The sequence below is a fragment of the Carassius carassius genome, chromosome 43 (genome assembly GCF_963082965.1).
Source record: "Carassius carassius chromosome 43, fCarCar2.1, whole genome shotgun sequence".
NCBI classification, from domain to species: domain Eukaryota; kingdom Metazoa; phylum Chordata; class Actinopteri; order Cypriniformes; family Cyprinidae; genus Carassius; species Carassius carassius.
The window spans coordinates 5,923,515-6,066,728 of record NC_081797.1 but is presented as its reverse complement, the minus strand read 5'-3'; the positions used below and the strand labels follow the sequence as shown (position 1 = coordinate 6,066,728).

The 143,214-nt window shown below is 37.6% G+C and overlaps 6 protein-coding genes and 1 non-coding gene across 8 annotated transcripts; 1 reads left to right on the top strand and 6 right to left on the bottom strand.

The window, feature by feature from the left end:
• Positions 1-5,606: 5,606 nt before the first annotated feature.
• trnar-ucg (transfer RNA arginine (anticodon UCG)) lies at positions 5,607-5,679 on the bottom strand. Its single transcript has one exon. It is a non-coding gene; the product is annotated as a tRNA-Arg (tRNA).
• Positions 5,680-6,104: 425 nt separating this feature from the next.
• Positions 6,105-17,652, top strand: polg (polymerase (DNA directed), gamma). Of its 2 annotated transcripts, XM_059536756.1 has the most exons (23): positions 6,108-6,325; positions 6,793-7,369; positions 7,447-7,642; positions 8,581-8,748; positions 8,841-8,987; positions 9,393-9,472; positions 9,558-9,740; positions 9,878-10,026; positions 10,697-10,820; positions 10,902-11,126; positions 11,212-11,329; positions 11,431-11,505; positions 11,860-11,976; positions 12,057-12,217; positions 12,320-12,373; positions 12,465-12,582; positions 13,443-13,578; positions 13,773-14,019; positions 14,696-14,818; positions 14,904-15,081; positions 15,212-15,420; positions 15,502-15,662; positions 16,473-17,652. In XM_059536756.1, the coding sequence occupies exons 2-23, from the start codon at positions 6,801-6,803 to the stop codon at positions 16,553-16,555; spliced, it is 3,621 nt and encodes a 1,206-aa protein (XP_059392739.1). In that variant the 5' UTR covers positions 6,108-6,325; positions 6,793-6,800; the 3' UTR covers positions 16,556-17,652. The 2 variants fall into 2 exon arrangements, with proteins under 2 accessions (XP_059392740.1, XP_059392739.1); XM_059536757.1 differs by lacking the exon at positions 16,473-17,652 and having other exon boundaries at positions 6,105-6,325; positions 15,212-15,346; positions 15,502-15,656.
• On the bottom strand, positions 16,614-26,847 carry fanci (FA complementation group I). Its single transcript, XM_059536755.1, has 37 exons — positions 26,734-26,847; positions 26,525-26,597; positions 26,278-26,408; positions 25,876-26,029; positions 25,279-25,336; positions 25,094-25,135; positions 24,899-25,022; positions 24,724-24,809; positions 24,504-24,636; positions 24,348-24,428; positions 24,025-24,161; positions 23,759-23,939; positions 23,565-23,652; positions 23,351-23,481; positions 22,688-22,758; positions 22,482-22,596; positions 22,190-22,312; positions 22,023-22,091; positions 21,837-21,938; positions 21,574-21,756; positions 20,902-21,023; positions 20,656-20,817; positions 20,113-20,292; positions 19,840-20,006; positions 19,677-19,756; positions 19,484-19,600; positions 19,357-19,408; positions 19,037-19,164; positions 18,780-18,845; positions 18,605-18,701; positions 18,262-18,446; positions 18,062-18,118; positions 17,394-17,453; positions 17,229-17,306; positions 17,047-17,142; positions 16,841-16,954; positions 16,614-16,757 (listed from the first exon to the last, which is right to left on the bottom strand). Exons 1-37 carry the CDS (start codon positions 26,833-26,835, stop codon positions 16,695-16,697), a joined length of 4,008 nt encoding a protein of 1,335 aa, XP_059392738.1. The 5' UTR covers positions 26,836-26,847; the 3' UTR covers positions 16,614-16,694.
• A 1,655-nt stretch (positions 26,848-28,502) lies between these two features.
• On the bottom strand, positions 28,503-54,291 carry muc5.2 (mucin 5.2). Its single transcript, XM_059535944.1, has 48 exons — positions 54,196-54,291; positions 54,025-54,099; positions 53,330-53,362; positions 52,961-53,225; positions 52,565-52,676; positions 51,959-52,046; positions 51,781-51,860; positions 51,427-51,640; positions 51,026-51,151; positions 50,809-50,926; positions 50,580-50,718; positions 50,280-50,387; positions 50,052-50,121; positions 49,828-49,962; positions 49,384-49,551; positions 49,173-49,267; positions 48,948-49,077; positions 48,586-48,832; positions 48,433-48,473; positions 48,231-48,334; positions 47,926-48,077; positions 47,598-47,736; positions 47,400-47,510; positions 47,084-47,263; positions 46,749-46,988; positions 46,509-46,665; positions 46,193-46,324; positions 45,712-46,025; positions 44,860-45,559; positions 34,173-44,804; positions 33,911-34,068; positions 33,639-33,813; positions 33,315-33,550; positions 32,934-33,117; positions 32,607-32,784; positions 32,102-32,286; positions 31,944-32,013; positions 31,708-31,832; positions 31,589-31,620; positions 31,198-31,345; positions 30,743-30,832; positions 30,478-30,518; positions 30,170-30,289; positions 29,829-29,927; positions 29,603-29,722; positions 29,422-29,461; positions 29,199-29,316; positions 28,503-28,953 (listed from the first exon to the last, which is right to left on the bottom strand). The coding sequence occupies exons 1-48, from the start codon at positions 54,287-54,289 to the stop codon at positions 28,788-28,790; spliced, it is 17,484 nt and encodes a 5,827-aa protein (XP_059391927.1). The 5' UTR covers positions 54,290-54,291; the 3' UTR covers positions 28,503-28,787.
• An 11,759-nt stretch (positions 54,292-66,050) lies between these two features.
• LOC132124790 (mucin-2-like) lies at positions 66,051-86,264 on the bottom strand. The gene is made up of 38 exons (XM_059535943.1): positions 86,021-86,264; positions 85,458-85,572; positions 85,029-85,116; positions 84,807-84,889; positions 84,454-84,664; positions 84,038-84,163; positions 83,816-83,933; positions 83,602-83,740; positions 83,331-83,438; positions 83,109-83,178; positions 82,899-83,033; positions 82,542-82,700; positions 82,319-82,413; positions 79,186-79,315; positions 78,846-79,098; positions 78,624-78,664; positions 78,411-78,508; positions 78,022-78,173; positions 77,599-77,737; positions 77,272-77,379; positions 76,980-77,159; positions 76,649-76,888; positions 76,321-76,477; positions 75,565-75,696; positions 74,258-75,462; positions 73,826-74,003; positions 73,625-73,746; positions 72,845-73,022; positions 72,644-72,765; positions 72,183-72,320; positions 71,412-71,561; positions 70,722-70,859; positions 69,233-69,410; positions 67,712-68,403; positions 67,518-67,667; positions 66,785-66,962; positions 66,584-66,705; positions 66,051-66,248 (listed from the first exon to the last, which is right to left on the bottom strand). Exons 1-38 carry the CDS (start codon positions 86,164-86,166, stop codon positions 66,051-66,053), a joined length of 6,972 nt encoding a protein of 2,323 aa, XP_059391926.1. The 5' UTR covers positions 86,167-86,264.
• Positions 86,265-97,632: 11,368 nt separating this feature from the next.
• On the bottom strand, positions 97,633-105,893 carry LOC132124789 (mucin-2-like). The gene is made up of 19 exons (XM_059535942.1): positions 105,599-105,893; positions 104,541-105,562; positions 103,566-103,734; positions 103,165-103,433; positions 102,894-103,077; positions 101,507-101,705; positions 101,057-101,241; positions 100,889-100,958; positions 100,668-100,798; positions 100,517-100,548; positions 100,264-100,411; positions 100,019-100,111; positions 99,570-99,610; positions 99,308-99,427; positions 99,094-99,192; positions 98,889-99,008; positions 98,450-98,489; positions 98,228-98,345; positions 97,633-98,048 (listed from the first exon to the last, which is right to left on the bottom strand). The coding sequence occupies exons 1-19, from the start codon at positions 105,891-105,893 to the stop codon at positions 97,868-97,870; spliced, it is 3,516 nt and encodes a 1,171-aa protein (XP_059391925.1). The 3' UTR covers positions 97,633-97,867.
• Positions 105,894-105,906: 13 nt separating this feature from the next.
• LOC132124788 (mucin-5B-like) lies at positions 105,907-136,999 on the bottom strand. The gene is made up of 39 exons (XM_059535941.1): positions 136,906-136,999; positions 136,739-136,801; positions 136,425-136,457; positions 135,840-136,104; positions 135,272-135,386; positions 133,805-133,892; positions 133,583-133,665; positions 133,206-133,416; positions 132,743-132,868; positions 130,918-131,035; positions 130,702-130,840; positions 130,437-130,544; positions 130,212-130,281; positions 129,978-130,112; positions 129,736-129,894; positions 129,513-129,607; positions 124,533-124,662; positions 124,193-124,445; positions 123,985-124,025; positions 123,786-123,883; positions 123,410-123,561; positions 122,969-123,107; positions 122,466-122,573; positions 122,190-122,369; positions 121,869-122,108; positions 121,538-121,694; positions 113,444-113,572; positions 113,002-113,260; positions 112,819-112,875; positions 112,499-112,693; positions 111,839-112,081; positions 111,071-111,265; positions 110,303-110,653; positions 109,535-109,729; positions 108,767-109,117; positions 107,999-108,349; positions 107,348-107,590; positions 106,688-106,930; positions 105,907-106,270 (listed from the first exon to the last, which is right to left on the bottom strand). The coding sequence occupies exons 1-39, from the start codon at positions 136,997-136,999 to the stop codon at positions 105,907-105,909; spliced, it is 6,576 nt and encodes a 2,191-aa protein (XP_059391924.1).
• Between the last annotated feature and the right edge of the window lie 6,215 nt (positions 137,000-143,214).

The following is a 143,214-nucleotide window of genomic DNA, read 5'->3' as shown; positions in this document are numbered from 1 at the left end:
AATTGCAAGAAAAAGAAAGAATTGTGAGATTAAAAGTCACTTACAATTATTTATTTATTTATTGTATACATGTTGGAAACATTTATTTTCTTTATTTTAATTACATACTGCCTCATTTGCATTTCAGAAAACCAGTAGGCTAATACAAAATGTTATAGCACACCGTCATGAATTAACTGGGGAAGTATTCACCTAATTTCACCCAGTTCTGAATTTATGACCGGTGGAACAAACAGTCATTGAAGTCAAGTTCAAGTTCACATGTGTCTAGACCGTCTCGTTCCATACTTTCTTCGCACATGGGGGTGTCTGTTTGCCCTTTGACCCGTGCCTAAGTTGCTATGGAAGGGCGGCGAGAGGGTTCAGTAATGTTCCCGTGAAAAGGCCGTGCTGTCAGGGCTGTCTAGTGACGTCCCCCCTCTTCCCCGCCTCTCTCCGCAGCTGGGCACGGTCCCGGAGCCTGGGAATCTTCAGGATAAGACCTGGTCCACCCCCCATTGAGACTCAGTCTAGCCGTCCCCTCACCCCACCATCTGCACGCCGCCGGTCTCAAGTTCAAATCTAATGCACATATGATGCACAATACAGAGGTGCAAAGGTTTGGTTGTAATTGCAGTAATGCATGTGTGTTTTTATGCACTGTTCAGTAAATATAAATGGAGATCTGCCAGGACCGCTGTCTTGTAATTGGTTGGCAATGCTTAAGGTGTGTATTTGGAGTCGGAAAGAGAATTACAGTATGTAAGAATGTGTGTGTGTGTGTTGTCAGGGAGCAGGAGGATATAATAAAAGGAGTCATTTGCATAAGCTGCATGGAGCCCGAAGAGGGTGTTCGGAGGAAAACAAGAAGAATGAAAAAAAGGACAAATCCTACGTTGTGCGGGCAGGGAGAGAAAGCGAGGGCTATAGGGGAGAGGGTGGAAATGAACAGAGAAAGACTTGAAGCTGCTCCCCTGTGGTAATGAAAGGCATCAGGAACCTCAATGCATAATATTTGAACACTGTGACAGAGCGCTTACACTGTTTACAAAGGCCCATTGAGGAAGAGAGAAAGAGATTGATTACGGATCATTTATTTTGCTTTTGATGAGCGTGGAACATGGGAAAATATTAAAATCGTATCATCGTGGCTCTGCGGCCTCTGTGTGAAGCTGTATTGTGATTTGGGTTTCGAGCGACAGGTACAACGGCACGTTTTTTTTTCTGATCGTTTGCCCACACAATGTCTGTGCAATTAAAAAATCACTGTTTTAGGAAGCTGGTATTTTTAGATTGTAAGTTAATGCACCTTTGGTAAGCATTAATCTGTTTCTCTTTTACAGATGTGGACTGAACTCGGTGGATTCGACTGATTATGCATCCAGAGAGAACAATGGGAGCCTCAAGCACCTAGAAGATTAAGAGGAACATAAAATCATAATGATGATGATGTGTGTGTATGAGAGCAAGAACATAATTGCCCTGTACTGTATTATACAGTATTTTCATTAAGATCATTAGTATCATTTTAATACATTTCTTTACACTTAAATGTATTCAAATCTTTCTAAACCTGTCATTTTTTTTCTTTTTTTATAAATGATTATTATTTTTTGCTTCCCTGATAACTGTTAAAAATGAAAAATATGATGTGCATTTACATACATATATTGTTTGTTTGTATTTTTACAGGCAGGCTATGTAGGCCTATTTCCTGTGTTTATTTCCTGATATTTTAATGTCACTTAATTTAATTTAATAAAATATTTCTACTGTAGGCTATAGTGTATTGTATGGATGAATAAAAATGTGATTAAAAATGAATGATATGAAGCAGCTTTTCATTTGCATTTTCTTGACGTCAGATTGCGTCACACCTGGCAAACGATTGAAGAGTTAATTACTGTGAGATAATTGGCTTAATTTGTAGGCTACATAAAACACTTGTATATTGTTGAGAACTATGAAAATCATGAATGAAAAGGTCTGTGGTTTAGTAACAAGGTGTTGAGTAACGTAAAGTATTTTAATAAGAACCCTTAAAATATAATAAATTTGTTTAACACGATTCATGTCTAATCCAAAAATTAAAATAATTAGGGAACGTTATAGGCTACAACGTTTAGAAATAGAAAAACACACCCTGCAAAAATGTTCATGTAATTTGTCGTGAAAACGCCGCCGTAATTATTGTAATGTGATAGCTGTGTTGTTTAATTTAATTTATTATTATTATTATTTTTATCATAAAACCAAATTTCACACCCACATAAAGGCTAGTGTGTGTATAATTTTCCACTCGTTCAGGCTGTATCAGTTTCTCTTCTTCCTCCTGCATTTATGCAAATGACTGTGAGAATTTCTCTATCAGTGACCTCTGTGCCAGCTAGAATTAAGTGTTAATTAGCCAATGAATAGAGGAGATATGACAACCAGACGCTAAAACGTGCCAGGAATCCCTCACGCGAATTCACTATTCCTACTATGGCGAAGGATATCCGATTAATATTCATAAACTCAGCTTTCGCCATTGGACGCATAGTGAGCAACGTCAGCATGACCTACTTAATATTCAAAACACAAACGTTCCCCATTGGAAGGTTCCAAATCAACGTCAGCGAAATCATATAAATATTCAAGACATAAGCTTTCACCATTGGAAGTTGCACCAAGACACGTCAGATGGTCACTTAATATTCAAGGAATAAGCTTTCGCCATAGTAAGATTCGCAAATTCTCGTCAAGGAAATGATTTTCGTAACAGACACTATAAAATAAGCTGTGCATATGTGTACAACTGTGGAAACGGAGAAGAAAAATCAGCATAATGAAATAAGGTGCCTTTACATACAAGGAGCACAAAAGCCTATACAATATGTTACTAATTATTTAAAAGAAAACAGCTTGTGACTGAATTGTGGCTCAAACTAGACAAAACATAAAGTAGATTCATATTGACTAACAATATTTCAGATTATTAAAGATTTGAAGATTATCGATTCTATTAGATCTACACTGGGAGAAATCGTTTGTTAAAATAAGAGCTATCACACTTTTCAAACATTTAAGATGATTTTCAACCACAGACAAATGGGAAATGGTAAAAAGAATCCTATTATTATGAAATATAATAGGTATAAAATTACAATTTATACCTTTAAATAAATAATATTTTACTAATAGCGGTTGTATAATGAATTACATTTGGAAATTAAATATTTTATGCATTTAATTTTATATATTGTAATTGTACCTGTACTTTTTTATATATGAAACACCTCAAAATATAACATAAAAAAATAATAATACAGAAACTGGTTCTTTTGGTTCTTTACCGGTAATGACCTTGACTCTTTTAGAGCAGACCAATAAATGGACACTTGATGGAGTCCAGATGAATGAATCTCAGATGGACAGGGACTGGCTGCTTGCTCCCTCGAGGACAATAAACTGGACCAAAATGACAGAGGTCAGAGTTCAGAATGACAGGTCAAGAACTGCTAATTGAGAGGTGATTTCCTCTTTCTCTCTAGTGACCACTGAGAGCGGATGACACCAAGGTCCCTAAAACCTCAGCACGGTAATGAACACATGACCATTCATAGACACTAAGAGCTAACGGCTGAGAAAATAAGAATGAATACATTAATTTTACTTAATTTAAAATTATTTAATTCTCAGTTCTAAAGACATTTGATTTAAGACAGTGTTTCTTTTCTTTCTCTTTCTTTCTTTCTTTTTAACTTTTACTGTTTTTTAAAATCACTTTACAAACAATAGGAAAACCAGTGTTTAGATAGATAGAGAGACAGATAGATAGATTTGTTCCACAACTGTTGATTTTCTTTCATTTGGCAGGGTTTCTGTCTCTTCATGAGGATAAATGTATATTTCACGTTAGCATATCAATAGAGCCGGAGCCTGTGAACCCCCCTGACCCTTTGACCTCTCCCCCCCGAACATGAATGGCATCACTCAAGGCCTGGACAGGCTTTCAGCCGGCCTGAGTCGTGCCTAAGCTCTTAAACATGATGATTTAATGTATCCTCAGCCCCCCGGGTAGCTTTTGCAGGGACTAACAGAAGTTTGTTTAAGACACAAACCCCCTGTGAAGACATGCCTCCCCATCTAACGCTCTCTCTCAGTTACACACAGGCAAACGTCCCTCCCCTCCTGTTCTTCAGGCTCCACACTTGGCAAAATTAAGGGCTGATCTAACAAGGGCTCTTTCATTTGCTGAGAAAAGCAGTATCTGTTCAACTGGCTTCTGTTGGACTATGCTGGCAAAGAAAAGAAAGAACATCTACTTGTCCGGAACTGAACCCATAATAATCTACACATTAAATCACTGGAGAAGATGTGAGAGAATCATGTTAATGACGTATATTAAATAGATTTGTTCATTATCAACAAATATAAAGAGATGCTTTACCGTATTGTCCGGAATTTATTATATATTATATTATATTTATTGCCATTTTTACCTCATCTCTGTTCCTTGTTGCTTCGTTCCAATGAATATTATAAACACATATGTTAATGTTTTTTTTGTTAAAAACAAATACAACAGCTAAATCAATCTTACATTTTAGGAACAATGAGTTTCATTTTAAATTTCAGTTTAGGTTTATAAACCGCGATAGGTTCAGCTTCTGTTGTTTGATGATAAAATGTATAATTTATTCAGTTGCTATTGTTTATGGTAAAATGGATCCCCATTAGCTGTCACCAAAGTGAACAAGCTAGTCTTCCTGGGGTCCACAACAAAAAGAAATCACATATTGTTAATATAAAAACAATATAGCACTACAACAGTACATACATCAATACACATCATCATAAATTAGTCTGAATAAATGATTACAGTATTACATTCATAAAATAAATATGTCCTTTCCTTACTCACAATTTTAAATAGTGCATTCTCAGATGGTACCTAAAAGAGTCTTTGCCATTCATTTTACGTACATTCAATGGGCAATTATTCCAATGATTGATGGCACGATAAATAACAGTTCTCTTTAAAGCATTTGATTTTGGGCGTGATAACATCATCAGGCCATCATCCACAGACCTAGTCACATGAGAATGTACCTGATCACACCTAACAATTTGGTTATATAAAAAAACTGGTTGAGAAGAATAGACAATGTTTCTAAAAAACTGAATTATTTTATGTTATATTGTTACATTATAAAAACGTTAAGTTACAAATAGTTAAGAAATAAGTGTAGGCTCTTTCTGTAAGATGTTTATTTTTCTATGACCACAGCGCCCTCATGTGACAATAATTAAGAAGACGTGTTGGACACTTGACTTCGACAAAAGTTTATCGACAAACATTGCCAGAGCGTTTTGGTAAGGTAATTTAGTAAGAATATGTTCATATAGTGTCATGGTGTTTCTCTTTTTAGTGAGAGCATTACATTTAGATTAGATTTAGTGCATTACATTTAAATAAATAATATGCTATATCAAAGTCCTGAAGTAACATTAGATCTGTAATCGCAATATGATTGATTGGTATAAGGAGGCTGTTTTCGTGCAGTAACATTTTATTTGTAAGTTATGAGTGTAACCGCCTTTTAACCATATTAACAAGAAAACGTTACACAAATGGAAAATTACGACCCCGGCAGGACTCGAACCTGCAATCTTCTGATCCGAAGTCAGACGCCTTATCCATTAGGCCACGAGGCCTCCGCTGACGAACGTATCAAAATATGTAAATCATAAAATATATATATACAAAGTATATTCAATATATAATCAACAAAGATATGTCAGAAAGCTTATGCTTTATCTGTAAATAAAGGAAAATCCTCTGAGGAAATAAAAAGGATGTAGAGAAGCGAAACTGTAATTACTACACTGGCTAGCTATTGGTATCTCATGAATATTAAATACGTAATGCTGACGTTGAACCACTTACATTATCTACTACCAATATAGAGCTGAACAACATAGCGAGGATGAACGGAGGTATTCGCGGATTTGTATTACTTTATTTGAACTGTTTATCAAATATTTTCAATTCAGCAACTATCTAAATTTATTTAGGTGCAAAATATTCTACGCCATTGATGAAAATGTCACATAGACGTCGTTATCAAGCGGGACCAAAACACTGGGTGTCGCTGTGAGGCAAGTTGCTCTTCATAGAACAGGATTTCTTCGGACTGAGCTGTAGTTAGGATACATGTGTAGTGTATCCGAATGTGTCTGTTTTTGGTCAAATGCTGTAGTTAAGAATAAAATGTTGCCTGTAATATAACGAAATCGATTTGTAAATGCGCTAGCATGGACAGCAAGGCAGCGTCATATTTATGCAGCGGTGGTTAATCAGGTATATTTCATTATTTTTCTCAATTGATAATACTGTGTGACAGATGAGCTGATGAATTCTCAGAGTAAATAATATAAGAAATATGCTTGATCAAAATATTGTTCTCATATGCATGCCATCACTAAATAAAAGCGAACTTCTCATTGTAGCCCTACCTATGTACTTTTAGCTCTGGAACCATATATGAAACATTATATTTTATGTGGTATTATTTAATAATGTTTTATATATAATAAAATGTCAAAATACTGTATATTTATATTATAAATATTTCATTACATTTAAATACATAAGATGTGATTGAGTATTGAAAAAAGTATTAAAAAAGTATTAAAAATTACATCTTGAATGAAGTGCATTGCCAGTCTTGATATGGATAGACGTGGTCTTTGAGATGCATCTCTAGCTCTTATGTTTATTTTTCTTTTACCTTGTTTTTCTAAGTGTGTGATTATGTTTCTTCCAAGGCTCTAATATGATGCTCCGTCTGATATCATGTCACCGGTGGCAGACCTTCATACGAGCTGGAGTTTGGGTAAGATGGTGCTCTACCTCCGTGAAACCCAAATCCCAGCAGGGATCAGATCAAACCCGCCTGAACCCCCTCAACATCCAGATGCTCTCCAGGAACCTGCAGGAGCAGATATTTCGGGGTCAGACGCAGGAGTACACAAGAGAGGATGTTGAACGCAGTATAAGACACTTACAGCAGCATAAACTCTGGGGGAAAGAAGCAGACCTATTACCAGACGTAGAACTCAAGCTACCTCAAATGTACGGCAAGGACATTGACGAACACTTCCGATTACTTGCCCAAAAGCAGAGCCTTCCTTACCTAGATGCGGCCAGTCAGCTTCAGAGAGCAAGACTTCCCAGGATGCCCAAGGAGTGGACTTGGGAAGTGGGCTGGACTCGGTACGGGCCGGGCGGGGAGCGCCAAAGTGTGAATTTCCCAGAGGAGAGAGCTATCGTGTTTGACGTGGAAGTCTGCATGGAGGAAGGACACTGTCCTACGTTGGCCGTGGCGGTTTCCCCAAATGCCTGGTGAGGTTTACTGATCAAATATTCGCCAGGGATTTTACCAGCGATTCTAGACAAACTTGGTGTATTTGGTGTTGCAGGTACTCGTGGTGCAGTAAGAGGCTCATAGAGGACAGATACACCTGGTCTAGTGATCTGACGCTGTCCGATCTCATCCCTCTGGAGACCCCAGAGAACTCCACCCAGCCGCGGGGCGCTGTATGGAAGGAGAGGCTCGTGGTTGGACACAACGTCAGCTTTGATCGGGCGTACATTAAAGAACAGTACTTACTGAAAGTGAGATTCATTTTAGACTATTTTGAGATTGATTTCAAATATTGTTTTTTTTAGTTGATTCTGAGGGTGTAACGATATTAAAATTCCACATTTATTTGGTCTTAAAACAGTGAAATCTAAAATTCGAATAATTTTAAAAGCTAAAAGCAAATGTTGGCATTAGAATATTATATTTTAAATAATATTAATAATATTATTTAATCCATCTTAATAAAACACTTGAAATATTTTATTTGGTTATCTGCATGTTATATGACCTTTAACCAGGATCAGAAAACCATAAACATGGGTAATTTGTGAAATATTGCCTTAATATCTCAAGAGATCTTTTACAGGAAATATTTTCTGTTAAATGGACTGACAAAAAGGTTTGGGAAACCCTGCAGTGTTATTACCGTAAACTTAAAAATGTTGTCTTGACAAGTGACTAAATTAAAACAAGTCTGAAAAACTAAAACTGAAATAAAATAAGTTTTAAATGTTAGTTAAAATGTATTTATTTAATTAAAATAACTTAAACAAAAGAAAATATAAATATTGAAAGGAAATCTTAAACTTAGAAATGTTGTCTTAAAAAATTAACCGAAATAAAATTAGTGCAAGTGCTGAAATAACTACTTCATAAAATAGAACTGTTTAAAAAAAAACTAATGATAAAAGCACATAACAAAACTAAAAAAAATGTAAACAAAATGAAATCAAAACCGAAAATATAAAAATAAACGCTAATTTAAAATAGTAATAATATTAAATAAATTAAGGGATTTGCTGAAGATTACTTTAAATAGTGTTATTAAAATATTAGTGTGTTTAAATATAAAAATCCGGTATTAACTGATAATAAACAATTACAGTTAAATAGAAATCTCTAATATTGGGCAAAAAAACAGTATGAAACCCTGTATATCATGCATGTGCTTTTGGGTTGGTCTGTGCAGGGCTCCAAAATGCGTTTCCTGGACACAATGAGTCTCCACATGGCAATCTCAGGTCTGACGGGATTCCAGCGCTCACTCTGGATGGCCAGCAAGTACGGCAAGAGAAGAGGGCTACAGGAAGTGAAGGAGCACATGAAGCGCCTCGGCCGAAGATCTGAGGGCCCGAAGGTTCGTACAAACCTTACAACTTCTGTCAGTTCAGCCTTAATAGTTCACAATATGACCAACCAGTAACAAATTGTGTGTATTTTCTCATGCAGATTGGCTCATGGGAATGGGTTGATATTAGCAGTATTAATAACCTCGCTGATGTTCATGCTCTCTACGTGGGAGGAGAACCGTTGAGTAAAGAACCTAGGGACCTGTTCGTGAAGGGCAGCATGGCAGACATTAGGACAAATTTTCAGGTAAACATCTAAAAGAAAGTTCACGCAATTTTTCTTAAAAAATGTACTCACCCTCAGGCCATCCAAGATGAAGATGAGTTAGTTTTGGAGAAATGTAGCATTGCATCTCTTCACAAGATGTTAACAGATGAACTGGAGTGGTGTGGATTATTGTGATGTATTTATCAGCTGTTTGGACTCTCATTCTGACGGCACCCATTCACTGCAGAGCATCCATCGGTGAGCAAGTGATGGAATGTTACATTTCTCCAAACCTGTTCTGATGAAGAAACATCTACATCTTTCATTTTTATAATTCAACTGTTCCTTTAAATGTCTATGCTGCACCTTTTTATAAATGAACGCAAGTACAAATGAAGGAAGTGTGTTTTAGTGTTTTCTGAAGTTACTTGTTTTCTCTAATAGGAGCTGATGCAGTACTGTGCTCTTGATGTTTTGGCCACACACGAGGTGTTCATTCAACAGTTGCCTCTTTTTATGGAGCGGTATGCCACTTAATTTACATAAACCCACCACCAGCTACATTATGGCATATTCTTGTTAAGTGACCTGTCGTCTGTACTTTTCTAGGTGTCCTCACCCAGTGACACTTACAGGCATGCTAGAAATGGGCGTATGCTACCTTCCGGTCAATCAGAACTGGAAGCGGTACTTGGAAGATGCCCAGACCACTTATGAAGAGCTGCAGAGAGAGATGAAGAAATCATTGATGATTCTGGCTGACGATGCATGTCAGTTATTGGAGGATGAGCGGTAAACATGCACTAAGCTTGTTTCTTTCATAATAACCGAAAGGAGTCCATGAAGGACATGTATTCACTTTTGTGGAACATACAGTTACTGGCCTGGTGTAAAAAAATTTGTTATTATTGGTATTGTCTGCTCTGCAGGTACAAAGATGATCCATGGCTGTGGGACTTGGATTGGGACGTTCAGGACTTCAAGCAAAAGAAAATACCTGTAAGCAAGAAGAAAGCCAAACAAGAGGCTGAGGCAACAGCAGCAGCAAAAGAAAATGTCCCCGAAGACTGGAACGAGGGTAGGTGTTTTTTTTTATTCAGTAGGGTGGTTCATCGTTGAGGTACAGTATCTTGTTTGAAACCGTTCAGACAGTTAACATTCTTTAAGTACACTACCGTTTGGATTTTATTAAAAAAGTCTCACCAAGGCTGCATTTATTTGATAAAAAATAGAGCAAAATTGTAGTATTCTTACAGTTTAAAATACGTTTCTCTTCTAATACAGTTCAAAATGTCAGTTTTATCAGAATTATCAACATGCATTACTTGTCGCATGATCCTTCAGAAATCATTCGAATATATTGATTCGGTTCTCAAGAAACATTATTATCTTAAGCAATATTGAAAACGATTATATGTTTAGAAGTGTTGGTGAAAGGTTAAATATATTTTATAAAATATATTTAATATAAATAAATATATTTGATCACATTTTACACCTTTTATAGCTTTGTCTTCACTGTGAACTGTACTGTGTATGATTTTTTTTCTTAATCTTCAGGATTCCTAAAGGATTTTTAAAAACCTGAAAACATCTGGAAATCTTAACAATAAATACTGTAATAAATTTTTTTTTTTTTTTTTTACAATATTGTTAATTATATTTAGATTTTATGTAAAATATTTAAAGAGAATTACTCTCTCTTTTAGGTATTTTAAAGGCTAACAAGATTACTAACACTGTTTCAGACCCAGGTCCTCCTTCAGAAGAAGAGCAGGCTGGTCTACACCCCAGCAGAGAGCTTTTACAGAGACTAAAAGAGACTGTCAGCTACCTGCCAAAAAGGAGACAGCACTTACCGGCCCACCCCAGGTAAGTAACGCTCCCTGTTATCCCATTTGAATAAAACAGCACACTGCATGAGCGCACATTGTGTACGTTGTTTATGCTCAGCTGGTATCGTAAGCTGTGTGTGAAGATGTCTGAGGCCCAGGACTGGTCTCCTGGAGCGAGTCTCATCAGTCTGCAGATGAGGGTCACGCCCAAGCTGATGGGCCTCACATGGGACGGCTATCCACTGCACTACACCGACCAACACGGATGGGGTTACCTGGTACCAGGCCGCAGAGATAACCTGGAGACCTCAGAGGACGGTGAAGGACCTGTATGTCCATACAGGTAAAATAAAGCAAAGATAATACTGTGTTCTTAAAGAGAAACTACATTAGCTTGACTGCATCTTTCCTAAAAACTTGTCTTCCAGGGCAATCGAGAGCATCTATAAGGAGTATTGTGAGCGCAAGGGAAAGGAACAGCCCCAGTATCCGGACAGCCCACCTTCTGATGACTTCATTTTGACGGACAGTGCCGTGTGGCAGACGGTTAGAGCGTTGCTTATTTCTAAATAGGGGTTTAGGGCTGGTGTGTTCCTACAAAGTGGTCTTTTTCATCCATGTCTGTGTGTTTTTGTGCATGTGTGTAGGTTGAAGAAGTGAGTCGACTGGAAGTGTTTGATGATGAAGCACTGAGTACAGCAGGCCCATCCAAGAGGATCAAGGTTAGGTTGTGATTTTGGGTCATTTTTAAATGTTATTTATATATTTTCAACAGTATTTTTTACTGCTGTTTAATGTTTCTTTATTTATTAAAAAAAAGTCCTATTTATAAATACAATTATTATTATGTGCTATATTAAGTATTAAACCACAATTAAATAGTATAAAAAAGTATTGTTATTAAATGGATAAATTAAATAGTAGTAAATTGATTTTAATTCATTTACACTTAAAGTTATTTAAAATATAATTAGTAATTAAATCGTATTAAATTTTCGATTATTAAAAAAATGACGTTATTATTTAATGCCTTGCAATCAAATGTTTTAGTACTAATAGCTATATTTACTCGTTAGAAAAAACTAAATTCATTAATTGAAAATGGAAACGGCGAGTGTCTGTATCACAATGGGAATGGACCATACGACGATGTCAACATCCCTGGATGCTGGTTCTTCAAACTGCCTCATAAGGTATTAGATTTTTCTCTTTATTGTACAGTGCATTCATTTAAGTTACAGACATACATGACTCAAATGGTTTCAAATCACAGGATGGAAATGAGAACAATGTGGGTAGCCCGTTTTCTAAAGACTTCCTGTCTAAAATGGAGGATGGTACGCTTCAGGCAGGACGAAGGGGCACCAACGCCACACGAGCGCTTGAGATCAACAAGATGATGTCATTCTGGAGAAATGCCCAAAAACGTATCAGGTTTGAGAGCTGTTTTTTAGATATGCTAGTCTTTTGAATGTGTAGATGGTGCATACAGCTGATATTTGATCCAAAATCTCTTTATTTTGCCTGTCTTTGCAGCTCTCAAAAGGTGGTATGGCTCCGTAAGGCAGAACTGCCGCGGACTGTCAGACGGTTTGTTGATGGCGTCCTCTATTGTGTCTTTGTTATTTGAGGGAGGGAAATCATCAGAAGTGGTTTGACCTTCTCTTTGCTTCTTCATTAGACATGATGACTTTGATGAGGAAGGACAATATGGTGCCATCTTACCACAGGTCATCACAGCTGGAACCGTCACTCGCAGAGCTGTAGAACCAACATGGCTGACTGCAAGCAATGCTCGGGTACGACAACTACTTGCCATCTCATCATTTCAATTTTTCATCATAATTATGATGTAGTTTCACGTAGTAGTATCCCGGTTTCTTCTTTGTGTCATATTTGTGACATAGTGTCTCATAATTTATCATTTGTCATGACTTTTGTCATGTAGCATCTCATAATTGATACTTTTTGTGATGATTATGACAGTATCTCATTCCACTTTTTTTTTATGCCATGACTTTTTATGTCAAAATTTTGTCATAATTGACCCTACGCCTTAGTTACAGTTACCATGTGACAAGCCATACTGCTCTCACGCCACACTTCATGTTCTCACGCAGTGAAAAATAAATCTTGGAGCAAAGAGGACCGACAGGCAAGACTTTAGAGCAGGTTACTTTACCTAAGAAACAAAGTCTCAGCTTTCAAATTTGCTAATTTCTTTATTAAATTAAAACAATTCATAAATACCATGTTGTGGCTCTTTAATGTGTCGTTACAGATTGCTGTAGCACTTCGTGAACTGATCATCTATTCCACTTTACTAGTAGTTTACTAGTACACTTTACTAGTAGTACAAAATAAACATGAATGAACATCAGAAGGTATCTTGTTTCAACTGCAGAAAGCCATCAATACACACCATTTTTCAAGTTCAAGTCCACCATTCTCCTAACTGATTTGTTTGTTGGACAAAAATAGCAGATTCAGCGTAATGATGGGTCAGATCACTGGTCAATCAAACTCTCTGCGAAAGGTCAATATGTGAAATATGATTTACCAAAGCATGTTTTTTTTTATCTTGTGTGGCAAAATTGGGTTACCATAACTTTGACATGAAATTGGCAATTATATCTGAGGGTTTTGTGTGTGTTTGCAGAAAGATCGTGTAGGCAGTGAGCTGAAGGCCATGGTGCAGGTGCCTCCTGGGTATCACCTGGTTGGAGCAGATGTGGACTCTCAAGAGCTGTGGATCGCTGCCATACTGGGCGAAGCACAGTTTGCAGGAATGCATGGTATTCCAGATGCACTTTCCCAGCCATTAGATTAAAAGATGCAAATTCCTAAAATAATTTTTACTTGCATTTACATTTAGTCATTTATGCTTTGACACTTTTATCCAAAGCAATTTACAAATGAGGACGCCAAATCATATTTCTTATGAGGAGCAAACAACACTCTTTGATCATTCTTAATTTCTGATTTCCAGGATGCACAGCGTTTGGATGGATGACGCTCCAGGGAAAGAAAAGTCAGGGCACGGATCTGCACAGCCGTACCGCAGATGCTGTGGGCATTAGCCGTGAACACGCCAAGGTCTTCAACTATGGCCGGATTTATGGGGCTGGCCAGCCGTTTGCTGAGCGACTGCTAATGCAGTTCAATCACAGACTAAGCCAACAGGAAGCAGCTAGTAAAGCTCGCCAGATGTACGCACTTACCAAAGGACTGCGTAGGTAGGTAAAAAAAAAAAATTATACTAAAAATAAATAAATCAGGACTCAGTTATTTAATAATTATAAAAATTTGTGCTGTCAAACAATTAATCACATCCAAAATAAAAGTTTTTGTTTACATTATTGTATGTGTGTACTGTCTATATTTATTGTGTGTATATAAATATACACATACACATTATATATTTTGAAAATATTTACATGTATATATTTATATTCTTATAATTTATATCATATATAAATATTTAATATTCAAATTTTTCTTAAATATATACATGCATGTGTGTTTATTTATATATACATAATAAATATACACAGTACACACGTATATTATGTAAACAAAAACCTTTATTTTGGATGTGATTAATCGCGATTATTCGTTTGACAGCCCTAATAAAAAAGTATATTAAGTTTTATTACATTATCACAAAGTTATAAAAAAGTATTGAAATATAAATAACACAAAATTATATGTTGTAATAGAACTATTCAAGTTGCATGAAAATGTATAAAAAAGTGAATAAGATATATTAAATATTTAAGTTGATTATTAAAATATAAACATTTATCAAAATATTAATATTAAATTATATATTAATTACAATTTAAAAATATTATTTTATAATATAAAAATGTGTGATTTATTGTGTTTCTTTAAATAAATAATTATATGCAGATATCAGCTGTCTGAGGAAGGGGAATGGTTGGTAAAGGAGTTGAATGTGGAGGTGGAAAGAGCCGAGGATGACAGCATCTCACTCCAGGATCTGCGTAAAATCTCCAAACTGGCATCTCAAAGGTCTGCTGACTACTGTGTAACACAAGCTATTTTATGCTAGTCTGTGTTGACAAATCTGTATGTCAAACTTGTTTAATGCTTGAAGTACCACCAGAGGGAGCAAGAGGAAGTGGAATCTCACAGGGCGACGTGTGTGGGCAGGCGGTACAGAATCAGAGATGTTCAATAAGCTGGAAAGTATCGCCCACTCTGAAGAACCAGCTACTCCAGTGCTTGGCTGCAGGATCTCCAGAGCTCTGGAACCTTCTGCTGTTCAGGACGAGGTGAGACAACACTTGAAATAATTTGTATTGGAATTCATTATATCGACAATCTTCTTGTATCATGTATACCTCTGCAACTGATGTTTGTAACTGCATGAAATGATTTAATGAGACTTCTATTATGCCTTAGTTCATTACCAGCAGAATAAACTGGGTGGTTCAGAGTTCAGCGGTGGACTATCTTCATCTAATGCTGGTGGCCATGCGGTGGCTGTTTGAGGAACACAACATTGATGGGCGCTTCTGCATCAGTATTCACGATGAGGTGCGTTATCTGGTGACGAGTGAAGATCGCTACAGAGCTGCACTGGCCCTGCAGATCGCCAACCTGCTCACCAGGTGAAAGGCCAAACTTTGATTCCTGTTATTTTTGGCATTACCCTGTGAAGTCCTTGCTTCAATATTTTTGTCCATACTCAGGTGCATGTTCGCCTATAAACTGGGAATGATGGACTTGCCCCAGTCAGTGGCTTTCTTCAGTGCGGTGGACATCGATAAGTGCTTACGGAAAGAGGTGACTATGGACTGTGTGACTCCATCCAACCCCACTGGAGTGGAGCAGAGATACGGGTTAAGACAAGGTCAGTCTAAACCTTGTCACATCAAAGGAATAATTTACCTGAAAATGAAAATTAGCTGAAAATGTACTCACCTTCTGGCTATTCAAGATGTAAATGATTTTGAAGAAACGTAGCATTACATCACTTGCTCACCAGTGGATCCTCTGCAGTTAATGGGTGCCGTCAGAACGAGAGTCCATGACAAAAACATAATAATCCACACGACTCCAGTCCATCAATGAATGTCTTTTAAATTGGAAAGCTTGGTGTATTTAAGAAACAAATCCATCATTGTTTATTTTTTACATCATTTCTTCTGGCTAAAATATACGAGTCCACTTTCCATATATTGCTTCAGAAGTGAGAGTTTCAAGATAAAACACCTTCATAGATTTGTTTCTTACAAACACGCAGCTTTTCGCTTCACAAGCATTGATTACTTGTTGATTATTGTGGAGTTTTTATCAGCTGTTTGGACTCTCATTCTGCCGGCACCCATTCACTGCAGAGCATCCATTGGTGAGCAAGTGATGGAATGCTACATTTCTCCAAATCTGAAAGAAACACCTACATCTTGGATGATCTGATGAAGATTGTGAGCAAATAATTTTTGGGTAAACTCTTTTATTAAAAAAAAAAAAAAAGATTTCACCAGATCATACGTGGACATTTCTTTATTAAGATTATAGCAGCATTTTGTGAACACTAACTCATTAACACACTATAAATTCAAATAAAATGAACGACTACAATGAATTAATTAAACCAGAGTTAGAAATGGATTCTTTATATATCAGAAAGCAACTTGATCCTGTTTATATATATTAACAGGTGAGGCATTGGACATTTATCAGATTATAGAGATCACCAAAGCATCGTTCGCCAAAGGAAAACAGCAAGCTACAAGGATATAATATTTGTGGCATGAAAATAATGAACACTGGTGATGCAGTCTCTCTCAGCACACAAATGACCACCCCTAGTGTGAACGCAATGTTGAAATTAATGAACAGGGTAGTAAAAAGTGCAAAAGGAGGACAAGAAGCTCTTTTTTCACTGTTTCCTTCTCTTTTTCTTTGGTGCTTGATTTTCCTCTGAAACCTGAGATTCTTCAGCCTAAAGAAAAAAATAAAGACACCACTGAAGATGAAGAGCCCACAGCACTGTCTGAATATGAACATGTTTAAACAAAGACGCACCTGTTGGCTTTGATCCTGCTGCTGTTCCTGTTCCTGCAGTGCAGCGTCCAATGTGGCCGCATTGATTCTGAAGTCTCTGGAAGTGCTCTGTTTCATGTACTGCATCAGATTGACCTGTTTGAAAACATTGAGAGGTGCCTTCATTTTTCAGAGGTTTTGCTAACACTTGTTGTTGTATAGGAGACTTGGATCCTCTGACAAAATACCTTGGATTTCTTGGAGAGAAGAATGAGAAACTTCTCATACTGTTCAATGTTGAAAATGAGATTTGGGATGGCTTTAGTCTCACGAAGGACTTTAGCCTAGAAAAGATATCACATCAGATGCACAAAACATTTTCAAGACTTGCATTTTTTAGTTTCGGGGAATGAATCTTAATAGTTCCTACTGAAGCAGCCGCTACTGCGTCGTCTTCTTTTTTCTTCTTTTTCAACTTTTCCGGGCCTCCTGCCGTCAGCTCTCCACTCTACAAAGGAATATGGTTTGACAATGCGTCAAAGACAGTGTGGTGAAGGTTGAAAAACATCAAAAAGAGGATAATTTAAGTACACACCTGTACATACGTGATGAAACAGTAACACTGAGGAGTGAGATGAGACCCTGACAGCTTCACCTGGACACAAGAGAAGTTATTTTAGTGCCATTTCAGTTAAATGTGGATCTACAAAAACAAGCCTTGAATATTTTTAACTAGGTTTTTACTGTTTTAGGTTAAATATAACCCTATTTGGCAATAATGGCTGTTTGGTTCCTTAGTTAGAAAACAGTTAAAAGTTTTGTCTTTATATACAAATAAAAGCCATTAATGTTGAGTTCTATATTAAATTTTACATCCTTGCAGATAAATGCTGCAACTACACTACCTTTTAAAAGTTTGGGGTCAAACGTCCGCCATTTATTTTATGTATTTATTTGATCAAAATTACTGTAAAAACTGTAATACTGTGAAATAAGAGCAGTTTTCTATTTAAATATATTTTAAAATACAATACTGACATAACTGAATTGTCACATGATCCTTCAGAAATCCTTCAGATATGCTGATTTGGTGCCGAGGAAACTTTTTTTTTTATCTCAGTAGAAATTAGTTTCAGTAGTCTAATCCACTGGAAATCAGACTTTATAGACACATCATTATCACACATGTTAAAGTTTAACATTTAAAAAAATAATTTCTTTTCTTGCCCCTCTCTATACTGTAAATATTTCGAAAAATCTTACCAGTTTCTCCAAACGTGCAGGTAGCTGGCCAGGTTGGGTCGCGCACAGCTGAATATACTGCAAAATAAAAAAAGTGCTTTTAACAACTTTAATTTTATGTGCAGCACAGTTTTTGTGTAAAGATCCCCCAAACCATAACAGAGCAAACTGAAATGACTGAATTGGCGATTATAGATCACATAAATCAGGAGGCGGCTCACATATTTGGTAAGTGTAGTCAAGATGCTGTAGGTTCGACTGAGCTCTCTCATTAGTGTGTCTGTGCAGGGTCCCGTGGGCAGGGCGGTCTGAACCAGCTCATGCAGAGCTGTTAGCAGCGTGCCTAACTGAATCGTGACGGCCTTCTCAATCGGGTCCTGCTGGCCCAGTGGCTGCTGGGTATTTCCTAATGCAAAAACACACAAAGGAAATGGCTATAATACTCTTTCTCCTAGATCTGCGATGTCCAATCCTGGTTCTGGAAGGCCACAGTCTTAATTAAACACACTTGACCCAGCTAATCAGACTTACAGGCGGGTGTGTTGGAGGTCTTTGGTGTGTTACCTGAAATAGTTCGGTCTGAGCTTATCTGGCCCTTCTTCTTGGCGATTAACCAGTCGACTTCATCCAACACCTTTCCAACTTGAGACAAGACTAGAAGCTGGAAAGACAGGCAGATGTGCTCTAATAACAGGTACGAAGATTTAAAAACTTGTTTCTGGAGACTGTCCCTTCTTACCGTGGTGGATGCAGCTGTTTTCATGCTGATGATGGCAAAATGAGACTGTTTCTCCACCTCAACGTCCTGCTCAGAAACAGAGATTATTCTAGTAACATTAAATCAAACTGTGACCCTGAACCACAAAACCAGTAATAAGTGGCACGTATATATTTTTAGCAATAGCCATCAATACACTGTATGGGTCAAAATTAGATTCCAGATTTTCAAATAATACGCTCATTTTGCTGCTTTGATAAGATCAGAGGTCACAGTACCTGATCGATGTCTCCCAGCTGGCTGTGTATGTCCTGACACATCTCCCAGAGCAGAGACACTGGGCTTTTATACAGGACATGCAGGTTAAACAGCAGTGACAACAAGCCCTTAGTGAGTGAGATGTCCTCTGAAAGAGAGAATATCTTCAATAGAAACCAGTGAAAGTAGGTTCAAATGAATCAGCATTGTGAATATTGTGATGGTTTTTGATTTCCTGAAGACTGCACTATTGCTGTAATGCTGCATTTCAGTGGTTTGAAAGCAACTCAGCAGCCCCTAATAAATGTTTCATCTTTGTATCTGGACATGAATCACTTACCGAAGTTGGTTTCCTTACAAATTTTCACAGTCCAGGTGATCATTTGCACAAACTGCAAAAAAAATAAATAATAATAATAATAAAAAACCGCTAATACTGAAAAATCATGGGTGTTTTGAAGATCTACCTGCTGAGAGGAAGGATTGAGATGCCGTGAGAGTACGCTGAGGATGCTGACCAATAACTGAGCTTCTTTACTGTTGAACTCCTCCTCTCCCCCACTGAGCTGGTTCATCAGTGCTCGCTGTAAAGAAAAGAAAATTTACAATATTTGCCCGTGTGTTTTAGACAGATGAACTGACTGAAAATGAAGCTGGTACCTGAAATTGGCGGATGTAGAAAGCGGTTTGCTCTGTCAGATCAGACCCTTCACCCTCTGCCTCTCCTTCCCCTGAAACATCTTTAAGAAGGATTTTTTTGTCAAATTAAAACAGCATAAACATAAGTTTTATGTAGAAGAGATAGTAGTATTAAGAGGCCCACCGAGAGATGACAGGAAGTTGTTCATGCGTGTCGGGTATCGTTGTAGCACAGTGGTGAAGACTCGCAGTAGACCCTCCAGACATAGTAAGGAGACACTCTGACCTTTCTCCTTCTTCCCAGCATCCTCCACGGTTGACGGTACGTTAGTGTAACGCCACATTAAAACACTGCATGCAAAGAAAGGCATGCATGAGGTTAATAATTGCAGCTTTCGTTCAAGCACTGAACCCCTGTGTTTAATGAAATACATTGCTCCGTAACATAAGCCTTGACCTGGTGATGTCACAGAGGTGGCGGAAGGTTTTCTCAGGGCTCTGTCCCTCCGGCCCGTCTGTGTGTCCCGTCTCCTCCAGCTGCTGGATCTTCTGCAGTGCCACAGTCACAGAGTAGCGCAGGAAGTCTCCGCTTGAACGCAACACAGACAGGCTCTCCTCACGGCTCTGAGTGCTGTCTCTATAAAAAAAAAATTGTCATTTTTCATAGTGATATTTGTGGAAACCGTGACACATTTCTCAGGATTCTTTGATGAATAGGAAGTTCAATGAACAGCATTTATTTGAAGCAGAAATTGTAACATTTTAAAATCTCTTTAGTATCACTTCTGATTAATTTAATTTAATTTTTTTTTTTTACTGAAAAGTATTAAATTCCTAGATGTTTTAAAGTATGCTACAATAGAAAACAAATATTTCACAAATTAAAGTTTTCACTATGTTTTCATCAAATAAATTCAGCCATGCCTAGCATAAGACTATATGTATGTGTGTGTATATGTTCGTGTATATATGCTCACGTAGTTACACACTCAAACTGTACCTGAAAAGAGCAGTGAGCAGTGTGGAGATGAAGCCTAGAGACAGCAGGCTGCGAGAGGTTTTGCTGGACATGGGACGGCCTTTCCCTGCCCGTTCCTTTAGGATCTCCGACACCTTATGATAGCGCTTGAACAGCTCCAGAACATCCTCAAAATGGTTCTTACTGCTCGACATGTGCAACACAGAATCTGTTAAACACGTCATTAAAGATTTGCAAGTAATCAGAAACACTTTCACAAGCACACACTTGTAATTGGCAGTGGTGAAGTTGTACTCCATGAGAACCTCGTTCAGTCCCATCACCAGCACAGCATAGATACTGTTCTTCACTCCAACACTGGAACTTGTTGAAAACTCGGCACACTTATCCTAACACACATTAAACGAGACATTAACAATTTAGTATTGTTAGTCACAGTATCCACACTTTGACCAAATATACAAATACAGTTTTACTAAATAGTAAATTAACGTTAAAGCATAATTCCATAAAATTGCCGATGGGAAGGGAAAGGTCTGCATTTGATTTGCGCTCATTAAAGAACACAGACGCAGCTAGATAATTTTCATAATGACCAGCGCAAATTACCGCCTGTTTTAAGACATGCTTTGTCTGGTTGTTAAATAATAGCGCAAATACCAGTAACCTGACAAGTGCAAATGTTAGTAAATCGCTTTGTGCGAATACTCTCCTCCCATAAATTTTGCATCTGAAAGGTAAACTCCTGCAAAAGCCTATTCAAATAACTGCGTTCACACCTTTTCAGGGCTAATTCTTCACTGCGTGTCTTTAATAATCCTTAACAGTACTTTTTTAACGCCAAAAGACGGTTTTGTGCTGGTGCAAGCTATTAGTAAATTTGGCCCTAAGTATTTTTTATCAAAAGAAAAACCAGCAAAGGTGGAAATTACAACGTACCAACTCAAAGTCCTCCAGTTCACTTTTAATCATGCGCTTCGTTATGCTTTCCAATATAGCGTGCAGTTCACTCTGGACTCCGCCCTCTTCGTCTTCATCATCATCATCATCGCTCACATTGCCACCTGACTGTATGTTCTGGTTCCACAGCAGGCAGTGAACTGTGCAGCACAGCAAGTGAGCCTGGAGAAACCTACATTAGCTGAAAACTCTTATGTGATCAAGTGCATCATATCAATGTGATTGAGGCATCGCATCAGTACCAGAGGCTCCTGGATGAAGACCTGATCTCCATGTGCACTGATACATGACTCCAGCTTCAGAGGCGGAAGCAGATCTCGCTCTGGTTCAAAGTATCGCTTCAACTGGTAAACAATGAATGGATCAGTACCGTCGGTTAGTCAAAGCAGGAAGGCATGAGAGCTCAATTTAGGATGATATACACGCACTTGTGACAGGAGGGTCTGCATGATGGAACTCGTCAGCTGAGAGTTACGACGAAGGACATCATGGAAACCCTTTAAAATCAAATGCATCACATTCTCAGTACAGTGCAGATGGATCACTGAAACAGCTGTATTGTTTCACTCCTGTAGGGGAAGTGAGAGGGTCAGACCTCGTAAAGCATGAGCCGCACATCAGCCTGCTGGTTAAGGCAGCGGCGTAGACTGCTCAGGATCTCCAGACAGAAGGCTTCATTAGCGGCAGTGTTATAGCGTGAGTGGACGTCCGCCTGGACCTGGAGGAGTCAGAATCAATCATAATCACAATAAAACAAGAGTATGTAATGAAAACTGCATAGCACATAGTCTGCAGATGTTTACATACTGGTAAAATGTATAGCCTGAATGCACAGTAAGTTGCTTTGGATAAACGCGTTTGCTAAATGCATAAAAGTAAATGTTCACCTGGCTGGATGTTATGGCCTGACTGGCCTGGCTGGAAGCTAAACTCCCCAGAATACGAAAGTTCTTCAGTAGCAACAGGAAGCCTGCCACTGCTGACTTCCTGCCATCTAAATTACTTCAGAGAAAGGAGAAGATTTATTGGAACTTAGTCATCACTTGTAACAGAGGGAAATACATTCGGATGTGTGGACCATTTCTTGTTTTACCTGGAGAACATGGCCTTCCGGAGGACCAGGATGAGGGCATCCTTCATAGACATGCTCACTTTGAGCAGAGGCTGAGCAGAGGAAAAATTAAACATATCACACAATTGATCATGTGACAGCAGCTCATACTTAATATCATGTGGGTTGAGATTAGAGCTGCACGATATTGGGAAAAACTGACATTGCGATATTTTATTTTTCTGTGATATATATAATTTTTTCTTACAAACAAAAATGGGGTGAGCACACTTACATTCTCATTTTAAATGATTTAAACATCGACACCATCGTGTCAATTGATTATTATGCGCGAGGGAGAGAGAGCAAGACAGCGCTCGTGTTGTTTGAAGACGGTGAGCGTGCGGCCAGGGCTCTCTCTCTCGCTCTCTCTCTCTCTCGCTCACTCTCCCTCTCGTTTGCGCGCGCTCTCTCTCTCTCTCTCACGCGCCCTCTCTCTCTGCCCTGTTAAACTGACAGGACTTAAAAACACGCCACGAATCACATTCGTCAAGGGCCGGGGAGCAGCTGGCCTTTACAGTAAATGAATAACGGATCAACTACAACAGCCTACATCGCACATCTAACGATGTGACTATCGTGGATTCGTACATCGCAATATCGATGCTTAAACGACACATCGTGCAGCCCTAGTTAAGATGTTACCTGCACAGCTTTGAGGAGACCCTGAACAGTGCTGAGGGGCAAGTAGGAAAGCTGATCAAATGTTTCTGTGACCTTAGAGGAAGATTCCAAGAGGATCATGGGAGCAGACATCACAATGCTGGAAAGAAGGTCTGTGGAAGTGATGTAGTTTAGAAGAAATGAATGAAACTACGAATAAGCTTGAATAAATATCAGCAAAAAGAGGACTTCTAACCAATGAAGTGGGTGACAGGTGAGGCCGTTTTAGTCACCAGCCGGTTCAAGACTTGTTCTAGAATCTCCCCTCTGATTGGTTCATGCATCTGTACAAAAAAACAAAAAACACAAAGAGTTGGCTTCTTGTCACATATTTGGAGCATGCTTTAAGTAATACAACTGGAAGAGCTCTGGTTGACTTCTTTACTATACCTTGAAGCTCTCAAGGAGAACTTGTCCACCAAGTCGACAAGCTAGCTGGTTTGGGGTTTTAACCGTGCTTGACGTTCCTTCTGTGACTTTCCCAAATGCTCCGGCTTTAGGCCCAAAAGAATCCATAAGTATAAACCCCAGTTGCACCAGACCTTGAGTTACATGATCCCAGCCAAAAACACTGCAAATAAATAAATATATAATACATTGAACAAATCTACACAATAACTGATAAGGAACCCAGAATTACTGCAGTTTAACCAGACCTGTTTTTGATGGTGTCTAATATCATGTCGGAGATGCTGTTACACTGAGGCAGCAGTTCCTGCAGAAACTTAGAGCTGTGCTGAATCTGATCATCCTTGAAGTTCTTAGTGACGGCGCCCTTCAGGAACTCAAATACCTGAGCATTATGGATCATTTTATGAGTGGCACAAAGGTTTGAGACAGTAAAACCACTGTTTTAGGCCATCATGGGCACATTTTAAAGACTGAAACACTCAATGTTTAAATGCACACATGGTATGTAAAAAAGCCATCCTGATAGAGCTTACTAGGTTTTAAGAGGAATAATGAATTGGAGACGTACCTGCTCTTCGTACCGTTGTATACGAGCCACAGAGAGCAGCAGAGCAATACTGAAGGGACACAATGGATCACTGTAGGCCATCTACAAAAGAAGACCAACAGCTAGCACACAGATCCTCAAAGAAAAAGACAGACTGTGAAAAAGACAGACATTCACCTTAAGGTTTTTAAAAAATTCCCTGCCGAGCTCATGGTCAAGACGAATGGCAAAGACGATGTGGAGGATGACGGTTCCTTCTACGTGACGCAACTGATCCTGTGGTATGGTCTGCACCTCCACATCTTCACTCCTAATACAGATACATATATATAAAAATGATCTAGGTCTCTTTATTTTACATACCAGGAAAAACTAATCGAGTAAGTGTCCTACTCACTCTCCTTTCCTCTGCTCCTCTTTCTGAAGTTGGTCTTGCTTCTTGAAGTAACTGATAATTCCCTCTAGGACCAACTTCTTACAACCCTGTTGTTAACAGAAAAAAACAAGAATCTGACCATATAAACACACTGTGCACTTTTAAAGTACATTTAAAGCACAAGCTATAAATTGACCTTGGCAGACAGCAGCAGCAGCTGGTAGACCAGAGGTGGAATCTCCTGAAGATCCAACTTAAGAAACATCCGTAGAATCTTCTCAATCAAAAACTGAAGCTCCTCAGCAGACAATGGAACATCCCTAACACAAAATGTACAGTTTTCTTTGTGTTCAAGACAAAAGTGGATAACTAGCCAGTAAATATGTCATACCTGAACATGGTTGTAAGGTGTATTACACACTGAGGATCCCATCTGCATGATTTGGAGATATGTTAGTTCAAGGCAGAAGATTGACTGCCTTTTGTGTTTTGAACTGGTATTACTTGTCACATTTCTTGATTTGTGTCTTTATGGATTATTAATTGAAATTCAATATTAAAGCACTGAGATTTTACCTGCTAGAGCAAAGACTGTTGATCAGCTGTTTCTTGTATTCATCTCCACTTAGCTCACCTGAAATAAAAAAGTATACTTGTATGTATGCTACTATGTAATACAATTCAATAAAAATCAATAAGAAACCAAGCAAACAAACCAGTCTTCAATCAGAAATCATTCTGATATGGTGATTTGCAAAATTCAAGTCAAAAAGGCTTTAAAAAGTTTCTTATCCCTACTCCAGAAGTATTTAAAAGTGCTGTTTGTAAGATTTTGACTGTACTAAAGGATAAAAATATCATAATTTGGTTGCAGATATTTAAGAAACATGCCAAGCTAACAAACTTGTTTATCTAAAAAACAATGCTACTGTCAGTTATTCTCCTTTGAAAATGTGTGTTCGGGGGCCGGAATGTTGGTCTTCGTTTTGGTTTGTGCATCAAGTCTGAGGAGGAGGGGCCGAGAGAAAAAAACCCTCTCCAATATTTTGAATTTGGACTGCAATACCTAGTTCAAGCACGCTGTTAACATTACTCTTTGAAAAGATACAATTTTTGCTGTTTTATGATTTCCTTTTTAACAGAACAGTTTGGGCTAAACAAATAGCAACTTACCTTTTCCATAAGCCAACACTTCTGTAGCGGCAAGAGCTGTTAGAATTGTAGGGAAAAGTTCCAGTGATCTCCCACTATTCATCTCACCTACTTTGATGGCATCCACATATAGAGACGCTAACGAGGCTAATGCATGACCAGGTAGACTGTGTGTCTATGGCACAGAAGAAAAGCATATAAGAAAGCTAAGGTATTAATACCAAGTTCAACTCCTCCGAATCGGGTTTTTGGACTTAAACCAAAGATTCATATTCTACAAATAACACAATTTTTTGAAAACCCTTTAATTACAGGTTCAGTCCTCCAGATCAACCCATGTGGGATTCAAAACTACTGGTTACCAGCCAAGATGATAACCAGTGCATTGCTATTAAGTTGTGTACGGTATGGTAAGTAACTCACCTCTAGCATCAGAAGCCCAATAATATCTGATGCCACTTCTGTCTGGAGGTCTCCAGATTCACACAGTGGAATACAGTGGTTGTACACAAGCAGTCTGCGGTTAGCGCCATGCGAAACACTTACTGGTGAACCTAACATCCCAAACACAAAAACAGTTTGATTTTGATATTCAGCTCTGCTTGATGAAGCAGCACAGAGTTAGTACAGATTAAACACACACAAATTAAATATAATTAAAACATGTTACCTTTAAATATGGCTTTGATCAGGATGCCTGTGTCCTTCCCTTTCAGAGCACTATTAGTAAGCATGGTTGTGAGCTTTAGAAAGACACAAAAAGGGCATTTAAAAGTGCTCTGCATATAATTTAAAAAATACTGCCTTGTACATAATATTTCAGACTGTTTGCATCAACTGCAGCCTCATTAGATATCAGTACACACAATAAACACAAACCTGATCATCAGACAGCAAAGTGAGATGCTTTTGTAGCTCATCTACCCCATCACTCTCCGATAATGACAGGATTTTATCCACCGTAACCTTCATATTAGACATTGATGTACACTGACCTGTGAATATACATAGCAAAACTCTAAAATTTATAATTTGTCATTTCTGTTTTATAGTGCTTTTTGCTCTTTTTGGAGCTTGACAGTAATAGTCACAATATTTGTCACTGTATTTCTGCAATTAACTCTCCAAGCATTATTAAGAAATTTCTTATTTTTGTGTTGCAGAACAATATGAGGGTGACAGAAATTTCATTCATATTTATTGCCTGCATACTATATTTGAAAGCTAAGGGATGTTATAACCAATATACAAAAAATATTAAATAACCATTTATAATGTGAACACAGTCTCAAAGAAGTTACTTATGATTGTGCATATATTTTCATTATTAACGTATTATTAAAGTACTAAATGTGAAATATTAAAATATGTAACAGACTTATTTGCTAAAATATTAAGATCTCCTCATATTCTATTCGAACTGAAATGAACAAACCAGAAAAATTGTAGCAACAACTGTCAGATTAGCATAAAAAATTGAAATATGAAAGCGTTAAACGTGTAACGTTACTCTGCCTTTACAATACCAAACACTTGCCTGTTTATTGAATTTTATGTAGGATTTGTTTATAAATGTTTCCCTGTCAGAAGAACTGTTGCGTGAAATCTCGTCTTTAGTAGTCGGTAACCCGTTAGCTTGTTGAATAACAACCGAAGCTCCCGCCAGTGTGTCAATGAAACGCTTCCTATTGCGTCATGTCGCGTCGGTACGTTTGATTGCCCAGTGTGGGCGGGTTTAGCGGGCCAGTCTTTTTCCTTTTATTTTTTTTTAACTTTTCATTGTTTGTTTATTACTCCTATTATTCTATTTTTTTATTATTAAGATTAATAATTAGGTTAAAATTCACAGCCATGTCTGTTCTTAGGTTGCATTAGTATGTGGTACATGTAACTTTTCTAAGCGCTTGCTAAGGAGCACCAATCACAATCGTGCATTTCTGCCTGATGATGCTAGAGGAAACCATTTAGAGGTCCTCCTTGGTGTCAACAGGTGAAGTCAAAATAGTGAATGATTACAAACATGTGGGCGATTATTATAATTTTCTCTGCGGAAAAGGACTGGATGGTGGATTTTCTTGCCATCTAGGTGAGTTGTGGAATGGAGGTGGAATGGAGCTCTCCATTCATTTACAAATTATTTAATCTATCATAGTCTGTATATGACACTGTTTGATGTAGGTTCCTACTGTCACGTGCCAAGTTAGGAATCGAAAATAGGATTTTTGTCGTTGATTGTCAGTCATGAGAGCAGTTATGTGATATATGTGGCAATATTATAATATTGTATTGTTGCAATATTTATTTAATTTGATTAAATGACTCTTTAGATACTCAACCATTGATTTTGTATTGTATTGTGTATATAGCAGCCTATAATGTTATATAGAAGTACATATTACTTTTTTTGGCTTGGACTGTCGTTGCTTGGACACATGATCTTGGGATATGCAGACATCTTGTGTCCCATAAAGTATCTGGAAATGCACATTTACAGTAGAGGACTACAGCTGCTTTGCTTGTAAATTTTTCCTCTTAGATGTTCTTTGTCTGGTGGACACAAAAGCCATTTCTAAGCAGAGTTGAGTATGAGACTACAACTTAATTGTCGAATGTTTTTGAAAAAAATAAATAAAATGAATGCAATGCAATTTTGTGTTGCTGGTTTACTTCTTTATTGTGTTGAACATACACTTATTTCATCACAATTATACAGAACTCTCATTATACCACAGAAAAGAAATAGTTTTGTTATAGATAATTTAAACATTTTAGACCATATTTAAAGTGAAAATCCTAGCCCTAGAATAAAATCATGTATTCCTTGCCATGCTCCTTATTTCAAATATATCTTGTCTTAAGTAATTTAGTTCACATCAGTAATAACCAAATGAAAAGCTTTAAGATCAGCATCTTTTATCAAGTTTTCAGGGCTTCTAGTCTATACACTTTTTAGGAGTGCATGTGCAGCTCTCAATGTAAATATAGTCATGAACGACCTGTCTGTCATCGGCACACTTCAGCGTCACCTGACGATGGCTGATTTTCTCCTCTTGGCAACAAGAACAGATGTGCTTCATGCTGTTCTCTTCCATTGAATACCTGAAGATGAACAGGCTTGTTAGCATGTTTTGTAAAGCAAAATAGCACTGTATTATTAGAATGATGAGCTATCCGATATGTGATGAGTGATGCTGTGATGATTTTTGAATGTTTACATTTTGAATGTTAATGCATTGTGATAATAAGAGTCAACTATTAAAAATAAATGAAATTGTCTGTAACCATAACCGCTATTCATATGAAAGTTTTCATATAAAAATTTTCATATGTGCAAGTGCTCTTACATTGATTGGGTACCACAGTGACCACTGCAGGATGTCACTTCTATGGGTTGGATGGACTTGCAGTCATTTACATCCACATTGGTTGTGTTCTTCAAAACAATGCACGTCTTGGGCTCACCTAAGATATTTGAGAATTGTACATATGATGCATTGTTTTATGTATTATATATATGCTTGTTATTGGTCAATCATTTCGGGCGACAATAATTAAATAGTTTCTTACAGATCTTGCAACATCCAGCTGCATCATATCTCTCAGTTCCCTATATATAAACAGTCACACATTTCAACATCAGTAAATAGAAACCAAACTATACAGCAGTCAAGTTGTTGAAGCTTATTATAAATAAATGATTGATGATGTAAAGTCTGTGAATAAAGTATACCATATATATTTGACTTACAGGCTCACAGTCATCCGGATTGAAATAAGGGCATTTTGGTGTGATTTTCTCTGTCACAAACAAGCCATTAATTTTACTGCAGGTGATATTCTCACAACTGTAACTTTTCACTTCTCCATCCTAAAAGAAAAAGGGAAATATGCTACATGAGGACTGAACAACAGAAAAGGTTTGTTGACTTAAAATTGACGGATGGAGAAAAATTTGTAAATGTTTTAAAATATACCTGGAGAATATGTGTGGTGTTGCCCGGTGCAGTATAAATGCAGCTGGTTTGCTTGCATGTTCCACAGCACTCTCCTACTTGTTCTACGCTCTCAAAGCCCTTGGAGAACCAAAAGAATATACTAGATTTTAGTAAATTAATTTAAAGGGGTCATATCACATTGGATCAAATTTTACTTAATCTTTAGAGAAACTCGTTGTAGGATCCTATGAAAACAGAACTCAAAACATCCTTCCAGTCCAAAAGGGCTTTACTAGAAGTTCAGATAAGTTTAGAGTATATAATAGAAATCTATCCTGATGTTAAATATTATAATGATAAGCATACATTGTAATCGTTACCTCAGCACAAGGTGTACAGACTTTATTAACACATGCAACAGAATGTAGTTGGGTCTGTGGGTCTTTATCCATTTGGCAGTAACATTCCAAACAAGGCTCTGTAGGGATTTTAACTCCAGGCTAAAAAGAAAGTGAATCCACCATTATACAAAAGTTTATGGATTTAGATAAATATTACACATTCTTCTGGATTCCCTTTTTTAACAGTGAAAAACATATAATGTAATGTGATATAAATATGATATTTATGACATTTCCTGTTTGTTAATGTTACCAGTTAGCATGAGCATATGAACCCAGCAGCTCACCTGGTATTCAGTATTATTGTGCACACATACATCTTTGGGCACTGAATGGAAAAAAATAAAACAAATAAATACAGTCAGAAATTGAGCTAATGTAATTAATTAGCAACTATTGTATAGGTATATCACATTTGATTCAGTATAAACTCCAAATGTTGCAAAAGCTTTATAAAATGCTCATTAATTTTTTTATAGAAAAAAAATTGTGAACAATACTTGTAATTTGAAGTTTAATAGTAGTTTTCTGGGTATGAAATTTGCGACTTACCACATGGTGGACAGCATCTGTCCTCAGGTATCTTTGCTGCTAACTCATATCCCACATCACACTTCATAGAACACTGGCTGGTATCACACACTGAATGGGCAGAGGAATTATTATGTAGACAATATTATGCATTATGTAATTATTCAGAAACATTTTTATTGTTGTATTTATTATTTTACTGTGGTTCCAATTTGATGTGGTTAAACATTCAGATAAAAAGTTTCCTACAGATATTCAACTAGATTTTTCCCCCATCCAAAATTGGATGATGAAATTCTAAGTTTGGAGGTTGTATTTGTATTCTGAGGGATGAAAATGAACCTTTAATTGATAAATCATGCACAGTTAGATCAGAAATTTGTACTAGGACAGTAAATGAGGTCAGTTTTGTTATCATGTTTATTTCATTTTTAGTCTGTTTAGCTCTCTGATTGTCATTGTACTTGATTACTCACCGCAGGTTGGACAGCAGTTTTCAATTATGCTTTTGTATTCATGGCCACAAGGCTCTATGGTTGGACAATTCATAGGTTCTTGAACAACACCAAAGCTCTCAGTGGAGCATTTGTATGTTGTACAGTTCACGATCCATTTATCTCCTGGCTATAGCAGAGGAAGTAAGTTAAATATATGGGTATAATATGGGGTAGAATGTGTTCAAATGCAGTTTTTCCTTTCACTGAATGAGTACATTATCTGTGTACAACAATTATTTTGCAGTACTGTAATGGTTAAGCTCTGGTTTTTACACATGTGTAAGGGGGTATGGGTAGGACTACAGTTAAGTTCACATTCCTGGAAAATTTCATGTGAATGGTTTTGCTGCTATTGCTAAAAGACACATACCTGTCTTGGTAACCCATCTGGGCCAATGCAGTCTATATGTGGGGAATGGAAAAGATAACATTTTGGCTTCAAGAAACATTATTTATAACAAATAGAGTAAATTAAATAATATCGCTTACCGCAAGTAGCTGTGCACTGGTCTGTTGTTGAACTAACTAGATATGTGTTTTCAGGACAGTAACAACCTTCCATGAATGTTTGATGGTCGGTTTTGCTTTGGTCTTCCACAAACATCTCATTGTATCTGGTTGTGAGTCAAGCAGATGTGACATTAAAGTTATTAATGCAGTGAAATTTGGACAATACAGTATTAAATTTCCACTTATGAAAATTAATTGATGTAGAGAGTGGTTACCTTGTACTGCAGGTTCTTTCAACTTTAGGCCCACATGCCTTGAAGACTTTGTGATCAGCACATTTGTATGCTATTGACCAAAGAAAATCAAGCGATTTAGGATACAGTCAGAAAAAGATGCATCACTGTGTTAAGGTAGGTTCAATCTGTATTCTTACTGCATAGCCCGTTAAGATCAGCTGAGTCTCTCCAGTCCACACATATAGACTGCTGGCCACATTGCTGTGCATAGGCCTCCACACTGGCACAGGCCATGGAGTCATTTTTCTTGTAGCACACATCATATTTACATGCCTCATAGTATCTTTGATAGGGAACGGTGTCATGACAGCTCTTGAACAAACTGCAAAATTTAGGGAGAAAACGTAAACTTAAGCATATCATCGTTCAACAAAAAAGGTAATTGTCATAAAAACTATCTCTGAAATCTCTTTTTAATTACTTATAGGTAAAGTGTATCAATTTGAATTGCAGTTTATTTGAACAGTCCAAGTGGACTGAACAGAGTAACACTGGTTCCAATGGTGTTATGGGTGCAACTATCTAAATGCAGAATAGTGGCAGATAGAGGAGGTGTTTAAATATTGTTGCAATTCTATTTGGTGCTGTAAGTGGAGGAGAAATCCCAAATTTACTGTGTGACAGTTTTGGGCTTAGCCTTACTCGCTCTTGATGACCTCACAGATTTGTGCTGTGCAGGTAGGAAGAGGTTCGCTTGGATGTGGTGGAGGGTTTTCACATTCTGGGGAGTCCACCCACAATGCTGCCATTTGCTCACATGATTGGTCAGTTGTTCCATCGGGACGTCTGCAGTCATTTGTGGCATCATTGTCACAAACACCTAAAAATATTGACAAAATTTCAAAATTTGAATTGACAATGACTTACAATAAAGTTGTAAATCTGGGAAAGTTGTTGCATTGTTTCACAGTAGAAATTCTCTTTATCATTGTTATAGTCATTGCAGCGAGGGCACCACACTGTACTCACCGCACTGTCCCTCTGTATTACCATGGAAGTAGGAGAATGGGAGATTGATCTCAAAGCCTTGATGACTGACTAAAATCTCAGCTTTGATTTCATTAATGATCAAAATCACTGCCATGCCAGAGGTAGTGATGCTGAAATCTTCATTCAAGAAAGTTGGGACTTTAACAGCATCATTGACGTAAACCTGTAGACAACAAGGGTTTTTGAGATGTACTAACCCTTAAATTACATTTTTGCAGTGTTTTAGTGTATAAACTGTATGCTAAGCTAGCAGTATTAAGTGATATTAGCATTGAAAATGTTTTAAGTTCTGGATATTACAGTGTGTCAAGAATATGTGAATATTTGTGATCAAATTTGTCTGAAATAGTCCTGACTTACCTGTATCTCTTTACTGTTACTTGCTAGCTTGATTTCATAGGATTTGTACTTAACAGTCACATACTCTGGACAAGCAAAATTATTTGTAACATCGCAATAATAATTTTTAACATAGACGCTGATATTGTGTCTTGGAATGATTTCTCGGACCAACACATAGTCGCAATTTCCTTGGAAAGTATAATATTTTCCATCAAACGTATTGTAATGAGGGTCACCCCAGCCACTGCATCGACCTGTTTTTCAGAAAACAAGATAAACTAAGATAAATTAGAATACAAGGATAGTTACTTATCAATTTCCTGCCACATGGTTTAAACTCACATAGACACTCGTACTTAGCGCAGCAGCCATTGTTATAATAAACCTTCTCAGGCTTAAGTCCGTTGACACATGTAGGTATGACAGAATCTGCTGGATCACACTGTACAGGGCTTGTGGTAACATTCCCATTTATGCAGGTTTTAGTGGTACATTCCTCATTCCATGTCTCTCCATTCTGTTAAAGATTCAAATAAGATTGCAGTTCAGTTCTCACTTAGAATTATATATTTTTTTGGAAAATATAAATTGTACATGACAAGTGCCTTTTTAACCTTTCTGTTGACATTGGTACAGTCATTTGGAACAGTTGAAACTGGAACCGTAGTAGTCTGAGGACATGGTTTCTGTGTTATTTCACTAACACAATTTGAGTTGCAGTAAGCGAAGTAGCACCAGCCTGCTTTATCAGTTTTGTTGTAAATGATTGACTCTATAGTTAGAATAATAGAACATGCATCATTAATGTCAATTGTTCATGCTTTTGTCAAATTTTCAAATAAAAAAACTAAGTTAAAAATTGCATGTAGTACGTACCAGGTGGGAAAGTTTGATTTGCAAATGTACAGTGACATATTGTTGTGATGACAATTTGAGGTGATGTACCATGTGTTATTTCAGGTGTTGATTCTGTATATACAGTGAAATCGGTTGATGGCATTTCTGTCACTTTAGGTGTTACTGTCAAAACTGTTGATTTAACAATGGTTGTAGTAATTGCTGATAGTGTCAGAGGTGTTTCTGTTCCTGTGGGAGGTAGTGTTTCTATAGATGATGTTGTAGCAGTAAGAGCAGTAGTAGAAACTTCTGGTGATATTGGTGTTGGTGTACCAGCAGTAGTAGTAAATATGGGTGGTGTTTTGGTTCCTGTTGGAGGTGGTGTTTCTGTAGATGGAGTAGGAGCAGTAACAGCAGTAGTAGAAACTCCTGGTGATGTAGGTGTTGGTGGAGCAGCAGTTGTTGTTGCTGTTGATGGAGTTTCTGTTCGTGTTGGAGGGGGTGTTTCTGTGATTGGTGTTTCAGTAGTAACAGCAGTAGTAGAAATTTCTTGTGATGTTGGTGTTGGTGTACCAGCAGTTGTAGTTGCTGTTGAAGGTGTTTCAGGTCCTGTGGGAGGTGGTGCTTTTGTAGATGGAGTAGGAGCAGTTACAGCATTAGTAGAAACTTCTGGTGATGTAGGTGTGGGTGGACCAGCAGTTGCTGTTGTCGTTGATGGTTCTGTTTGTGTCGGAGGGGGTGTTTCTGTGATTGGTGTTTCAGTAGTAACAGCAGTAGTAGAAATTTCTTTTGATGTTGGTGTTGGTGGACCAGCAGTTGTAGTTGCTGTTGAAGGTGTTTCAGTTCCTGTGGGAGGTGGTGCTTCTGTAGATGGAGTAGGAGCAGTAACAGCAGAAGTAGAAACTTCTGGTGATGTAGGTGTGGGTGGACCAGCAGTTGTTGTTGTCGTTGATGGTTCTGTTTGTGTCGGAGGGGGTGTTTCTGTGATTGGTGTTTCAGTAGTAACAGCAGTAGTAGAAATTTCTTGTGATGTTGGTCTTGGTGTACCAGCAGTTGTAGATGATGTTGAAGGTGTTTCAGTTCCTGTGGGAGGTGGTGCTTCTGTAGATGGAGTAGGAGCAGTAACAGCAGTAGTAGAAACTTCTGGTGATGTAGGTGTGGGTGGACCAGCAGTTGTTGTTGTCGTTGATGGTTCTGTTTGTGTCGGAGGGGGTGTTTCTGTGATTGGTGTTTCAGTAGTAACAGCAATAGTAGAAATTTCTTGTGATGTCGGTGTTGGTGTACCAGCAGTTGTAGAAGTTGTTAATGGTGTTTCGGTTCCTGTGGGAGGTGGTGCTTCTGTAGATGGAGTAGGAGCAGAAACAGCAGTAGTAGAAACTCCTGGTGATGTAGGTGTTGGTGGACCAGCAGTTGTTGTTGTTGTTGATGGTTCTGTTTGTGTTGGAGGAGGTGTTTCTGTGATTGGTGTTTTTGTAGTAACAGCAGTAGTAGACATTTCTGGTGATGTTGGTGTACCAAGAGTTGTAGAAGCTGTGGATGGTGTTTCGGTTCCTGTGGGAGGTGGTGCTTCTGTAGATGGAGTAGGAGCAGTAACAGCAGTAGTAGAAACTCCTGGTGATGTAGGTGTCGGTGGACCAGCAGTTGTTGTTGTCATTGACAGTTCTGTTTGTGTCGGAGGTGGTGTTTCTGTGATTGGTGTTTCAGTAGTAACAGCAGTAGTAGAAATTTCTTGTGATGTTGGTGTTGGTGTACCAGCAGTTGTAGTTGCTGTTGATGGTGTTTCAGTTCCTGTGGGAGGTGGTGCTTCTGTAGATGGAGTAGGAGCAGTAACAGCAGTAGTAGAAACTTCTGGTGATGTAGATGTGGGTGGACCAGCAGTTGCCGTTGTCGTTGATGGTTCTGTTTGTGTCGGAGGGGGTGTTTCTGTGATTGGTGTTTCAGTAGTAACAGCAGTAGTAGAAATTTCTTTTGATGTTGGTGTACCAGCAGTTGTAGTTGCTGTTGACGGTGTTTCAGTTCCTGTGGGAGGTGGTGCTTCTGTAGATTGAGTAGGAGCAGTAACAGCAGTAGTAGAAACTTCTGGTGATGTAGGTGTGGGTGGACCAGCAGTTGTTGTTGTCGTTGATGGTTCTGTTTGTGTCGGAGGGGGTGTTTCTGTGATTGGTGTTTCAGTAGTAACAGCAGTAGTAGAAATTTCTTGTGATGTTGGTGTTGGTGTACCAGCAGTTGTAGTTGCTGTTGAAGGTGTTTCAGTTCCTGTGGGAGGTGGTGCTTCTGTAGATGGAGTAGGAGCAGTAACAGCAGTAGTAGAAACTTCTGGTGATGTAGGTGTGGGTGGACCAGCAGTTGTTGTTGTCGTTGATGGTTCTGTTTGTGTCGGAGGGGGTGTTTCTGTGATTGGTGTTTCAGTAGTAACAGCAGTAGTAGAAATTTCTTGTGATGTTGGTGTTGGTGTACCAGCAGTTGTAGTTGCTGTTGATGGTGTTTCAGTTCCTGTGGGAGGTGGTGCTTCTGTAGATAGAGTAGGAGCAGTAACAGCAGTAGTAGAAACTCCTGGTGATGTAGGTGTTGGTGGACCAGCAGTTGTTGTTGCCGTTGATGGTTCTGTTTGTGTCGGAGGAGGTGTTTCTGTGATTGGTGTTTTTGTAGTAACAGCAGTAGTAGACATTTCTTGTGATGTTGGTGTACCAAGAGTTGTAGTAGCTGTGGATGGTGTTTCGGTTCCTGTGGGAGGTGGTGCTTCTGTAGATGGAGTAGGAGCAGTAACAGCAGTAGTAGAAACTCCTGGTGATGTAGGTGTCGGTGGACTAGCAGTTGTTTTTGCCGTTGACGGTTCTGTTTGTGTCGGAGGGGGTGTTTCTGTGATTGATGTTTCAGTAGTAACAGCAGTAGTAGAAATTATTTGTGATGTTGATGTTGGTGTACCAGCAGTTGTAGTTGCTGTTGATGGTGTTTCAGTTCCTGTGGGAGGTGGTGCTTCTGTAGATGGAGTAGGAGCAGAAACAGCAGTAGTAGAAACTTCTGGTGATGTAGGTGTTGGTGGACCAGCAGTTGTTGTTGTCGTTGATGGTTCTGTTTGTGTCGGAGGGGGTGTTTCTGTGATTGGTGTTTCAGTAGTAACAGCAGTAGTAGAAATTTCTTGTGATGTTGGTGTTGGTGTACCAGCAGTTTTAGTTGCTGTTGATGGTGTTTCAGTTCCTGTGGGAGGTGGTGCTTCTGTAGATGGAGTAGGAGCAGAAACAGCAGTAGTAGAAACTCCTGGTGATGTAGGTGTTGGTGGACCAGCAGTTGTTGTTGTCGTTGATGGTTCTGTTTGTGTCGGAGGGGGTGTTTCTGTGATTGGTGTTTTTTTAGTAACAGCAGTAGTAGAAATTTCTGGTGATGTTGGTTTACCACGAGTTGTAGTAGCTGTGGATGGTGTTTCGGTTCCTGTGGGAGGTGGTGCTTCTGTAGATGGAGTAGGAGCAGTAACAGCAGTAGTAGAAACTTCTGGTGATGTAGGTGTGGGTGGACCAGCAGTTGTTGTTGTCGTTGATGGTTCTGTTTGTGTCGGAGGGGGTGTTTCTGTGATTGGTGTTTCAGTAGTAACAGCAGTAGTAGAAATTTCTTGTGATGTTGGTGTTGGTGTACCAGCAGTTGTAGTTGCTGTTGAAGGTGTTTCAGTTCCTGTGGGAGGTGGTGCTTCTGTAGATAGAGTAGGAGCAGTAACAGCAGTAGTAGAAACTCCTGGTGATGTAGGTGTTGGTGGACCAGCAGTTGTTGTTGCCGTTGATGGTTCTGTTTGTGTCGGAGGAGGTGTTTCTGTGATTGGTGTTTTTGTAGTAACAGCAGTAGTAGACATTTCTTGTGATGTTGGTGTACCAAGAGTTGTAGTAGCTGTGGATGGTGTTTCGGTTCCTGTGGGAGGTGGTGCTTCTGTAGATGGAGTAGGAGCAGTAACAGCAGTAGTAGAAACTCCTGGTGATGTAGGTGTCGGTGGACCAGCAGTTGTTGCTGTTGTTGCCGTTGATGGTTCTGTTTGTGTCGGAGGGGGTGTTTCTGTGATTGGTGTTTCAGTAGTAACAGCAGTAGTAGAAATTTCTTGTGATGTTGATGTTGGTGTACCAGCAGTTGTAGTTGCTGTTGATGGTGTTTCAGTTCCTGTGGGAGGTGGTGCTTCTGTAGATGGAGTTGGAGCAGTAACAGCAGTAGTAGAAACTCCTGGTGATGTAGGTGTTGGTGGACCAGCAGTTGTTGTTGTCGTTGATGGTTCTGTTTGTGTCGGAGGTGGTGTTTCTGTGATTGGTGTTTTTGTAGTAATAGCAGTAGTAGAAATTTCTTGTGATGTTGGTGTTGGTGTACCAGCAGTTGTAGTTGCTGTTGATGGTGTTTCAGTTCCTGTGGGAGGTGGTGCTTCTGTAGATGGAGTAGGAGCAGAAACAGCAGTAGTAGAAACTCCTGGTGATGTAGGTGTTGGTGGACCAGCAGTTGTTGTTGTCGTTGATGGTTCTGTTTGTGTCGGAGGGGGTGTTTCTATGATTGGTGTTTTTGTAGTAACAGCAGTAGTAGAAATTTCTGGTGATGTTGGTTTACCACGAGTTGTAGTAGCTGTGGATGGTGTTTCGGTCCCTGTGGGAGGTGGTGCTTCTGTAGATGGAGTAGGAGCAGTAACAGCAGTAGTAGAAACTTCTGGTGATGTAGGTGTTGGTGGACCAGCAGTTGTTGTTGTTGTTGTCGTTGACGGTTCTGTTTGTGTCGGAGGGGGTGTTTCTGTGATTGGTGTTTCAGTAGTAACAGCAGTAGTAGAAATTTCTTGTGATGTTGGTGTTGGTGTACCAGCAGTTGTAGTTGCTGTTGAAGGTGTTTCAGTTCCTGTGGGAGGTGGTGCTTCTGTAGATAGAGTAGGAGCAGTAACAGCAGTAGTAGAAACTCCTGGTGATGTAGGTGTTGGTGGACCAGCAGTTGTTGTTGCCGTTGATGGTTCTGTTTGTGTCGGAGGAGGTGTTTCTGTGATTGGTGTTTTTGTAGTAACAGCAGTAGTAGACATTTCTTGTGATGTTGGTGTACCAAGAGTTGTAGTAGCTGTGGATGTTGTTTCGGTTCCTGTGGGAGGTGGTGCTTCTGTAGATGGAGTAGGAGCAGTAACAGCAGTAGTAGAAACTCCTGGTGATGTAGGTGTCGGTGGACCAGCAGTTGTTGCTGTTGTTGCCGTTGATGGTTCTGTTTGTGTCGGAGGGGGTGTTTCTGTGATTGGTGTTTCAGTAGTAACAGCAGTAGTAGAAATTTCTTGTGATGTTGATGTTGGTGTACCAGCAGTTGTAGTTGCTGTTGATGGTGTTTCAGTTCCTGTGGGAGGTGGTGCTTCTGTAGATGGAGTTGGAGCAGTAACAGCAGTAGTAGAAACTCCTGGTGATGTAGGTGTTGGTGGACCAGCAGTTGTTGTTGTCGTTGATGGTTCTGTTTGTGTCGGAGGTGGTGTTTCTGTGATTGGTGTTTTTGTAGTAATAGCAGTAGTAGAAATTTCTTGTGATGTTGGTGTTGGTGTACCAGCAGTTGTAGTTGCTGTTGATGGTGTTTCAGTTCCTGTGGGAGGTGGTGCTTCTGTAGATGGAGTAGGAGCAGAAACAGCAGTAGTAGAAACTCCTGGTGATGTAGGTGTTGGTGGACCAGCAGTTGTTGTTGTCGTTGATGGTTCTGTTTGTGTCGGAGGGGGTGTTTCTATGATTGGTGTTTTTGTAGTAACAGCAGTAGTAGAAATTTCTGGTGATGTTGGTTTACCACGAGTTGTAGTAGCTGTGGATGGTGTTTCGGTCCCTGTGGGAGGTGGTGCTTCTGTAGATGGAGTAGGAGCAGTAACAGCAGTAGTAGAAACTTCTGGTGATGTAGGTGTTGGTGGACCTGCAGTTGTTGTTGTTGTTGTCGTTGACGGTTCTGTTTGTGTCGGAGGGGGTGTTTCTGTGATTGGTGTTTCAGTAGTAACAGCAGTAGTAGAAATTTCTTGTGATGTTGGTGTTGGTGTACCAGCAGTTGTAGTTGCTGTTGATGGTGTTTCAGTTCCTGTGGGAGGTGGGGCTTCTGTAGATGGAGTCGGAGCAGTAACAGCAGTAGTAGAAACTCCTGGTGATGTAGGTGTTGGTGGACCAGCAGGTGTTGTTGTCGTTGATGGTTCTGTTTGTGTCGGAGGAGGTGTTTCTGTGATTGGTGTTTTTGTAGTAACAGCAGTAGTAGACGTTTCTGGTGATGTTGGTGTACCAAGAGTTGTAGTAGCTGTGGATGGTGTTTCAGTTCCTGTGGGAGGTGGTGCTTCTGTAGATGGAGTAGGAGCAGTAACAGCAGTAGTAGAAACTCCTGGTGATGTAGGTGTCGGTGGACCAGCAGTTGTTGTTGCCGTTGACGGTTCTGTTTGTGTCGGAGGGGGTGTTTCTGTGATTGGTGTTTCAGTAGTAACAGCAGTAGTAGAAATTTCTTGTGATGTTGATGTTGGTGTACCAGCAGTTGTAGTTGCTGTTGATGGTGTTTCAGTTCCTGTGGGAGGTGGTGCTTCTGTAGATGGAGTAGGAGCAGTAACAGCAGTAGTAGAAACTCCTGGTGATGTAGGTGTTGGTGGACCAGCAGTTGTTGTTGTCGTTGATGGTTCTGTTTGTGTCGGAGGTGGTGTTTCTGTGATTGGTGTTTCAGTAGTAATAGCAGTAGTAGAAATTTCTTGTGATGTTGGTGTTGGTGTACCAGCAGTTGTAGTTGCAGTTGATGGTGTTTCAGTTCCTGTGGGAGGTGGTGCTTCTGTAGATGGAGTAGGAGCAGAAACAGCAGTAGTAGAAACTCCTGGTGATGTAGGTGTCGGTGGACCAGCAGTTGTTGTTGTCGTTGATGGCTCTGTTTGTGTCGGAGGGGGTGTTTCTGTGATTGGTGTTTTTGTAGTAACAGCAGTAGTAGAAATTTCTGGTGATGTTGGTTTACCACGAGTTGTAGTAGCTGTGGATGGTGTTTCGGTTCCTGTGGGAGGTGGTGCTTCTGTAGATGGAGTAGGAGCAGTAACAGCAGTAGTAGAAACTTCTGGTGATGTAGGTGTCGGTGGACCTGCAGTTGTTGTTGTCGTTGATGGTTCTGTTTGTGTCGGAGGGGGTGTTTCTGTGATTGGTGTTTCAGTAGTAACAGCAGTAGTAGAAATTTCTTGTGATGTTGGTGTTAGTGTACCAGCAGTTGTAGTTGCTGTTGATGGTGTTTCAGTTCCTGTGGGAGGTGGTGCTTCTGTAGATGGAGTCGGAGCAGTAACAGCAGTAGTAGAAACTCCTGGTGATGTAGGTGTTGGTGGACCAGCAGATGTTGTTGTCGTTGACGGTTCTGTTTGTGTCGGAGGTGGTGTTTCTGTGATTGGTGTTTTTGTAGTAACAGCAGTAGTAGAAATTTCTTGTGATGTTGGTGTACCAGCAGTTGTAGTTGCTGTTGATGGTGTTTCAGTTCCTGTGGGAGGTGGTGCTTCTGTAGATGGAGTCGGAGCAGTAAAAGCAGTAGTAGAAACTCCTGGTGATGTAGGTGTTGGTGGACCAGCAGGTGTTGTTGTCGTTGATGGTTCTGTTTGTGTCGGAGGAGGTGTTTCTGTGATTGGTGTTTTTGTAGTAACAGCAGTAGTAGAAATTTCTGGTGATGTTGGTGTACCAAGAGTTGTAGTAGCTGTGGATGGTGTTTCGGTTCCTGTGGGAGGTGGTGCTTCTGTAGATGGAGTAGGAGCAGTAACAGCAGTAGTAGAAACTCCTGGTGATGTAGGTGTCGGTGGACCAGCAGTTGTTCTTGTCGTTGACGGTTCTGTTTGTGTCGGAGGGGGTGTTTCTGTGATTGGTGTTTCAGTAGTAACAGCAGTAGTAGAAATTTCTTGTGATGTTGGTGTTGGTGTACCAGCAGTTGTAGAAGTTGTTAATGGTGTTTCGGTTCCTGTGGGAGGTGGTGCTTCTGTAGATGGAGGAGGAGAAGTAACAGCAGTAGTAGAAACTCCTGGTGATGTAGGTGTTGGTGGACGAGCAGTTGTTGTTGTCGTTGATGGTTCTGTTTGTGTCGGAGGTGGTGTTTCTGTGATTGGTGTTTCAGTAGTAACAGCAGTAGTAGAAATTTCTTGTGATGTTGGTGTTGGTGTACCAGCAGTTGTAGTTGCTGTTGATGGTGTTTCAGTTCCTGTGGGAGGTGGTGCTTCTGTAGATGGAGTAGGAGCAGTAACAGCAGTAGTAGAAACTCCTGGTGATGTAGGTGTTGGTGGACGAGCAGTTGTTGTTGTCGTTGATGGTTCTGTTTGTGTCGGAGGTGGTGTTTCTGTGATTGGTGTTTCAGTAGTAACAGCAGTAGTAGAAATTTCTTGTGATGTTGGTGTTGGTGTACCAGCAGTTGTAGTTGCTGTTGATGGTGTTTCAGTTCCTGTGGGAGGTGGTGCTTCTGTAGATGGAGTAGGAGCAGAAACAGCAGTAGTAGAAACTCCTGGTGATGTAGGTGTTGGTGGACCAGCAGTTGTTGTTGTCGTTGATGGTTCTGTTTGTGTCGGAGGGGGTGTTTCTGTGATTGGTGTTTTTGTAGTAACAGCAGTAGTAGAAATATCTGGTGATGTTGGTTTACCAAGAGTTGTAGTAGCTGTGGATGGTGTTTCGGTTCCTGTGGGAGGTGGTATTTCTGTAGATGGAGTAGGAGCAGTAACAGCAGTAGTAGAAAATCCTAGTGATGTAGGTGTTGGTGGACCAGCAGTTGTTGTTGTCGTTGATGGTTCTGTTTGTGTTGGAGCGGGTGTTTCTGTGATTGGTGTTTCAGTAGTAACAGCAGTAGTAGAAATTTCTTGTGATGTTGGTGTTGGTGTACCAGAAGTTGTAGTAGCTGTTGATGGTGGTTCAGTTCCTGTGGGAGGTGGTGTTTCTGTAGATGGAGTAGGAGCAGTAACAGCAGTAGTAGAAATTTCTGGTGAAGTTGGTTTACCAAGAGTTGTAGTAGCTGTGAATGGTGTTTCGGTTGCTGTGAAAGGTGGTGTTTCTGTAGATGGAGTAGGAGCAGTAACAGCAGTAGTAGAAACTCCTTGTGATGTTGGTTTTGGTGAACCAGCAGTTGTAGTGGCTGTGGATGGTGTTTCGGTTCCTGTGGGAGGTGGTGTTTCTGTAGATGGAGTAGGAGCAGTAACAGCAGTTGTAGAAACTCCTGGTGATGTAGGTGTTGGTAGACCAACAGTTGTAGTTCCCGTTGATGGTGATTCCGTTCTTTTCGGAGGTGGAGTTTCAGTCAGTGGTGTTTTAGTAGTAACAGCAGTAGTAGAAAATATTTGTGATGTCGGTGTTGGTGTACCAGCAGTTGTAGCAACTGTGGATGGTGTTTTGGTTCCTTTGGGAGGTTGTGTCTCTGTCGATGGTGTTGGAGCAGTAACAGCAGTAGTAGAAGCTCCTGGTGATGTAGGTGTTGTTCGACCAGAGGTTGTTGTTGATGGCGTTTCTGTTCGTGTTGGAGTTGGTGTTTCTGTGAGTGTTGTTCTAGCAGTAACAGCAGTAGTAGAAATTTCTGGTGATGTTGGTTTTGGTGTACCAGCAGTTGTGGTAGCTGTGAATGGTGTTTCTGTTCCTTTGGGAGGTTTTGTTTCTGTAGAAGGAGTAGAAGCAGTAACAGCAGTAGTAGAAACTCCTGGTGATGTAGGTGTCCGTGGACCAACAGTTGTAGTTGCTGTTGATGGCGATTCTGTTCTTTTCGGAGGTGGCGTTTCGGTCAGTGGTGTTTTAGTAGTAACAGCAGTAGTAGAAATTATTTGTGATGTTGGTGTTGGTGTACCAGCAGTTGTGGTAGCTGTGGATGGTGTTTCTGTTGCTTTGGGGGGTTTTGTTTCTGTAGATGGTGTTGGCGAAGTAACAGCAGTAGTAGAAACTCTGGGGGATGTTGGTGTACCAGCAGTTGTAGCAGCTGTGGAGGGTGTTTTGGTTCCTGTGGGAGGTTGTGTTTCTGTAGATGGAGTAGGAGCAGTAACAGCAGTAGTAGAAACTCCTGGTGATGTAGGTGTTAGTGGACCAGCAGTTGTTGTTGCCGTTGATGACATTTCTGTTCGTGTAGGAGGTGGTGTTTCTGTGAGTGTTGTTCCAGCAGTAACAGCAGTAGTAGAAATTTCAGGTGGAGTCGGTTTTGGTGTACCATTAGTTGTAGTAGCTGTGGCTGGTGTTTCTGTTCCTTTTGGAGGTTTTGTTTCTGTAGATGGTGTTGGCATAGTAACAGTAGTAGTAGAAACTCCTGGTGATGTTGGTGTACCAGCAGTTGTAGTAACTGTGGATGGTGTTTTGGATCCTGTGGGAGGTTTTGTTTCTGTAGAAGGAGTTGGAGCAGTAACAGCAGTAGTAGAAACTCCTGGTGATGTAGGTGTCGGTGGACCAACAGTTGAAGTTGCTGTTGATGGCGATTCAGTTTTTTTCGGAGGTGGCGTTTCAGTCAATGGTGTTCCTGTAGTAACAGCAGTAGTAGAAATTATTAGTGATGTTGGTGTTGTGGTGCCAGCAGTTGTAGCAACTGTGGATGGTGTTTTGGTTCCTGTTGGAGGTTGTGTTTCTGTAGATGGTGTTGGAGCAGTAACAGCAGTAGTAGAAACTCCTGGTGATGTAGGTGTTGGTGGACCAACAGTTGTAGTTGCTGTTGATGGAGATTCTGTTCTTTTCGGAGGAGGTGTTTCGGTCAGTGGTGTTTTAGTAGTAACAGCTGTAGTAGAAATTATTTGTGTTGTCTGTGTTGGTGTGCCAGCAGTTGTAGCAACTGTGGATGGTGTTTTGGATCCTGTTGGAGGTTGTGTTTCTGTAGATGGTGTTGGAGCAGTAACAGCAGTAGTAGAAACTCCTGGTGATGTAGGTGTTGGTCGACCAGCGGTTGTTGTTGCTGTTGATGGCGTTTCTGTTCGTGTCTGAGGTGGTGTTTCTGTGAGTGTTGTTCCAGCAGTAACAGCAGTAGTAGAAATTCCTGTTGATGTTGGTTTTGGTGTGCCAGCAGTTGTGGTAGCTGTGGATGGTGTTTCTGTTGCTTTGGGGGGTTTTGTTTCTGTAGATGGTGTTGGCGATGTAACAGCAGAAGTAGAAACTCTGGGTGATGTTGGTGTACCAGCAGTTGTAGCAGTTGTGGAGGGTGTTTTGGTTCTTGTTGGAGGTTGTGTTTCTGTAGATGGAGTAGGAGCAGTAACAGCAGTAATAGAAACTCCTGGTGATGTAGGTGTCGGTGGACCAGCCGTTGTTGTTGCCGTTGATGACATTTCTGTTCGTGTAGGAGGTGGTGTTTTTGTGAGTGTTGTTCCAGCAGTAACAGCAGTAGTAGAAATTTCTGGTGAAGTCGGTTTTGGTGTACCAGCAGTTGTAGTAGCTGTGGATGGTGTTTCTGTTCCTTTTGTAGGTTTTGTTTCTGTAGATGGTGTTGGCATAGTAACAGTAGTAGTAGAAAATCCTGGTGATGTTGGTGTACCAGCAGTTCTAGTAGCTGTGGAGGGTGTTTTGGATCCTGTGGGAGGTGTCTTTTCTGTAGAAGGAGTAGGAGCAGTAACAGCAGTAGTAGAAACTCCTGGTGAAGTTTCACCAGCAGGTGTAGATGCTGTTGATTGCATTTCTGGTGTCTTTAGCGTTACTGTAGTTGGCGTCGAGGTGGAAGACTTTGTAACTGTTATTATAATTGTTGTTTTAGTGGTTTGTGGTGGAGATGTGAAAGTGAATGGCGTGGTTATTGTCACGCATGGGTAAATATTTCTTATTATCATGCCGTTAAAATCACACACAGCTGTAAAACATGTGCCATTCCCATCTGTTGTATCATACACCACTTGTCCAGTAGTGTATACTTTCCCATCATAGGTACACAGAGAAAGACATTCTGCCTCCATAACACATTTCCTTGTGTCCTCCCTCAGAAAAGGCCTTTCTAAGGGGCACCGAGGAAAACAACCTAAGATAATAATAAATGGAGGGAATAAACAAAAATACATTTCAATTGACTCAGTGTTTCTTGAATCTAAAGAAACATTATTTATATATTAACAATTCACTCATCATAATGTTCTCTGTTGTTTGGACTACATTTACCCTGTAAATGATTAAAAGATTATTTCATACCTTCTAAAAGAGGAATTTGATTAGAACAATTTCCCGACGGGTTACTGCAAGTTTTCATGCAAGCGGATCCACAGGTTCTATAGTGCCATTCACATTCATCTGGAGGGCTGTTGTAGTAATCACAGAATAAAGCTGCAAGAACAATTACTTCAGTCAGCAGTATGACAATGTTTATAAGAGGTCAAATAATAGAGGATAATGACAAAATACACTTTTTCTGCTTAAATCTGTATTCTGAGTTCCACATTTCATATAGATCTGCATATGGAGAATTCTGACTGCATTGAACACAATTTATAACAATACTTGGACTTACGACATATGCTTGGGCTCCGCCATGCCACACAAGCTCCTTTTTTACGACATTCAGCAGCATAAGCTGCCACTGCAGTACAGAAACAATCACAGTCACCCCCACTGTCACATGCACAGGTATCTCTTACGCAGGCATCATAGTACGGACCAGATTCCACCTAGAGACAAGAAATCATTTAAATATAAATTTCACAAGACCAAGAATTTTCAGAATGCACAAGGATTATAATTTTTTACTTACACGTGAATGGCAGTCTGTAAAGACAGGGCTTGTGATGATGCTGCATTGTTTGATAGCCCAGGCACTCCGATGTGGATTTTTTTCACATGGATTCATCAAGTTGCTCACTTCTGGACAGCTGGGATTTACCTTCCAGCTGTTTCCAAATGCCACTGCATCAGTGACCTCTTCTCCATCATGCTTCACAAAGTCATTGTTTGCATTACCGTCAAAGTTTCCACACAGTCCACACACCTTGCCCTGCCACAGAGATCATGTGGGTATTAAGGTAAGTGGATGAACACAAAGGTGTAGAGGATGGTTTTGTGATTTGTGCATTTAGAGGTAATGTTTACCTTAAATTTAGGATGGAGTTGGAGCATCAGACTCGTTTTATTGTCCCAGATTAAGTTCAAAAGACCTTTGACCTCTATGACATTGTATATTCCAGCAGTATGGATTTGATACAGGTAATCAGTGCCATTGCTTTCAACAACTTTGATCCCATTCTCCTCCGATAAAATCATCTTGTATCTCTGCAGGATTTAAATAGTCAGAGACATGCAATTATCTTTAAGCAAACAATGTCTGCATAAATATATTATCATATTCCAGATTTTAACATAATTTGAAGTATGCTCAAGCTGATTTCGCACTTTGAAATAAACTCACCCCAAAGGAAAGACTAATGGATTTGGAGCAAATGGTGCCACTGGTGCCACAGGGGATGTTCTCTGTGACCAGGCGTAGAGAATATGGACTCTGTTCATTATTGCAATTAGCCTAAAGGGGTTGCACATGAATTGTGTGTCAGACCAGATTTTATTTATTTTTTACTAGGTAAGAAGCCAAATTCAAAGAAAAACATACATGGGCTAAGATGTGTTCACAGTCTCCAGGGAAAGAATATTTCTTGCCATCGAAAGTCATGAAATGACCTTCACCATAGATGGTACAGGTGCCGTAACACTCATTATCTGTACATGTCCACATACCATTTGTGCATGTGCTGAAATATAGACAACAATTCACAGATTAACCCTTTAATGTTGTATGTTTCTCAGTGAGACTGCAGAGTAGGAATCTTGCAATGTTTTTAAAATTACTTATTTTTTTGGGGATGGAGAAAAAGTTATATGTTGCATATGTTGTGATGGTAGCTGTAATTAATTTTTTACTTCTATCAGTGCTAGCTCACCAGGTGTTACAGTCCTCTTGAACTTGCTCTCCAGGTGAATAACTGAGTCCGTTGTGGACACAGGTGCAGTTTGTCCTCTCCACACACCCACCTTTTCCATCAGCCAGAAGGTCATCTGGACACATACACCCTGATACACACCCAGTACTCACCTACAGACAAAACAAACCAAGAAGGACCAGCATTGGTAAGCCTAGCTATGCTTTTACAAAATCCTTTTGTGGCAACAAAAACAATTACTACTGGAAAACTGGAAACTGCTAATTGCTAAGTAATGTTTTTGTCTTTTCCTCATCCAAACTCACACAGTTGCTTAGGTCTTGGTTCTGACAGGTCCTCTGACACTCTGTCCCTTTTGTTCCAGGTTCATAATTTGAGCATTTGAAGTAGACCATTGGAGCCACACAGTCTAAAAACAGTCCAAAGTATGAAAAGTGGGAATCTTTAACACTGATGACTCAAGTTTGAATTTTACAAGCGCTATTTCAGAATTAAATTCCAACTTACCTTCCTTACTGGAGCAGTGCAATTTTCCAAGCGTACAGGTGCTATAATATGACAAAACAGTGCAAATCAGGAGTTATTGATGGTTGTCAAGACAAGAGTTATCAATTGGTAGTCAAACAACAAAGCATTGTTTATAGGATGAAGAATTCATACCATGCAACACCGTCTATGTTGGATGTTGCCGATGGTTCTATGACCTGGTTGCCTTTGTAACAAGGACACTGGTGGGCAGGCACACAACTGCCAACTTCATTAAGGTAGGTTCCCTCAGAACAGACGCAGCCGTCTACTGGTGTGAAGGACCCTGGGCAGGTGTTGTTTGGTTCATTGAGAGAGCGGCAGGTGCTTCCACAGCTGGACACACCGTAGGAGTGCTTCATGTTTTCTGAACAGTCAGATACTGTGCACGGATAAATACATTTTTATTATGACTCATTGTTTCATTATTTTCAAATTCTGCGGAATGTGATTCAAATGCATGAATTCTGTTGAACTCTACAAGTAAGTATTCTCACCACAGGGTTCAGAATCCATCCATCCCTGGAGAATGATTCCTCTGGCAGCACAGGCGTGGGCATAGTTGGACACAGCCGCACACATACACTTCCTAATATCTGCACATTTGCAGGTGTCATAGACACACCACTGCAGAGGATGAAACCCATATGCAATTATATGTAATTCATAGATATATATTGTTAATTTCAAAATAGACAAGTGTTCAGTGCATAAATACACACTTGGTAGAAAATCTCAGGACATATTTCTGAATGACATGCGGAAAAGACTCCGCTGCTGTTTGTAAGACGGGAACACCAGTCTTTAGCAGGTTTTTCTGAATGGAAAGAGTAAAGAGAGTTCTGTAATGTTTGCAAGTTGAATACTCGCATATATTAATGACTTTTATATATTTATTTATGAATTTCTTTAAATGTTTGTAATATTGTGTACCTGTGTCCACACTCAAGCTACAGGGGTTGTCAAATGTGTTTTCAATATCTGGACAACCATATGGGTTTTTCTTCCAAAAGTTGACAAACGTTATTGGTGTACCCTCTATGATACCAGACTCTGTTTTGAAATCATCTGATTGGACATCATTATAGTTTCCACATAGACCTGAATGAAGAAAGGTGTAGAATTAAAAATACAATGCCTTTAATTAATTCACTATACACTAATGCATTTTTGAAGGGTCATACATTTACATTTTAAATCATTATACTGTAACAGTTTAATAAATCTTACATTTTTACTCTTTCTTCCTTCCCTAGCAATATATATATATATATATATATATATATATATATATATATATATAAATGTGTGTGTATGTGTTTGTGTGTGTGTGTGTGTGGGTTTTATATTTATTATTTATTTATTGACAAAACTCACCACTCATCTTTCCTTTCTCTTCAGGTCTGGCTACAATATACAACTGCATGACTGGAGCCAACTGGATCTCCAGACGAAGACTCTTCATATCAGCAATGATGAAAGAGGAAGTGGGCTGGAAGATGCTCACAGGACCTGGGACAATTAAATAGGTGGGTAAAACAGAACATCTAGTCATCGGTGCCAATTGTTATGGTAATATACTTAATAGGGTGTCAACCCACCTGTGGTGGCAGGAAGCTTATATGGACTGTTTCCATCCAGTGTCACAACACCATTGGAGGCAAAACTAATCTGTTAAAACAAAAAATGTTTTGTAATTGCATCTTGGAGGATTTTGTAAGAAAAATAGTGCTGAAGAATGCTTTATGTATTCTGCACTATGCTGAAAGCAAGTGTATCATTCTGATCATAGACAATAGAAAAATAAAAAATATGAACTCTGTCCTTACAGTGGTCCCCGAAATTACAAGGGTAACTGAATTTAGACATGTGTCTGTTCGGGCAGGATCACACTTGGCCAGCTTTCCCACAACAGCAATATCACTGTCATTAGAGTGCTGGAATGAAAGAAATGATTGTAAGAACCTCAAAGTTATATAGTGTGTATTACATACAGGAGAATTTTATAATGTCAGAAGTTTTTATATATGAAGTTGTTATATAAACCATATGAATAAATGTGTTAGTGGAGGCTTTAATTTATCTAGCCCTGACAGAAAACATCTACATCATCTGCTGTACTAACAGACCTTAGTGAGGATGTAGTCACAGTTGCCACTGAAGGTGAAGGTCTTTCCATCATAAGTGGTGACGTGAGACCCTCCCACAACAGAGCAGATTCCGGGACATTCCAGGTTTGTACAAGTCCAGTGTCCAGCGGCGCACACACTGACACAGTACAGAAGCAGTGTTAGAATGGGGAAATATGTAAGTGGTATTAAAAGTGAATTTAAAATATTTAAATTATAAAATTGTTACCATTTTTTGCAAGCTTGTGTGTAAGACTCTCCTGATTGATATAGTGAACCGTTATGATCACAAGGGCACTCCTTCACAGGAACACAGCCACTCTGACCAATGTCATCTTCCACGGTGCCTTTACAAAAAGAAGCATGATACCATTTATTAAGAGGAAAAAGTGGCTTTAAAATTACACATATGCAAGTGTTTGACTCTTGATATGGTGTGAAATTACCTTCAGGGCAAAAACAGCCATCCACACAGTGTTCTTTACACAGTAGACTTGCGGTCAGATCTGAGCAGGTGTTCTTGCACGGACTCCCACACTCCATGTATTGCAAGTTCAGAGGACACTTCTTTGCTACTCCACAGAATAACACAATTAGTATATCAAACACATCCGACTATATCACAACTTATATACAGTAATATTGAAAACTTGTTTCAGATCCTTGAAAATGAATGAATTATTATTCATAATTCACTCGCTTATTGTTATTTATATATTTACTTGAATCATACCCATAGAGTCTGCAAGTTCTAATATTAAGTTCTAGTGAGCTGTAGGTGTTGTGGTGGTATTATCATATTATTCCTACTGATTTTTTAAAATTGTTTTCCAGAAATGAAACTCACGACAGAGCTGTTCTGTCCTCCATGTTCCTGGTTTTCCTCCAGCATGAGTGCACTGTCGTGAAATCTCTGTTAGCGTGTGGCAGAGACAGTCGTAATTTCCGTAACACTGACACAGGTCGTCTACACAAGCTTTTTCAAATGAACTCATGTCCATCACATTTTGACAGTTGGCAAACCCTGGACTGCTGAGATACTGCTGGCAAACGCTTATGTGCTATATAAAAAAATTAAATAAGAATTGAATTGGCAAATGAGTGAATCAGTTGAATAAAACGAAAACAGTCAATTTAATTCAGTGAAATTGGCAACTTTTTTAATTGTAAAATATATTGCTCCGAAAACTTTGTCACATACCTGGTCGCACTGATCCCCAGGAGGAAGTGTAACATCCTCGCAGGATTCAGTTGGTGTGGAAACCTTCCAGGTGTCTAGGCCTGAGAGGGATTTATTTATTTGTATATTTTGTCTGGCATTCAAAAGAAGATCTAAAGCAAAAGTTTATGACGTCATTTAATTGAAACATCAGGTTTACCGCTTTTAGGGATATCGTCATTCTTGTTGCCGTTGTAGTTTCCACAGAGTCCACAGGTCTGACCTTGGTACTTCTCTGCAAGTTCAATCTAGGAAGCACCATATAACAAGATACTGTTTATACAATTTATTTTTTCAAAAGTGAGTCTGTCCAAATGTTTATTTATGGGTAAAATATATGAGCATGCAAACACACTTAAAATCAACACTGAGCTGTCAGAAACATCTGCAAAACCTGTTGGTTCACTATGTCTTATTTAGACAATTCATATTTGCTTTGTGATTAGTAGAACTGATATCCTGTTTGATGTTTAGTTTTCCTAGTCTTAGTTATTGTGTGCAAACAAATATGATTGCTTAAAGGGTGTGTCTGATTTCATTATAGGGTTATGGATTAATCATGACACATACTAAACAAGAACCTGTGCTGGAATTCTCCTGCACTTTATCTGGTTTGCTTTGTTTTGGTTTTTTACTGCTATCATCAGATTTAATCAAATCATTTTTACGGTTTTCTTTTGAACTCTTATTTGGCTTGTAGTATCACATAGTCATTACAAGTATTACAATAACCACAGTTAAACATGACGATTTGAATAAATCATACCAATATAGAGTTGTCTTCTTCCCAGAAGACAGTCATTCCATATCTGGAGACTTTAATACTTGTCGGGGTTCCTTCAATTTTAATTCCATTCTGACTGATTGGAATCGACACCCTGTAAAAGAGAGTGTTACGAATTTCAACCAAACATGTTTGCATTTTTAAAATACAGTCACATAATTGAGTAACGCTCATCATTAAGATTCTAGGTAAAATTTTTATAATTGTAGAATAATTTTAGGTACTATTTTCACCATATTTAATTTTAGAAGCACTAATATTCTGTTGTTTCTAAATTAATTTTAATTTTAATTTTAATTTTAATTTATCTTAATTTAAAGTTTAAAGAAGATTGACGCTAGAATAAATCAGGTAAAAATGAAATAAAAATCAACTTACACTTTATTATCCATGGTGATGTCGCCATTAGTGATTTTGATGATCGTTCCCTGCAGTTTTATTGTGACTGTGCTAAAAGTGATTGAACCATTCACAGTCTCTCTTTGCATTTGGATGTTAAAATCAGATGTGGCAGTGTCACACATCACTGTCAGAACATAGTTGCACGTGTCTGGCACTTGAAAGAATTGACCATCAAAGGTCTTGAAGTGGAAATTTCCCCATGTGCTGCAGATCGTGGACTGATGATCAGGATTCGGTTCAACTAAACCAAGAGAGACAGTTTTTAAATCTCTAATCTGTGATAAGTACTTTCAGTGAGCAAAACTACACAATTTAGTTCTCCGAATTGTAAGAACTGCTTAATACCTTTTGTTACCATCACAGTCGTCATTGGGAACACTAAATATAACAGACAAAAAGAAAAACAGTTTTCATTTTTAATGAAACACATTTGTTTGCAAAAAATGAAAAAAAAAGAAAACTATCCTAATAAAAATGTTATAAGGAAGATGGATATAGTGTGACAATGTTACAAAAGTCATATTTACCCACTCAAAAAATAGTGCACCTCAAAATGTCTTATAAATCTAATATTTACAAATATTTCTGAACTTTTTATGTCCTAAATGATGTTTTGCAATTATAATGCGCATACTATTTAAACTTTTACTCTATTCATTATTAGAAACTTGGACTGAAAGAATGTTACATATATTAAAGACTGAAATGATGAGTTCATTCAATTTTATATTCCATTATTAGTGTTACAATTGTCAAATGTCAAATCTTGTAAGTTGATTAATATAAATGTTTTATCATATTAAAGTTTCTGATATAAAATGTAAAATTTTTGTTACATTTTAATCAACAATTTGAAGTTTTAACTCTACTGTTATCAGTCTATATATTTTTTGATGGATGACAAATTTAAACTGAAATACTTTGATTTAATATATTTGAAATTACTTATACAAAAGGTTTAGGTTTACTTCTTCTGACTGATCTGATGGTTCTTGGTCAGTACATAATCATATAATCCATTACTACAATTAGATATTCACCTGTTGTTGTTGTTGGCGGCCAGGTTGTAAAGTCCGTTGGATCCTTCATAAAATCCCCATAATCCTCCATGAAGCCTTTAAGATAGAAAGAGGTTTTTAAATGATATTTTGAAAGACATTTCAATGATTTGAATTTTTTTAAACTTATTTAACTTATTTTATTCTGCTTACCTGCTTGTACCAACTGCAGACTCATCAGCAGGACGACCCATCTCCGCATCCACACCTGGGACATCCTCACAGTCCCCATGGAGACAACATCCATCCTTGAGAGCTAATGTGAGCTATCTTTCAGCATTTGTCCTTTTATAACTGCCATTAGTTTGCTTTGGAGGAATGAGGTTTGTGATCAGAGGGTGGACCCATTGCTTGAATTTGGCCTTGGGCTTGATAGATACTTGATACAAACCAGAGGGTGGACCCATTGCTTGAATTTGGCCTTGGGCTTGGTAGTTTGATACAAACCAATATTTAATGTCTTCGCTGGTGATATTAAATAAACTGTATTTAAATGATGAGAACGATGTACAGTCACACAATGATTCATTTTTCTCTTGTTTAAATTACAGGGATGTACAAGGATGTGGTTCTTGACTCATTCACAACGTGAAAGATATTTTATTTAGCAATATCATTTTTGTAATTGTCAAATTTTCTTTGAAAATGTTTTAGCACTACTGGACATTACTATTTTTGTCAAAACTAGCAAAGCAAATTCAGTCTTTCTCAATTAAAATGTCAATTAATCATGTTTAATGAGAGCAGGATTAAAATCTGTAACTACAGTTACTTATAACATCATATAATTGTTATTTATAATTATAACTTTTAACCAACTGGTTATGCTACCACTAAATTAATGTAGTATTATCAAGGCATTGTTACAAATGTCAATTACTTTGACAAATATGTCAAAATGCCAAAGTATTGCCTAGAAACATTTTCAAATTTATTGACTCTCCATGATTCTAAAGAATCTAAAGAGCCCAGGCTCACAACAATATTATACATTTGTATTTTTGTACATGTAACTTCTAGATGGCACTGTGCCAATTCTTCTCGTGTATGTTTGATGCACAATTTAGATTATCTGTTCCAAGTTTTGCCTCAATTCACCAAAAAGTTAGTAAAACACAGCACGTTGCATGAAAAAATTCAAAATGGCAGACAAGCAATAGCACACTGAGTATCATTCAATGCTCTTTGACCAAAACAGGCGTTCTGTGCTTCCATGATAAACATTTTTCAAGCTTGAAGTACCACCTTCATGTTTTGTTTCTTTTTGATTCATTTTGTTTACTTCATAGGTTAAAATGTGATTAATTAGATTTAACACGTTCCGCCAACTAACCCTTGCATCTTAAATCAATACAATGGCATAATCCAAAGGCAAATAGGAGCAGTACTTGATTCAATAGCCTTTCAGCAGAGTTGTGTACTCAGAGCTTCATCTCACCCAGTTTGACATGTTTGAGGGGTTAATTCTTTGAAACCTCTTATGACTGTAGATCTTTCTGGATGCAACAGCAAACATATGGTAAGTATTTAAATGTGTAAACTTTATCTTTTCTATTCTCACTGTTTGCGAAGTGTCAGAGTCCTTGTACTGAAGGTTGAATTTGACCTCGTGTTGAAGTACGTTAATAGCATTATTAAATTATTCAAAAAGTCCCTTAAACGACAGACTATGCTTTATGGTCAAAATAATTGGTGTGTGTTGGTATTACATATCTGATAAAAGAATTTGATATGCATTTACCATAATACATGACCATGGACCACAAAACTAAATATAATTAAAATAAATAAGCTTTCCATTGATGTATGGCTTGTTAGGATAGGACAATATTTGGCTGAGATACAACTATTTAAAATCTGGAATCTGAGGGTGCAAAAAAATAAAATGAAGCTGTCTAAATGAAGTCCTTAGCAGTGCATATTACTTATTAAAAATGAAGTTTTGATATATTTATGGTAGGAAATTTACATAATATATGGAACATGATCTTTACTTGGGCCCAATCCCAGTTCTATTTTATACCCCCTTCCCCTTCCCCTTGAGTGTTAAGAGGTAGGGGTGAAAATATTCCCTTAAGAATTGGGACACTGCTACTATACCGTTACACGTCATCATACGTCATCCAGCTCCTACAATTAACACACCTATACTGGTGTGCTGGTGTTGTTAGAGCCTCCCTGTTCTATTTTAATACGCTGCTTACTGACAAACACACACACATATTGGAAATTGTGCAGCTCACAGCTCAAGGAGCAAAGAAAATTGTCAATGCTGTCCAATGACTTTTATTAATAACAGTTTAAATACTGAATCACTACATTATATTTTCCAGCAACGAGAGAATAAAATCTCGCTTACACACAACTTCCATATCTCTCTGTCTCTGTCTCTCTCTTTCGATTTGGCAATATTTGAGAAAAGGATTTAGCTAATTATTGCTGTAAAAACAAAAGGGTGCCTCAGATATCCTTTTATATATTTTAGGAACTTAAAAATTAATTTGAAGTGCCTCAAAGCTCTTTTCCTCATAATACGGTTCCTGGAGGAACCATTATAGTCATTGCAGTTTGTGCAGGAACTCATGGGATCCTTAAATCACTTTGTTTCCAGGTTCTGAGGTTCTGGAGTCACTCTTTCATTACACTGATACCTCAAAGTGCTCTGGAGGTTCCTGGAGGTAATCATTTAAAAAAGAAAAGGTAAGATCTGTTAACATTAAAGTGGTTCCTGGAAGATCTCACTTGTAAAAACCAGCATCTGGAAGAACCCAGATATTCATGTGACAAAAATTTAATATGACTGATTATTATTACTATTAATATTTACTTTACTTTTGTGGCACTTGCTATGTGAAAAAATAAATAAAAAATTGCATGATTAGAAAAGACTAAATTGTCACAGTCCTGTTCACAGTCAGAATTGGCCCCCATAACATAAATAAATAAATGAATAAATAAATATGTCTAGATATCAGCCACAGTATATCCAACTAAAATTCTAAAATAATTTCTGAAAACACTGTTCTCAGCAATAGGGAATATATACCTATATGATCGAACAGGCATCCAGTGGCTACATCATGATATTACAAATTATTTTATTTATTTATTTCCTCCAGATTGCACTTTTATCTGCTTCCATTTGTTGGATTTTAAATAGTTTGTTGTATAACTTAAATACTGCAATAACTAAAAATAGTTTTACTGAAATAGGCTAAATGTTAAATAATTTGAAGTTGGATAGTTTACCCTGAAACTTTAAAGCAAACATTAAAAATATTATTGAACTAAATGTCTCAACACATCAATTTCATGTATACTTAAACATACGCTAAGTATAACAATCAGTATATGAGTATTATTTAGAGTGTTTATTATATTTTTATTTCCCTAACGAAATAGGTTTGCTCAGCTGTCGTCAAGAAGAAGAAAATGCATCAGAGTTGGCATCCTCGTGCTTCTGCTGTTTGCTCGCGAGCGTGCAAGAGCGATTTCAAAAAAAAAAAAAATAACGGCTCCTTTCCTCAAAGAAACAATGGCTGCGCAAGGCGAGTAAAGCCTCCAAAATAAATATACAGATTTACTATTTGTACACTAATTCCTAGACTGACGAGCTTAACTGCATGTTTTTATTTTGAAATGTTTGTTTTAATAATTGCAATACTAACGAATCGAATGTACTTTGTGGGACGAAATGGAGACTAACAATCACAAGGTCACAAACAATCCTTTTTAGTCAGCTTTACTCATTATTTTCATTGTATCTCACTTCTTTTACTTTTCTGAACTATTTGTTGTTGTTTACCTTTGATAAATAGTTACACTTTCATGTAATGTAGTAAGCTATAGTAAGCTAATATCCTATTTTTAGAGTCATTTACACATTACCAAAACATAAAACATTTTTTTTTCCTTTTCTCTCCTCAGAACATCCATTATATATGAGTTATCTTAAAATCTCAAAGGGTTCACAGAGCAACCTTATGTATTTATTTATTTAGTTGACATTGAAATAAATGAAATAGTGTTTCAGCTTGGCCTAAGCCAAAATGAATGCCACATGGACTACTTTGATGATGTTTTTCTTAACTTTCTGGATATGGACAGTATACCGTACACACAGCTTCAATGGAGGGACTGAGAGCTCTCGGACTAAATCTAAAATATCTTAAATTGTGTTCCGAAGATAAACGGAGGTCTTACGTGTTTGGAACGACATGAGGGTGAGTTATTAATAACATAATTTTCAATTTTGGATGAACTGTCCCTTTAATTTTAATTAATAAATAAACAATTGTGCATTCTTTATGTTTGTTCATAAACTTTTGCCGTCAAAGTAATGTTTAATCTTAGCTAATGCGTGCTGGTGTCAAAGCCCATTATACTGTTTTTTTTTGCCATTTATTTTGCTTTATTATAGTCAGCACTCATTTCACAAGAAGAAAATCATTTTATTTTGCATTGCTAAAGAAGAAACAAAATACCCTGAAAATGCCCTGAGAGATAATAGTTATAGAACAAAAAGCTGAATGGTCCCATCTTTCACCAATATGCATAGTTTTTTTTTTTTTTTTGCAATTTATCTGGAATTGTAGCAGTATAGCATACACACTGAATGGGATCTTTTATCCACTAGTCTTCTGGTTTTCACATGTAATTGGAGTGCATTTGCAGCTCTCTATGTAGACGTAGTCATGATCGATCACACGCTCATCAGAACACTTCAGCTGCACTTTTTTAATGCTGGTTTTCATCTCCCGACAGCAAGAACAGCTGTGCATCATGATGTTGGCTCCCATTGAATACCTATGTGGATTTCCAAAAAAAAACACCAGTCAGTTAAGCACAAAAACTGCTTCTAATATACAAGTCTGTGTTAAAGTCGTAGTATAGCCCTGTTTACAGCTGGAATGAACAATCATTCAGTATGAGTATATGTAAGTATGAAGTATATTTCACAAGAAATCATGTCAGGGTGCTCTCACATCGATTCTGTGTCACAGTGGCCACTGCAGGAAGTCACTTCTATGGGATGGATGGACTTGCAGTCATTTAAAGTAACATCTGTGGTGTTCTTCACACGAACACAGTTCCTGAGCTCACCTGAGATATTAGAGGTAATAGGAGATAATATAAATATATATTTTTAGAATTTTCTTTTTGAACAGGACCACAAGGAATTATTGAACAAGGAAACAATTTCTTACAAGTATTGCAACATTCATCTGCATCAAGTGTCAGCGTTCCCTGTAAAGACAAATAGGGCTTTGTTTAAACATCAGATTAAAAATTAAAGGGATAGTTCACTCAAAATGTCTGTTGTTCAAAACCTGTTTAATTATGATAAAGCAAAATATTATTTAAATGGTTTTGTCTGTAAAAAGGCAACATGGTTCAAAACAAATTTGAAATATCTTCTTTTGTGTTCCACAGATGAAATATTCATGCAGGTTTGGAACAACACGAGGATGAGTAAATGTTTACCGAAGTTTCACCACCTTTTAAGCTGAATTATTTAAACACTACAGATGGAGAAAGAAAAAAAAAACCTACATGCATATAGGCCTACCTTTTAGTGTTGGAAGACAGAAACAAACAGAACAAGTGCATCATGTTTGGAACTTGAGCTAAAGATATTAAACTCACAGGCACACACTCATCTGGATTGAACTCTGGACAGGTTGCTATGGTCTTCTCTATCATGAATGTGTCATTCATTTGTTGACAGATCACAGTCTCACACTTGTAGTTGTACGTGTCTCCAGTCTACAAAAAAATAAAAATAAGTAAAAGATATAGCTGAACAGATAATGTGAACTGAATGTGTGAAGAAAAGTTTGAGAATATGCACCTTGAGAATATGTGTGGTGTTGTCTGGCGCCGTATAAAAACAGCTATTTTGCTTGCATGTTTGACAGCATTCTCCTTCTTCTTGGACAGGCACAAATCCCTTGGAGTACAAAAAACTATTTTATAATTTTGATGTTTACATACTTATAGTTCAGAAGTTGAGTTGTATGAATGAGTTGATGTAATGGTTCACAAGAATACATTGTAATTATTACATCAGGGCAAGGTTCACAGGCTACAGAAGTGCACGTGATGACATGTAGTTGGGTCTTTGGGTCTTTATCCATTAGACAGTTACATTCGATGCAGGGATCTGTGGGGATTTGAACTCCAGGCTAGAAGAAAACAGAGATTATCTAGTCAGAAAAGTGTAAAATACTAACACTATTTAAGAGTTCATCTTTTGTTCCCTTTTAAATATCAGGATTTGCCCAAATTAACTTTATTAGTATAAACAAATGAACCCAGTAGCTTACCTGGTACTCAGTGTTATTGTACACACATACATCTTTGGGCACTGAAAATCATCAAAATCAGTTTTTTTATGAGCCATAAAACTAGTTCAATAATAATTTACGCTACTTTAGTCAATTTAAAGAAAAGTGTAATTTGTGTAATAGTTCATTTTTTTTAATCACATATCTTGATAAAATATAAAAATTACAATGTGTAAAGATAGAAATCATATCAGTTAGCCTTTTGAATAATTACACTAGCTATTTTTGCCATGTTAAAAATAGACAATTTCATATTCCTGATTTTCTTCAGATTTCAACATGGACTCAAAATGTACTGCCTGATAGGAATGACTTACAATATTATTATTATTTTTTTTGTAGGACAGCCAATTGTTTAACATTTAAATCCATAGAATGATATGTGAGACTTACCACAGGGTGGACAGCAACTGTCTTCAGATTTATTTGCTGCCAATGTATATCCCACAGCACACTTCTTCTGAAGACACAGCTCGACATCACACACTGAATGGGTTGAGAAATGGGGATTCTTATAAATAATTTTTGAATGCATTTATGTAGGGATAGTTCAATAGTGGCAGTAACTGTGAATCATTTATTTGCTTCAGATTCATTATCTTGCTTGTAATGTTCAAGCATGTTTAGTCTTGACTCACCGCAGGTTAGGCAGCAGTTTTCAATTATTTTCTTTTGTTCTGGTCCACAGGACTTTTCAGCCGGACACCCGACAGGCACAGTTTTAATACCAAAGGTCTCATTGGAGCATGTGTATTCATGACAGTCCATGGTCCATGTATCGCCGGGCTGCAGGAGGAAAAACAAGCAGATGATAGTTAGGAGTTTGTGATGATTGTAAATAGCAGATGCTAATTGAAATATTTTGAATCACACTGAATATCTTTTCTATTTTTTTTTGCCTATACATACCTGTCTAGGTAATCCATCAGGGCCGATGCAATCTACATGGAGGGAATGAAAAATAAATCAGTGGAAATAAGACGTGAATGTGCATTTAACAGAGAAAATAAGGAAGAACAGTAAGTAAATAAAGAAACACATCTTACCACAATAAGATGTACAGGCATCTATCGTTGAACTAACTCGATATTTGTCATCAGGACAGTAACAGCCTTCCGTAAATGTTTGATGACAGTTATTGTTTTGACAGTCTTTCTCCACAAATATATCATTGTACCTAGTTGAGTAAGCACATCAGATAATGAAGTATTACAGTTGCAACACTTACTAAGGACTGTTGTTTTGTAGATATGAGATGTGAGCTTACCTTGTACTGCAGGTTTTTTCAACTTTAGGACCACATCCCTTATAGACTTTGTGACTGGGGCACTTGTATTCTGTTAAAGAAGTCAATAACAATTACATATCAGGGTCCTCTTGAGTACAACATACTGTATTTTAAAAACACCCCAAAACACTCAAAAGGTAATGTTCATTTTGCTTACCACACTTTTTTGTGAGTTCATTTGATGTTCTCCACTCCACACAGATACCCTGTTTGCCACATAGCAGAGCATATGCCTCCAGACTGGTACATCCAATAGAGCCGTTTCCCATGTGGCACACATCATATTTGCATGCCTCATAATAACTTTCATAAGGAACGACCCCATGGCATTCCATGAACATACTGTGGAGAAACATTTACTCAATTTGACTTTTGATATCAGGCATCTTAAAGAGACAGTACAGCCAAAAATGAAAATTCTGACATCTTTTACCATGATGTTCTTTCAAACCTGTATGACTTTGTTTATTCTATTTTTGTACCAAATAAAGAAAGTTAAACACATTTGGAACACCTTGAGGGTAAGTAAATGGTGACAGCTTACTTGCATTTACCTTTAAAAGGGAAAACACTTTGTAATAATCAGTGCTACAAACAAAAGTGATTAAAAGTTTTTTCTTTTCCTTACTCGCTCTTGATGAGATCACAAATGGTCGGATTGCAGGTAGGTGGAGATGGAGTTGAATGTGTAGGTGGAGATGGAGTTGGAGGTATTTTGCATCCTGGTGGGACCATCCAAAGCTGTGCCATGTTCACACATGATTGATCAATTTGTCCATCGGGACGTCTGCAGTCATTTGTACGGTTGTTGTCACAAACCCCTAAAAAATTTAGTTTTAATTATAGTTCATCTGAATTAAGTGAGCAAGAAATGGACAATTCAAAGTAAATTTTATATCAACATTCAGAGTTTTTTTTTTTTTTTTTTTGCACTGGTAAATGTAAAATGAAACAGTATTCTCACTTATATTTTCCTATCTGTACTCACCGCACTGTCCCTCTGTATTGCCATGGAAGTATGAGAATGGGAGATTGATCTCAAAGCCTTGATGATTCACAGTAATGTCAACTTTGATTTCAGTGATATTCACAATTACTGCCATGCCAGAGGTGGTGATGAAGAAGTCATTATTCATATAAGTTAGTTGTTTTACTTCATCATTAACGTAGACCTGAGGGAAATAATGCCTTTCTGTGTTATGTCAATTATGCTCTAGAGTACTATGTGTTGTTTTGCAAAGTTGCTTGATTTGATATGAAATTTGAAGTATTTTTGTATACAATTAATTAGAATTTTGCTAGTTTTTCAGAAATCTATACATGTTTTTGCTTTAGCCCTAAGACTTACCTGGACCTCTTTAGTGTTGCTTGTCAGCTTTATTTTATAGGATTTGTAGTTCACAACCACATACTCAGGGCAAGCAAGATTATTTTTAACATCACAATAATAGTTTTTAACATGGACACTGATATTGTATCTTGGGATGATTTCTTGGAACAAAACGTAAGTGCAGTTTCCTTGGAAAGCATAGTAGGTTCCATCAAAAGTTTGGTAATGTGGGTCACCCCAGCCACTACATTTACCTGCAAAACAATTTACAAAAAAGTAAATATAAGGTACTGGCAAGGACATTTGTTATTGTCATTTTAATATTATTTGAAATTTACTTAATTTACTTAAATATAAATATTTCATATTAATGGAATAGCCATTAACATGAATCACACTCACATTCACACTCATACTTAGAACAGCAGCCGTTGTTATAAGGCACCTTCTTAGCTTTAATTCCATTGCTACATTTAGGTATGACTTTATCAGATGTGCCACATTGTAGAGGTGTTGATGTGACACTGCCATTTTTACATGTGTTGTTTTTGCAGTTTTCAATCCAGGATTCCATATGCTGTATGACACAATTGGATTGATAAGCAGAACAATCAACAAATTAATTAAATTCATTAGTTTCAGATATCTTTTTTCCCTTAACAATTAATACTCTAGGCATCTAGTAGCTATGCAATACATAATGAATTTAGTGTTATTTTACAACACATTATATCAAATAACTATTAGAAGCTATTTTTGTATTCTTCATTTTGAAAAATCATGCAGAATTTTTTGTGGAAACATTACAGCATAAGTGTACAGCTAATTATTAAATTACCTTTCTGTTGAATTCTTTGCAGTCTCTTGGTATTTTGCATGGCTGAGAGACTATATCTATACCACAGGAGGAGTTGCATGTGGCAGTGAAGCACCAACCTGCTTGATCTGTTTTATTGTAGATTATTGACCCTATAATTACAATAAAAGGATGTGAAAGGAGGTAAACAATAAGATATATTTTTATCATGAATGCAACTTGAATGTAAAGTAGGGTCAAGGTAATGTACACGTACAAGGATTTAAAAAACTGTAAAGTTGGAAAACTGTAAGGTTTGGGAAATTATTGTTAAAGTGACTCTCACCTGGTGAGTATACTGCTGTTAAATATGGGCAGTGACACTGGGGTGATGTGTTATTTCTGGTGGTATTGGGAGTAACTCCTGTAACCACAGATATCTCTGTTGTAGTAGTAAAGATTCTTGTAGATGTCTTTGTTGATGTGGGTGTTGTTGTTACAGTAGATGGTGTGATAGTATTGGTTGTGTATGGTGATGTAGGTGTTGTAACAGTTGTAGGTAACGTCTCTGTTGAAGTAGGTGTCGATGTTCCAGTAGTTGGTGTAGTAGTGGATGTGATTGTGGATGGTGTTCCTGTTGATGTAGGTGTTATTGTAACAGTTGTCTCTGATGTTTCTGTTGATGTAGGTGTTGATGTGGGAGTTGTTGTTGTAGCAGTAGTTGTACTAATTGTAGATGGTGTTTCTGTTGATATAGGTGTCAATGTTCCAGTAATTGGTGTAGAAGTGGATGTGATTGTGGATGGTGTTCCTGTTGATGTAGGTGTTATTGTAACAGTTGTCGGGGATGTTTCTGTTGATGTATGTGTTGTTGTTGGATTTGTTGTTGTAGCAGTAGTTGTACTAATTGTAGATGGTGTTTCTGTTGATGTAGGTGTAATTGTAACAGTTGTCAGGGATGTTTCTTTTGATGTAGGTGTTGATGTGGGAGTTGTTGTTGTTGCAGTAGTTGTACTAAATGTAGATGGTGTTTCTGTTGATGTATGTGTAATTGTAACAGTTGTAGGTGTTGATGTTACAGTAATTGTTGAAGTAGTTGATGTAAGTGTATTTGAAGACGTTGTAGAAGGAGTACAGTAGTCTTCTGGTTCACAACATTTTACACGTATTTCATAATTATAACAAAGTGATGGAATGCTATTTGCATTGTCTTCATTTGAACATGACAATCCAAATGATGTATTACAATAAACTGTTTGTCCCAAATCTTGCAAGGACTTTTGGGGATAATTTACTGCCCTGCATTCAATTTCTTCAGGGCTCTGACAGGCGATCTTTTTTGAATTCCACAATGCATCTATGGGCTCCGTTTCGAATCCTTCTGGCTCTGTACTGGGTGTGTTGCCATCAGTCCAATCTGACCATGTGCATTTAGGAGTACAGACGGGAGTTGTTGTTGTTGTAGCAGTAGTTGTGCTAATTGTAGATGGTGTTACTGTTGATGTTGGTGATGTTTCTGTTGACGTAGGTGTCGATGTTCCAGTAGTTGGGGTAGTAGTGGATGTGATTGTGGATGGTGTTCCTGTTGATGTAGGTGTTATTGTAACTTTTGTCGGTGATGTTTCTGTCGATGTAGCTGTTGATGTGGGAGTTGTTGTTGTAGCAGTAGTTGTACTAATTGTAGATGGTGTTTCTGTTGATGTAGGTGTAATTGTAACAGTTATCAGGGATGTTTCTGTTGTTGTAGGTGTTGATGTGGGAGTTGTTGTTGTAGCAGTTGTTGTACTTATTGTAGATGGTGTTTCTGTTGATGTAGGTGTAATTGTTACAGTTGTAGGTGTTGATGTTATAGTAGTTGTTGAAGTAGTTGATGTTAGTGTACTTGGAGATGTTGTAGAAGGAGTACAATAGTCTTCTGGTTTACAACATTTTACACGTATTTCATAATTATAACAGAGTGGTGGAATGCTATTTGCATTGTCTTCATTTGAACATGACAGTCCAAATGATGTATTACAATAAACTGTTTGTCCCAAATCCTGCAAGGACTTTTGGGGATAATTTACTGCCCTGCATTCAATTTCTTCAGGACTCTTACAGGTGATCATTTTTGAATTCCACAATGCATCTATGGGTTCAGTTTCGAATCCTTCTGGCTCTGTACTGGGTGTGTTGCCATCAGTCCAATCTGACCATGTGCATTTAGGAGTACAGATGGGAGTTGTTGTTGTTGTAGCAGTAGTTGTGCTAATTGTAGATGGTGTTACTGTTGATGTTGGTGATGTTTCTGTTGATGTAGGTGTCGATGTTCCAGTAGTTGGTGTAGTAGTGGATTTGATTGTGGATGGTGTTCCTGTTGATGTAGGTGTTATTGTAACAGTTGTCGGGGATGTTTCTGTTGATGTATGTGTTGATGTTGGAGTTGTTGTTGTAGCAGTAATTGTACTAATTGTAGATGGTGTTTCTGTTGATGTGGGAGTTGTTGTTGTAGCAGTAGTTGTACTAATTGTTGATGGTGTTTCCGTTGATGTAGGTGTAATTGTAAAAGTTGTAGGTGTTGATGTTACAGTAGTTGTTGAAGTAGTTGATGTTAGTGTACTTGGGGATGTTGTTGGAGTACAATAGTCTTCTAGTTTACAACATTTTACACGTATTTCATAATTATAACAAAGTGGTGGAATGCTATTTGCGTTGTCTTCATTTGAACATGACAGTCCAAATGATGTATTACAATAAACTGTTTGTCCCAAATCTTGCAGGGACTTTTGGGGATAATTTACTGCCCTGCATTCAATTTCTTCAGGACTCTGACAGGCGATCTTTTTTGAATTCCACAATGCATCTATGGGTTCAGTTTCGAATCCTTCTGGCTCTGTACTGGGTGTGTTGCCATCAGTCCAATCTGACCATGTGCATTTAGGAGTACAGACGGGAGTTGTTGTTGTTGTAGCAGTAGTTGTGCTAATTGTAGATAGTGTTACTGTTGATGTTGGTGATGTTTCTGTTGATGTAGGTGTCGATGTTCCAGTAGTTGGTGTAGTAGTGGATTTGATTGTGGATGGTGTTCCTGTTGATGTAGGTGTTATTGTAACAGTTGTCAGGGATGTTTCTGTTGATGTATGTGTTGATGTTGGAGTTGTTGTTGTAGCAGTAATTGTACTAATTGTAGATGGTGTTTCTGTTGATGTGGGAGTTGTTGTTGTAGCAGTAGTTGTACTAATTGTTGATGGTGTTTCCGTTGATGTAGGTGTAATTGTAAAAGTTGTAGGTGTTGATGTTACAGTAGTTGTTGAAGTAGTTGATGTTAGTGTACTTGGGGATGTTGTTGGAGTACAATAGTCTTCTAGTTTACAACATTTTACACGTATTTCATAATTATAACAAAGTGGTGGAATGCTATTTGCGTTGTCTTCATTTGAACATGACAGTCCAAATGATGTATTACAATAAACTGTTTGTCCCAAATCTTGCAGGGCCTTTTGGGGATAATTTACTGCCCTGCATTCAATTTCTTCAGGGCTCTGACAGGTGATCTTTTTTGAATTCCACAATGCATCTATGGGTTCAGTTTCGAATCCTTCTGGCTCTGTACTGGGTGTGTTGCCATCAGTCCAATCTGACCATGTGCATTTAGGAGTACAGATGGGAGTTGTTGTTGTTGTAGAAGTAGTTGTGCTAATTGTAGATGGTGTTACTGTTGATGTTTCTGTTGACGTAGGTGCCGATGTTCCAGTAGTCGGTGTAGTAGTGGATGTGATTGTGGATGGTGTTCCTGTTGATGTAGGTGTTATTGTTACAGTTGTTGGGGATGTTTCTGTCGATGTAGGTGTTGATGTGGGATTTGTAGTTGTAGCAGCAGTTGTACTAATTGTAGATGGTGTTTCTGTTGATGTAGGTGTAATTGTAACAGTTGTCGGGGATGTTTCTGTTGATGTAGGTGTTGATATGGGAGTTGTTGTTGTAGCAGTAGTTGTACTAATTGTAGATGGTGTTTCTGTTGATGTAGGTGTAATTGTAACAGTTGTCGGGGATGTTTCTGTCGATGTAGGTGTTGATGTAGGAGTTGTTGTTGTAACAGTCGTTGTACTAATTGTAGATGGTGTTTCTGTTGATGTAGGTGTAATTGTAACAGTTGTCGGGGATGTTTCTGTTGATGTAGGTGTTGATGTGAGAGTTGTTGTTGTAGCAGTAGTTGTACTAATTGTAGATGGTGTTTCTGTTGATGTAGGTGTAATTGTAACAGTTGTAGGTGTTGAGGTTGCAGTAGTTGTTGAGGTAGTTGATGTTAGTGTACTTGGAGACGTTGTAGAAGGAGTACAATAGTCTTCTGGTTTACAACATTTTACACGTATTTCATAATTATAACAAAGTGGTGGAATGCTATTTGCATTGTCTTCATTTGAACATGACAGTCCAAATGATGTATTACAATAAACTGTTTGTCCCAAATCTTGCAGGGACTTTTGGGGATAATTTACTGCCCTGCATTCAATTTCTTCAGGACTCTGACAGGCGATCTTTTTTGCATTCCACAATGCATCTATGGGTTCAGTTTCGAATCCTTCTGGCTCTGTACTGGGTGTGTTGCCATCAGTCCAATCTGACCATGTGCATTTAGGAGTACAGATGGGAGTTGTTGTTGTTGTAGCAGTAGTTGTGCTAATTGTAGATGGTGTTATTGTTGACGTAGGTGCCGATGTTCCAGTAGTTGGTGTAGTAGTGGACGTGATTGTGGATGGTGTTCCTGTTGATGTAGGTGTTATTGTTACAGTTGTTGGGGATGTTTCTGTCGATGTAGGTTTTGATGTGGGAGTTGTTGTTGTAGCAGTAGTTTTACTAATTGTAGATGGTGTTTCTGTTGATGTAGGTGTAATTGTAACAGTTGTCGGGGATGTTTCTGTTGATGTAGGTGTTGATGTGAGAGTTGTTGTTGTAGCAGTAGTTGTACTAATTGTAGATGGTGTTTCTGTTGATGTAGGTGTAATTGTAACAGTTGTAGGTGTTGATGTTAAAGTAGTTGTTGAGGTAGTTGATGTTAGTGTACTTGGAGACATTGTAGAAGGAGTACAATAGTCTTCTGGTTTACAACATTTTACACGTATTTCATAATTATAACAAAGTGGTGGAATGCTATTTGCGTTGTCTTCATTTGAACATGACAGTCCAAATGATGTATTACAATAAACTGTTTGTCCCAAATCTTGCAGGGACTTTTGGGGATAATTTACTGCCCTGCATTCAATTTCTTCAGGGCTCTGACAGGTGATCTTTTTTGAATTCCACAATGCATCTATGGGTTCAGTTTCGAATCCTTCTGGCTCTGTACTGGGTGTGTTGCCATCAGTCCAATCTGACCATGTGCATTTACGAGTACAGATGGGAGTTGTTGTTGTTGTAGCAGTAGTTGTGCTAATTGTAGATGGTGTTACTGTTGATGTAGGTGATGTTTCTGTTGACGTAGGTGCCGATGTTCCAGTAGTCGGTGTAGTAGTGGATGTGATTGTGGATGGTGTTCCTGTTGATGTAGGTGTTATTGTTACAGTTGTTGAGGATGTTTCTGTCGATGTAGGTGTTGATGTGGGATTTGTAGTTGTAGCAGCAGTTGAACTAATTGTAGATTGTGTTTCTGTTGATGTAGGTGTAATTGTAACAGTTGTCGGGGATGTTTCTGTTGATGTAGGTGTTGATGTGGGAGTTGTTGCTGTAGCAGTAGTTGTACTAATTGTAGATGGTGTTTCTGTTGATGTAGGTGTAATTGTAACAGTTGTAGGTGTTAATGTTACAGTAGTTCTTGAAGTAGTTGATGTTAGTGTACTTGGAGATGTTGTAGAAGGAGTACAATAGTCTTCTGGTTTACAACATTTTACACGTATTTCATAATTATAACAAAGTGGTGGAATGCTATTTGCATTGTCTTCATTTGAACATGACAGTCCAAATGATGTATTACAATAAACTGTTTGTCCCAAATCTTGCAGGGACTTTTGGGGATAATTTACTGCCCTGCATTCAATTTCTTCAGGGCTCTGACAGGCGATCTTTTTTGAATTCCACAATCCATCTATGGGTTCAGTTTCGAATCCTTCTGGCTCTGTACTGGGTGTGTTGCCATCAGTCCAATCTGACCATGTGCATTTAGGAGTACAGATGGGAGTTGTTGTTGTTGTAGCAGTAGTTGTGCTAATTGTAGATGGTGTTATTGTTGATGTAGGTGATGTTTCTGTTGACGTAGGTGCCGATGTTCCAGTAGTTGGTGTAGTAGTCGATGTGATTGTGGATGGTGTTCCTGTTGATTTAGGTGTTATTGTAACAGTTGTCTCTGATGTTTCTGTTGATGTGGGAGTTGTTGTTGTAGCAGTAGTTGTACTAATTGTAGATGGTGTTTCTGTTGATGTAGGTGTAATTGTAACAGTTGTCAGGGATGTTTCTGTTGATGTAGGTGTAATTGTAACAGTTGTAGGTGTTAATGTTACAGTAGTTCTTGAGGTAGTTGATGTTAGTGTACTTGGAGATGTTGTAGAAGGAGTACAATAGTCTTCTGGTTTACAACATTTTACACGTATTTCATAATTATAACAAAGTGGTGGAATGCTATTTGCATTGTCTTCATTTGAACATGACAGTCCAAATGATGTATTACAATAAACTGTTTGTCCCAAGTCTTGCAGGGACTTTTGGGGATAATCTACTGCCCTGCATTCAATTTCTTCAGGGCTCTGACAGGCGATCTTTTTTGAATTCCACAATGCATCTATGGGTTCAGTTTCGAATCCTTCTGGCTCTGTACTGGGTGTGTTGCCATCAGTCCAATCTGACCATGTGCATTTAGGAGTACAGATGGGAGTTGTTGTTGTTGTAGCAGTAGTTGTGCTAATTGTAGATGGTGTTGTTGTTGATTTAGGTGATGTTTCTGTTGACGTAGGTGCCGATGTTCCAGTAGTCGGTGTAGTAGTCGATGTGATTGTGGATGGTGTTCCTGTTGATGTAGGTGTTATTGTAACAGTTGTCTCTGATGTTTCTGTTGATGTGGGAGTTGTTGTTGTAGCAGTAGTTGTACTAATTGTAAATGGTGTTTCTGTTGATGTAGGTGAAATTGTAACAGTTGTCAGGGATGTTTCTGTTGATGTAGGTGTAATTGTAACAGTTGTAGGTGTTAATGTTACAGTAGTTCTTGAGGTAGTTGATGTTAGTGTACTTGGAGATGTTGTAGAAGGAGTACAATAGTCTTCTGGTTTACAACATTTTACACGTATTTCATAATTATAACAAAGTGGTGGAATGCTATTTGCATTGTCTTCATTTGAACATGACAGTCCAAATGATGTATTACAATAAACTGTTTGTCCCAAATCTTGCAGGGCCTTTTGGGGATAATTTACTGCCCTGCATTCTATTTCTTCAGGGCTCTGACAGGCGATCTTTTTTGAATTCCACAATGCATCTATGGGTTCAGTTTCGAATCCTTCTGGCTCTGTACTGGGTGTGTTGCCATCAGTCCAATCTGACCATGTGCATTTAGGAGTACAGACGGGAGTAGTTGTTGTTGTAGCAGTAGTTGTGCTAATTGTAGATGGTGTTACTGTTGATGTTGGTGATGTTTCTGTTGACGTAGGTGCCGATGTTCCAGTAGTCGGTGTAGTAGTGGATGTGATTGTGGATGGTGTTCCTGTTGATGTAGGTGTTATTGTTACAGTTGTTGGGGATGTTTCTGTCGATGTAGGTGTTGATGTGGGATTTGTAGTTGTAGCAGCAGTTGTACTAATTGTAGATGGTGTTTCTGTTGATGTAGGTGTAATTGTAACAGTTGTCGGGGATGTTTCTGTTGATGTAGGTGTTGATGTGGGAGTTGTTGTTGTAGCAGTAGTTGTACTAATTGTAGATGGTGTTTCTGTTGATGTAGGTGTAATTGTAACAGTTGTAGGTGTTAATGTTACAGTAGTTCTTGAGGTAGTTGATGTTAGTGTACTTGGAGATTTTGTAGAAGGAGTACAATAGTCTTCTGGTTTACAACATTTTACACGTATTTCATAATTATAACAAAGTGGTGGAATGCTATTTGCATTGTCTTCATTTGAACATGACAGTCCAAAGGATGTATTACAATAAACTGTTTGTCCCAAGTCTTGCAGGGACTTTTGGGGATAATCTACTGCCCTGCATTCAATTTCTTCAGGGCTCTGACAGGCGATCTTTTTTGAATTCCACAATGCATCTATGGGTTCAGTTTCGAATCCTTCTGGCTCTGTACTGGGTGTGTTGCCATCAGTCCAATCTGACCATGTGCATTTAGGAGTACAGATGGGAGTTGTTGTTGTTGTAGCAGTAGTTGTGCTAATTGTAGATGGTGTTATTGTTGATGTAGGTGATGTTTCTATTGACGTAGGTGCCGATGTTCCAGTAGTTGGTGTAGTAGTCGATGTGATTGTGGATGGTGTTCCTGTTGATGTAGGTGTTATTGTAACAGTTGTCTCTGATGTTTCTGTTGATGTGGGAGTTGTTGTTGTAGCAGTAGTTGTACTAATTGTAGATGGTGTTTCTGTTGATGTATGTGTAATTGTAACAGTTGTCAGGGATGTTTCTGTTGATGTAGGTGTAATTGTAACAGTTGTAGGTGTTAATGTTACAGTAGTTCTTGAGGTAGTTGATGTTAGTGTACTTGGAGATGTTGTAGAAGGAGTACAATAGTCTTCTGGTTTACAACATTTTACACGTATTTCATAATTATAACAAAGTGATTGAATGCTATTTGCATTGTCTTCATTTGAACATGACAGTCCAAATGATGTATTACAATAAACTGTTTGTCCCAAATCTTGCAGGGACTTTTGGGGATAATTTACTGCCCTGCATTCTATTTCTTCAGGGCTCTGACAGGCGATCTTTTTTGAATTCCACAATGCATCTATGGGTTCAGTTTCGAATCCTTCTGGCTCTGTACTGGGTGTGTTGCCATCAGTCCAATCTGACCATGTGCATTTAGGAGTACAGATGGGAGTTGTTGTTGTTGTAGCAGTAGTTGTGCTAATTGTAGATGATGTTACTGTTGATGTAGGTGATGTTTCTGTTGACGTAGGTGCCGATGTTCCAGTAGTCGGTGTAGTAGTGGATGTGATTGTGGATGGTGTTCCTGTTGATGTAGGTGTTATTGTTACAGTTGTTGGGGATGTTTCTGTCGATGTAGGTGTTGATGTGGGATTTGTAGTTGTAGCAGCAGTTGTACTAATTGTAGATGGTGTTTCTGTTGATGTAGGTGTAATTGTAACAGTTGTCTCTGATGTTTCTGTTGATGTGGGAGTTGTTGTTGTAGCAGTAGTTGTACTAATTGTAGATGGTGTTTCTGTTGATGTAGGTGTAATTGTAACAGTTGTCGGGGATGTTTCTGTTGATGTATGTGTTGATGTGGGAGTTGTTGTTGTAGCAGTAGTTGTACTAATTGTGGATGGTGTTTCTGTTGATGTAGGTGTAATTGTTACAGTTGTCGAGGATGTTTCTGTTGGTGTAGGTGTTGATGTAGGAGTTGTTGTTGTAACAGTCGTTGTACTAATTGTAGATGGTGTTTCTGTTGATGTAGGTGTAATTGTAACAGTTGTAGGTGTTGATGTTACAGTAGTTGTTGAGGTAGTTGATGTTAGTGTACTTGGAGACGTTGTAGAAGGAGTACAATAGTCTTCTGGTTTACAACATTTTACACGTATTTCATAATTATAACAAAGTGGTGGAATGCTATTTGCATTGTCTTCATTTGAACATGATAGTCCAAATGATGTATTACAATAAACTGTCTGTCCCAAATCTTGCAGGGACTTTTGGGGATAATTTACTGCCCTGCATTCAATTTCTTCAGGGCTCTGACAGGCGATCTTTTTTGAATTCCACAATGCATCTATGGGCTCCGTTTCGAATCCTTCTGGCTCTGTACTGGGTGTGTTGCCATCAGTCCAATCTGACCATGTGCATTTAGGAGTACAGATGGGAGTTGTTGTTGTTGTAGCAGTAGTTGTGCTAATTGTAGATGATGTTACTGTTGATGTAGGTGATGTTTCTGTTGACGTAGGTGCCGATGTTCCAGTAGTCGGTGTAGTAGTGGATGTGATTGTGGATGGTGTTCCTGTTGATGTAGGTGTTATTGTTACAGTTGTTGGGGATGTTTCTGTCGATGTAGGTGTTGATGTGGGATTTGTAGTTGTAGCAGCAGTTGTACTAATTGTAGATGGTGTTTCTGTTGATGTAGGTGTAATTGTAACAGTTGTCTCTGATGTTTCTGTTGATGTGGGAGTTGTTGTTGTAGCAGTAGTTGTACTAATTGTAGATGGTGTTTCTGTTGATGTAGGTGTAATTGTAACAGTTGTCGGGGATGTTTCTGTTGATGTATGTGTTGATGTGGGAGTTGTTGTTGTAGCAGTAGTTGTACTAATTGTGGATGGTGTTTCTGTTGATGTAGGTGTAATTGTTACAGTTGTCGAGGATGTTTCTGTTGGTGTAGGTGTTGATGTAGGAGTTGTTGTTGTAACAGTCGTTGTACTAATTGTAGATGGTGTTTCTGTTGATGTAGGTGTAATTGTAACAGTTGTAGGTGTTGATGTTACAGTAGTTGTTGAGGTAGTTGATGTTAGTGTACTTGGAGACGTTGTAGAAGGAGTACAATAGTCTTCTGGTTTACAACATTTTACACGTATTTCATAATTATAACAAAGTGGTGGAATGCTATTTGCATTGTCTTCATTTGAACATGATAGTCCAAATGATGTATTACAATAAACTGTCTGTCCCAAATCTTGCAGGGACTTTTGGGGATAATTTACTGCCCTGCATTCAATTTCTTCAGGGCTCTGACAGGCGATCTTTTTTGAATTCCACAATGCATCTATGGGTTCAGTTTCGAATCCTTCTGGCTCTGTACTGGGTGTGTTGCCATCAGTCCAATCTGACCATGTGCATTTAGGAGTACAGATGGGAGTTGTTGTTGTTGTAGCAGTAGTTGTGCTAATTGTAGATGGTGTTACTGTTGATATAGTTGATTTTTCTGTTGACATAGGTGTCGATGATCCAGTAGTTGGTGTAGGAGTGGATGTGATTGTGGATGGTGTTCCTGTTGATGTAGGTGTTATTGTAACAGTTGTAGGGGATGTTTCTGTTGATGTAGGTGTTGATGTGGGAGTTGTTGTTGTAGAAGTAGTTGTACTAACTGTAGATGGTGTTTCTGTTAATGTTGGTGTAATTGTAACAGTTGTAGGTGTTGTTGTTCCAGTAGTTGGTGTAGTAGTGAATGTGATTGTGGATGGTGTTTCTGTTGATGTAGTTGGTATTGTAACAGTTGTAGGTGATGTTTCTATTGACGTAGGTGTCGATGTCCCAGTAGTTGTTGTGGTAGGAGTGAATGTGATTGTGGGTGTTATAGTAGTTACAGGTGTAGTTGTGAAAGTGAAAGGTGTCGAAGTTGTAGTTCCACAGGATTCTGTAATAATTCTTTTTATTTCCCCATTGTAATCACACAGAGCAGTGAAACATACACCATTTCCATCTGTGGTTTCGTAAATGACTGATCCACGTGGAAATACCTTCCCATTATAGACACAGTCTTTACATTCTTCCTCTGTGACACACTTCATAGTCTCCTCCCTGAGATATGGCCTCTCTGAAGGGCACTGAGGAAAACATCCTAAAAGTATAAATAAAATAGTCAGATTAGACTGAAAACTGATATTGATTTTTTTTTTTTCTTTTGTATTTAGTAGTGTTATGCTAAATTCTTTTTTCTTACCCTCAAGGGGAGGAATTTGATCAGAGCAAGTTCCTGATGGGTTTTTGCAGGTTTTCATGCAGGTGGATCCACAGGGTTTATAGTGCCACTCACATTCTTCTGGAGGTTTGTTGTAGTAATCACAGAATAAAGCTGCAAGGAAAATCACTTGAGTCAGTTCAATGGTTACATTTGACAGTTATTTCAGCTATGGGCACTTTTCTTCTTTTTGTTAAATTAATATTTATTTACTTGTATGTATGTAGTTCTATATATAGATAGTGTTATTTCCTTGTTCCAGAAACAATTATTTTTTCTAAATCCATCATGAATTAAAAACTATGATATAAATAACTATAAATAATTTAATAATTATCCATATTTATTGTTTGAAAATGTGGAATCCTATGAGCACAGTGGTTAATGACCAACAATTTTGACCCTCTTGAAGTACTTGGTTGCCAAGGAGTTAAATTTCTCATCAAAGAACATATCCAATATGAAATACTGTATAAGACATTTTGAAAAAAGTAAATATCACTTAAATTTATATTGTTTCAATAAAAAAGATCTGTATATTTGTCAAAATTATTAAATTATTACTTATTTGTGAATTTAGATACTGTGCCAGCTATGAAATGAGCCTTAGCAAAACCAAAGAGTCTGCCATTTTTTTTGAGGGTCAAAGATGCCCAGTTGTGAAAAAACAAAACAAAGAAAAAAATTTATAGTTGCAAATTTCTAGGCGAAATAAACAATAGAAATATTAGGACTTACGGCAAAAGTTTGGTCTTCGCCATGCCACACAAGCTCCTCTTTTACGGCATTCAGCAGCGTAAGCTGCCACTGCAGTACAGAGACAATCACAGTCACCCCCACTGTCACATGCACAGGTGTCCCTTTCACAGGCATCATAGTATGGGCCAGAATCCACCTAGAGATAAGAAAATCAGACACAGAACTGTAAGGGTTACCATGATAACTGCACTAGATGTAATACATTAAATTGTAAAGTACTAAACACACGTTCATTCCATTTCAGTGATGATTGATATTTTTTTTCTGAATTTGTGGGGAAAAAAAGCTAAATGTTAATGTTACTTACAAGTGAATGGCAGTCTGCAAAGACAGGGCTTGTGATGATTCTGCATTGTTTGATAGCCCAGGCACGTCGATGTGGATTTGCGTCACAAGGATGCATCACGTTTGTTACATCAGGGCAGCTGGGCTTCACCTTCCAGCTATTCCCAAAATCGTCTGGATCTGTCACAACTTCTCCATTGTGCTTCATAAAGTCATTGTTTGCGTTACCATCAAAGTTTCCACACAGTCCACACACCTTGCCCTGCCATAGAGATCATGTAGATGTTTAGATGAGTAGTTGAACAAAAGATACAAAGTCCTTGTTCATGCATGTATCTTTAAGTAATGCATACCTTTAATTCGTTATTGATTTGGATCATCACACTTGTTTTTTTATCCCAGATTAAGTTCAAAAGCCCTTCGACCTCTATGACAACATATATGCCTGCAGAACTGATTTGATATCTGTACTCCGTGCCAATGCTTTCAATAACTTTCACATCTTCCTCCTCAGATAAAATCATCTCGTATTTCTGTGGGATATGAAAGGTTAGTGGCTTATAAAATATGTTGTATATTGCACATTTTAGGATGCTTTACTAATGAAGCTGCTCTGACTCTGAGCTATGAAAAAAAAAACCTCACCCCAAAGAACAGATTGATGGACTTGGAGCAAATGGAGCTGGTGGTTGCGCAAGGGATGTTCTCTGTAACCAGATGGAAGGAGGGACTGGGGTTTGTGTCACAATAATCCTAAAGGGGTTACACACATCAGAAATATTCAAGATTATAATGCCCCAGATATTTAACCCCTGAATACACTTATATAAATCTGATTTTTTTCATATTATTTTATTTTAAGCCTATTTTATTGAAGGGTTTGGTGCATTTGTAGACATATTAGTGACAGGTATGTGTCAGATATCTGTATATTGACTTTTTTTCTTTTTCTGTTAGGACAGTCAAACATACCTGGGCTATGGTGTGTTCACAGTCTCCGTGGAAGGAATACCTTCTGCCATCAAAAGTCCTGAAATGACCCTCACCATAGATGGTACAGGTGCCGTAGCAGGCCTTGTTAGTACAAGTCCACATCCCATTTGTGCATGTGCTGAAATATATTTTCACAAAATAAAACACTACCCTCAAATGTTTTACTTGTTGCTGAAGGTTACCACTCCATGGGCCTAAACTGTCATGAAATGCATTGCTATGTTCAGTATGACCAAATATAACTGTACATTTAACCAGATAAGATTATTGTAAATACACATCTATACTTGTAGACGTGTGCCTCAAGTGTGTATACTTTTCTGACTTGTAGTGGAGATGTAAAATGATAGTACAAGGATTGCACTGTGATAAAATAGTTTATAACAACTGTGATTATCTCACCAGGTGTTACAGTCCTGTTGAACTTGCTCTCCAGGTGAATAGAGGACTCCATTATGGGTACATGGACATTTTTCTCTCTTCACACACCCACCTTTTCCATCAGCCAGAAGGTCATCTGGACACATACAACCTGATATACACCCCATGCTCACCTATTGCCAAGACAAAATTGGTAAGCTGTTATTTTCCTGCAAACTTCTACAGTATCACAAGATTTCTAATGCAAGTTATCTACACTGTATATCAGGTTTGTTTGCCATTCTTGCTGTTCGTTAAAATGCTACATTTGAAATTGAGTAAGCAAACAGGATTTCATGAAATACATAAAAATGCTGTAACAGATCTTTTCATTAATTCAGTTATTCATGTATTCCATTCTTCCAACTCACACAGTTGTTTGGGTCTTGCTTCTCACATGTTCTCTGACACTCCGTTCCTTTTTCTCCATGATTTGAGCATTTGAATAATGTCATTGGAGCCACACAGTCTAAAAACCCAAAAGGCATATTGATGAGGTGGAGAAAATTAGCACGCATCATACAAGCGGTGATTCAAGTTTGAATTTAAATGGTAGTATTGCAAAATATCTAATTGCAGATCACCTTCTTGACTGGAGCAGTGCAGTTTGCCAAGATCACAGGTGCTGTAATTTGAGCAAACAGTGGAAATAGTTACTAAGTCTACCATTAATAGTTAACAATGCATGTCAATATTGTTAAATTCTTTGCCATTTGGCAGTGAAGGGCTATTGAAAACAAGAAAAAGAAAAAAGGTAATGGATACATTATGCATCAACTACCCATATGGTAAACTGCACTTTATACCATTTAGCACCATCTTTGTAGAAAACTGCTGATGGCGCTATGACCTGGTTGCCATAGTAACAAGGACACTGATCAGCATGTACACAGCTTCCGTCTTCATTGAGGTAGGTTCCCTCAGAACAGGTGCAACCATCTACAGGAGTGAAGGACCCTTGGCAGGTGTTGTCTTGTTCACTGAGAGAGTGGCAGGTGCTGCCACAGCTGGTCACGCCGTAGGAGTACTTCATGTTCCCTGAACACTCTGAAATCATGTCTGTGTAGATAGACAGAAGCAGATTTGTAACAGAATTCACGTACAGTATAAATATTTGTTAGTATGTGTACTTCATAGGGTTCTCACCACAGGGTTCAGAATCCATCCAGCCCTGGAGAATGATTCCTCTGGCAGCACAGACGTGGGCATAGTTGGACACGGCCGCACACATACACTTCTTAATATCTGCACATTTGCAGGTATCGTAGACACACCACTGCCGAGAAAAACAGATTGAAGTCTGAGTGAAGTGGCTATTCAAACAAGGACAAATGTAGGGAATTGGTAGGATCATATGATTGGATCATATAAAGTTCTAGTTCTATTGTTGTCATAAAGGGATGGACAATGTTAGCAACAATACTCAGGTAGGTCGTGGCATTTAAATGATGCTCAGTTGCTACAAAGGGGCCTGAACCATTAATACAAAGCAGGTTGGATCCATGCATTCATGTAGTTTACACCAAATTCTGACCATCCAAATGTTGCAGCAGAATGGTTTTCTGCTGCTGTAGCCCATCTGCTTCAAGTTTTGCTTTAGAGATGCTCTTCTGCAAATCTCGGTTGTAACAAGTGGTTATTTGAGTTACTGTTGTCTTTCGATCAATTCAAATCAGTCTGGCGGATCTTCTATGAGCTCTGAATTTAACAAGGCATTTTACCCCCCCCCCCCCAAGAACTGTCCCTCATCGGATATTTTCTCTTTTTCTAACCATTCTCTGTGAACCCTAGAAATGATTGTACATGAACATCCCAGCAGACCAACAGTCTCTGAAATACTCAGAATTGCTGGTCTGGCACCATAACCATGCCACGTTTACTTAAATTACATTTCTTCCCTATTCTGATGCTTAGTTCGTAAGCTTGTATTGACTATTTGTACATTCCTAAATGCATCGAGCTACTGTTAACAACCAGTTGAATAGGTGTACCTAATAAAGTGTCTGGTGAGTGTAAAGCTGACCACACAGTAGACGATTTTCAAATCTTAACCAATTTTTAAAACCATGGGAGACCCCAGACATGAAGACATTTTCAACTGATTTTTAGCCTATAATACTCTGAATGCTCACACTAGACAATTTACAAGACCTAGGCCACACACTTAATTATTGTAGAAATGATTTCACAGTGACTGTTGAGATCAAACATGAGTAGAGAAGGTAAACAAATGCAAAACAATCTGTGTTGTAGGTGACGCTTGCTTGCTCTCATTGGCTATCGTGGGTATCACGTCAGAGGAAGCCTGATCAAGAGTCGTAAACATCTAACATGTTTAATATTTACGATTTGAGTTTAGGGATGCTCCGTCCCAATTGGGAGCAGTTAAATAATCATTATGACACCACACAATAGAGGATTTAAAAAAAAAAAAATCATTTGCGACCAGCCTCAAATCTGGCCCAAGGCCGTTGGCAGAAAATTCTCAATTTAGTTTTCATAGGGAGGGCACACTTTCTATGATCTCAAAAACAGACATTCACCAAAACAATAACTACCTGTATTATAACTTAAATTAATCAATTTCTAGGCTACAACAGATTTGAAAAGATAGTTCAACCAACAACAATTCAGATAAATAAAAGAAAAAAGAAAAAAAAAAAGGTTTCTATTTGCTAAAGCATGTTTTTGCAGCATTAAGCAATGTAGCTGAACATCTGACAACTTTTGTGTTATGTTATATTATTTGAAATGTATATGTTCGTGTTAGAATCCAGTCACTGCTCAAATTGCTGAGTTTTGTTCTACTCACTCGTGAATCCTCTCTTTATAACAAAGTGTAGACACAATGTAAATAAGAGATTCACTGTGTCGTGTTGAGAGATTTGTCGATTATAACTTTACTTAACTTTGTGAGATCGCAATGAACTAAGATGGGTGACAGCTTTTTAATTATTTTAAAGGGAGCTGTCTTGGCCATATTTAATCCATGCAGAATTTGAATAGTTTTTCATGCTGCTAAGAGAGCCAAATGGCACGTACACGCTACAAGGTTTTCGGACTGACACCCGCAAATGAAAGATTTACTCTAGAAATTGCAATAAGTAGGCCTAATAATCATAGCAATCGATCTGACGAAAAATTATGTGGGTTGGGTATGGGTTGTTGACTTGACATGGCATTTTCACTGTCCCACAAGATAAAAATGAATATAATTAATATTATCATAATTTAAAATGCAGTAAATTATTAACTATGTCTTTGTCCTACATGGACCTGTTGTTAAAAAAGCTGGGGGGTTTTGTCAGATTTCTTTACATTTTTGAGCAAAATCTCAAAATTGTCTTATGGTGTGACTCTCCCAAGCATGGTTCAATAAATTTCAATAAACTTTTATAAATAAAAGTTTATCAACTACCCAGATAAAAAAACACATTGTTCGGAACTGTAAATGAGCCACATTTATGTGTACAATCACAATAGAAACAAAACATTGTGATTTTGTAAAATAAAGAAAACATAGGGTGGGCTTTCAGTAGTTTTGCTAAATAAATAGTTTAGGACTATTTATTTTATTCCTTTTATATGGACCAATACATAGTTAGCATTGTAGAGATTGCTGGTGTTTTGAGCTAAATGTCACTGAATACCTGATTTGTACTGCAATATTCATTGACTTGATCAATAAAATTAATGTTTTTCATTCTCAATATTTGGTTCAATCGCCTGAACAGGCCACACCCTCTGATCATTCAGGGGGTGCAAATGTGACTTAAAATCAGTTTTAAAATCCTCTAGTGTGTGGTCAGTTTAAGTAAATGCGCGTGTAATTCTCAGACACTAACAGTGTGAACTTAACCTTTGATTAAAGATGACAAGGACACATAAAAAAAAGAAAAATATTTGCACTGATAACTAATTTATAATAAATAATGCAATACAATACAATCTTAAAAATAAAGGTGCTTAAAAAGTTTTCTTCACAGCAATGCCATAAAAGAAACATTATTAGTTCCACAAAGAACCATTTAGTCAAAGGGTCATTAAAGAACAATCTCTTTCTTACCTTTCACGACAAAATACCTTTTGTGAAACAGAAATGTTCTTCTGATGTTAACAGTTCTTTATGGAATGATTTAGACAAAAAGGTTATTTTATGGCATTGTGAAGCCCCTTTATTTTTAAGAGTCTATGTCAAAAAAAGTAAAATAAATAAAAAATAGGAATTGTTCATTCTGATTGCAATTTGCAGTTGACTGTTTTCTGCAGAAAGACTTACTTGGTAGTACATCTCAGGACATATTTCTGAGTGACATGCAGCAAAGCTGCCATTTGGGTTTGTGAGACGGGAACACCAGTCTTTTGCAAGTTGCTCTATGAGGAATAACATCAGAGAAGATGTGCTTGCTTACTTTGTTTAGCGCAGCAATAATTTTCTTCCGCTATGTCAAGAATGATCAAATTATCAACTGCAACATGAATATTGTGAGCCTGTTAAGCACCTGTTTCTATATTCAAGCTGCAGGGGTTGTCAAATGTGATTTCAAGATCTTGGCAATTTTGTTTCCAAAAGTTGACAAAGGATGTTGGTGTGCCCTCTATGATGCCCAATGTTGTTTTAAAGTCATCTGATTGGATGTCGTTATAGTTCCCACACAGACCTGAGAGAAGCAATGTAAAAAGTGGTTCAATTGATACCCATAACATCAAAATTGTCTGAATTCATAACAATTAGCTTTGAGGCATCTATATGCTATAAATTAAAAAATATATATATTCCAAACACTTAAAGTCTGCAATCTTTCTTTTCCAAAAAGTTTTGTTTTGTTTTGTTTTGTTTTGTTTTGTTTTTTACTCACCACTCATCTTTCCTTTCTCTTCAGTGCTGGCTACAATATACAACTGCATGACTGGAGCCAACTGGATCTCCAGACGGAGACTCTTCATATCAGCAATGATGAAAGAGGAAGAGGGCTGGAAAATGCTCACAGGACCTGGGACAATAAAATTATTAAAAAAGGAAATTTCAATATTTTTTTTTAGTAATGATAAAAACATTGACAACAAACCTGTGGTGAAAGGAAGCATGTGTGGACTGATTTTATTCACTGTCACAGATCCTCCAGAGGAAAAGGTAATCTGTTTAATGAGTAAAACATCAACAATAAGACATTAATATTAATATGATTATCATAGTAGTAGTGTTAGTAGTAGTAGTAGTAGCAGCCAGTATATGTATTATTATTAGTAAAAATTCTAAAAGAATAAAATTATTCAAACCCAGTGCTTACAGTGGTCCCTGAGATGACAAGGGTGATTGAATTTAGACATGTGTCTTTTCGGGCCGGATCACACTTTGCCAGATTTCCCACAACCGCAATGTCACTGTCATTAGAGTACTTTATTTTTTTTTAAAAGAAAGGAAAAAAAAATTTAAGAACCTTTATAATTCCCACAGTTTTCTGATTGTAATATAAACCATGTGAGTAAACATATAAATGAAGGCTTTCATTTATCTAGCCCTGACAGAAAACATCTGGATTATCTGCTGTACTAACAGACCTTAGTGAGGATGTAGTCACAGTTGCCACTGAAGGTGAAGGTCTTTCCATCATAAGTGGTGACGTGAGACCCTCCCACAACAGAGCAGATTCCGGGACATTCCAGGTATGTACAATTCCAGTGTCCAGCGGCGCACACACTGACACAGTAGAGAAGCAGTGTTAGCACTGCGAAGTCTAATTTAAATGTGACTTTAAATTTTTGTAAAAGTTACCATTTTTTGCAAGCTTGTTTGTAAGACTCTCCTGATTGATATAGTGCGCCGTTATGCTCACAAGGGCATTCGTTCACATTAACACAGCCGCTCTGACCAATGTCATCTTCCACGGTGCCTTTACAAAAAGAAGCACAATAGCATTTAATTTAGAAAAAATTGCTTTTATTGAACAGATTTAAATATACAAGTGCTTGACTTTGTATATTTTGTAAAAATTACCAATAGGGCAGAAACAGCCATCCACACAGTGTTCTTTACACAGTAGGCTTGTGGTCGGATCTGAGCAGGTGTTCTTGCACGGACTCCCACACTCCATGTATTGCAAGTTCAGAGGACACGTCTTTGCTGCTCCACAGAACAAGACATTGCATGTCACAAATGTATCAATATTGTAGCATTGTATTTTCTTCTCAGTGGTCCTTTTAAAATAGTAAGTGATTGTTTGTATATTTTCATTTAGTTTATGGGTAAATTTTGGGGTAATTTTGTAGTGTTTATTTGTCTTCTTCAGACCTTGGCGTATGGCAATAGCTGTGTAGAGATTCTTAAAAAACTGTAGAACCGTACAGCATATTGCAATGTCATGGGAGTTAGAAAAAGTTAGTTAATTTTTTCTTGCCATCATTGATACTCACGACAGAGCTGTTCTGTCCTCCATGTTCCTGGGTTTCCTCCAGCATGAGTGCACTGTCGTGAAATCTCTGTGAGTGTGTTGCAGAGACAGTCGTAATTTCCGTAACACTGACACAGATCATCTTCACAGGCTTTTTCAAATGAGCTCATGTCCATCACATTGTAACAGTCAGCAAACCCTGGACTGCTGAGATACTGCTGGCAAACGCTTGTCTAGAGTGGAAAAAAAATTAAATAAAACAGAAAATTTGTTTGGAGGATTGTTTCATTGGAACCAATGTTTCAGTCAGAGGTTAAACAATTTAATTTGAAATTCAAAAGTGCACCCAAAATTAGATTTTGTCCCATACTGTACCTGGTCACACTGATCCCTGGGTGGAAGTGTAACTTCCTCACAGGTTTCAGTCATAGGTGTGGAAACCTTCCATTTGGCCGGACCTGAGGAGGAGTCAAATAAACATATTAAACTAAAGTGTTTAAACTAAGTGTTTAAAATCAGATTGTGTCTGCGGTAACTAAACTTGCTGTATTTAAAACTTAAATCTAATCACTAATGAGTTAAAAACATTATGTTTACCGCTAACAGTGATATCGTCATGCTTGTTGCCATTAAAGTTTCCACAGAGTCCGCAGGTCAGACCTTGGTACTTCTCAGGAAGTTCAATCTGGGGAACATCATATAATAAAATAATGTCAGAGGAGAGACTTTTCAAAATCTCTTTTTTTATCTAAGTGACTTTTTACTTTTATTTAAAAGTATCTATCTATCTATCTATCTATCTATCTATCTATCTATCCATCCATCCATCCATCCATCCATCCATCCATCCATCCATCCATCCATCCATCCATCCATCCATCCATCCATCCATCCATCTATTTGTTCACTGTTGCTTATTTAGGTATATTGCATGCTTGTTTTTTAATGTGCAGCACTGATACAGTCAGTTATGATTAAGTCTGAGATCAAGCTCCAAGATGTGTGCTGAGAGATAAAGAATCATACTGTTAGATAGTTGTCTTCTTCCCAGAAGACAGTCACTCCATGTTTGTTCGAGATCTTGAGACTTGTTGAACTTCCCTCGATTTGAATTCCATGCATATTGATCGGAACAGACACCCTGATGGATAATTATTATATATATTTTTTAAATGACAGCATTAATGAAATGTCTTGTTTTTAATACACCTCAAATAAATTTGGTTGAAAACATGAATTAGCTAAGATATTAATAATTAAATTAAGATATTATTTTTTTTTAGAGAGAATAAATATTGAATTAGTCTTTTTTTCTAACCCCACTGTTTAAAATTAGACTAAGCTGTTAGATTTATGTTAAAACTACACACATTTTGAAAATATGGCAAATTTTTGCAAATTCATCTTTTAAAGCTATATATATATATAAAATATATATAAAAAATCAATCAATCACACGCACACACCTACACACACACACACACACACACATATATATATATATATATATGTAAATATATTTAGACAAGTATAATTTATTTAAATAAATAAATATAAATTTGCTGTAATGTTGTAGTGTAGAAACTCACTTTTCGTTCCCCATGGTGATGTCACCATTAGTGATTTTGATGATTGTCCCCTCCAGCTCTATTGTGACTGTGTTGAAAGTGATTGAACCATTCACAGTCTCTCTTTGCATTTGGATGTTAAAATCAGAAATGGGGATGTCACACATCACTGTCAGAACATAGTTGCACGTGTCTGCCACTTGAAAGAATTGACCATCAAAGGTCTTGAAGTGGAAATTTCCCCATGTGCTGCAGACCGTGGATCGATGATCAGGATTTGGTTCAACTAAACCAAGAAAGAACGTTTATAAATGTGATACGTGCTAAGTACTTTCTTTGAGCAAAAATATGCAACTGAAGGTAAAGAGCATAATTTCTGCACCTCAAACACACATCATCTGGTTGTGCTAATGTTGCTCATACATACTAAGCAATGTTTTGATTCTACCACAGAACCAAAGCGTTTATACTTTTGGGGGGTTTTGAATTATTTTTTATGTTGTCTCAAAAAAAACCTTACACACTTCATCTTTAAGTCTCCTAAAGTGTAAGTTTTTTGTTTCAAAATTGGTTTCTGATACTGTAACATTAAAAAAGAAGAAAAAACTTTATACCTGTAGTTACCGGTACTTTTGTCATGGAGAACACTGAGAAAAGAAAAAGATGATATTTTTGCCACATACTTTAAAATGGATAGAAAGTAGAAAGTATATTCCATAAACACAATGACATATTCACCTGTTGTTGTTGGCCACATAACGTCCATAGTAACGTCAATTTCTCCATAATCCTTCATAAAGTCTTTAAAAATTGAAAAAGAGATACAGTCATATTGTGTCTTTTTTTTTTTTTTGCAGTAACTAATCATTTTTTTTCTAACCTGCTTGCAGTGACTGCAGCCCCACCAGTAAGACGACCCATCTCAGCATCCACATCTGGGACATCCTCACAGTCCCCACGGAGAGAACAGCCATCCTCAAGATGTAATGTGAGCTACCTCTCAAAGCTTGCTCTTTTATACTAGTCTTAGTTTGCTTTGGGACCATCTAATCTGTGTTTAGAAGGTGGATCCCAAGCTTATGCATTATTATGGCATGCAATTATTTCATTTATTCTAGATGTGCTTGAAGATTAAACACATTTATGCAAATATTGGTGGCAAAAAAACATAGTGTTTATCTCTGTTATAATCTCAAGGTAAACAAGGATGTGATGGTTGATTTGATTTTAACTTGAATCCTAAAACCAATTCATAGAAAAATTACACGACACGCTGTAAAATCCACACCCTAAATGTCTACGTTCATTTTTTTCTTTTCTTTTTTTTTTTTTTTGCATTTACATTTAAATAATTTGAGAGATGTTACAAAGTTATCTACTGGAAAAAAGTTTTTTTTTGAATATTAATATTAAAAGATAATTCGATAGAAAACATTCACTTTTATTTCACCTACAAGCAACACATTATATATTTCTAATATGAATGTATATATATATATATATATGAAGAGTTCAGATGCAAAAGCCTCTAAGTGCCATCTGAAATTTTCATCTAAAATTAGGATTTTGATCAAGCTCCTATGCTTAGGTTGAGTCATTTTACTTTAATGGTAATGTGCAGGTCCTTTTCAAGGCGATTAAGGTGAAATAACTGAACATAAATATAGGAGTATAGGATATAGGAATATATAATTAAAACCAAGTGGCTTTACTGTTGTATCAACTTTCGTTTAAACATTTAAACAAACTTTTTTATTTTTTTGACATTGCTACTACTATCTATCTATCTATCTATCTATCTATCTATCTATCTATCTATCTGTCTGTCTGTCTGTCTGTCTGTCTGTCTGTCTGTCTGTCTGTCTGTCCGTCCGTCCGTCCGTCCGTCCGTCCGTCCATCCATCCATCCATCCATCCATCTGTCTATCTGTCTGTCTATCTGTCTGTCTGTCTGTCTGTCTATATATAGTAGCCTTTCTTGTGTTACTTAACCTGTAAATCTCATATATTCTTAAAAATATCTTCTTTTGTGTTAACAGCTAAAATAGATATATATATAGGTTTAGAAAAAGAAAAGGGTGTGTTAATAAACAGAACTTATAATAAACAGAATGTTGATACTTTGTGGAAAGTTAAAAATGTATTTTTACAAACACGCTGCTTTTCGATCCACAGGATGTAAATTGATGGACTGGAGTCGTTTGGATTATTGTGGATTATTGTGGATTATTGTGTTGTTTTATCAGCTGTTTGAACTCTCATTTTGATGGCACCCATTCACTGCAAAGGATCCATTGGTGAGCAAGTCATGTATAGTAATGGTAATTTTCTTCTGTTTTTTATGTAGAAACAAACACATCTATATCTTTGATGGTCTGAGGGTGAGTAAATCTTCACCAAATATTCCTGTTCAAAAAACATTCCTGTTTCACATCACCTCACTCGCTCAAAATGTTGTTCTTCTTTATAAAATTTGTATAAATGCTATCTTAGAAGTGTGAAATTTGTTTTCCAGCTTTCCTTGTTGTTGTTATCGTTGATGTCAAAATTTGATGTGGTGCACAAATTGCTGACTTTAATCACTTCAAAATATAAGTTATACAAAAACTTTTATAAACTTAAACCCAAACATTTATATGACCATTATTTGATCCACTAGCACACCATTGTCTCGGTCTGTTTGACATGTCTGAAACCTAATTCTCTGAAACACATTAGGATTGACTGAGGATATGATCTTTGTTTGTCATTGCCTCCGGCTGAGACATTTAAATATTTAAACCTTTCCTTTCCATTGCCTTCTTGATTCTCTGTCAGTGTGTTAATTATACTTAAAGATGTAAGGGGTTTAAATATTGACACTCACTGAATGCATATATCTATTTACCTTTGCATATTTAAAATTACATTTGAAAGACATTGTAGACACACCTATACTGTATGTTCAAGCGAAAGGTTTTTAAAATTATTGTTTAAGCTATGAAGTAGACAAAATGCATGTACAGTATGACACAAAACCCGACAGACATTATGAAAGTGTCAATAGTGACTCCTAGAAACTTGTGAGAAGTACCGTACTTCCTTCAGGAAATGAAAATCTTAAAAAGGTTTTATCAAAATACAATCATTTATTTAAGAAATATGTATAAACAATTGTTTGATAATCTTTGTTCGCTGTTGCATCCTGAAGATCCTGAATTGTAATGAGTTTCGTAATGTCAAGCAGGCTGAGCTGAACTTGTCACATACATACAACAATTGTATGTGTGTGTGTGCGCGTGTACATACACACACGTATGTATGCATTGGATACAAAACAGAATGGAGATGCATACATTTTTTTCATTTAGTACTACCCATCAGAGGATACAGAATATAGTTACATGTTTCCCAGAAGACAAAATAAGTTCAAATTACCCTGTTCTTCAAATAAAATAAAAAAATCTATATAAAAAATATTCCTATTTATGTAAACATATTTTATTTGAAATATCTTATTCAGGTCAGTAATAAATAAACAATAACATGCATTTTGTTTGATGCCTCTTATTTTGGTGAAATAATTAAAATTTTGCAGTTTCGGAAAGGGGGCGTAAACTTATTACACAATTCTCATTGTTTGGGTAAAATGACTCATTTTCCATACCACCAAAGTACACATTTAGAGTGTAAATTCTGGCTTAGTGCGTCACGTCGTAGTGTGTGTCTTCTTCGTCACGGTTTTGTCAGAACTCACATCCTTGTTTAGTTAGAGATGATATCTGTGCGTAACTGAAAGTTTTTTTCCCTTCAGGTTTCTGATAATCCTGTTTATTCTCAAACACCCAGAACATTATGTTGATTAGACTGATAGATAGTAATAGTGTGTAAGCATGGTTTCAACTTCTGATCAAACTACATTGCCTCAAAGACACAATAAAAGAGAAAGTGCTCACTGATCGCTCACAATAGCTCTAGAGGATGGATGGTGTCTGAATGTCTCAGATGTGGATACAAGCAAATTAGCTTAACTTTGTTCAAAACATGAATATTTACAAAGAGCTTCAGTATATTCTCAATTAATACATAGATGTTGAAATCAACCACATTTTATGATTCTCCATTTCTGAATTCTTCACCTCCTCAAGATGGAAAGTGTATGACCTCTGGGACAAACCGAGTCTTCTTCAAGTAGGCTAATAGAAGAAGCCTCCAGAGATGGAGATTTTGAAGTAAGTCTTAGATAATGTCAAGAAAGTTCTGTTTTTATGTATTCAATAGTGAACCAAAGCATTACAGTTCTGATGTTAGTATATAGCCTAGTTTAAAAAAATATTACCAGGAAAAAATTCCAGTATTTAATTAAGTAATATACAGTTTAAGGGTTTTCCGGGGACAGTCTCGGTTTTTGTTGTCCTGTCCCCGACTGGAGTTGTCCTCGGAAACAACCCGCAAATACACTGGAAAACAATTTAGCCAGCTGGCTATCATATGAATGTGATTATTTTCACCAGCAGAGGACGCTTCCAACTTATTACTTGGTTGCAAGCCGCTACTGTAACCATGGAAATCTTGGACGAGAGCAGAGCTGTTATCATCAGTTATTATATTAAAACAAAGTAATAGTGTTTGTGTGCAGTGTATAACAAAACATGTAGGTTACGGGATTGTTTTGCACACAATAGGTCTATTAAACATTCCTAAAACTTTGCCATCACAACTCTGAAGTCTCTGATATGAATGATATACAAATAATAAACTAATCAATTACACTTGCACAATTACATTTGCACAAAGCACATACTTTGTAGTTTATATCAGCCTAAAATGCAAAATATTAACCCTGATTATGGAGAGAAAAGATCCATTTCCAGAAGCATATTTTATAAACAAAATTTGAAAGGTTGTAGGTACACACAGTTGTGAAAATGCTAAATACAGGTAGAAAATAACATTTGTTGTTTTATTTAGCATATTTGATCATATTCATTTTTTTATTTTAATGTGTTTTTGTAAAGCCATCATTTTGTTATAAAACCAGCCTACTGTTTTGAAATGTTTGCTATTTGCAGGGGTGTAAAATACTGGAGTAATTTTACTGGATTACTGTACTAAAGTATTATTTTTGGTGTATTTGTACTTCATTCATGCAAAATGTAAACTGATAACTTGTACTTTTACTTGATTAGATTTCAGAAGAAAAAACAGTACTTTTTAATCCTTGCTATTTTATTTAAACTTAAGAAGTAATCATTAATTTTGCATACATTTTTGCATTTGTATTTTATCTCATGCACATTAAATATGGTAAACCAAACTCAAAAGTGCTTATGATGTGCAAGAACGAATGAGGTTTGTTTTCAGGCATCAAGCACACACATTTCAGCTTCAGTTATAACTTTAAACAGGTACATTCCTGGCATCAAAAGTTTGCTATCAAATCTTAGGAAGCATTTTGAGGTAGCAAAAAAAACAACAACAAATAAATAAATTATATATATACATTTTATTTTGTCCATTTTTTTATATTTGTTGTTATAGCTGTAGTATAGTGGCTGAATACACAAAATGACTGAGTGCAAATACTATCAGTGACGAGAATTTAAATACAGTTCATGTTTTGGTAGGGGTGACAGCTTTTTTAAATGAAATGTTACAAATTTCCAAAATGTGTTTAAATGAGCCTTGTGTGTTAAATTAATTATAAATCATGTTTGGTGATGTTCTTACCAAGGAGTGGACTTTTTACACCACAGACTATTTGCAATAGTTACTATTTTTCAGTGTGATTTTTCGTGTAAAAAAAATAAAATAAAAAAAATAAAAACAAAACAAAACCCCACTGTACCAATTATGATATTAATGTATGGAACCCACAACAATAAAATAAAGTAAAATAAAAACACAAAGACATACTGTCCCTGGTTTTCATTTCAGAAATCTGGTCTGCTTAGTTTAAATGGATTTACTTGGAAATAATTTACCTTATTACTGGCTATTGGACATAAAAGTAGCATTTCAAACCACACATTTCATATAATGTCATTATTATTCACAAATATTTAACTGCTTAATCAAAATCAAGTTTTCTGTAATAATCTAAACTCAAAACGTGTGGATAATTGAGTCAACAGAACGTGCAAAAATGACCCTTTATTAGGTGGATGACAGTCACCTCTTATGGTTAGATGTAAGTACTGCAGAGGATGACGCTACTGCTGATGAAGATTACAATTTTTAGTACGCAATACTAAAATGATAAATAAAAAGGAAATCTTTAACTTCACCTCAAGTGAAACCAAGCATAGTCAAAATTACTTTTTGCACACAATTTCCCAACATCACAGCAGTAATTACTTTTTGAACTACTTTACTTCTAAGATCGATACTAGTAGAGATAAAATTGTAACCATTCAGCCGTCAGCTACAGTATCACATCAGACAGTGCACTATAGATCCCCCGAGGAACAGTTCCACTCATTCTCTACCATAGGAGAGGAAGAATTGTATAAATTTGTTAAATCATCTGAACCAACAACATGTATGTTAGACCCTATTCCATCTAAGCTCCTAAAAGAGGTGCTTCCAGAAGTCATAGATCCTCTTCTGACTATTATTAATTCCTCATTGTCATTAGGATACCTCCCCAAAAAACTTCAAACTGGCTGTTATTAAGCCTCTCATCAAAAAACCACAAGTTGACCCCAAAAAACTACAAACCCGATTTCAAAAAAGTTGGGACACCGTACAAATTGTTAGTAAAAAAGGAATGGAATAATTTACAAATCTCATAAACATATATTGCATTCACAATAGAATATAGATAACATATCACATGTTGAAATATCATCCAAAGATTCAGAGAATCTGGAACAATCTCTGTGTTAAGGGTCAAGGCCGGTAAACCATACTGGATGCCCTTCAGGCCCTTAGACGGCACTGCATCACATACAGGAATGCTACTGTAATGAAAATTACAACATGGGCTCAGGAATACTTCCAGTAAACATTGTCGGTGAACACAATCCACCATGCCATTTGCCGTTGCTGGCTAAAACTCTATATGTCAAAAAAGAAGCCATATCTAAACATGATCCAGAAGTGTAGGCGTTTTTTCTGGGCCAAGGTTAATTTAAAATGGACTGTGGCAAAGTGGAAAACTGTTCTGTGGTCTGACAAATTAAAATTTGAAGTTCTTTTTGGAAAACTAGGACACCATGTCATCCAGACTAAAGAGGACAAGGACAACCCAAGTTGTTATCAGCGCTTAGTTCAGAAGCCTGCATCTCTGATGGTATGGGGTTGCATGAGTGTGCAGCTTACACATCTGGAAAGTCTCGATCAATGCTGAAAGATATATCTAAGTTCTAGAACAACATCCCATCCAGACGTCGTCTCTTCAGGGAAGACCTTGCATTTTCCAACATCACAATGCCAGACCACATATTGCATCAATTACAACATCATGGCTGCATAGGAGGAGGATCCGGGTACTGAAATGGCCAGCCTGCAATCCAGATCTTTAACCCATAGAAAACATTTGGTGCATCATAAAGAGGAAGATGCAACAAAGAAGACCTAAGACAGTTAAGCAACTAGAAGCCTGTATTAGACAACAATGGGACAACATTCCTATTCCTAAACTTGAGCAACTTGTCTCCTCAGTCCACAGACGTTTGCAGACTGTTATAAAAAAAGAGGGGATGTGTTTTTTGAGAAGTGTTGATGCCATGAAATTTAAAATCAACTTATTTTCCCCTAAAATGATAAAAAAAAAATTCAGTTTAAACATTTGAAATGTCATCTATGTTGTACTCTGAATACAATTTTTGCATTTGAAACTTCCACATCATTGCATTCTGTTTTTATTCACAATTTTTACAGTGTCCCAACTTGGAATCAGGTTTGTAGTTAATTATAGACTGATCTTGAATCTCTCTTTTCTGTCCAAGATAGTAGAAAAGGTAGTATCCTCACAATTATATTCCTTCTTAGAGTAAAATGGCATCTGTGAGGATTTCCAGTCAGGATTTAGACCGTATCATAGTACTGAGCTGGAGCTTTACCTCTGGCTTGCTTAGTTGGGGACACTTAATTTACAGTGATATCATTGACTTGATTGCAAATGATTGCACAGATACTATTTAAACCAGTGCTTTAAGTGGCCCAAAAGAGGTGCCGGTACTCTATTATAGCCTATATATAGATATATATGTACTGTATATATATACAGTACAGACCAAAAGTTTGGACACACCTTCTCATTCAAAGAGTTTTCTTTATTTTCATGACTATGAAAATTGTAAATTCACACTGAAGGCATCAAAACTATGAATTAACACACATGGAATTATATATGGAATTATATACATAAAAAAAAGTGTGAAACAACTGAAAATATGTCATATTCTAGGTTCTTCAAAGTAGCCACCTTTTGCTTTGATTACTGCTTTGCGCACTCTTGGCATTCTCTTGATGAGCTTCAAGAGGTAGTCACCTGAAATGGTCTTCCAACAGTCTTGAAGGAGTTCCCCGAGAGATGCTTAGCACTTGTTGGCCCTTTTGCCTTCTGTCTGCGGTCCAGCTCACCCCTAAACCATCTCGATTGGGTTCAGGTCCGGTGACTGTGGAGGCCAGGTCATCTGGCGCAGCACCCAATCACTCTCCTTCTTGGTCAAATAGCCCTTGATGCGTTCATTGTGACTATTTTCATAGTCATGAAAATAAAGAAAACTCTTTGAATGAGAAGGTGTGTCCAAACTTTTGGTCTGTACTGTATATATATATATATATATATATATATATATATATATATATATATATATATATATATATATATATATTTTTTTTTTTTTTTTTTTTTTGATGACTCCCCTAATCCCCTGAGGTAACAACAACTATATTGAAGGGGTTTTATATTGTAAGGGAAACAGGTCAATTTAGCTCAAAGGGAATCATGTAAGATTTTAAAGGGAATTTGAACAGAATCACTGTTTAACGGCTGATCACTGAGACGTCCTGCGATTCACTGAACGAGCCGTTTAACATCAAATCTGCGCTGGATATTAATATCCAAAGTATAGTGAAAACACTATCAATTAGCACAGTAACAAGATCGGCAGTTTAAGACATTAACTTGTAAGCACAAAACACAAGATACTTCTCTTTTCAATATGGATAAGGCTTTATTAGATAAATCTAAGACATATAAACTAATCTAGCACATAAACGCACGCACTCATACATTCACACAAGTTGCAGGAAGATCGAAAGTTATGGAAAGATGAGTTTAAGATAATGGAAATGTCGAATCCCAAGTTCACAGCAATACGTTAAATTGCATAGACATGAACAACCATCAATCACTTAATTAACCCTTGCATTGAGTTCCTCAATGAGGTTTAAATTATATTAGATACACCAGTATAAATGTCTGAAGGTACATTGCCTGTGTAAAGTTGTCATTGAAATGGGGTTCCCCCGATGTCGCTGATTGGCTGGAAGTTCAGTAGTCGTTGAAGTGACGTCTTGGGAACCCGTGGTTGGGCGTTGGCTGAAGATTCAGAGTTGTGTTGGCTGGTTGAAGTTGAATGGGCAGTCGAGGTCAGACGGCGTTACAAAACTTAACTCAGAACACGAAACTCTCAAACGGAAAAGAAAAGAAATAAAGTTTGACGAGACTAGATGGTGTTTCTTCTCAACGTGGCTAAGTAGCAGCAGGCGTGCAGGCTGAAGCACGCTGGGACCGCGCTCAAAGAACAGTGATGACAAACAGCATGGCTAAAAGCTAAAGCTAAGAAGCAAAGCTAAAAGCTGGCATGACTGATAGCAAAAGCATAGCTAAAGACTAATAGCAGAAGCATAGCTAACAACTAAAAGCAGGCATGACTAGTAGCAGAAGCAAAGCTAACAACTAAAAGCAAGATTTTATGGTGTCTTAAGTATTTAAAGTGGCCTGTTGGCCACACCTCAAATGTTGTCTTGACCAATCAGATATTGTCTTGGCTCGGGGGTATCATAAATCATGTTATCTTATCAAGCATGTGGTCCGAATTTTCCCGCTCTTGCAGGGTTTAATTTTGGACATGATTCCAGATTCCAGAAACAAGAATATGATACATTTGACAAATAACTGATTGTCAGGACTATTTCAAGCAAGCAGATTCGATTACATAGATACTAGACATGAATATGTATCCTTAAGCTATCCCATAGTTATTAAAATACATACACAATAAGTGATTATAACATGATAGTCAAATGTGTGGGTTACACATAAATGAATATGGAGTGAAGCGATGGACTGATATTCATTTAGAAGTCATTTTGGAGTTCATTTTGGTCCATATATATGTACAAAAGACAGTTTCTTTGTCATTATCTGACAAAGATTTCTGTGGAGACCAGAGGTTCAAAGGCCCCCCCCTAAGGAATTTCAGTCTGGTTCTGCTGGGTGGGGGAAGTGCTTAAGGATATGGTGTATAACTCTCATGGGTTTACATGTGATGTCCAGCGTTGCATTACAATTAATTTGCCAAATTTGACAATCTCTTGTCTATAATTGTTCTAGTGGTGTTAATGTTGAAAGCTGTTCTGTAGAAGAGTTGGTTGGTTATCTTGCTTGGGACTTGTGGCACAAAATGTTTTATGACTTCCTGTTGCCTTACTGAGGAATTCGGCTCGTGTTTCAGCCACAGCCCTGGTCGACTCTTTAATTTGTCTGGTTCGAGTCATTTCTGCTACAATATACAGCAGTCAACAGACGACCTTATAAAAAATAATAAATCCTTTTATTAGTTTGTGGATTTGCTTGAGCTAGAAAGACCTACTGAAAATAAATAAAATGTGCAAAAGGATTTTGAAAAAATACCCTCAGAAAGAGCTACTGAATTACTTCATTAGCTTGCGTCTGACCTGCAGTGATATCATTCTGGCTTGGTGGGATGTCAGCCAGCGAGTCATCTGATTCTGACCGTGTTTTTTTAGTACTCAGAGTCTGACTCTGAAGCCAGGAGAGCATATAAAATGTTGTTCACTGTATTTGTATTTTTACCGAGCCGAGTGTGCGCATTTCACACACCCTCTCCGACCACGTTGAGTTGTTGACACTGACAGCGGCAAAAGCGACGCATGGGCTTTTCACTTGCAAAACTCAAGGGTGTATGGGTAATGTAGTCTCTGCTCTCAGTGGGATGAATTAGAAAGCTTGCATTGTGGAGGGCGCTCTGAAAAGCTGCAGCGCAGGCAAATGATTAAAACCTCTATTAAAACAGATGTCCAAATGTGCGTACTGGTATGCTAAAAGCACGTTCTGGGCGCACGGAGCGGTGGAGGTACGCTCAAGAGCTATATTAGGAAGTGCCGGTACTGAGTACCGGTGCGTACCGGCCCACTTAAAGCACTGACTTAAACTAAACTGAAATGATTACATCACTGAATTCAATGATGAACTGCCTTTAACTGTCATTTTTCATTATTGACACACTGTTTTCCTAATTAATGTTGTTCAGTTGCTTTGACACAATCTTTTTTTGTTTAAAGCACTATATAAATAAAGGTGACTATTGTGTAATCTTAGCTAATGCATGCTGATGCCAGTTTTCTATTTCCTGGGAAAAATCATTTTGGCAGAAAAAAAAAAAGTCAATTGTCCTTTTTTATTTTGCTTTATTATAGTCATCACTTATTTCACAAGGATGTAAAGAATTTTATTTTTCATTGCTAAAGAAGAAACAAAATGTTCAAAATTCCCTGAAAATGCCCTGAGAGATAATAGTTATAGAATAAAAAGCTGAATGGTCCCATCTTTCACCAATATATGCATAGTTTTTTTTTTTTGCAATTTATCTGGAATTGTAGCAGTATAGCATACACACTGAATGGGATCTTTTATCCACTAGTCTTCTGGTTTTCACATGTAATTGGAGTGCATTTGCAGCTCTCTATGTAGACGTAGTCATGATCGATCACACGCTCATCAGAACACTTCAGCTGCACTTTTTTAATGCTGGTTTTCATCTCCCGACAGCAAGAACAGCTGTGCATCATGATGTTGGCTCCCATTGAATACCTATGTGGATTTCCAAAAAAAAACACCAGTCAGTTAAGCACAAAAACTACTTCTAATATACAAGTCTGTGTTAAAGTCGTAGTATAGCCCTGTTTACAGCTGGAATGAACAATCATTCAATATGAGTATATGTAAGTATGAAGTATATTTCACAAGAAATCATGTCAGGGTGCTCTCACATCGATTCTGTGTCACAGTGGCCACTGCAGGAAGTCACTTCTATGGGATGGATGGACTTGCAGTCATTTAAAGTAACATCTGTGGTGTTCTTCACACGAACACAGTTCCTGAGCTCACCTGAGATATTAGAGGTAATAGGAGATAATATAAATATATATTTTTAGAATTTTCTTTTTGAACAGGACCACAAGGAATTATTGAACAAGGAAACAATTTCTTACAAGTATTGCAACATTCATCTGCATCAAGTGTCAGCGTTCCCTGTAAAGACAAATAGGGCTTTGTTTAAACATCAGATTAAAAATTAAAGGGATAGTTCACTCAAAATGTCTGTTGTTCAAAACCTGTTTAATTATGATAAAGCAAAATATTATTTAAATGGTTTTGTCTGTAAAAAGGCAACAGGGTTCAAAACAAATTCGAAATATCTTCTTTTGTGTTCCACAGATGAAATATTCATGCAGGTTTGGAACAACACGAGGATGAGTAAATGTTTACCGAAGTTTCACCACCTTTTAAGCTGAATTATTTAAACACTACAGATGGAGAAAGAAAAAAAAAACCTACATGCATATAGGCCTACCTTTTAGTGTTGGAAGACAGAAACAAACAGAACAAGTGCATCATGTTTGGAACTTGAGCTAAAGATATTAAACTCACAGGCACACACTCATCTGGATTGAACTCTGGACAGGTTGCTATGGTCTTCTCTATCATGAATGTGTCATTCATTTGTTGACAGATCACAGTCTCACACTTGTAGTTGTACGTGTCTCCAGTCTACAAAAAAATAAAAATAAGTAAAAGCTATAGCTGAACAGATAATGTGAACTGAATGTGTGAAGAAAAGTTTGAGAATATGCACCTTGAGAATATGTGTGGTGTTGTCTGGCGCCGTATAAAAACAGCTATTTTGCTTGCATGTTTGACAGCATTCTCCTTCTTCTTGGACAGGCACAAATCCCTTGGAGTACAAAAAACTATTTTATAATTTTGATGCTTATATACTTATAGTTTATAAATTGAGTTGTATGAATGAGTTGATGTAATGGTTCACAAGAATAAATTGTAATTATTACATCAGGGCAAGGTTCACAAGCTATAGAAGCGCACGTGATGACATGTAGTTGGGTCTTTGGGTCTTTATCCATTAGACAGTTACATTCGATGCAGGGATCTGTGGGGATTTGAACTCCAGGCTAGAAGAAAATAGAGATAATCTAGTCAGAAAAGTGTCAAATACTAACACTATTTAACAGTTTTATCTTTTGTTCCCTTTTAAATATCAGGATTTGCCCAAATTAACTTTATTAGTATAAACAAATGAACCCAGTAGCTTACCTGGTACTCAGTGTTATTGTACACACATACATCTTTGGGCACTGAAAATCATCAAAATCAGTTTTTTTATGAGCCATAAAACTAGTTCAATAATAATTTACGCTCGTTTAGTCAATTTAAAGAAAAAGTGTCATTTGTGTAATACAGTTAATTTTTTATGTCTTTGTCACATATCTTGATAAAATATAAAACTTACAATGTGTAAATATAGAAATCATATCAGTTAGCCTTTTGAATAATTACACTTGCTATTTTTGCCATGTAAAAAATAGACAATTTCATATTCCAGATATTCTTCAGATTTAATTTTTATATAAATACATTAGATTTCAACATTGACTCAAAATTTATTGCCTGATAGGAATGACTTACAATATATATATATATATATTTTGTAGGACAGCCAATTGTTTAACATTTAAATCCATAGAATGATATGTGAGACTTACCACAGGGTGGACAGCAACTGTCTTCAGATTTATTTGCTGCCAATGTATATCCCACAGCACACTTCTTCTGAAGACACAGCTCGAGATCACACACTGAATGGGTTGAGAAATGGGGATTCTTATAAATAATTTTTGAATGCATTTATGTAGGGATAGTTCAATAGTGGCAATAACTGTGAATCATTTATTTCCTTCAGATTCATTATCTTGCTTGTAACGTTCAAGCATGTTTAGTCTTGACTCACCGCAGGTTAGGCAGCAGTTTTCAATTATTTTCTTTTGTTCTGGTCCACAGGACTTTTCAGCCGGACACCCGACAGGCACAGTTTTAATACCAAAGGTCTCATTGGAGCATGTGTATTCATGACAGTCCATGGTCCATGTATCGCCGGGCTGCAGGAGGAAAAACAAGCAGATGATAGTTAGGAGTTTGTTATGTGATAGCAGATTATAATTGAAATGTTTTGAATCACACTGATTTTCTTTTTTTTTTTTAACCTGTCTAGGTAATCCATCAGGGCCGATGCAATCTACATGGAGGGAATGAAAAAGAAATCAGTGGAAATAAGACGTGAATGTGCATTTAACAGAGAAAATAAGGAACAACAGTAAATAAAATAAAAAAAGTAAATAAAGCAACATATCTTACCACAATAAGATGTACAGGCATCTATCGTTGAACTAACTCGATATTTGTCATCAGGACAGTAACAGCCTTCCGTAAATGTTTGATGACAGTTATTGTTTTGACAGTCTTTCTCCACAAATATATCATTGTACCTAGTTGAGTAAGCACATCAGATAATGAAGTATTACAGTTGCAACACTTACTAAGGACTGTTGTTTTGTAGATATGAGATGTGAGCTTACCTTGTACTGCAGGTTTTTTCAACTCTAGGACCACATCCCTTATAGACTTTGTGACTGGGGCACTTGTATTCTGTTAAAGAAGTCAATAACAATTACATATAAGGGTCCTCTTGAGTACAACATACTGTATTTTAAAAACACTCAAAAGGTAATGCTCATTTTGCTTACCACACTTTTTGGTGAGTTCACTTGATGTTCTCCACTCCACACAGATACCCTCTTTGCCACATAGCAGAGCATATGCCTCCAGACTGGTACAACCAATAGAGCTGTTTCCCATGTGGCACACATCATATTTGCATGCTTCATAATAACTTTCATAAGGAATGACCCCATGGCATTCCATGAACATACTGTGGAGAAACATTTACTCAATTTGACTTTTGATTTCAGGCATCTTAAAGAGACAGTACAGCCAAAAATGAAAATTCTGATATATGTATGATGTACTTTCAAACCTGTATACTATTTTTGTACAGAATAAAGAAAGTCAAACACATGTGGAACAACTTGAGGGTAAGTAAATGGTGACAGTTTACTTGCATTTACCTTTAAAAGGATAAAGGTAATAATCAGTATTACTAACAGAATTGATTAAAATATTTAGCTTTTCCTTACTCGCTCTTGATGAGATCACAAATAGTCGAAATGCAGGGAACCTTAATTATAGGTGAAGTTGAGTTTGTAGGTGGAGATGGAGTTGGAGGTTTTATGCATCCTGGGGGGACCATCCAAAGCTCTGCCATGTTCACACATGATGGGTCGATTTGTCCATCAGGACGTCTGCAGTCATTTGCACGGTTGTTGTCACAAACCCCTAATAAATGTAGTTTTAATTATAGTTAATCTGAATTTAGTGAACAAGTAATGGGGCAATTCAAAGTAAGACCCAATCCCAATTCTACCCCTTAGCCCTTCCCCTTTCCCCTACCCCTCTGTTTCGCGCGTTCACATGAAGTGGTAGTGGTGTCTCGATCCTCTTTTGGTTGGAGGGGAAGGGGTAAGGGGAAGGGCCAGATAGCACTTCAAACGAAGATTTTTCGGGACCACACTTCAAACGAAGGGGTATGAATTATCTTGGCAACATGGCTGCTACAGCGAACAAAAAGACACATAAATGTAAGCTTTTTTGGCATAAATAAAGATTTTAACGAAAACTAATCATTTGTTTTATGTTACATTCAATTGTAAGTTCATATTAACGGTCATGTTACTCAAATAAATGTTAAATAAATGCAAAAAATCGCTAATATTTACTAACGTCATATCATTACAGACAGCATGATAGTGCCACAGCATATGTCTGATCAGGCCGATAACTGCAGTAGACATTGATGGGGGCTAATCCCCCCAATAATTAGAAATCGCTAAACCATTTTATCAAATATTGCCTATTCGAGAGAGAGAGAGAGAGAGAGAGAGAGAGAGAGAAAGAGAAATGGAAGTTGCGTGTGTCGGTGCGTTTATCTTTTTAGAGTGAGTTTACTTAAAAACAGTGATTGTATCCTCTCGTCGCTGGAAAATATAATGTATCGATTCAGTATTTAAACTGTATTTAATAAAAGTCGTGGGGCAGCGTTGACAAGTTTATTTTCTCCTGGATGTGTGAGCTGAACGATTTCCGATATGTGTGTGTGTCAGTAAGCAGCTCATTAATACAGAACGATAATTAAAGGCTCTAATGCACACCAGTATATGTGTGTATTGTAAGAGCTAGACGACGAATGATGATGTGTGATGGCATAGTAGTGGTGTCCCAATCCTTAGGGGAATATGTTCTCCCCTACCCCTTGACACTCTGTTTCAAGGGACATGGGGAAGGGGTAGGCAGAGGGGTAGGGGAAGGGATATAAAACAGAATTGGGATTGCGCCAAAATGTATTATTAACAATCAGGTAGAGTTCAGGTAGCGAATTGTTTTTTTTTGTTTGTTTTTTCACTGGTAAATGTAAAATGAAACTGACACACACAGTATTCTCACTGATATTTTCCTATCTGTACTCACCGCACTGTCCCTCTGTATTACCATGGAAGTATGAGAATGGGAGATTGATCTCAAAGCCTTGATGATTCACAGTAATGTCAACTTTGATTTCAGTGATGTTCACAATTACTGCCATGCCAGAGGTAGTGATGAAGAAGTCATTATTTATGTAAGTTAGTTGTTTCATATCACCATCAACATAGACCTGAGGAAAACAAGGCCTTTCTGTATTATCGTGACAATTATTCTCTAGAGTAAAATATTTAGGTATTTTTTATATTAAATCAGAAACCTGTGAATGTTTAACTGTAGTCCTAAGACTTACCTGGACCTCTTTAGTGTTGCTTGTCAGCTTTATTTTATAGGATTTGTAGTTCACAACCACATACTCAGGACAGGCCAGATTATTTTTTATATCACAATAATAGTTTTTAACATGGACACTGATATTGTATTTTGGGATGATTTCTTTGAACAAAACATAAGTGCAGTTTCCCTGGAAAGCGTAGTATGTTCCATCAAATGTTTTGTAATGTGGGTCACCCCATCCACTGCATTTACCTGCAAAAACAATTTACATCAAATGTAAACACAAGCCACAGGCTAGGACAATTTGTTTTTTTCAATATTAATGACATTTACTTCATATAAATATTTAATATGAATGAAATGTCCATGGACATTTAAACTCACATTCACACTCATACTTATAGCAGCAGCCATTGTCATAAGACACCTTCTTAGGTTTAATTCCATTGCTACATGTAGGTATGACAGATTTTTCACACTGTAGAGGTTTTGAGGTGACATTGCCATTTATGCATGTTTTGTTTTTGCAGTCTTCAATCCATGACTCCTTATGCTGGATGACATAATCAGATTGATGAACAAAGACTAATCAAAAAATGAATAATAATTTATTACAGTTAATTTTTTTTAACAATAAGTACTCCAGTCATCTAGTAGTTATACGATATGTAATTAATTAAGTGTTGTATTAATAACAAATAACAATTATGAGCTTTCTTTTTATTGTTCATTTTGAAAACGAAAAACATCCAGAATTTTTGTAAATATTTTTTTTAAGTAATTATACAATAGTAATTGTAAGTGTTGCAGCAGAAGTGCACTGCTACTGTACTTTTAAGAAATTACCTTTCTTTTAAATTGTACACAGTCAGGTGTGGTAGGTGGGGGTAGTGAGCATAGCTCAGACTGTTTCACAATATCACAGGTGGAATTGCAGTAGGCAGTGTAGCACCAGCCTGCTTGATCTGTTTGATTGTAGATTGTTGAATCTGTAATTATAAAAAAAAGGATGTGCAAAGGAGGTAAACAATAAGAGAGAATAAAAAAAACACTTGTATGTAATGTAGGGTCAAAATAATATACACATAAATGATTTAAAAAACTGTAAAGTTGGAACATTTTGTCTGAGAGAGAATTGTTAAAGCTGCACTTACTTGATGGGTATGTTACATTTAAATATTTGCATCCACACTGTGGTGAAGGTGGATTTGAGGTGATGTTGGGAGTTGTCTCTGATTCCACAGTGAACTTTGTTGTAGTAGGCAAGGTCCTTGTAGATGCCCTTGTTGACATGGGTGTTGTGCTAGTATTTGTACTAGTTGAAGATGATATTGCTGTTGATGTAGGTGTCATTGTTACAGTAGTTGGTGTGACAGTAGTGGTTGTAAATGTATTTGTTGATGTAGGTGTTATTGTAACAGTTGTAGTTGGTGTAGTTTCTGTTGGCATAGATGTTGATGTCCCAGTAATTGTTGTAATGGGTGGGATTGTAGATGTCTCTGTTGATGCAGTTGTTGTTGTAACAGTTGTAGATGGTGTTGTTTCTGTTGATGTAAATGTTATTGTTACAGTAATTGGTGTGGTAGTCATGGATGTGATTGTGGATGTCTCTGTTGATGGTGTTGTTGTTGAGGTTGTGCCAGTAGTTGTAGATGGTGTTTCTGTTGATGTAGGTGTTATTGTAACAGTTGTAGGTGTTGTTGTTTCTGTTGATGTAGGTGTTATTGTTACAGTAGTTGGTGTGATTGTGGATGTCTCTGTTGATGTATGTGTTGTTGTCACAGTAATTGGTGTGGTAGTCATGGATGTGATTGTGGATGTCTCTGTTGTTGATGTTGTTGTCTTGGTAGTAGTTGTAGATGGTGTTTCTGTTGATGTAGGTGTTATTGTAGATGGTGTTTCCGTTGATGTAGGTGTTGTCGTTAAAGTAATTGGTGTGGTAACTGTAACAGTACTTGTTGTTGATGGTGTTTCGGTTGATATAGGTGTTATTGTAGATGGTGTTGTTTCTGTTGATGTAGGTGTTGTCGTTACAATAATAGGTGTGGTAGTCATGGATGTGATTGTGGATGTCTCTGTTGTTGAAGTTGTTGTTGTGCCAGTAGTTGTAGATGGTATTTCCGTTGACGTAGGTGTTATTGTAACAGTTGTAGGTGTTGTTGTTTCTGTTGATGTAGGTGTTGTCGTTACAGTAATTGGTGTGGTAGTCATGGATGTGATTGTGGATGTCTCTGTTGTTGAAGTTGTTGTTGTGCCAGTAGTTGTAGATGATGTTTCCGTTGACTTAGGTGTTATTGTAACAGTTGTAGGTGTTGTTGTTTCTGTTGATGTAGGTGTTATTGTTACAGTAGTTGTTGTGATTGTGGATGTCTCAGTTGATGCTGATGTAGATGTAACTGTAGTTGGTGTTGCTGTACTTGGGGACATTGTTGAGGTAATACAAATGTCTTCACAACATTTTACACTTATTTCATAATTATAACAAAGTGATGGAATGGCATCTGCATTTTCTTCATTTGAACACGACAGTCCAAATGATGTATTGCAATACACTATTTGTCCCAAATCTTGCAGAGATTTTTGTGGATAATCCACTGCCCTACATTTAATCTCGTCTGGGTTCTGACAGGTTATCTTTCCAGAATTCCACAATGTATTAATGGTCTCAGTTTCGAATCCTTCTGGCTCTGTACTGGGTGTGTTGCTATTCATCCAGCTTGACCATTCACAAATAATACAGGTGTAAGGTGTTGTTGTAACTGTAGTAGTACTTGTTGTAGATGGTGTTTCTGTTGATGTAGGTGTTATTGTATTTGGTGTTGTTTCTGTTGATGTAGGTGTTGTCGTTATAGTAATTGGTGTGGTAACTGTAGAAGTACTTGTTGTAGATGGTGTTTCTGTTGATGTAGGTGTTATTGTAGATGGTGTTGTTTCTGTTGATGTAGGTGTTGTCGTTACAGTAATTGGTGTGGTAGTCATGGATGTGATTGTGGATGTTTCTGTGGATGAAGTTGTTGTTGTGCCAGTAGTTGTAGATGGTGTTTCCGTTGACGTAGGTGTTATTGTAACAGTTGTAGGTGTTGCTGTTTCTGTAGATGTAGGTGTTATTGTTACAGTAGTTGGGGTGATTGTGGATGTCTCGGTTGATGCTGATCTAGACGTAACTGTAGTTGGTGTTGCTGTACTTGGGGACATTGTAGAGGTAATACAAATGTCTTCACAACATTTTACCCTTATTTCATAATTATAACAAATTGCTGGCATGTTATCTGCATTGTCTTCATTTGAACATGACAGTCCAAATGATGTATTGCAATATACTAATTGTCCCAAATCATCCAAGGATTTTTGTGGATAATCTACTGCCCTACATTTAATCTCGTCTGGGTTCTGACAGGTTATCTTTCCAGAATTCCACAATGTATTAATGAGTTCAGTTTCGAATCCTTCTGGCTCTGTACTGGGTGTGTTGCTATTCATCCAGCTTGACCATTCACAAATAATACAGGTGTAAGGTGTTGTTGTAACTGTAGTAGTACTTGTGGTAGATGGTGTTTCTGTTGATGTATGTGTTATTGTAGATGGTGTTGTTTCTGTTGATGTAGGTGTTGTCGTTACAGTAATTGGTGTGGTAGTCATGGATGTGATTGTGGATGTTTCTGTGGTTGAAGTTGTTGTTGTGCCAGTAGTTGAAGATGGTGTTTCCGTTGACGTAGGTGTTATTGTAACAGTTGTAGGTGTTGCTGTTTCTGTTGATGTAGGTGTTATTGTTACAGTAGTTGGTGTGATTGTGGATGTCTCAGTTGATGCTGATCTAGATGTAACTGTAGTTGGTGTTGCTGTACTTGGGGACATTGTAGAGGTAATACAAATGTCTTCACAACATTTTACACTTATTTCATAGTTATAACAAATTGGTGGCATGTTATCTGCATTGTCTTCATTTGAACATGACAGTCCAAATGATGTATTGCAATATAGTAATTGTCCCAAATCATCCAAGGATTTTTGTGGATAATCCACTGCCCTACATTCAATCTCGTCTGGGTTCTGACAGGTTATCTTTCCAGAATTCCACAATGTATTAATGGTCTCAGTTTCGAACCCTTCTGGGTCTGTACTGGGTGTGTTGCTATTTATCCAGCTTGACCATTCACAAATAATACAGGTGTAAGGTGTTGTTGTAACTGTAGTAGTACTTGTTGTAGATGGTGTTTCTGTTGATGTAGGTGTTATTGTAGATGGTGTTGTTTCTGTTGATGTAGGTGTTGTCGTTACAGTAATTAGTGTGGTAGTCATGGATGTGATTGTGGATGTCTCTGTTGTTGAAGTTGTTGTTGTGCCAGTAGTTGTAGTTGGTGTTTCCGTGGACGTAGGTGTTATTGTAACAGTTGTAGGTGTTGCTGTTTCTGTTGATGTTGTTACAGTAGTTGGGGTGATTGTGGATGTCTCGGTTGATGCTGATCTAGATGTAACTGTAGTTGGTGTTGCTGTACTTGGGGATATTGTAGAGGTAATACAAATGTCTTCACAACATTTTACACTTATTTCATAGTTATAACAAATTGGTGGCATGTTATCTGCATTGTCTTCATTTGAACATGACAGTCCAAATGATGTATTGCAATATACTAATTGTCCCAAATCATCCAAGGGTTTTTGTGGATAATCCACTGCCCTACATTTAATCTCGTCTGGGTTCTGACAGGTTATCTTTCCAGAATTCCACAATGTATTAATGGTCTCAGTTTCGAATCCTTCTGGGTCTGTACTGGGTGTGTTGCTATTTATCCAGCTTGACCATTCACAAATAATACAGGTGTAAGGTGTTGTTGTAACTGTAGTTGTACTTGTTGTAGATGGTGTTTCTGTTGATGTAGGTGTTATTGTAGATGGTGTTGTTTCTGTTGATGTAGGTGTTGTCGTGACAGTAATTGGTGTGGTAACTGTAGTAGTACTTGTTGTAGATGGTGTTTCTGTTGATGTAGGTGTTATTGTAGATGGTGTTGTTTCTGTTGATGTAGGTGTTGTCGTTACAGTAATTGGTGTGGTAGTCATGGATGTGATTGTGGATGTCTCTGTTGTTGAAGTTGTTGTTGTGCCAGTAGTTGTAGATGGTGTTTCCGTTGAGGTAGGTGTTATTGTAACAGTTGTAGGTGTTGCTGTTTCTGTTGATGTAGGTGTTATTGTTACAGTAGTTGGGGTGATTGTGTATGTCTCGGTTGATGCTGATCTAGACGTAACTGTAGTTGGTGTTGCTGTACTTGGGGACATTGTAGAGGTAATACAAATGTCTTCACAACATTTTACACTTATTTCATAATTATAACAAATTGGTGGCATGTTATCTGCATTGTCTTCATTTGAACATGACAGTCCAAATGATGTATTGCAATAAACTAATTGTCCCAAATCATCCAAGGATTTTTGTGGATAATCCACTGCCCTACATTTAATCTCGTCTGGGTTCTGACAGGTTATCTTTCCAGAATTCCACAATGTATTAATGATCTCAGTTTCGAATCCTTCTGGCTCTGTACTGGGTGTATTGCTATTTATCCAGCTTGACCATTCACAAATAATACAGGTGTAAGGTGTAGTTGTAACTGTAGTAGTACTTGTTGTAGATGGTGTTTCTGTTGATGTAGGTGTTATTGTAGATGGTGTTGTTTCTGTTGATGTAGGTGTTGTCGTTACAGTAATTGGTGTGGTAACTGTAGTAGTACTTGTTGTAGATGGTGTTTCTGTTGATGTAGGTGTTATTGTAGATGGTGTTGTTTCTGTTGATGTAGGTGTTGTCGTTACAGTAATTGGTGTGGTAGTCATGGATGTGATTGTGGATGTCTCTGTTGTTGAAGTTGTTGTTGTGCCAGTAGTTGTAGATGGTGTTTCCGTTGACGTAGGTGTTATTGTAACAGTTGTAGGTGTTGCTGTTTCTGTTGATGTAGGTGTTATTGTTACAGTAGTTGGGGTGATTGTGGATGTCTCGGTTGATGCTGATCTAGACGTAACTGTAGTTGGTGTTGCTGTACTTGGGGACATTGTAGAGGTAATACAAATGTCTTTACAACATTTTACACTTATTTCATAATTATAACAAATTGGTGGCATGTTATCTGCATTGTCTTCATTTGAACAGGACAGTCCAAATGATGTATTGCAATATACTAATTGTCCCAAATTGTCCAAGGATTTTTGTGGATAATCCACTGCCCTACATTTAATCTCGTCTGGGTTCTGACAGGTTATCTTTCCAGAATTCCACAATGTATTAATGGTTTCAGTTTCGAATCCTTCTGGCTCTGTACTGGGTGTATTGCTATTTATCCAGCTTGACCATTCACAAATAATACAGGTGTAAGGTGTTGTTGTAACTGTAGTAGTACTTGTTGTAGATGGTGTTTCTGTTGATGTAGGTGTTATTGTAGATGGTGTTGTTTCTGTTGATGTAGGTGTTGTCGTTACAGTAATTGGTGTGGTAACTGTAGTAGTACTTGTTGTAGATGGTGTTTCTGATGATGTAGGTGTTATTGTAGATGGTGTTGTTTCTGTTGATGTAGGTGTTGTCGTTACAGAAATTGGTGTGGTAGTCATGGATGTGATTGTGGATGTCTCTGTTGTTGAAGTTGTTGTTGTGCTAGAAGTTGTAGTTGGTGTTTCCGTTGACGTAGGTGTTATTGTAACAGTTGTAGATGTTGCTGTTTCTGTTGATGTAGGTGTTATTGTTACAGTAGTTGGGGTGATTGTGGATGTCTCGGCTGATGCTGATCTAGACGTAACTGTAGTTGGTGTTGCTGTACTTGGGGACATTGTAGAGGTAATACAAATGTCTTCACAACATTTTACCCTTATTTCATAATTATAACAAATTGGTGGCATGTTATCTGCATTGTCTTCATTTGAACATGACAGTCCAAATGATGTATTGCAATATAATAATTGTCCCAAATCATCCAAGGATTTTTGTGGATAATCCACTGCCCTACATTCAATCTCGTCTGGGTTCTGACAGGTTATCTTTCCAGAATTCCATAATGTATTAATGGTTTCAGTTTCGAATCCTTCTGGCTCTGTACTGGGTGTGTTGCTATTTATCCAGCTTGACCATTCACAAATAATACAGGTGTAAGGTGTTGTTGTAACTGTAGTAGTACTTGTTGTAGATGGTGTTTCTGTTGATGTAGGTGTTATTGTAGATGGTGTTGTTTCTGTTGATGTAGGTGTTGTTGTTACAGTAATTTGTGTGGTAACTGTAGTAGTACTTGTTGTAGATGGTGTTTCTGTTGATGTAGGTGTTATTGTAGATGGTGTTGTTTCTGTTGATGTAGGTGTTGTCGTTACAGTAATTGGTGTGGTAGTCATGGATGTGATTGTGGATGTCTCTGTTGTTGAAGTTGTTGTTGTGCCAGTAGTTGTAGATGGTGTTTCCGTTGACGTAGGTGTTATTGTAACAGTTGTAGGTGTTGCTGTTTCTGTTGATGTAGGTGTTATTGTTACAGTAGTTGGGGTGATTGTGGATGTCTCGGTTGATGCTGATCTAGACGTAACTGTAGTTGGTGTTGCTGTACTTGGGGACATTGTAGAGGTAATACAAATGTCTTCACAACATTTTACACTTATTTCATAATTATAACAAATTGGTGGCATGTTATCTGCATTGTCTTCATTTGAACAGGACAGTCCAAATGATGTATTGCAATATACTAATTGTCCCAAATTGTCCAAGGATTTTTGTGGATAATCCACTGCCCTACATTTAATCTCGTCTGGGTTCTGACAGGTTATCTTTCCAGAATTCCACAATGTATTAATGGTTTCAGTTTCGAATCCTTCTGGCTCTGTACTGGGTGTATTGCCATTTATCCAGCTTGACCATTCACAAATAATACAGGTGTAAGGTGTTGTTGTAACTGTAGTAGTACTTGTTGTAGATGGTGTTTCTGTTGATGTAGGTGTTATTGTAGATGGTGTTGTTTCTGTTGATGTAGGTGTTGTCGTTACAGTAATTGGTGTGGTAACTGTAGTAGTACTTGTTGTAGATGGTGTTTCTGATGATGTAGGTGTTATTGTAGATGGTGTTGTTTCTGTTGATGTAGGTGTTGTCGTTACAGAAATTGGTGTGGTAGTCATGGATGTGATTGTGGATGTCTCTGTTGTTGAAGTTGTTGTTGTGCTAGAAGTTGTAGTTGGTGTTTCCGTTGACGTAGGTGTTATTGTAACAGTTGTAGATGTTGCTGTTTCTGTTGATGTAGGTGTTATTGTTACAGTAGTTGGGCTGATTGTGGATGTCTCGGTTGATGCTGATCTAGACGTAACTGTAGTTGGTGTTGCTGTACTTGGGGACATTGTAGAGGTAATACAAATGTCTTCACAACATTTTACCCTTATTTCATAATTATAACAAATTGGTGGCATGTTATCTGCATTGTCTTCATTTGAACATGACAGTCCAAATGATGTATTGCAATATAATAATTGTCCCAAATCATCCAAGGATTTTTGTGGATAATCCACTGCCCTACATTCAATCTCGTCTGGGTTCTGACAGGTTATCTTTCCAGAATTCCATAATGTATTAATGGTTTCAGTTTCGAATCCTTCTGGCTCTGTACTGGGTGTGTTGCTATTCATCCAGCTTGACCATTCACAAATAATACAGGTGTAAGGTGTTGTTGTAACTGTAGTAGTACTTGTTGTAGATGGTGTTTCTGTTGATGTAGGTGTTATTGTAGATGGTGTTGTCTCTGTTGATGTAGGTGTTGTCGTTACAGTAATTGGTGTGGTAGTCATGGATGTGATTGTGGATGTCTCTGTTGTTGAAGTTGTTGTTGTGCCAGTAGTTGTAGATGGTGTTTCCGTTGACGTAGGTGTTATTGTAACAGTTGTAGGTGTTGCTGTTTCTGTTGATGTAGGTGTTTTTGTTTCAGTAGTTGGTGTGATTGTGGATGTCTTGGTTGATGCTGATCTAGATGTAACTGTAGTTGGTGTTGCTGTACTTGGGGGCATTGTAGAGGTAATACAAATGTCTTCACAACATTTTACACTTATTTCATAATTATAACAAATTGGTGGCATGTTATCTGCATTGTCTTCATTTGAACACGACAGTCCAAATGATGTATTGCAATATACTAATTGTCCCAAATCTTGCAGAGATTTTTGTGGATAATCCACTGCCCTACATTTAATCTCTTCTGGGTTTTTACAGGTTATCTTTACAGAATTCCACAAAGTATTAATGGGTTCAGTTTCGAATCCTTCTGGCTCTGTACTGGGTGTGTTGCTATTCATCCAGCTTGACCATTCACATATAATACAGGGGTAAGGTGTTGTTGTAACTGTAGTAGTACTTGTTGTAGATGGTGTTTCTGTTGATGTAGGTGTTATTGTAGATGGTGTTGTTTCTGTTGATGTAGGTGTTGTCGTTACAGTAATTGGTGTGGTAACTGTAGTAGTACTTGTTGTAGATGGTGTTTCTGTTGATGTAGGTGTTATTGTAGATGGTGTTGATTCTGTTGATGTAGGTGTTGTCGTTACAGTAATTGGTGTGGTAGTCATGGATGTGATTGTGGATGTCTCTGTTGATGGTGTTGTTGTTGTTGTTGTGCCAGTAGTTGTAGATGGTGTTTCTGTTGACGTAGGTGTTATTGTAACAGTTGTAGGTGTTGCTGTTTCTGTTGATGTAGGTGTTGTTCCAGTAGTTGGTGTGCTTGTGGATGTCTCTGTTGATATTGTTGTAACTAGAGTTGTATGTGTTGATGTGACAGTAGTTCTTGAAATGGTGTAAGTTGTTGTTGGGGATGTGGTTTTTGTTTTAGGAGTTTCAGGTGTAGTTGAGAAAGTGAAAGGTGTTGTAGTTGTATATATACATGATTCAGTAATAATTCTTATTATTTTCCCATATGAATCACACATAGCAGTGAAACATGTACCATCCCCATCTGTGGTTTCGTAAATGACCGATCCACGTGGAAATAATTTCCCATCATAGAAACAGTCTGTACATCTTTCCTCAGTGACACACTTCATAGTCTCTTCCCTGAAATATGGCCTCTCTGAAGGGCACTGAAGAAAACAACCTAAAATAATAAATAAAGTAGACAACATAAAAAAGAGTTATGGGTATTAACATTTTTTATATATATAATTTGGAATGTAAAATACTGTAAACATCATCTTATTCAGCATCAAAGAATATGTTCTTCGTAACACTGTACCACAGATTTTCAAATGTACTAAAATAATTCTATTTTAATTCTTACCCTCAAGGGGGGGGATTTGATCAGAGCATGTTCCTGAGGGGTTTTTGCAGGTTTTCATGCAGGTTGATCCACAGGGTTTATAGTGCCACTCACAGTCTCCTTGAGCATTGTAGTAGTCACAGAATAAAGCTGCAAGAACAACCACTTGAGTCAGTACAACGGTTATATTGTAACCAAGGGTACATTTATGTCCCAAAGGTTTATTGTTATTAAAGCTAACAGATTAAACATTTTTTATTTATTTTTATTAAATTAATATTACTTAAAATGTATATTTTTTATGAAAGTGAAAGTCATGACATTTGCCAAGTATGGTTACCCACAATCAGAATTGGTGCTCTGCATTTAACCCATCCAAGTGCACACACATAGCAGTGAGAAGTGAACACACCGTGAACACCGAGCAGTGGGCAGCTATATATCCAGCGCCCAGGAAGCAACTGGGGGTTCAGTGCCTTGCTCAAGGGCACTTTAGTCATGGGTATTGAGGGTGGAAGAGAGCACTGTTCATTAACTCCCTCCCACCTACAACTCCTGCCAGCACAGAGGCTCGAACCGGCAACCTTCTGGTAACTAGTCTGGCTCTCTAACCATTAAGCCACAGCTGCCCCTATATACTTATCAATATTTATTGTGTGAATTTTTTTAAAAGGGTGAACACAGGGGTCCATCATGTCCAACAATTTGCCTTTTTTGAATATTATAGTACTTGTTTTCCAATTAGATAAATGTGGCACTAAATAACATGTCTGATATGAAATACAGTACAAGATGTGGTGAGAAAAATAAAAACCAAGGTAAATATCACTTACATTTCTACTGTGTCTTATTTCCAAAAAGCTATATATATACATATATATGTATGTTCCTGTGTATGTATGTATGTATGTATGTATGTGTCAAAATTATTAATTATTTTTATGGAGTTAAATAAATTCAACATTGCGATAGTTCAGACCCCCCCCCCCCCCATCAGACATAATTAAGGTAATTTCTCAAATGTAATTCATTAACTTGTCTGTATTTTTCAACTATAAGTCGCACCTAAGTACAAGTCGCACTGGACTATAAGTCACATTTATTTTAGAACCAAGAACCAAGTTAAAACATTACCGTCTACAGTCGCGAGAGGGCGCTCTATGTTTTCAGTGTAGACTACAGGAGCACTGAGCAGCATAGAGTGCCTTCTCACGGCTGTAGACTGTAATGTTTTGTTTTGGTTCATTTCTCTTGGTTCATGTCAAATTAATTTTGATAAATAAGTCGCACCTGACTATAAGTCGCAGGACCAGCCTAACCATAATAAAAAGTGCAACTTATAGTCCGGAAAATACGGTACATAACATGTAGGCATACGAGCAGTGAGCACTATATTCAAATGTCTCAATTCAAAATGTACATCAATTCATTGACAGCCTCAATTCACGTTTGCCCAAAAATAATAATAAATCTATCAGGTTTTTTGCCTTTAGCAGAACTGCTTCTTCCTTGATTCTGTGCAAGCAAATGTGTCAACTACATCCCCAAAGTTAATTTATTTGACCAAGTCCGATTCAATGGTAAACAGGGAGAGTGCAGTCGATCGCTTCTGTCATTGTCATCCTGAGCTCATTCTTCACTCGTTTAAAAAAACCTTTCGATCCCTGGAACATTTTGAATTGTAGCTAAACGTCTAGCGTCCTTGTCTTTCTTTAACTTTCTTTTTGCAAAACCACTCAATTGACGTCTGTCCATTTTAATTCATTTTCTGTAGCCGTTAAAAAAATGACACATTTGCGCGTACTTGTTGTGGACCAACTCAACTCTGCGGAAGGGGGGGGGACTGACAGTGGTCATGTAATCTTTATTTATTTATAATTTATTATTATTATTATTGCTGTTAAGTTAGTGTTCATAAACGAGTTATGTATGGTCTTTCAAGAATTTCAAGTTAATATAAAACAATTTACGAAAAATATTTTTAAAGCTTGTGTCATGTGGTGCCCCCCTAGTTGTTGTGAATGGTTGGTGCCCCTGGGCACTAGCCCAAGTGCCCTTATGGATAATCCAGCTCTGCGTGTACCAATCCAGTCTTGGCACCTATCACATACGGTCTATTTAAATTTCCATTCTTCAATGTCTCTTCCATCGCATCGCTGCTTGCAATTAGAAGTCGACCAATATATATTTGTCATTTTTTTTATATATCGGCATCAGCCGATATCCGTGTTTAATAGCGCTGATTTAAAGTCAGGCACGTCGGCAGGCAGCCACGTATTATTGGTTGCTGCTGCCGCATGTGAAGGACCCCAAGCCAAAACTTTTGGAAGATTTAACAACAGTTCTGGGAGATAATGGTAAGAATTTCACTCTGTAAATGGGGTGGAAAAGTTGGCGGCTCTCACAAACACTGCAGCATGGTTGAGGGCTACGTTACTCCACCCCGCTCACAGACAGCACCATGCATTTTTTGGAGAGACAGCTGTCCTGGAGCTGCCCAGGGGTGCGTTTCCCAAAACCATAGTTGCTAACTTAGTTAGCAACTATGTTGGTTGCAATCCAATTTCCCATTGCCAACCAACAAAGTTCCTAACCGGTTAGCAACTATGGTTTTGGGAAACACACCCCAGAACGGTGAATGACATTTGTTTGGAAGCATGGTTTGATGCAGACAATAGCCAGGTTTCCATCCAGCATCAAAGCATCCAGCATCACAGAGTTGTATGTGTTGATGTGTTGTATGTGTTGAACTCATTTGCATTTATGGATGTCAATATTCGATAATTTCCATGATCGATCATCGTTTAAAATAACGATCAATTAATAATCTTAATGCTGCAAAATGCGTCTGCAGCTGTATTATTATATTGTGCAAAAGCCACTTAGAAAAAAAGCTTTCTCACCCGAATGAAAGGAGTTTTTAATCTGAATAAAATGCTAGTAGTAGGACTGTAAAATGAATACACGTGATTATGATCATTTGATTAAATCGAGAGAGAGCGCCACACGTTTGATATCATTTTAATTTGTTGACTGTTTCCCGTTGAGGAGACCGCTGAATGCGCCTCTTTAAATGGTTTCGTGGTGCTCGCTGTTGTATTTTAAAATGCAATTGCAATGTTTTCAGATGACACTTATTATTAAAAATAAAATTATCCCAAACGTAACTGCTGCACAGTCAATGAGCCGCTTTTTTCACATCAAACATTTTATGCAAGTATTATGACCAGTACTTTTTTGTTTGGTCCTGTTCTGCAAAATATAAAATTTTTGCGTTCTGCTAGGCCTATCTGTTTTAATCCTGCATTTACTTGGTTGCATACGAGGACAAGCTAGCGCGCGGGTTTGACTAGATGTGTTTGGAGGTTATTGCTCACATCTCGTTCTGCACATATCCAAATGTTTCCATATTCGCAATGTATCTGAATGTTAAACTATAATATATATATATATATATATATATATATATATCGGCCGATCGTTAATGCGCATCTCGTCACTAAAGCCGGTTCTTTAATCAGCGGTAAATTCCCTCAGGTGCGTGATTTCACATAGAGCAGCTGTTACTACACAGAGCCATTGTTAACTGAGAAGATGCGCAAATAAACGCTGAAAATGAACGTGGATTTCATTCACACAAAAATGACTTTGTCCACCTATCTAAATGTAGGAAATAATGTGAATAAGCCCTATTTAAAAAAACGGTGGAGTGTTCCTTTAACAATTTTCATAATAGTGAGTATGTCTTGTATACTTGTTGTTGTTCTCTTGTTGGTCTGATTGCTTCTATTTTCCTCATTTGTAAGTTGGATAAAAGTGTCTGCTAAATGATATAATGTAAATCTCAATAGCCACGTTTACATGTACTCTTTTTTTTTTTTGTCATTCAGATTTAAAGATTCGGTGGACTGTTTACATGGGACGTTATCTAATCCGATATGGTCCCGTGCTTTCGATTTTGGGACATGCTAAGTGGCCTACAATGACATCTTACAAATCATCAAAAGAAAAACTTCCGCGTTTGCATTAATATTTTTAATAACTGCTTGCACTTGCTTGGAATAAACAGACTCATATTTGAACCTCTAGTGTTCCTTCATAAGCTCAGTCATGTGGCCAGAACACGATCACATACACACTACGGCTGTCTTTTATCGTAACACACATAGAACAAATATAGCTCTCATCAGCTGATAATTATCATCATATCTCCCTAATTTCTTAATGTTAAAGCATTAAGGAAAATAACCGTATCCTAAGACCCTCTGTAATGAAGCTCTGAAATGAATTGTATTCTGATAAAAAAAAAAGGTTTTACTGTACACAATTTCTCACAAAGTGTTGTTAAACAATGAATCAAAGATGCACTGCTTTATTAACACAGAAAGTGTCCGAATGAGCTATCACACAACATTTACAAATTGGTTTTATTATCAATCTGTAATAATTAATACAAATGAGAAAGGCAAATTTTGGTCAAGTTGTTATTTTCATTGAGTTAGTCACTATCACTGTGTTGTTTCCAAGCTGAAAAGCAGTAAATTGTGCTTCATTTATTACATCAGCTTTCTGCTCTGAGCAAAGAGCAGATGTGACCGTTCATAACACAGCAAGTGTTCTCCATTCAAATGTGTGTTAATTGTATAATTGGGATTTTAACTTCTACGTCCACTATTACACAGTCTCCACTGTAATGTCAGTGTCTACAAATCACAGAATGCACAGCGATGCCGACATCACATTCCCATTCTGATGACTATGACTATTTGATGTGATTACATAGATACAAAGTAATCGGTTTAACATGTTTACATGGCAGGATTTTAATTCAGTTAGGTTTATAGAAGGTTATCCCACCCCTCTCAAACCGATTACCATTTCGGTCTGGGCAATTTTATTCTGACTGAGGTGTTTATTTGGAGCATTTTAATTCAGATTGGACTGTCATTCTAAGTTTCTGAAGGGTGTATGCTTCCCCTGCTGGACTACCACCCTCCATTATACAGTTTACAGCATTTATGCATATTACATGCTTCTGGTGCCGCAACAAGGGGTCGTATGCTTCCCCCTTTACAATCATACATTTTAAACGGGGGGCTACAATGGTGTTTCATGTATTCAGAGTTGTTCACAGTGTTAAAGAGATGGATTTTCATGCTGAACATGGCTAAAGTTTTAAATTTGGACGAATGATGGAGAATTTTTGTGCCGAAAATCTTACTAACGGGTTGGTACAAGGTGCGGCTATTTTCTTTTCAATTGTGGATCTAATGACGTAGACGATGGTGGAACTCCTTATATGAGCATTTCTCACGGAATAGCACGCCCACGCACACATCGACCAGAGGAGAGTGAGACCGTGCCCATAAATGGGCTTCATCGAGAAATTGTAGGCAACGCTGCATAGGATTTGTTCGAGTGTCTCCAAATAAGTGTTTTTCAACCTGAGGGAAAGTTTACCATGTTCAGCTTCTCAAAGAATCCATCGTTACATGAACAGTGGATTCAGTTTGTTTTTCCGGGACAGCAATGGAGTGTAGCAAGTGCGTTTGTGTGTTCTGGGCATTTGAGTGACGAATGTTTTATAAACAAGGCCCAGGTTGACGCTGAATTTGCACATTGTTTGCTATTAAAACATGGTAAAAGACCCCATTCATGTAAGTAAAACTGCATCAGATTTCTGTCTTTTGTTGGAAATCAGCACATAAGTGTATATATGTTAATGGTAACAACACGAAACATCAGTATTATAGCTCCGCCCACAGCACGCCTCCAGTAGCTCAGCTTTTTCCGGAGAGAATCAGGAAGGTGTATTTTTCTCAAATATGACAAACTAAAGACTTTTTGGTGATAAGAAAGCGGTACTACTCTATAGGTACTCAAGATTTAAATGATATTAGGTGAAACTGTATGTTATGTAGGGTTGGGTATCAATTGGGTTTTATTCGATACTGGTGCCCTTTCAATACTTTTAAAATGGTACCAGTGCATGAATCAATACTTCTATGAAAATAAATAAAATAAAAAAGTCTAAAAAGGATTACATTAAAGAACATTAAAATGATTTAAAATAAATCCATAGCATTCACATCCTCCTTGGATGCTCTCATTTCCCAAGCTTCCCTTACTCTAAGGCTAATAAATGTATTTCACGATCTGGGACATTGTTTAATACAACACCACACACAATGTTTCTACTGTATCTCAGTCAATCACTCTGATATTTAGTTAAAATGAGTGCTGTTTGACACTGTCTTTAATCAGTTCCGTGAATGACTGTATGGTCATTCTTTATAAAGTAGCAACAATGTCTTTTGTAAAGTACAGTCTTAGGCACAATAGTATTTTCACCCGAAAAACGGGGTTTTAAGCCAGCTATTTATATCTGTTGCTTAAGTATGTCAGTAGGAAATATCAGTTTCCAAACATTCATTTTGCCATTAATTTTAATAATAATTTAGTGAGATTGTTGAATGCATAAGCAGTCTGACAACAGACTGTCTAAGACTAAGACTTTTGCACAATGGTGTATGTATAAAGTACGTATAATTAGATTAAGTATATTTAAATAAGTGTACTGCGTTCATATGTGTAGGGTTAGATTTTCGCTGGAGGAAACAGCTGCAGTGTGATGAGCGGTGAACGGAGCGAAAACTTTACAGTAGATGGGAAACCGATTGCTCACACGTGACCTTTGTAAACTGTATTTATGACAAAAAACTGTACAGATACAGATATTCTAACAATCTATCGATAAACACACCTCATGTCCTCTGTTTCTGTTTGAGTCTGCTCGCGATGCTCCGCCGAGGTCTGCAGATTGAAGAGCGCGCTGAAAGATGGGGAGGAGACAGGTCTGCTGCCATGTTCATATGAAATTTAAGCGGACTGACTCTGAGTCGATCGCCAATTTGAGTACAGTTTATGGAGCTAAATGTTAAAGCCCCACTAAAAAAGCCTAGAGATGTCCCTGCTTCTTGTGTGCATTTCGGAGAACCAGGACAAACATTTAATTCTATTGCTCAGGCATTTAAGAGGCACCGAAATCTGCGTTCTGATTCGGTTCGGTGCATACCGGTTCCATAGGTACTGGTGCCATATCAGTACCGGGTTTCGGTACCCAACCCTAATGTTATGTAACCTTTAATCATTTTAAGAAACATGCTTGTTGCACATCCTCGATTGCTTAACTTGGGGTGAAGCTTCCCCCTTAATGTGATTTTTTTTTTTTTTTTTTTACAGCATGTTAGACACTTAAAATTGGATAATATACAAACTGTAGTCGTATTAGACTGCTGCTGCTAGGGGTGTATGCTTCCCCCTTTACAATCACACATTTGCTTTAACCATTTTAAGAACATGCTTGTTGCTTAACTTGGGGTGACATTTCCCCCTTCTTTTTTTTTTTTTTACAGCATGTAGACATTTAAAATTGGATGATATAGAAACTGCCGTAGTGTTAGACTGCTCCTGCTGCTAGGGGCTTCCCCCTTAATGTAATATTACAGCATGTTAGACACTTTGACATTTCCCCCTTTTTTTTTCTTTACAGCATGTTAGACATTTAAAATTAGATGATATTCAAACTGCCGTTGTATAAGACTGCTGCTAGGGGTGTATGCTTCCCCGTACATTCAAATATTTGCATAAGTGTTGCCCAGAACATATACTCTCTGAAGAGAACATATACTGCACATATACTTTTCCATCACATCGCTGCTTGCAATTAACTCCCTCCTCCAACCCCAACTCCACCAACTGAACCTGTAAACCGATCTAACTTTGTTCTTTCTTTACAGTCACTTCATTGGAATCAGTCTATATCAAGTTTCATTGTAATTGTGAATTGTAATTATGTATGCATTTAATGTTTCTGTTCTGTACCCCAGGGGGGTTTGTCTTGCTGCTCTCCCCACTCTGTCCAAGCATGGATGCATGGACAGGCGTGTGGAGTGTTGCCCAGAACATATACATACCGTGAACACTGACTGTATGCAATATAATTGTCATAAATATACTTGACGGAAGTGGTCCTGATTGAAATGCATTTCTCACTCATGTTCATTGGTTGCAGTTTATATAGGAGAAATTAATTATAGAATTTTTAGGACTTACGGCAAAAGTTTGGTCTTCGCCATGCTACACAAGCTCCTCTTTTACGGCATTCAGCAGCGTAAGCTGCCACTGCAGTACAGAGACAATCACAGTCACCCCCACTGTCACATGCACAGGCATCCCTTTCACAGGCATCATAGTATGGGCCAGAATCCACCTAGAGACAGGAAAATCATTTACAGAACTTTAAGGGCTACCATGATAACGGCACTAGATATAATGCATTAAATTGTAAAATACTAAACAGAACACATTTATTCCTTTTCAGTAATGATTGATCATTTTGTTCTCAATTTGTGGAAAAAAGTTGCTTAATGATCATGTTACTTACAAGTGAATGGCAGTCTGCAAAGACAGAGCTTGTGATAATTCTGCATTGTTTGATAGCCCAGGCATGTCGATGTGGATTTGCGTCACAAGGATGCACCACATTTGTTACATCAGGGCAGCTGGGCTTCACCTTCCAGCTATTCCCAAAATCGTCTGGATCTGTCACAACTTCTCCATTGTGCTTCATAAAGTCATTGTTTGCATTACCATCAAAGTTTCCACACAGTCCACACACCTTGCCCTGCCATAGAGATCATGTAGATGTTTAGGTGAGTGATGAATAAAGTTCTTGTCTATTGGTGTACCTTTAATGAATGCAAACCTTTAATTTGTGATGGAGTTGGATCATCACACTTGTTTTTTTATCCCAGATTAAGTTCAAAAGCCCTTCGACTTCTATGACAACATATATGCCTGCAGAACTGATTTGATATCTGTACTCTGTGCCGTTGTTTTCAACAACTTTCACATCTTCCTCCTCAGATAAAATCATCTCATATTTCTGTGGGGTATAAAAGGTGGCATATCATGTGGTATATTGCACAGTTAAGCTTTACTAATGCACATGTTCTGACTCTGAGCTATGAAATAACCTCACCCCAAAGAACAGATTGATGGACTTGGAGCAAATGGAGCTGGTGGTTGCACAAGGTATGTTCTCTGTAACCAGACGGAAGGAGGGACTGGGGTTCGTATCACAATAATCCTAAAGGGGTTACACACATCAGAGATATTCCAGGTTATAATGCCCCAGATAATTAACCCTTAAAAGCCCTTATCTGAAATCGGATGTTTTTCATATTGTATGTGTGAGATATCTGTATATGAAGAGTTCAGACGCAAAAGCCTCTAAGTGCCATCTGAAATTTTCAACTAAAATTAGGATTTTTATCAAGCTCCTATGCTTAGGTTGAGTCATTTTACTTTAATTGCAATGTGCAGGTCCTTTTACAGGCTATTAAAGTGAAATAACTGAATATAAATATAGGAGCCTGATAAAAATCCTAATTTTAGATGAAAATTTCAGATGGCAATTAGAGGCTTTTGCATCTGAACTCTTCATATTGACTTTTCTTTTTCCATTGGCACAGTCAAACATACATGGGTGATGGTGTGTTCACAGTCTCCGTGGAAAGAATATCTTCTGCCATCAAAAGTCCTGAAATGACCTTCACCATAGATGGTACACGTGCCATAGCATGCCTTTTCAGTACAAGTCCACATCCCATTTGTGCATGTGCTGAAATATTGAGTAAATGCAAAAAATTCAAGACTACCCCCATTTTTTTACTTGTTGCTGAAGCTTTCCACTCCATGGGCCTAAACTGTCATGTAAAACCGTGCTACGATCAGTATGACCAAATATAATGATTTCTGTTCTCTGTACATTTTACCGAATACGATTATTGGAAATGCACATCTTTATGCTATACTTGTAGACCTCAAGTGTGTCTAAATTTCTGACTAGTAGTGGAGATGTTAATTGATAGTACAAGATTGGCACTGTATTAAGATCATTTATAACAACTGTGATTAGCTCACCAGGTGTTACAGTCCTGTTGAACTTGCTCTCCAGGTGAATAGAAGACTCCATTATGGGAACATGGACATTTTTCTCTCTTCACACACCCACCTTTTCCGTCAGCCAGAAGGTCATCTGGACACATACACCCTGATGTACACCCCATGCTCACCTATTGCCAAGACAAAATTGGTAAGCCATTCTTTCCCTGTATCACAAGATTTCTATTGCATGTAATCTACACTGTATATCAGGTTTATGTGCCATTCATAGCTGGCATGAAAATGCTACATCTGAAATTGAGTAAGCAAACAGGATTTAATGAAATGCATAAAAACGCTGTAACAGATCTTTTCATTAATTCAGTTATTCATGTATTCCATTCTTCCAACTCACACAGTTGTTTGGGTCTTGCTTCACACATGTCCTCTGACACTCCATTCCTTTTTCTCCATGACTTGAGCATTTGAAGAATGTCATTGGAGCCACACAGTCTAAAAAACCCAAAAGGCATATTGATGAGGTGGAGAAAATTTGCACACATCATACCAGCGGTGATTCAAGTTTCAATTTAAATGGTAGTATTGCAGATCACCTTCTTGACTGGAGCAGTGCAGTTTGCCAAGATCACAGGTGCTGTAATTTGAGCAAACAGTGGAAATAATTACTAAGTCTACCATTAATAGTTAACAATGCATGTCAATATTGTTAAATTATTTGCCATTTGGCAGTGAAGGGCTATAAAAAAAAGTTAATGGATTCATTATGCATCAACTACCCATATGTTAAACTGCACTTTATACCATTTAGCACCATCTTTGTAGAAAACTGCTGATGGCGCTATGACCTGGTTGCCATAGTAACAAGGACACTGATCAGCATGTACACAGCTTCCGTCTTCACTGAGGTAGGATCCCTCAGAACAGGTGCAACCATCTACAGGTGTGAAGGACCCTTGGCAGGTGTTGTCTTGTTCACTGAGAGAGCGGCAGGTGCTGCCACAGCTGGTCACGCCGTAGGAGTACTTCATGTTCCCTGAACACTCTGAAATCATGTCTGTGTAGATAGACAGAAGCAGATTTGTAACAGAATTCACGTACAGTATAAATATTTGTTAGTATGTGTACTTAATAAAGTTCACACCACAGGGTTCAGAATCCATCCAGCCCTGGAGAATGATTCCTCTGGCAGCACAGACGTGGGCATAGTTGGACACGGCCGCACACATACACTTCTTAATATCTGCACATTTGCAGGTATCGTAGACACACCACTGCAGAGAAAAACAATTGAAGTCTGAGTGAAGTGGCTATTCAAACAAGGAAAAATGTAGGGAAGGACTTGATTTTGTCCACCAGGAACTGATTGGATCATCTGAAGTTCTAGATTTAGTCACTGTCCTCTACCTGTACTGCTCACATCAGTTGTCTATGCACAAATCAAAACTCTTTACTGGTGTATAACATTTGACATCTTTTAATTAAGTTTTATAGTATCACATAGTGGTAGTCACGTATACAATATAGGCTTTACTTTAGTTGCACATTCATACAGAGACTATTTGAGCTTCTATCATAAGCTTCTATGTGAAATGGACATTTCAAGACTTACACCTATACACTCACTGGCCACTTTATTGAAAACACCTTGATAGTAACTGGTTGGATGTCCTTTTGCCTTCAAAACCTCCATAATTCTTTGTGACTTTGATTTAACAACATGCTATTCAAACATCCCTCAGAGATTTGGTCTATTGATACAATAAAATCTTGCCGTTACTGCAGATTTTTCGGATACACATCGATAATGCCCGTTACACCAAATCCCAAAGGTGCTTAATTGGACTCAGATCTGGGGATTCTGGAGTCCATTTGAATATAGTGAACTAACTGTCATTTTCAAGAAACCAGTTTGAGATGAGTTAGTCATCATATGATGGGTAGCCTATATTGTGGTCATAAAGGGATGGACAATGTTAGCAACAATACTTATGTTGGCTGCGGCAGCTGGATGCAATAATTGCATGCCAATGTGCATTGGCTCGTTTAGTTTACACTCAAAGTAGATTGGTCTATCGAATCGATATCCCATTCCTCCTTCAGGGAATGAGGGTTACCATATGTAACCGAGATGTTTCAGCTATAGAAGCACACTGCATCTGGTAGGCAGAGGTGGAAAGAGTACAAAAATATTCTACTCAAGTAAAAGTACCATTACATTAATGAAATTTTACTTAAGTACAAGTAAAAGTACCAGTCTAAAAATCTACTCAAGTAAAAGTAAAAAGTAGCTCATTTAAAATTTACTCAGAGTAAAAATTACTTAGTTACATTTTAACAGTGGGAGGGAGTCAAAAATGGGACAGGCCAAGGTTGTCAAACTCAGTTCCTGGAGGGCCACAGTCCTGCACAGTTTAGATATAACCCTAATTAAACACACCTGATCCAGCTAATCTAATCATTTAGGTTTATTTGAAAACTACATGATATATGTGCTGGAGCAGGGTTAGAACTAAACTCTGCAGGGCTATGGCCATCCAGGAACTGAGTTTGACACCCCTGGGATAGGTCTATTAATCTCAAACTAGTTGTTTTTAATTTAAGGAATCAGTTATTTAGAATAATAAAACATTTGGGCTGTTACCAGGCAAATCAGTATCAACAAACTCATCTTTTAATGCAGAAGATTCATTGGAAGTGGCATTTAGATGTATTACACTGTTTAGTGCAGGACAACCTGCAGTTACAAATGCATGAATAATGTTTTGATATACAAGACATAAAATGTTGAATACTCATTTGAAATGATAAGAAATTAATTATTTAAAAAAATCAAAAGATACTTTAAATGTGAAATTAAAATGGCCAGTATGTGTCAGCAAGTCACTGTTAATAAGTGAGTCATTGCGATTGAACCGAATCATTTAAACGGTTGTGTTTGGAATTATTTTCTGTTGTAGAAATAGAGCTAAAAAACGCAATATGGTGTCTAAAACGCAAGTCTCTTAATTAACTTGTTTACTGAACTGTTATATATATATGTATATATTCATGATGATTTTTGGAGGAAAAGATGGCATTCTTTGTGTGATTTTGATTTAATAAACGTCTAAGTTGTACGTTTTTATGTGCATGAAAACGTAAGTAAATGTACGTGTGGTAGAACCACATTTACGTTACCAACTACGTGTGGTAGAACCACATTTACGTTACCACAACTACGTTAAATGTGGTAGAACCACATTTAACGTAAAAATAGACACGTATTCTCATGAGATCACGTTGCAACGCATCATGTGAATTTTCTGCCCCTATATCTTAAATTTTGTGATCATTCTAAATGCATTTTAGGAGACTGAATCACACAGTGAAAGAACGCACTATAAATGCACGCGCACATCATTAAAACAAAAATAGCACACTCCTCACCTATCTTTTTGGCTAATTTGTGCAAAACCTCTTGCTAAAATGTCAAAGCTTCATGTTAACCACCAATGCAACGATGCAATTATTTAGCTTACCTCTACATTCTTGCGAAGGGTTGATGTCTTGTCGAGATTTTATAAGCTGCTAGTTTGGTCTTCCTAGGCAAGTACAGCACTGCATAATAGAGCATACATATGGCCAGGGGTTCACTTCATTTCCTTCGAGTTCAACTTCAGAATATGACGGGGTTTCGTTTTCAGCGGTGTCTGCACCACTAACGCCTGTTTTGTCCATCTGCATCTTTCTTGTGATTTTAGCGCCAGTTTGCCCTCCTGCCCATTATTTACTGCCGTAGTTTCCAGGGAGCGATTTATTTTTTTTATTTTAATTTTTTTTACTCAGTAATTAATTTGTTTTAAAATGTAGCGAAGTACAATACTTCAAACAAAATATACTTAAGTAAAAGTAAAATTACAGATTTAAAAAATTACTTTAAAAAGTATTAGTACACAAAAAAGCTACTCAATTACAGTAACGCGAGTAAATGTAATTCGTTACTTTCCACCTCTGCTGGTAGGTGATGCTTACTCACTCTCATTGCCTATCACAGGTATAATGTCAGAGGCAGCCCAATCAAAAGACGTAAATATCTAACATGTTTGATATTTACGATTTGAGTTCGGGAGCAGTTAACCATAATGACACCACACACTAGAGTTTTTTTTGGGCAAAAAAATTATTTGCGACCAGCCTCTTATCTGATCCAGGGCCGTCACCAGAAAATTTATTTAAATTAAAAGTGACGTAGAAATGTAGCCAAACAGCCGACGACTTTTGTGTTATGTTATATTATTTGACTTTTATGTATTTATATTAGAAATCGCTTAAACCGCTGAGTTTTGTTCTGCATACTCGCGAATCCTCTTTTTATAACAATGTTTAGACACTATCTACATAAGTGATTCACTGTGCTGTGATGAGAGATTTGTTGATTATAACTTTACTTAACTTTGTGAGATCATGATGAACTAAGATGGATGACAGCTTTTTAATTATTATAAAGGGAGCTTTCTTTGCCATTGAATCCATTCAGAATTTTTATTGTTTTTCATGCTGCTAAGAGAGCCAAATGCCACGTACACTCTAAAAAGTTTTTGGAGTGACATCCGCAAATGAAAGATTTACTCTTGGAATTGCAATAAGTAGGCCTAATAATCATAGCAATGGATCGGACAAAATAAATATACGAAAACTACCTAAAATACCTTTTTTTTTTGGTCACACAAGATACAAGATTTTTTGGTTTCACAAGATAAAAATGAATACAATTAATATTATTGTTATTTAAAATGCATTTATTTGTCCTACATGGACCTGTTGTATTAAAAGCTGTGGTGTTTTTCGTTTTTTTTTTTTTTTTTTTTTTTTTTTTTTTCGGTGACTGTCCCAAGCATGGTTCAATAAATTACAAATTTTCTTTTTATTTATAAAAGCATAAAAATCTATTTAATAAGTAACTTGCATAGTTGTACAAGTGTCTATTTTAGTAAATAGCAATATTTTTTTTACATCCATATATTTCTGAAAGCATAGGAACATTTTGTCTTGAAAACCATGTCCTCTGGTGTGACACCAAATCCTGATTTTAAATCGGCCAATTCCGGAGAAAACTTAAATTAACTGAAGTACCATGTTCATGGCCTTATTACTGAAGCCCCCATGTGAAGCCCATGACATGTACACATGGTATATTTTCATCTCAGAATTGTTCAAATATTTAACTTTTTTGGAACCACTATAAAAGTATTATGTTTTGTTGTCATTTGATTTAATACACCTAAATTATATTTTTTTAATTAAAAACTGTGTTAAACTACATAATCATGGAAAATTATGACATCAAAATTTGTCTTGAAATTGTTAATTTTAAATAACACTATATAAAAACAAGAGTCTAACAATTAAGATAAATCTCTCTCATGCTATATATATATATATATATGTATTATTAAGAGTAAGTTTTTTTTCTTATTTTTTGCTGTCACACCATATGACATTTATGGTGCAGTTCAGTAAAAAGGTAAAAAAAAAACACAAAAAAAAAAAAACAATGAAAGATTTGACAAAGTTAGTGAACCTTTCTTCATACTTCATACTACATAATAATATGCATTTCTTCTTCAAAAATCCTCTTTTACAAAATGATTTTTTTTTCTATTTGTCAACTATGCAGATACAAAAAAAAAATCATTTTTCGTAAGTGTTAAGGAGCCACTTTTATATGTGTACACTTACAATAGAAACAAAATATTGTGATTTTGTTAAATAAATAAAACATAGGGTGCCCTTTTTTTTTGGGGGGGGGGGTTGTTAATATGTGAATTATTTAAGTGAAATAGATTACATTTAGGACTCTTAATTTTATTCCTTTTATATAGGCCTATATATATTTAGCATTGTAGAGATTGGTGGTGCTTTGAGCTAAATGTTATTGAATACATGATTTGTTCCATAATATTCATTGACTTGATCAGTAAAATTAATTAAATTCAATCATGATCGTGTAAGCAGGGGGCCTGTTGAGTCATTTTGGTTGGGGGTGGGGGTTGCAACAGTTCTTTATGGAATGATTTATGGCATTGTGAAGCCCCTTTATTTTTAAGAGTGTATGTCAAAAAAAGTAAATAAATAAACTTACTTGGTAGTACATCTCAGGACATATTTCTGAGTGACATGCAGCAAAGCTGCCATTTGGGTTTGTGAGACGGGAACACCAGTCTTTTGCAAGTTGCTCTATGAGGAATAACATCAGAGAAGATTTGCTTGCTTACTTTGTTTAGCACAGCAATAATTTTGTTCTGCTATGTCAACAATGATCAAATTATCAACTGCAACATGAATATTGTGAGCCTGTTAAGCACCTGTTTCTATATTCAAGCTGCAGGGGTTGTCAAATGTGATTTCAAGATCTTGGCAATTTTGTTTCCAAAAGTTGACAAAGGATGTTGGTGTGCCCTCTATGATGCCCAATGTTGTTTTAAAGTCATCTGATTGGATGTCGTTATAGTTCCCACACACACCTGAGAGAAACAAGGTAAAAAGTGGTTCAATTGATACCCATAAAATCAAAATTGTCTGAATTTTAGTTTTTTTATAGACTCACCACTCATCTTTCCTTTCTCTTCAGGTCTGGCAACAATATACAACTGCATGACTGGAGCCAACTGGATCTCCAGACGAAGACTCTTCATATCAGCAATGATGAAAGAGGAAGAGGGCTGGAAGATGTTCACAGGACCTGGGACAATAAAATTATTGAAAAAGGAAATTACTGATTTTTTTAAATTCTCTTTTTAATAATGATAAAAAAGTAAGTTTCTTATATTTGACAACAAACCTGTGGTGAAAGGAAACATGCGTGGACTGATTCCATTCACTGTCACAGATCCACCAGAGGAAAAAATAACCTGTTTAATGAGTAAAACATCAACAATAAGACATTACTATTAATATGATTATCATAGTAGTAGTGTTAGTAGTAGTAGTAGTAGTAGCAGCCAGTATATGTATTATTATTAGTAAAAATTCTAAAAGAATAAAATTATTCAAACCCAGTGCTTACAGTGGTCCCTGAGATGACAAGGGTGATTGAATTTAGACATGTGTCTTTTCGAGCAGGATCACACTTTGCCAGATTTCCCACAACCGCAATGTCACTGTCATTAGAGTGCTTTAATTAAAAAAAAGAAAGAATTATTGTACAGACTTTTATAATACCCACAGTTTTCTGATGGTAATATAAACCATGTGAATAAACATATAAATGAAGGCTTTAATTTATCTAGCCCTGACAGAAAACATCTACATCATCTGCTGTACTAACAGACCTTAGTGAGGATGTAGTCACAGTTGCCACTGAAGGTGAAGGTCTTTCCATCATAAGTGGTGACGTGAGACCCTCCCACAACAGAGCAGATTCCGGGACATTCCAGGTATGTACAATTCCAGTGTCCAGCGGCGCACACACTGACACAGTACAGAAGCAGTGTTAGCACTGGGAAGGCTCATTTAAATGTGACTTTAAAAAATTTGTAAAAAGTTACCATTTTTTGCAAGATTGTTTGTAAGACTCTCCTGACTGATATACTGCACTGTTATGCTCACAAGGGCACTGGTTCACAGGAACACAACCACTCTGACCAATGTTGTCTTCCACTGTGCCTTTACAAAAAGAATCATGATAGCATTTAATTTACAACCCGAATTCCGGAAAAGTTGGGACGTTTTTTAAATTTTTATAAAATGAAAACTAAAAGACTTTCAAATCACATGAGCCAATATTTTATTCACAATAGAACATAGATAACATAGCAAATGTTTAAACTGAGAAAGTTTACAATTTTATGCACAAAATGAGCTCATTTCAATTTTGATTTCTGCTACAGGTCTCAAAATAGTTGGGACGGGGCATGTTTACCATGGTGTAGCATCTCCTTTTCTTTTCACAACAGTTTGAAGACGTCTGGGCATTGAGGCTATGAGTTGCTGGAGTTTTGCTGTTGGAATTTGGTCCCATTCTTGCCTTATATAGATTTCCAGCTGCTGAAGAGTTCGTGGTCGTCTTTGACGTATTTTTCGTTTAATGATGCGCCAAATGTTCTCTATAGGTGAAAGATCTGGACTGCAGGCAGGCCAGGTTAGCACCCGGACTCTTCTACGACGAAGCCATGCTGTTGTTATAGCTGCAGTATGTGGTTTTGCATTGTCCTGCTGAAATAAACAGGGCCTTCCCTGAAATAGACGTTGTTTGGAGGGAAGCATATGTTGCTCTAATACCTTTATATACCTTTCAGCATTCACAGAGCCTTCCAAAACATGCAAGCTGCCCATACCGTATGCACTTATGCACCCCCATACCATCAGAGATGCTGGCTTTTGAACTGAACGCTGATAACATGCTGGAAGGTCTCCCTCCTCTTTAGCCTGGAGGACACGGCGTCCGTGATTTCCAACAAGAATGTCAAATTTGGACTCGTCTGACCATAAAACACTATTCCACTTTGAAATAGTCCATTTTAAATGAGCCTTGGCCCACAGGACACGACGGCGCTTCTGGACCATGTTCACATATGGCTTCCTTTTTGCATGATAGAGCTTTAGTTGGCATCTGCTGATGGCATGGCGGATTGTGTTTACCGACAGTGGTTTCTGAAAGTATTCCTGGGCCCATTTAGTAATGTCATTGACACAATCATGCGATGAGTGATGCAGTGTCGTCTGAGAGCCCGAAGACCACGGGCATCCAATAAAGGTCTCTGGCCTTGTCCCTTACGCACAGAGATTTCTCCAGTTCCTCTGAATCTTTTGATGATGTTATGCACTGTAGATGATGAGATTTGCATAGCCTTTGCAATTTGACGTTGAGGAACATTGTTTTTAAAGTTTTCCACAATTTTTTTACGCAGTCTTTCACAGATTGGAGAGCCTCTGCCCATCTTTACTTCTGAGAGACTCTGCTTCTCTAAGACAAAGCTTTTATAGCTTATCATGTTACAGACCTGATATCAATTAACTTAATTAATCACTAGATGTTCTCCGAGCTGAATCTTTTCAAAACTGTTTGCTTTTTTGGCCATTTGTTGCCCCCGTGCCAACTTTTTTGAGACCTGTAGCAGGCATTAAATTTTAAATGAGCTAATTAAGTGGATAAAAGTGTAAAATTTCTCAGTTTAAACATTTGCTACGTTATCTATGTTCTATTGTGAATAAAATATTGGCTCATGTGATTTGAAATTCCTTTAGTTTTCATTTTATTAAAATTTAAAAAACGTCCCAACTTTTCCGGAATTCGGGTTGTAGAAAAAATGGCTTTAATTGAACAGATTTAAATATACAAGCACTTGTCTTTGTATATTTTGTAAAAATTACCAATAGGGCAGAAACAGCCATCCACACAGTGTTCTTTACACAGTAGGCTTGTGGTTGGATCTGAGCAGGTGTTCTTGCACGGACTCCCACACTCCATGTATTGCAAGTTCAGAGGACACGTCTTTGCTGCTCCACAGAACAAGACATTGCATACCACAAACATATCAATATTGTAGCATTGTATTTGCTTCACAGTGATCATTTAAAAAAAGTAAGTGAATGTTTTTTTGTGTAAATGTTTTACTACAACATGTTTTTTAAAATCTTTATTTACTGTATTAATTTAGGGTGAATTATTTGGGTAATTTTTATAGTATTTATTTGTCTTCTTAGGACCTTGACACCATGAACTTCATATGGTAACAGCTGCGTAGTGATTCTTAAAAAACTGTAGAATTATACAGCATATTGCAACATCATAGGAGTTAGTTAATTTTTTCTTGCCATCATTACTGATACTCACGACAGAGCTGTTCTGTCCTCCATGTTCCTGGTTTTCCTCCAGCATGAGTGCACTGTCGTGAAATCTCTGTGAGTGTGTTGCAGAGACAGTCGTAATTTCCGTAACACTGACACAGGTCGTCTACACAAGCTTTTTCATATGAACTCATGTCCATCACATTGTAACAGTCAGCAAACCCTGGACTGCTGAGATACTGCTGGCAAACGCTTGTCTAGAGTGGAAAAAATTAAAAAATTAATTATTTAAAAAATAGGATAATTTGTTTGAAGGATTGTTTCAACCAGTGTTTCAGTTAAAGGTTCAACAATTTAATTAGAAATTTCCCAGTGATTTATTTCAAAAGTGCACCCAAAATTAGATTTTGTCCCATACTGTACCTGGTCACACTGATCCCTGGGTGGAAGTGTAACTTCCTCACAGGTTTCAGTCATAGGTGTGGAAACCTTCCATTTGGCCGGACCTGAGGAGGAGTCAAATAAACATATTAAACTAAAGTGTTTAAACTAAGTGTTTAAAATCAGATTGTGTCTGCGGTAACTAAACTTGCTGTATTTAAAACTTAAATCTAATCACTAATGAGTTAAAAACATTATGTTTACCGCTAACAGTGATATCGTCATGCTTGTTGCCATTAAAGTTTCCACAGAGTCCGCAGGTCAGACCTTGGTACTTCTCAGGAAGTTCAATCTGGGGAACATCATATAATAAAATAATGTCAGAGGAGAGACTTTTCAAAATCTCTTTTTTTTTTAAATCTAAGAGACTTTTTTATCTTTATTTATAGATCTATCAATCGTTCGATCGGGTTTGTCTGTCTATCTGTCTGTCTATTTAATTGACAATATTAATAAAGAATTAAAAAAAATAAAATAAAAGGCTCATTTGCAAAACCTGTTGGTTCCCTGTTGCTTATTTAGGTATATTGAATGCGTCTTTTTTAATGTGCAACACTGGTACAGTCAATTATGATCAAGACTCCAAGATGTGTGCTGAGCAGAGGTGGGTAGAGTACCCAAAAACTGTACTCAAGTAAAAGTAAAAGTAGTTCTAGAAATATTTACTCAAGTAAAAGTAAAAGTACTAGTCTTGAATAGTTACTTGAGTAAGAGTAAAAGAGTATCGGATAAAAAATCTACTCAAGTAGTTAGTTACTAGTTACTTTGGGTCATATATACTGAGCCTATTTTTATTTAGATATATAGATAAAATGTATGTAATGTATGTGTGTGTGTATAAATGTATATATTTCATCATCCTTTACTCCAATTTATGTAATTTATTATAAAAGCTTGTCTGTTTACTTAAGTAACAGATATAGGTGTCATGCCATAACATATTTTTAATACGACTGACTTTATATTAAATGTGAATTTAACATTGAAAGTTAATGTGATTTAAATATTGCTACTAATCTTTCATTGTTCAGAAAGAGAGCAAATAACATTTACATTATTAAAGATAATTTTCACTGTAGCCCAAGTTATTACCTGTTAAACAGTAGACAGCACACGCGGTGTTTATCTAATAAGGATCTCCATCGCTAGCAAATAATATCCTTTGCAGATTTCAATTCAGTGCAGTTCCAGCCACGTTTTCAACGCTCTTTCTGTTCTTAAACGTTACAACTCCGAGTGAACCACTTCAGATGCTCAGCGCGTGCGGCAGGGAACTGAACGACTCATTCAAACTGATTCATGAACCAATTCACTCGTTTGCCAATTGGTTTGATCAAGCCTTTGAACAGTATTGACTCAAAAGAATGAATCATTCGCGAATGGGCATCGCTCATTGCCCAGAGAAAAGTAGACGGCGCGTTTGGAACAAACTGAAGCATTTATAACATTTATTGCATTAAGATAAAGTAACGAGAGGAGCGTCGCCCACAGTAACGAAGTAAAAGTACAGATTTTCCCGCAAAAATTTACTCAAGTAAGAGTATAAAGTACCCATCTTTAAATATAATCCGAAAAGTATTCGTTACCCCAAAAAATTACTCAAGTAAATGTAACGAAGTAAATGTAACTCGTTACTACCCACCTCTGGTGCTGAGAGATAAAGAATCATACCGTTAGATAGTTGTCTTCTTCCCAGAAGACAGTCACTCCATGTTTGTTCGAGATCTTTAGACTTGTTGGACTTCCCTCGATTTGAATTCCATGCATATTGGTCGGAACAGACACCCTGATATATATATTTTATAAATGTCAGGTATAGATATATATATTTTTAAATGTCAACATTGATGAACAAAAACATAATTTTCTTGTTTGTCTTGCTATCAGTAAAAAATATTAGTAAATAATAAACCTAAAATAAATTTGGTTGAAAACATTAATTAGTTAAGATATTAATAATTTAATTAAGATATAATTTTTTTTTAGAGAGAATATATATTGAATTCGTTTTTTTTTTGTAACCCCACTGTTTAAAATTATAAACTCTCAAAACAGCTCTTACATTTATGTTAAAATTACACACATTTTGAAAAAAAAGAATTTTTTTGCTTTTAAAATGAATCTTTTAAAGATATATACATATATACATTTTATTTAACATTTTTAAACCTGAAAAAATGCTAATATTAAGAAGATTATTGTTATCAAGGATGTGATTTTGCTGTAGTGTATAACTCACTTTTCGTTCCCCATGGTAATGTCACCATTAGTGATTTTGATGATTGTCCCCTCCAGCTCTATTGTGACTGTGTTGAAAGTGATTGAACCATTCACAGTCTCTCTTTGCATTTGGATGTTAAAATCAGAAATGGGGATGTCACACATCACTGTCAGAACATAGTTGCACGTGTCTGCCACTTGAAAGAATTGACCATCAAAGGTCTTGAAGTGGAAATTTCCCCATGTGCTGCAGACCATGGACTGATGATCAGGATTCGGTTCAACTAAACCAAGAAAGAACGTTTATAAATGTGATACGTGCTAAGTACTTTCTTTGAGCAAAAATATGCAACTGAAGGTAAAGAGCATAATTTTTGCACCTCAAACACACATCATCCGGTTGTGCTAATGTTGCTCATACATACTAAGCAATGTTTTGATTCTACCACAGAACCAAAGCGTTTATACTTTTGGGGAGGTTATGAATAATTTTTAGTTGTCTCTAAAAAAAAACTTACACCCTTCATCTTTAAGTCTCCCAAAGTGTAATTTTTTTGTTTCACAATTGGTTTCAGATACTGGAATATTAAAAAAAACTTTATACCTGTAGTTACCGGTACTTTTGTCATGGAGAACACTGAGAACAGAAAAAGATGGACCTTTTAATATTTTTGCAACATACTTTAAAATGGAGAGAAAGTGCATGTTTACAGATAACTTACAATAATTCTATAATACTCTTTGTAAATCCAATTGAAAAAAAAATTGTTACATTGTAGCGATTTGGCTGTTTAATGTTAGGTCCATTTAAAAGTTCTACTTTACATCTATTAATAATCTGTTAATTCATGAGACCTAATCACACTGATTCACAAAGAAACTATAAAGTATATTCCATAAACACAATGACATATTCACCTGTTGTTGTTGGCCACATAATGTCCATAGTAACGTCAATTTCTCCATAATCCTTCATAAAGTCTTTAAACATAGAAAAAGAGATCATATTGTGTAGCTGATATTGTGAGCTTATTTTAATTTTTTATTTTTTTGCAGTAACCTTTTTTTTTTATTATTTTGCTAACCTGCTTGCAGTGACTGCAGCCCCACCAGTAAGACGACCCATCTCAGCATCCACATCTGGGACATCCTCACAGTCCCCAAGGAGAAAACAACCATCTTCAAGAGGTAATGTGAGCTACCTCTCAAAGCTTGCTCTTTTATACTAGTCTAAGTTTGCTTTGGGACCATCTAATCTGTGTTTAGAAGGTGGATCCCAAGCTTATGCATTTTTATGGCATGCAATTATTTCATTTATTCTAGATGTGCTTGAAGATTAAACAGTTTATGCAAATCTTGGTGGCAAAATATATTTATATAAATATTGCCGCTCACAACATACTGTTTATCTCTGTTATAATCTCAAGGTAAACAAGGATGTGGTGGTTGATTTGATCCTAACTTGGAAAAATTACATGACATGATGTAAAATCCACACCCTAAATGTCTACGTTGTTTTTTTTTTTGTTGTTTTTTTTTTGTTTTTTTTTGCATTTACACTTTGAGAGATGTTATAAAATGATCTGCTGTTTTTTGAGTATTAATATTAAGAGATAATTTAGTAGAAAACATTCATTTTTTTGCAAACTACAAGCAACCTATTATATATTTTTGATATGTATGTATATCTAATATATATATATGTTCATAATTGATGGATGGACATCTATGCTCTGTTGAAAGACATAAGCAATCTGGCGCAGAGAAAAGTAAAATGAGTGGAAAGAAAAAAACAGACATAAAGTTGGCTTGAGGTTGGACGTAGAGACCTGCGCGGGACACAATTTTCAGTCCCGCTCCCGCCCGCTCCCGCAGTGTTTAGTACCGCTCCCGCCCGCTCCCGCAAAGATTTGTCATTTTTAGTCCCGCTCCCGCCCGCATCTGTGATATTATGTCCCGCTCCCGCCCGCAAATGCCCGCAAGACGGCAGGCAGGATCAGGGGCGGCGCTAGGACGTTTTTAGCCCCGAATAATTTTGTTAAATTGTGTCTCTCATAGAGCAAAACAATTAATCAGAAAAAGAAATGTGAATAAGATTACAGCAGCCGTGATTACCTAATCATGTGCATATTACAGTTTTATTTATATTTTTCCATTTTGCATTAAAGCGATGTGCTTTTTTGCAGCGTTGAGCAGCGTTGCGCACTTGATATTCTTGATGCTGCTCTGATGCACTACATTACGCAATGCTCTGTTTGTTGTTAGGATGACTAAAAGTTCAGCGGTCTAGCTCATCAATGTCAAAATGATTAAAGAAGCGAACGAATGCCTGGTAAAATGCAAGTAGATAAAAATGTAATATTTGACTGTTTTACAATAGAAATGATCAACTACCGACAGTAGCCTATCCGGTGACGCAAATTACTCAACTTTTTAATTTATTTATTAAATTTGGCTTTTTTTAATTGAAAATATGCTATAATTTCCTTGATTCACAAGTTTAGATTGCTTAAAACGTTTTTATTGCTGACAAACAGAATCTCTCTCACAAGTACAAATTATGAACGCTACTTTAACCATTTATATATTTTACTTTACACTAATATTTAATTTGCGGGAGTGCAGCGTATCATCCCTCCCGCCCGCACCCGCAAGTGCACCGGATCATCCCGCCTGCGCCCGCAATGACCTTTCAAAATTTGTCCCGCGCCGCACTGTTTTGCGTCGCGACGTTCGATATTCACAAATTCGGAGACTGTCTCTAAAGTGACATGCGATATTGGTATACACTTTTCTAACATCAATAGCATTTGAGGAGAATGACTTACAATGATCTAACTGTCAACCGTAATGCACACCTTTTACATTTTTGATATTTATTAAAATAAACTGTAAATCGTATATAAACGATGCTACTGTTTCACAACCGAATGGTCACAAACACAAATTTGAAGCTCAATAGCATTTAAGGAGAAAGACTTACAGTCATAAAAACAACTGTAATGTGTTCATTTAGGTGTCAGCTACAATGCACACCTTATACATTTTTAGTATTTATTAAAATAAATTGTAAATCATTTAGGTAAAAACGAGGTCCGTTTCAGGCACATTCCTGTGATTTTATTTATTTATTTATTTTGGCTGTTTACCTTAATAACGAGTTTTAATGTTGGAAATAATTTCACCACCACCAACGCATCAAATATTCTCCCTGACTTTCCAGGTTCCCTTACGGAAATTATCCATGATTTTAACACTAATAACACAAAAAATCATCGTTTTTGTAGCCATGGTGCAAATTATCCATGGTTTTGTTACTTCTAATAATAATTTACAAAGAAGTATTAATATACTGTAATACTTTTGTTGTTGTTGATGTTGTTGTGAAACTAAAATCTTTATAAAAGCATTATATAAAAATAATGAGGCAATAATGATTGGTTAACAACACTGTTAAAAATACATAATGTAGGCTAATACTAAATATTTATGTACATTACATGTTATTACAAATGCCTGCAGAGAGAGCCAAAGGGGTTATTGCTGCTGTTACACTTACAGGACAATCAAATCCTTGTTTGGGCTATGGGCCAAACATTTCATTCAAATATTCACATAATCTTTCATTTTTGGCCATCTTTTTGTTATAGATGACGCAGTCTCTTATTTATTCAACAAAAAACATGTGGACTTCACAACTCTTACACAAATAAACCATAATTGTTATTGTGTTCTACCACTAGGTTTTTGGGGTTACGAGGGGGTTACATTTTGTCTTCTGTGTGCACATGCGTGTTGGTGAGTGACACAGAACTAGTAAAGGGATTATCCATTCAGCCGTGTGTGCTTCATGTTTAATAACTAACTGAACTACTCCAACATAACATTGGCGACGAGAATGGCTGAGTTTAGTTTACCACCGCCGGCCCCTTTTCTTCCTGTGCCTGATGAACCGCCTATTCCATGGGCGAGCTGGATTGATGGCTTCATGGTGTATCTCGAGACCATGGACTATAATGACATATCAGATCGGAGAAAAATTCCTCTCCTTCGTCACTGCCTTGGGGCAGAGGGACAGAGAATATATTGTGCGCTTGGGGAAGCTGAGAACGTATGAGGAAGCGGTTGCTCTTCTCGCACATCACTTCACGGGCCAACAGCGAGTCATACTTCGCCGATAAAAACTAAGCTAACATCTTCAGCCACCTGGTGAGTCCGTGCAAGATTATGTAACTAATCTGCGTGGCATGGCGCGCTCATGGAATTATGGGACACTTCAAGATCAGATTGTTCATGATCGGTTAATTGAAGGCATACTATGTGACAAGACTCAGAAAAAACTTTTGTTGGAACCCGACGAATTGACACTAAATCAAGCAGTTGTAATTGCACTGCAAGTGGAGGCCGCTCTGGAATGCTCCACACTACTTGCTGATGCGCGCCCCCCGTGGACGTTTCCATGCAACAGCTGCGATTCAGGCCACTGCCATTTACCCACAGAAAAGACTGAAGATAACAATGCAGGTTTTACAGTGCAGCTTCCACAGTCACATAGAAACTAATGAGGTTTGTGCTTCTGTGGCAACTGTGGCTCGAGCTTGCACAATTCAAGAGCCCAAAATTGCCCTGCACATGGACAGACATGCAGGAAATGTCTAAAAAAAATCACTTTGCCAAAGTTTGCCGGTTGGCTCCTGCTACACAAGTATCATGGAGGAGACCCTCACCTGTCCATAATGACTACACTGAAAACAGGCATGTATTAGCTGGCCAGGCAGCTGTTAGGACATGTACTGTGCTGCTGGAGGAGGTAAGCCTTCCACTCCTGATGGATACAGGAGCAGCGGCAACGTTGCTTAATGCCAGTATGTATCACAATTTTTTTTCTCTCGCATCTGCCATTACAACAGGCCTGCAGTTCCCTCTGTGGTTATGACAGCTCCAAAATTGTGATGCTCGCCGTTCTCCGTGTCTCATTACGTTATGGCTCTAAACATCTCCCATCATTTCCTTTCTATATTACTAAGCGGGGAGCCAACCTTCTGGGACTTGATCAATTTACAAGCTTGGGATTCATACTTCGAGATGAAAAGGGCTCTGATATCCACCATGTCACCTCCACCTGGCAACAGAGATGGCCATCGCTGTTCGACGGACTGGTACTACTTCTATGGTACAACAGTCTTCTCAAAACTGGACCTGCGCCAAGGTTATCTGCAGGTGCCACTTCACCCTTCTAGCATAGACCTCACAGCGATTTCCTTCAATATACTCCTATGCCATTTGGCCTAAGCCCCCCCCCACCCCAGTTGCTTTCAAAAGATAATGACCACCATTTTGGCTGGAATTCCTGGAGTTGCAGTTTTCCTGGATGATATAGTAGTCCAAGCACCAAATGTCCAGACCCATAATAACTGTCTCAGCAGGATGGCCAGTGCTCTCAAGGCACATAACCTTACATTTTCATAAGGTCTCATGGCAAATTACCTTAATTTCCTGCCTCAGTACTCCCAAACCATGGCACCCCTTCGCCAGTTACTAAAGAAAGAAGAGCCATGGAACTGGACTAGTGCATGCTCCGAGGCCGTTCGAACACTGAAGTCCCAGCTTACCACACCTCCTGCCTTAGCTCACTTCAATCCCAACAGTCAGCCTATCGTCACATGCGATGCCTCCACACAGGCACTGGGAGCAGTGCTGTCGCAGATGCAGGATAGAGTGGAAAGACCTGTAGCATTTGCCTCCAGAGCTTTGACCCCCATGGAACAGCACTACTCTGTAGGTAAACGCGAGACCCTTGCTTGTGTCTGGGCAAATGAACAGTGGCATCTCTTCCTCTATGGTCGGCATTTCACCCTCTGCATGGACCATCAGGCTCTGACCACACTCTTATTTGCCTCTGGCTTAGGTCATAAACCCCTGCGTCTGCACATATGGGGTGAGAGTCTAAGGCAGTATGACTGCCAACTCAAGTTCATGCCAGGGAGGGACGACGTGGTTGCGGATCTCTTATCTCGATCAATTGATGCACCCACACCAGCAACCTCGCCAGGAAATTATGACATGGAGCCAGACCTCATTCAGATTCTACACAAACCTCTGCAAGAATCTGTCTCCTTGGAGCAGCTGCAGAGGAAGTCCAAGTGTGACCCCACATTGACAACTCTGCACACATACAGTGGGTACGGAAATCAGACACCCTTAAATTTTTCACTCTTTGTTATATTGCAGCCATTTGCTAAGTTCATTCTTTCCCTCATTAATGTACACACAGCACCCCATATTGACAGAAAAACACAGAATTGTTGACATTTTTGCAAAAAACTGAAATATGAAGTATACTGAAATAAAGTATTCAGACCCTTATCTCAGTATTTAGTAGAAGCACCATTTTGATCTAATACAGCCATGAGTCTTTTTGGGAAATATGCAACAAGATTTTCACACCTGGATCTGGGGATCCTCTGCCATTCCTCCTTGCAGATCATCTCCAGTTCTGTCAGGTTGGATGGTAAACGTTGGTGGACAGCCATTTTCAGGTCTCTCTAGGGATTCTCATTTGGGTTTAAGTCAGGGCTCTGGCTGGGCCATTCAAGAACAGTCACGGAGTTGTTGTGACGCCACTCCTTTGTTATTTTAGCTGTGTGCTTAGGGTCATTGTCTTGTTGGAAGGTGAACATTTGGCCCAGTCTGAGGTCCTGAGCACTCTTGAGAAGGTTTTCGTCCAGGATATCCCTGAACTTGGCCACATTCATCTTTCCCTCGATTGCAACCAGTTGTCCTGTCCCTGCAGCTGAAAAACACCCCCACAGCATGATGCTGCCACAACCATGCTTCTCTGTTGGGACTGTATTGGACAGGTGATGAGCAGTGCCTGGTTTCCTCCACACATACCACTTAGAATTAAGGCCAAACATATTGTGAAATGGAAGGACTGGTCAGAGACTGTGAACCATGTCTACTCAGTGGAAAGACAGGACAACCGGTCTCACACCCTTTGCAGAATGTTCCATGGCCATCTCATCCATGGGAGCACCTTCAACTTGACATTTGTGGGGAAATTCTTGCCCATGGCATTCCCCACCATCAGCGCTTTCTGGTGGTTGTGTATGATCTCCATTCTAAATGGTGTGATGTAATACCAGCTGGGACAGTGACAACACAGACCATCACTCAGATACTGGAGAGTCTGTTCGCTTGCTGGGGCATGCCCCGTGTCATCACTACTGACAACTCTCCTGCTCTGCTCACGCTTGGCTAAGAAATGGACTTGCCATTGGACAGACTGAGACCACAAGAATTGGTGGCACCTGGGCAGCAGCCAAAGCTGCCGTAACTTCAAACCAGAGGCAAAGGAAAACTTTGACAGAAGACACAAGGCCAAACCTAGTATG

Excerpts from the sequence above, each read along its gene's own strand:
- polg (XM_059536756.1), top strand. The coding sequence starts at position 6,801 with ATGATGCTCCGTCTGATATCATGTCACCGGTGGCAGACCTTCATACGA. Across the intron at positions 8,749-8,840 it reads GAAGATCTGAGGGCCCGAAG|ATTGGCTCATGGGAATGGGT; the intron begins GTTCGTACAAAC and ends TTTCTCATGCAG. Across the intron at positions 8,988-9,392 it reads ACATTAGGACAAATTTTCAG|GAGCTGATGCAGTACTGTGC; the intron begins GTAAACATCTAA and ends TTTCTCTAATAG.
- fanci (XM_059536755.1), bottom strand. The coding sequence starts at position 26,835 with ATGTCTAATATGAAGGTTACGGTGGATAAAATCCTGTCATTATCGGAG. Across the intron at positions 26,598-26,733 it reads CTTTGCTGTCTGATGATCAG|CTCACAACCATGCTTACTAA; the intron begins GTTTGTGTTTAT and ends GTCTTTCTAAAG. Across the intron at positions 18,119-18,261 it reads TGACTACACTTACCAAATAT|TATATTCAGCTGTGCGCGAC; the intron begins GTGAGCCGCCTC and ends TTTATTTTGCAG.
- muc5.2 (XM_059535944.1), bottom strand. The coding sequence starts at position 54,289 with ATGGATGTTGTCTCCATGGGGACTGTGAGGATGTCCCAGGTGTGGATG. Across the intron at positions 47,264-47,399 it reads CCATTAGTCTTTCCTTTGGG|AGATACAAGATGATTTTATC; the intron begins GTGAGTTTATTT and ends TAAATCCTGCAG. Across the intron at positions 34,069-34,172 it reads AAATCAAACTTTCCCACCTG|AGTCAATCATTTACAACAAA; the intron begins GTACGTACTACA and ends TTCTAACTATAG.
- LOC132124790 (XM_059535943.1), bottom strand. The coding sequence starts at position 86,166 with ATGTGTGACATCCCCATTTCTGATTTTAACATCCAAATGCAAAGAGAG. Across the intron at positions 85,117-85,457 it reads AAGAAGACAACTATCTAACA|ATTGAACTTCCTGAGAAGTA; the intron begins GTATGATTCTTT and ends GATGTTCCCCAG. Across the intron at positions 66,249-66,583 it reads AAGAAATTGAATGCAGGGCA|TACAATTACTGCTACAACAA; the intron begins GTAAATTATCCC and ends ATCTACAATTAG.
- LOC132124789 (XM_059535942.1), bottom strand. The coding sequence starts at position 105,893 with ATGAATAGCAACACACCCAGTACAGAGCCAGAAGGATTCGAAACTGAG. Across the intron at positions 101,706-102,893 it reads TAATACAGAGGGACAGTGCG|GGGTTTGTGACAACAACCGT; the intron begins GTGAGTACAGAT and ends TACATTTATTAG. Across the intron at positions 100,959-101,056 it reads TGAACTCACCAAAAAGTGTG|AATACAAGTGCCCCAGTCAC; the intron begins GTAAGCAAAATG and ends CTTCTTTAACAG.
- LOC132124788 (XM_059535941.1), bottom strand. The coding sequence starts at position 136,999 with ATGGTTGTTTTCTCCTTGGGGACTGTGAGGATGTCCCAGATGTGGATG. Across the intron at positions 133,893-135,271 it reads AAGAAGACAACTATCTAACG|ATTGAACTTCCTGAGAAGTA; the intron begins GTATGATTCTTT and ends GATGTTCCCCAG. Across the intron at positions 121,695-121,868 it reads TTGCAGACTGCCATTCACTT|GTGGATTCTGGCCCATACTA; the intron begins GTAAGTAACATG and ends TCCTGTCTCTAG.